A 128,115-nucleotide genomic window follows, 5' to 3' on the forward strand; every position below is an offset into this window, starting at 1 on the left:
GTCACAGGAGGAACATCAAAATGCTCTTCAGCTTTTTTTTACTTTAGAGTAAAGAATAAAAGGGGGGTTAATTTCATGGTTAATTCCTTTTTTTTTTTTAATAAACGTGGACCTGACAACACCAGGTTTATGAATACATTGGGTTTATGAATGTGCAGTTTATGAACACATTTTGCTTTAAATAAATTTTTTCGAGATTGAGAAATGTTAAAAAAACTTCAAACCATAAATGTTCACAGTCACATTTTATAAAAAGCATTTTCATTTTTTCCTAATTAAAATAGATTTCGTTCCACAATATCCTGCTATTTTGCTTTTTAAAAGAAAGTTTAAAAATCCTCAGACCTATAGTGTCCCTGATGGTTTAGGATTTTACCTGTGCTACCCACATAAAAGTCTCTAAATAACGAAGGTTTGGGTTAACTTGATTTCCTCCTCCAATGAGCTGCAAACAAACCAGCTGTCCTTGAAGAGCTCAACAGAAAGACCAAACAGTCATAAACTTTAGCCTGAAATGAGCTTGCATTTCAGTCCCCCTCAACACCACAAGCCTAAAGCCATGGCAGGGTGGGAACTGCCTGTGAGCTGGTGGTTGGTGGTACCTTGCCAGGGGGAGGCAGGCTCCTTGGCTGGCCAGAGCACATGCCCAAGGGCAGAAACCCCATCAGCCACCTGATATTAACCCACTGCCATGTGTGAGTCAGAGCCAAAATACTCCCCAGGGCAGAACCACCATTTCATAGCAACCTTTCTTGGTGCACTCTAAAGTTGGCCAAGTCAATCCTACATTAGTCATCTGGCAAGCAGGTTGATCCTGCAATTTGTTGAGCACACATAGTGGTCCTTTATGTTAGTCCGTTGAACAAATCTTGATGCACGTGAGCAGTCCTCAGAATCTGTGGGAATACTGAAGCATTTGAGAGGTTTTGATTTCAAGGGCCTTACCCTCACTATTACATAGGGATTTTGCCTTTAAATTCCACTGGGTTGTGTGGGATGCTCCAGGATCAGGTTGACTCTGTAACAATGTGGAGTTAAAAATGCTTTTACGTGTCATGTGTGGTTATCCTGGCATTGTCGTTGTGCTACAGAAAAGTTTTCTGCATTCAAAATCTGCATCAACACTTTGTGATGTTACAGTTACAGCCTTTATAAGTATCTGCTTGGATTCACTGTGAAAAGTGGGGATAAAACTGAAATTACTCAAGTTGATGGTGCTGCAAGTTTGCAAAGGCTCAAAATGCCTTTTCCTCCAAACTCCTCACAACACACATCCTCCTGCCTAATCCCATGAATCCAGGGAACAAAAAGCCACCTCACACAGGCTGGCTTATTTGGATAATGAGAGATACAGAGGAATTAGGTCTGGGCAAATGCTCTGATTTGCAGTTGTTTGAAGGCAGGACAAGTTAATAGTGTCACTGGTGAAGATAATCCAAGGAATTCTGGAGATAAACAGAGACAGAAATGTGCCTAGTTTATTGGATAGCTGTTGTTACACCTTGTTATATTTTTTTGAAAAGACAGAAATGTGCCTAGTTTATTGGATAGCTGTTGTTACACCTTGTTATATTTTTTTAAAAATTCTGCACTTATAAAGACTGTCAACAGCAATAGATATAGTGGACTTGGGCCTTCTCATATCCACCAGATGATTCTGTTCTTACCCAGCTATCACATATTCTTTGACTTGCAGCTACTTTTCCAATATATGCTGCAACACACCAGTGCTGACCTACCTCAATTGCAGTGCATGTAGCTATTGCTGTTCCCAGAGCACTGATAGCCAGCTGGAGGCTCTACCATGGAGCAGAAGAAAAGGTTGCTACTGAAATAGCTTTCTAGCTATAGGCCCTGTCTGCAGGGGCAGATGCATCTTCTCACAAACACTCTACACTCCCCACAATATAGGAGGGCTCTAGAAGGAGCAGACAGGTCCACCTGTAAGCAGAAAAAGAGAGAGAAAGCACAGATACATCCCTGATAGGAGCAATGGGTCAAGAGAAGGGGAAATAAAATTGCTCTGGAATAAGCCTTGCTCGTTATAAAGGTCTGGAAGCTCGTTTGGGTAAGATTTTACCTCTGACCTACAAATGCCTCTTTGAAGACAGAACATATAATCCATTTAGGAAAAGTGCATTTTAAGAAAGTGGTTAAAAGAAAAGAATATGAAGGCAGAGTCAGGCAGTCACTCCAGGCAAAGGAGACCACATTTATCAAAGTTGTTTTAATAGTAAGAAAAAAATATAACTATGTTGTTCGCGAAATTTCTTCCTGCTGAAGATGGCAAAAATATTAATTGAACAACTTCCTTGACAAAAAGCTCTGTCTATTATTTAATCAGCTGTATTTACAGCCTAATTTATGTCTGTTTCCATCTTCATTGTTATGAGAGTATCCCTCCGGAGCTAACAGTGTGAGATAGTACACAAATGGTTTTATTTTATTGCCTACTCTCAAATGCCTGATAATTGTACTAGGTTTTTTCAACATGATAAGAAAAGAATATGCTGAGTGAGAATTTTAATGGCAAAAATTATTTGAGAATCTTGTTTCCATCAAATCCCAAACTCCTGGACATCAGCAAATTACTGAGTAGAAAAAAGTGTCATCCAGAAAGAAGCATTCATGACCTACTCGGTGCATTAGTTTGCTTTAATAAGATCACAAAGTACGTAGAATCCAGCTGTCTACAGCAACTCTTCAGGTCACCAAGGTGGGGTTACATCCAAGTCATCAAACTAGTCTAGTATGTGTATGGCAGGCTCAGACATCCCCATCACAAAGTGGCCCTACAACCTCCTCTTTGCACGTACACACAAGGAGTGCACATAGTTTTTAAAACGTCCGGAAAAGCAATCACAGTATGAAACGAAAAATGTGGCAAAGCCAGCAGGTGTTTGGGGACACTGTAGTACTTCCTCCCTTTATTCTTGTGCTTTTTCCTTCTGCTTTTATCCTCCCTCTCCTCCCAGCGTCAGGCGTTTCCGCACTCCTTCCATCCCCTGTACAACCCCTTACATCTCCATACGTCCCCACACAGCTTCAGTGGCTGGCAGCACCAGCTAGTACTAACCACCTAGCCGTGGCTTGCCCATCCAGAAAGAGAGGGCACAATTGAAATATTCCCTCCAGCATTTCCTTTCAGCATCACCATCAGGAAACACGCTGCTCACAAAGGCCCCAAGAATCAAACACTGGCTCAAAGAGCAGGGGCTTTCACTGTATCCCAAACACAACTTATTGTAATCCCTTGCTGCCTCCTGTGCTTATACAGTACAGACCTTCTTGGGTTACAAGACACTTTGAAGATCTCACCTTCTCCCATTACTTGTCTTTTACATAAAATGTCCACAGATGTGAGCCTGCTAGCGTGCTGGAGGACTGCGGTTAATAATTTATAAACCAATACTTCCTATTGGGCATATTGTTTAACATAGGGGTCAGTGCAGGGGGAGAGGGCTGCTTTGCTGCAGGAGCACCCTCTGCTGACTCCCACACTGGGCAGCAGCCCTGAGGTGGGGTGTTGGCCACTGTGGGGGGCCTGCCCTCAGCTCCAGGAACACTGCTTCTCAGCTTCTCCGGGGTAGAGGTGACTGCTAAACCCGTCAGACTGCAGCAAACAGCAAGGCTTAATGCCCCAGCAAAGCACAAATGAAGGGGATGAGCAGAAAGACCCTGATGTGTAATTCTCGGGAGCCTCGTGCAACACACCCCCAACTTGCAAAGCATCGCTGTAAGGAAGCCCAGGGTTTTTCCTGTGTGCATGCTCCAGCAATCACACTGAAAAGGCTCCTCTTGAGCCAAAGCCACAAGGAAACGGTCTAGACAGCTACACCTGAAAAAAGGCCATTGTGTGTGATGGTGTTTGCCCCGAACTCTTAATTCACCCCAGATCTGAGGGGAGTACAGAAGAGGATGTGGGTAGATACTTTTGCGTGTCAAAGATAATGCTCTGCAGGTGGGACTGATGCTCTGAACCAGGAGTTGCAGCCTGAGAAAGGTCCTCCCCGTAAGTGTGCACTGAGTGGATCTTCAACTCCCTTCCCACTGGAGCAGGAAACGGTAGGAACCATGGTGAGAACAGGTGAAGAGCATCTGCAGGGATGCACAGACTAGATCATCACAAATAAACAATCTGGCATAGCTAACAATGGCTGCTCAACAAACAGCCATTGTGTAGCTTAAGTGCTTGTGGCAAGTGCTTGTCCTTTCTGTACTTACCACGTCTCTATGAACACTATGTTTATTTACCATTTCCCTTTTATGAAATATTTGTTTCTAAACCCTTTTTGAATATTTGCTAATCGGTAAGCAAATGGATCATCAGGAATTCTTGAGAGATTTTAAACTTACAATTAATTTTCAGATCCCCAAAATGCAGTAAGTGGTATAAATGTTACAGTAAGGCTTTCCAGGGCACTGTACAATTTCAGTTTGCTTTCAGTTTTGCTTAACATCTTCGGTCATTTTTTTCCCCTGTCCTCATGCTGGAGTTGTTCTCAGTTGATGTATAGTGGGAGGTGTCACTGGGCTGCAAGGATAAGTAGTGGGACATGTGGAAGCTGTGTTGATACTCATGCACAGGACTGTCATAAACTCCTTCACACACATAGCATGGGTCCTCACCTGAGCTAAGGGCTACCTGGGGCTACCTGTCTTCACAGGCTGCTGCACCTCAAGGAATGCCTTCAGGGACTGCTGTTACAAAATTTCATTACTCTCTGCTTTTTTCTTGGATTATCACACAACATAGATTTTTTTTCTTGCTGATCTGCTGTTAACAGGGCAGGAGTACAGGCAGAGGTGATTTTGTGATAAAAGCTGAATTCTTTCCTATTCACCCACCCAGGGGGAACCAACACCTTCACAGAGGGTAGACCTGAACCACTCTTGGACAACAAACCAAGACGAACCACTATCACAAATACTGCGCGTGTTATACCACTGCGGAGGGGCAATTTATTTTTTTTAAATTTATTTATTATATGTTTCTGTGTATCAAGACATTCTATATCTTTTAAAGAAGTGGTAAAATACAGACAGACAGCTCTCTTCTGCCAAAATGTACCTGGTAAGTTTTCTTGGGCTATATTTAATAGGACGACTGTTCTGTTTGAACTGGCTTTTGAATTTTCCTTCCAGTTCTGGTAGAGTGCATCAACAACACATGTACCAACTCTCTTCCACAGCTATGTAAGCATCTTAACTTTCTATCAGTGACCTCTTTTTGTCACTTCTCCTTTTCATATCTATACATTTTTATTCTGCTCAGTAGGGAGGAGGAGTTTCCTCCAGATAGTCATTCATGATGTTGACCAAAGCTTGCCTGTGCAAAATACCAACATTAATCTGCTGATTGTAATGTCACAGAGTGGACCATGTTCCTATGAAAGGAGTGAGCCTGAGGTTTTTTGGCAGACTCTTACTTCCATGTGACAACAACAGAGAAGAGATTTTCAGTAGCAATCTTGGGCATCTTGAATGTCACCTAGTTGTCATCTGCACACGGCAATTTCCAGCCTGTTCTTCTAACAGACTGCTTTTAACACAGCCATGGGCCACAGCAATCCCTGAGTAAAATCAGTGGGAGTTCTTTTCACTGGAATACAGGTGTTTCTTCCTGGGAGATTCCATGTTTTTCCACCACATATAGGGTACAGGTTTGTCTTCTAGGTGTCTTCTACCTCAGAAGCCCATCCTCTGCATCTTTACCAGTTTCTGGATCAACAACAGTTTGCTGTTATATGTGTGCTTGATATTCAGCCTCATTGTGGAGAGTCAGTCATCAAGTATAGATGAAGTGCAATTTTAAGTACACATTGTTTCACTAGAGCTTATTACAAAGCAGCATCTAACAAACTCCCTGGGTCACTCAGCCCAGAATCCACAGAGAATAAGGCACATGCTGTCTGACAGAGCAACTCCCTTGCAACAGCAGTAAAACAATTTATTCTGAAGGTTTTTTATTTAGGAAGAGGAGCAAAATGTTAAGAAGTGCCAAGATTTTTCTTTTGTATATAAATCCCCTCACTTTTTATTTCTGGGGTCATGCACCACTGAGGTATGTGGTAAGGAAATAGCATCTTGAACTTGCCATATACTGAAAAATGAAACAGATCTTCAATATTCCATGGAGAAGAGGGTGTGCATCGTTTCTTGAGAATAAGCCCTTTGTGTATCTCTTATTTTTACAATGCACTTTAATGACCTGAAAGCATGTGTGTGCCTTCTTAAATCATCACATAGAAAACTACATTTTGACTGTAAAATATATTAAGAATCTTACAGAGGAAGTTATGCCATGTGTGGGTTTTTTTCACTGTTCTCAAAGATAGGATGAGTTTTGCCTGTATAAGGAGGACAAGCTCCAAAAATGAAAAAAAGGTGGGAAGGGGAAGGTATTTTTTTTTAAAAAAAGAATAAATCTTAGCCCTAGACACCAGTGTTAGAAAAGTCATCCTTACCAGATGGCTAATACAGATGAGGGAAAATGGCCAACTTGATTTCAAATGTGAGAGTGATTTTTAAAATGAATGATAGAAACTACTTCAGATTCATTATTTTGAGCAGGGAAACTCATGTGTTTAGCTTATGGGTCTGGTTTGAATAAAAGTTTGTCTTTCTTCAATAGAAATCATATGTGATTCCAGGCAGCAGCCTGGACCATTTGCTAATACTAATTGTTGTTGGTTGAAAGTAGGGTAGAAGATTGTTAAAATCTTCCCTGGCAGTAACTTGATCTGTGGAAATGTACTTTACAGAAACTGTGATGAGGTTTACAGCTGGCAGAAGCTTGTGATAAGATGGCCACATGACTTTGCATCCCCCTCTTAATAACAGAATAAAAGCTCACATGACACAGTTCTGGTAGGTAAAGGATGGCAGAGCTTGTGTAAACTGAAATGGGGATATATATTTTTATTAACATTTTGAAAGATACTCACTGATGTGGCTATTTTGAAATAATATTATCACTATATGCTGAAGTAAAGCTGGCAAGCTACAAAACCACCAACTGAGGCCAGATGGGCTGTTGAAGTTCTCACATGAAGTATCTGTGATGAATAAAAAAGTGCCAGGTTATAATCCTATCAGTTTGCCCTTACCCAGTCTCAACAGAAGCCTGACCAGTTGGTAAATATTCCATTTGCTAATAAGGAAGAGTTCTAACCTTGGTTAAATAGATAAATTGTCATTATTCTACATAACTTACATGTTAGCACCAGCATCCTGGTAAATTCCAGAGTGAAACCTTATCTTTTGTTTCTGAAATTCTGGGGTTGCACTATGTTCCACCTTCAGCTATAACCCATAGTGCAGCATTGCTGTTCACATTCACATGCAGACTGGTTGCATCTTACTGCTATGTGAAACAAGTAGGGCATGATTCAGCTGCCCAAAAAATCGGTCTTGGTGGCCTTCAAAATGCCATGATGTGCCTGAGACATCCACCATGGGTGGGCAGATGTGGTGTAGAACCCACCGTACCCCATGTTCCTATGTCCCCTTCCAGACTGGTAACCAGCTGCCTCGTGGAGTCACCCCGCAGCACTTCAAACAGTGCCAGACGTCAAGGTTGAAGCACTGAATGGAGTCCCCTAGGTCTGTGATAGAAACCTGCTAAGCCACATAGGGACCCATAACAGAGCTGTGGCTGGGAGCAGAAAGGAGCTGTGGGCTGGATGCCTAGGTGGGATGCCTTGTCTGCTTTCCCATGGGGAATGTGCTGGAATTGTAAGAAAAGCTCAGCCCCGGTTGAAGGGATGAGTGGCATTTGATTGGTGTTCATACCAATGATATGGCACTCAGGAGGTCATCCAGAAGAATTTCAGCCTACAGTTCCAGCCAGAGAATTGCACTTATTTTCACTGCACATCCAATCAGTATTAATGTGTTTTCTGAAGCTTTGTCATGCTCGGGTAGACAGAAAGTATTCTTTTCACTAATATTTTTATTGGTTCACATCTGGTTCGTAATAATTCTCATGCAATTGTCAGTGGAATTGTTCTGCCATTTCCTTTCATGATGTGCTCGATGGCTGCTCTGGAAAACAGTTTATTTACAGGTTCAAAAAGATGCCGTTGGGTCTATTTTCTATTTGGCAAGCTACAAAAGTAACATCTACAGTTATAAACACCTGCATGAGCTAACATATATGCTACATAATGTTCTTCATAGAGAGGTATACAACATAAGTATCATGTAAACAGTTTTCCACAAGTCAAAATGAATGCAGAAAAAAACCCAAGACTCTTAGGGAAATGAAAAACAGAGAAGTATAACTTTTTGAAAACTTTTCACTTCCATTCCTTTCCAATCCCAGTTATGGTTAGTTCACATTTTCTTCAGTGACTCTCTTTTGGAAGTAGTGAATATTGTGTACTCGGTTTATCTTCTATTGAAAAATCCAAACCTTTCACAAGGACTGATTCTTTTTATTCATTATTTTACTTCTCTATCCATTTGCATAGTAGCAGCTGGCTGTGAAAATGCTCTGTGCTTTGTCCTGTTCTGTGTGGTCATAGAAGAACTTTCAGTATGTTCCTCTTTCGGGAAAGCTGAGCTCCTCAGCTGAGTCACGTCTGCAGCCAAGGCTGGCATTAAATTCTTTCACATTTTGCTGGTTCTCACCAGAGCATCCTCTGGCGTTTTTAGGCAGTAAAATGTGCTTGCCCTAACTAAAAAAAGTCAATATTTCCATTGTTCTGACACATTTTGAGCAGCATACTGCAGCGTCAGGTTCATCTTTCATGGATAAGCACACAATGCTACCAATATAAATACGACGGATATGTAAAGCCCACTTAAGCATAAAGATTGCAGCTTAGAGTTTCCAGAAGTTTGTAATGAACTCACAGCTGGCCATTGCAAAAATACCTTGGAGAAAGGTCAGCTCTTGAACTCATGAACCTGATATTACTGACTGAAACCTGTCTCTTGTCTGCATATCTCTCAAGAGGTACAGAGACGGCTGTGGGACAGATCTTCTCTTCCCTGATTCAAAGGCCAATGCAAGATCTCCCTTATTTTCCTGGCACTCATGTTCCTGATGAAATTAGCGATGCCCTTCAGGCATCTTCCAGTGGTTGACGTGAGGGAAAAAGGCACAGAATGTGCAACAACACTCATTTCACTGTGTGTGGGTGGGTGGAGCTATACTCTGTGGTCCTCTTCTGCCTCTGCTCCTACACACTTCTAGGAGGAGCAAAGTAGGTCCAGTGATGGGGAGAAACAGATCAAAGGACCAGCAATTCACAGCCTTCCACTACAGATGAGGCTGCAGCATGGACCCCTGGGCACGTTCTCAGAAAGGACTGATTTAACTTAACTGGGTCTCCAGAACTGCCAAGATTATACCGAAGACCACTGAGGCCACTGAAAAAGGAGAACAAGACAGATTGAAGCCACCTGAGACCTGCATTTTCTAAGCCTCTGAGAGTTTCTGCACGTGTCAACCTTTCACAGGCAGTTTGGTGCAAACGCTGAGCAAATGTTGGCCTTTGCCAGGAATACGCTTTAGAGAACAGTGTGGACACAGGCTAAGAAAAGCTTTCACAAAAAGCACAGAAAACAGGAATTAATGGAATCTCTTCCCCAGACGTAATTTGCCTGTGTTTTAAATACTATTAACAGAGACAAAAACAAATTCTCAGATAGTTTCTGTAATAGGAAAAGTGGTTGTAATTATAACAGGTCATGAGCCAAAGTTTCATTTTCTTTTATGCATTATAACTTATGCCTAGACATCTTTTACCTGACTCCGTCACCAAGTCCTGACTTCTTGTTAAGCCTCAACCTCTGTCACTCATAACTAAAGCAATGAGACCAAGCCCTTAAACATATTCACTAAATGTGTTGGTTATGAGAGCTTTTTCCAGAATTATGTCAACCCTCCACTTATCACATATCTTCCTACCTCCTGCAAGTGCCCCTATTCACAACACTTTGTGCACAGCCTGGGACTTTCAGAGACCAGCATGCTACATATTTAAACCATTCTAATCTGCTGCTTCACACATAACCCCTCAATCACAGCTCGTACTGATTCCAACCATCAGGCTCATAATGTTTGTAGCACATTAGCCAAAAAAAAAAAAAAAAGAAAAAATATCCATTTTCATTCTGTCTTATCAATAACATGTGCAAATATTACCTCATCTATCCTTGAGTTGACTCCAGAGATTAACCTAAAGCTGACACGATAGATGTCTAATTTAAAAAATAGTCTATTTCCTGGCAGTTGATTTTATTGTCAGTTTTGTTTTAAACTTCAACTTCGGGTGTGATATTGCTACCAGAATTTCATATTTTTTAACACCATTTACCTTGCAAAGGCTGAAGCCAAGGATGATGTCATATGTGCTAGTAGCTTAGCTCATATCTCAAGTGGGAGCTGAAGATTAAAAAGAAAGTTTTTCCTGCAAGAGCAGGACACATAGGAAAAAGACTTTTGTAGGAAAAAAAGGTGACACAATTTAGCCTTCTTATTAGGTAAAACATTGCAAGATTCTTTTTAAGCAGTTTACTAGGCAGGAAGTGGCTGATGATGACTATGGAAAGCAGGCTGCATGAGGTTTGAAGCAGCATCCTTTGAAGTGAACGGAAAGAGTTTTACTGAGTCCAGTGGAGGTACTGTGCGTTTGTACTAATGCAATTCCAAGTCCAATTTGACCCATGGGAATGAAGGACACTGGCTAAATGAAAAAATAGCATGAATCCTTTGTTTATGTTACAGAAAAGCTTGTATTGTATGCAATATTACTAAGAAATAAAAAATGCTTTGCAGTGAAACAGTTTGTTCTTCCTAATCCAGTATTATTGTTACGCATGTGTTAAATCATAGGATGCACATGGTTGTAAAAGCTGATTTATTAACTAACTAAAAATCAGAGGCATCCACCCAAGCGCCACCCAGCATCTGCTGGGACTAATGTCCCTCAGAAATATCCCATATGTCAAAGGAGGGTATAGGCTCAGAAAAACACTAATCCCAGCTGGTCAAAAGGAGCAAAAGAAAAACAGGTTTTGCTTTATAGACTACAGTATTTTGTTTGTTTTCATTAAACACTCTTACTGATTTTAAACATCTGTATTTGTTAACTTGTTTAGTTCTTTCAAACTTAAGAGTACAAACAGTGCCATATGTGCTCACTGCTGGCATTTCTGTTCCCCATGCTAACATTTGCCTTCAGAGCCTGGCTTATCTCTGACAAGTGGATAAACACAGCTCACGATGAAATTTGAACTATGTGAGGTACTTTGCTGCCTAAAGAAGGGAGAAGGGGACACGCGGAAACCTCTCTCTCAAAACCTACAATACCCCCCATAGCAATGTCGGCTCAGCTGAAGCAAAGCTGCCATATGGAGGGTCTGCATGTGGCCAGCTCTTCTGTCTCTGGTTGTTAGCTTTCTCATCATTTACATTTGCTGGATGGGGTCTGTGCAAGCAGGTGGAAGGGTAAACTCCAGTGACTAGCATATTCTGCTGTTATATTATCACAGAGGTTGGTTTAAAACGAAACCAGTAGCTTCCCGTTGTTGTATGAAGCAAATCTACCTGCCTTAAGTCACAACTGGTCAAGAAGATTCAGAAGCGGTTTGGCTTCAATGTATTAGTATTTTCACAAAGATTAAGTAAAGTTCACGCCAGGGCTCTTTAATTATAGCTGAGGTGGTCTCACAAGTTACTAGTCCCAGTACCACAGCACAGGAGATCAGGCTACATGATGTGTACTCACCTTCACCCTGTATAATACAGGGACCCACTGAGTTGTGGATACATCACTGACTCTTGCTAGAAGTGCAGGGGAATTATAGTCACATTTCTTCCACTACAGATCAATTGAAAAAACAAAATCCAGCCCTCTTAAATTCTGCTATTTTTTGGCAATTTGAGCAGTCATGCTCAGAAAAAAAAAAACAGATCCATTTAAGGCATTTCCCATAGAGTGTCCTTGTTTCAAATAGTCACACTGCTTTTTGCAACTACTGATCTAATTTCAGGACAATGTCTTTATGCCTTTTTCAGCATATTTTGACTTCAACTCTTTTTTTTCCTATGATTGCTTTGTCATATCCAGTTCCAGTTTCCAATTTGCCTTGGCAGATATATAATCTTGGCAAGTGGCCTGAATTATCTAGCTTAGTTTTTGGCACCCAGGTTTCCTACAGAACAGCTAATACAAATGAGCACCTCTTAAGCAATGACTCTTACCTCCTTTTTCTCTGGTAGTTTGCCCCTTCACACAGAGACCACAGACACTGACCTAAAACATTTGTCTATATTTAGAATTACAGCAACATATATCTCTTTTGTCCTTAAACCCCATACCCTTTGCATTCTAGACCTGTATTTCATAGTCCTTCTCCAAAGCTTTGCACCCAGCTTGTGTTCCATGCTAGAGAGGTACAAGTCTGTGCTCACTTCTCCCAGTTCTTTCTCCACAAGCCAGGCAACCATGCACTCCTTGAGACAGGGATGCACCTACACACAAGGGTATGTTTGTGCGTATACGTATAATCATGCACATGCCCTTCTCAAATATGTGCAGCAGCTCTGCCTGCTTCTCTTCAGCAGTTGACATAGGAAGTAATGATTATGTATAAAAGCTATGGGAGCAAAGGCAGCGAGAATAAGCTTAGGAGTGTGTATATATACATTTCTCCATGGGAGAAGAGGAATAGATAGTGGAATATCTATGTGTTTAAATGAAAAAAAAAAAAAGAGGCAGGAGAAGCAAAGGGATCGTGGAGCTTATTTGTCTAAGCCTATAGATGGCACTGGACAAAGATAATTTGGATTTGTGGATATAGGAGAACTGAGGACAGCTTTTGCTGTTCATGTGCATGAATAGAGGAAAACTTCTGATCCTCTCTGGACATGTTCTGTGTGAGCCTGACAGCAGCTGGATGAGAAGACCAACAGCAGATGAGGCTGGGCAAGAGCTGTGGTAGTCTTGTTTCAGTGAGTGTTCCCCAAAGGCTACTGTTAGGAGAGGTGCGTTACACTCCTTCAAAAGCCTAGTAAACATCCCATCAGAGCCACTGAATTTCACCTCTGCTTCTAGATACCTTCTGCATCCTCTCAAAATCTCACTAACAAAAATTGTGTGAAATTGTCATGTCTGTCTTTGTACACTCTTCCCAATAGGAGGCACCAGCTAATTCTTGGCATATCAGTAAGAATGTGTATGTTAATCTGATTAGACTCAAAGTCTCCTAAAAAGGCAGAAAAAAGCATCTGAGGGGATTACCAAAAGCTACGAGGCAATGAAATATCTTAAAAAATCTGGCTTTACTCTCCTGGGTGTGGTCTGTGACATATACATTTCTGAAATCACAGGCAGGTGTCTGGGAATGCTACTGCGAAGGAAATATACAGGAGTTACATTCATAGACACTTCACATCCCCTTCTGAATTTGCACCTCTTCCCATATCCAACTTTTTTTATCGCTTACTGCATTTTGAACTTGACACTGTGAAGATCAAATAAGCAGCCAGCCATCAATTAACTTTCTAAAGCAAATATTTCAATATTCACAACACATATGTGTTGCAGGCGTAACTGTAGGAGGGGTAGAGTGTTGGATGTTGGGGAGTGTGTGTGCACATGTAGAAGGAACCAGAGGAACAGGCTGCTCAGTTAACACACAGTTTTCCTAACGTGGATTATACAGTCCTCCTGCACCTCTTTTCCTCACATCTCTTTCACTCCAAATGCAGGCAGATACCCATTCACACACATGCTCACCTTTGATATAAAATTGGGCCTGGCTCTTGCTGTGAATGTAATATTCTTCTGCTCAATGGCTCTCTTATGTGCTTCTGTAAGTGGTCTGAGGAGGCCACCGGGTAAGGAGAATTTTGGCCCACCATGTTTTAAACCTCATCACACATTAGGGCCAGAAGCAGCAATAGCTTCTCATTGTAAATTGTGCCTGTTATTGTAATTTATCAGGATCAAACAGCTGCTGGCAGCCCTTTCCATAAGATCCGGTTGCAGTGTCTATATCAGCATCAAGCGAAATCAAACATGGCTTGCGAACAGAGGTTTAACGATAAATAAATCACTCAGGGAGCTTTAGAGAAACAAGTCTTCACACACACCAATGTTATGGTACTTGTCTTTATTTCTCTTCCAGCTTTCCTTTCTTTTCTTTTCTTTTTTTTTTAATTTGATTCACAGCATTCGGATGACATGTGTTTTGCCTTATTCAGCCATTTGGAGTACAGGTGCATGACTGTGTTTTTGATGGAGTGTTGCTATTCTGGAGTGCTCCATCCAAAACACAATCCCACACATGTAACCCAAACTGCCGAAGATGAGTCAACCATCCTCCCTTTGCCATGATAATTAGACATTTTTTTTTCATTCAAAGTTGCATGGTCTTTATTATTAGTTGCAGATGCTACGCTTGAACAATATTGTTGAATCTTAAAAGGCTTTCACACCAGGCTATTTTATCTCTTAGGACAGAGGAAATTAACAAAATCTTCAAGCTTATCCAAACCTAAATTAAATAAAACCAATATTATTACATTGCAATAAAACAGTGACACCTAAATACCTTTAGTATACATGTAAAAATTGTAGCTTAATGTTCTATTAAGTAAATACAGCAGCTTGTCAGGGAAGTTTTGTAATTAAGGAATTCAGAGAACAGCAGCTTCTAGTCTTACTAATCCACACAGGCCACACATCTAAGTGTCTTTTCTTTGAAAACATTTCAGTTTCTTATCACATTAAGAATGTGACCACTTCATAAAATCCTGAAACAACAAAGGACCTCACTAGGTTTTAAATACTTAAGCTAGGTATTATTTTCCAGACAAACGCTTGCAAAAGGCAGATTTTACAGATCTTAATATATACTGTCTGAACCTTCGGACTGTTGGTTGTTATTTCTGGTACCTTAGGAGATAACAGGAGATTAGGGGGGCAGATATGGAGAGAAGAAGAAGACAAGGGAAAGCAGGTGTCATAGTCCTTCAAGGCTAAGCTTTAAGGACTATTTTAGTCCTTCAACAAGCTGATCTCTTGGTGGCATTTTTGGTACTAGGTGGGTGGCAGACAGACACCAAATGTTCAGCTGCTGGAAATCCCTAAGTATGATAGGTCATACCCCTACCTAAAGCACTGTTCAAAAAAAGAAATAAAATCTTTTGCCTATCCACATTCACAGGTCTCAGAGTGGTAATGCTTTTATTTCTGTAGTGCCTATCTGGCCGGGTTTTGTTTTCTGTACAGAGAAAATCAGTATAGATTATCTTTATTTCCAGGTATGAAAAGAAAATAAACCAAAAAGGAGGATATGTGCCAGCTCCAGAAAGGTTGCTTCACCAGGTGGAGAATGAGACCTGTCTGTTTGGCGCCACCAGCACAGGGCAGCGCAGGTGACATGCTACTAATATATTGTAGGTGAGAGTTCCACACCTAGCTGAAACGGCCCCAACCAGTCCTGAGGATGTGGCAGAAGAGGAGGAGACCTCAGATTCTCTGACTTTCCATCCCCTGCCTCCACACTAACAGCATCTGTACAAACAGCATGGGACGAGGGCCCACGTCTCCATGAGTCAGAGGACGATGAGTGAAAGAGCAGCATTAAATCGACAAACATGATCTTGCTTCACACAGAGAACAGTCTTGTCCCCCCCATCAGTACTGGTTAACACCTCCCAGGGTTTTTGTTTTTATACGTGAAGCCAAGTTCAGAAGGGTTTATTCCTTCACTGGCTAAAGACAAAAAAGGGTATCTATATGAGCTCACCTACCTGTTTCCCATTCACTGGGGGGACAGGAATTCCTACACGCTCACCTAGGAAGTCCATGGATCAGTTGGTGCAGCAGAACTTGCACAGCCAACAATCCCTGGCAAGGATCTGATTTTGTCCCCTTAGCATTTAAGACCTGATGCTCAATTCCCTGTGTAGGAATGTAAGAGTGAACCTCACAGTACAGTTTCAAAGAAAATAAAAAATGTGGTACAGATTAATACAGAAAGTATTAGTACAAAGAAATAAAGAAACTATAATGAGAAAAAAAAAACTTCAGGAAAAAAGCAATTGGGATAATTTCACACTCTAGCTCTCCTACCAAAATGCACAATGTAACTTCCTTTAACTTGCTGAACATGCCTCAGAAATACCACTAATAAGCTGTTACGTTCACAGGAGTACTGTTTGTAGCAGACATAAAGTCAGGAAAACTGTGGAATACATTATTGGTTAAAAATTTAAATCAAACTCCTGGCAAATAAATTAGTGGTCATTCCAAAATTTCTTTCTAAAAATGTAAGCTAGCACAGACCAAAGCAAATGATCCATTAAAAAAGTAATGACCTTTCAAGCCAGGAGACAATTTCATCCGGTAACAAACTACTTAATGAAATTATTCCCACAGCAGCACTATTACAACAAGGCTTTTGCCAGAAGCTGCAGAGTCCAGCAGACCTTGACCATCAAATTTGAACTCAAGAGCTTACAGCTTCACTGCTCCATTTCAGTGTGAAAAGCCATGCTGAATGCCCTCCGCCTGGCTGAGCCAGTGGAAGAATCACAGAATCACAGAACAGCTTGGGTTGAAAGGGACATTTAAAGGCCATCTAAGTCCAATCTGCCTGCAGTGAGCAGGGGCACCTCCAACTAGATCAGGTTGCTCAGAGCCCTGTCCAACCTGACCTTGAATGTTTCCAGGGATGGGGCATCTACCACCTCTCTGGGCAACCTGTTGATGTTTCACCACCAACACAAACTGACATCTCCTTAGCATTAGTTACTGTGCACATATGCACCTGCTACTATACCCCTGGTCTGTCTCAGGGAAGATAGACCTTGAGGTATCAGAGAAATGGCAGCAGTTACATGCAAGTGAAGAATAGGTTGGAGGGACTGTTCTTACACGCCTCAATACGAGAAATGAGCACCATGCTCCTCAGCTGCAGCTACCATTGGTTTGGGGCATGCTTAGCAGTTGGCTTCAAAAAGGCAATGCTCCTGGTCTCTAACAGAGACAAATCTCAGCACTGTGGATGTTCAGTGATCTTGAAAACATTTTGACTGATTTTCCGGATAAGATGCACATATCTTCCTTTCTACCTGTTCACGTCAGCTAAGAATCTTACCCAAAACATCTATCATGCATCAAAAGTAGGGAAGCGCAATTCTTGGCCAAGTGGGTGTTCCAGGTTCCCATCACTGCAATAACAGATCATTTTTAAATCAACCTCCGAAAACTGAAGACCTCCCAGTTGCACTGAACACAACAGTTTGACCCTTTTTCAGCCAGCAGGGTAAAATGTACTGTTATGACTAGCTGTATTTTGGAGAGAAATCTCCTGTGGCAACCCTAGAGCTACCTTACTTTCAGATGCAAATGTTGAAAATTGATAACTTATCCTTTAAGATCTTATGCTGTTTCCATACTGACAAACATAATCACAGTTGCCATACTGTGCCTTTTTGGATACTTATCTGCAGAGAAATGATCTTCCCCCAAATAAGCTTTTTAAGATAAACACATATGCATGTGCTGTTTATTGTACTTTAAAAATACAAAAAAAAAAAAAAGTTGAGCACAGAGAAAACTCTTCAAACTGCATTTGGAGAGTGACCTAAGATGTGGGAAAGTTGTCTATTGCTTATGTTATTTTTTCACCCACTTTTGAATGCTCTGAGGCTACATTTCCCTTGAGTTATGACAGATATTGCCACCCACCTTAGTTCTTCCTGCCTCTGCTCTAACAGAACCTCTTTGTTGTTTTATCTAATCAGATTCAGAGGCCCTGCTAGAGTTGGCTCTTTCAGACTGTTCAAAGCAGTTATATTTCTTATTTCCCAGGCTTCAGAAGAACTAAAAATAACCAAGTGAAAATCTGAAATGCAAAACTAATATTCTTGCCCGTGTTAAACAGATACGTTGTCAGTATTAACAAAAGATTTTACAGATCTGAAAAATCTGAATATATCAGAACACTTAATTTTTCTTTGCTGAGTTTTCTGAGTTTAATCTTTCCTAAGCCACGAAGAATTCTTAATAAAAATATTTACTTTAATTTTTTCTGAACCAAAGATATGCGGTGTGTCTTCACGCAAATCAAAAAAATTTATTATAAAACTTTATATATACAAAGGAGAATATCCATGACAGATGAGGGTTTGCACTTCAAACAACTTTAGGGTGAAAATAATCCAAGTTGTTTCTCCAGTCCTTGTGTAGAACAGCAGTTATAGATGTGTTGTCTGATGCCAAACACTGAAAATTTTCACTAGCAAAGAAGGACCTGCAGTAAGTGTTGGGTAGGATTGTTAGACTAGTTCAAACGTACTATGGTTGGTTAAAGCAACCATGTTTACATCTATTGCTGCACAATAATTTCCCCAGGATTTGACAAAAGTGAAGACTCATAACAGGTCGGATCTTGTTTCACTTGCTGGATTACACAGTAGAACAATATTTCCCAACGAGTTTATAGAAAATCGGGCAATGGAAGAAAACACAGTGCTAAATGTTGGCAAATGCACTTCTTCTAAGTTGAGTGAGAAGCAGCTGTAATTATTCACTGCAAACATTCACCCTCTTCAAGAAACTTTCAACTGCTTACATTTACTGGCAATAGCAGAGTTCACTCTATGATGCAGAAGGGTTTACTCCTGCAGCCAGTAACTACAGCAACTTTGTACTCCCCCTCTTCCAGAGAAACTAAAAAATTGGCAGCACAGGGCATAACATTATGGCAATTAAGCATTTATACAAAGAAGCCAAAGGGAGGATCTGTTTTCAAAAAAGCCTGAGAAACGGTACATATCTGCTAACTTCCAGAAATGGGCCAGCAACGTGACAGCTCAGCTTCCAAACTTGTATCTTCGTTCAAGGGATGCAAGCAGAAATAAGATCAGTGACCAGTCTAAGCCTCAGGAGTAATTTGAAACATGACACACAATTTAGTTCTCAGCCCGTTGAGAAACTGCATGATGGAAAAGACCCAGCGGCTGAGCTGCTAAGCTGAGTTTAGGCTAGCTACCGTAACGGAGTTGACCATAAATCTAGCCCTCGGGATCTGAGGACTATGGTTAATCGGCGGCAGAACAAAGTAAGACCTGCAGTGAAACAAAAGTGAAAGTATTAAAAAAATGATCTTTTAAACTGAAATTATAGTTAGGTGAACTATTTTATAACTAATCCTAATTTAACTACCATTTTCTTGCGCAGGTAATACAGTTCCACATAACTTTTCCATTTTCTGTGTAACGTACTTTCATGGCAAGCTTTTCTTTTTTCTGACATATACACTGGAAAGGCTTTTTATTGCATAGTCATGTAAGGAAGTATTATCACAGTGGGTATGCACAGAGAACGCAGTTTTAACTTCTTAATTCACCACTGTTTGTTTGCTTTTCATTCAGTATGAAACTGTTAACCTTTAAAAAAACATACCCACGAATATGGCTAAATATTTATTATCATAATCTCATATTTCACATATTTGCAAGTTCAGTACTGAAACACTATCTAATGCAATGCTGTAGCCAAAGTGGATGTGGCAGACGTTTTGTTTCTTTTTTATTTGATGTCTTTTTCCCAATTGACGCTCATAGATGATATGAATCTGAAATTACATGTGCAAAAACAAAAGTACGGATATTTTATCCCTTTTAATTTTACCATTAATTGCTTCAAATTAATAATACATTAAGTCCTATATTTTAGTAATCTAAAGAAAAAAAATGTGTAAAATGTAGACATGCAACAGATTTAAATGAGAAGCCAATGACTACAGCAGCAAAATCTGATTTTGTAAAAGTCAACAAAGGCTTCCCACGAATATCAGCGGAGCTTGAATTTTACCTTATAATTTGGGGCTCTGTCCAGCAGGATCTGTTTCAGAATTTGTGACCAATCTTCCACTTTATTACCATCGCCACCCAAATTGCCACATTCCTGGCTGAAATTCATGGTTAGCTCTGCTCTCCATTTTTCAAGTGCCACTGTCAAGAGCTCTTGAGAAAACTGCTCCAACTGGATGGCATTAGAAGGAAATGAAAATCTTTTAAGTGGCTATTGTGCATGTCATTTGAATGCACTGGATAACATTTCAACACCAGGCGATGCCTCCTCTCCACCACAGTCATCAAGAGTGGTTTGGGGTTTTTTTTCTGTCCCATATGGGCACTGAGGTTTCCAAAATGTGCATTGATCCATCTGCACATTTTTCTATACTTCGTATAAGCCTCTTTGAACACATTTCTGCAAGCAGAAGGGCTTCAATGTGCAACAGGTTTTTCTAGCAGCTCGCAGGACTGAGCCCTTGATGTGATTATTTGATTATATATGAAGTAACTCTCATGAGCAATGAATGATGTCACAGCTATCACTTTGAAGTTAAGAGTGAAATTCACATTGGCTTAAATCTGAGCAGGATCAAGGCATGCAGCATCAGACTGACATCCCTTAATTAATTTCCATATTTCTCTTTAAATGCTCATGCCTCACTTCATCCTTTTTCATGCGACGAGAAAAAAGAGCAAAAAGAGCAAACACTGGAAACCAATGTTTCCACCAGCAGCAGGCTGTCATGCTTAACAAATTGTTCTAGTATATTAGTTTACGTGGGCATCCTGTCTTCGATCAGCTCCCACATTTCCCATAGACAGCAGCAGAATTTGCACACAAAGATGAAATAAATGACTCACACTTTGCAAATGGAAACATAATACTCCATCTGCAGACAAAAGGCATGATTGAAAGAAGTGCTGCAGCACCTTCAGCAAAGTAATTCCTGTAGACTTGGGTGCATGCAGAGCCCATAATTCTTCGCTTCTTTGAATTTTAACTATAATTTATACCTGCATTAAAAAATCTGGGATATATAAAGGCCATGTTGGAAGCACGGTCTCTATCTCTCAAGCTAACAGGAAATGAGAGGCAGTAATAGGATTTTAACTAGTTTCTTATTTGCGATGAGTATCCAATAGTCACTGAAGGATACGTTTTCACGTCTGCTCAGCAGAGAATCAAAACACGTGCATGTGTGTGCGCATGAACAATGTTCATTTGTGTTCTTAAGCAAGCTTGTTTTATTTTGCCATTTACTAAACGCTGGTGTAAAAATTCCTTAAGCAACGTGACTCTCACAACAAACACACCCGGCAGACCCTGACTGGGGAGCACATGCAAGCACAGACCGCGATTGTTCTCTGGTTGTTTGAGAGACAGTGGCCAGGGAAACAGGGGTCATTAATTTCCCTGCATATTTTAAACATTTCCAGGGATGTGCTGAAATGCATTAGAAGGGCGGCAGGCGACAGCTGCAGTGGGGACATCAGAAAACCTCTAGGAGGGGATTGCTGTGCCAGAGCGAGAAGGGGTGAGTTTAATACTGAAAATAAATAAAACTCTCTAAGACTCAGTTTGGAGTTTTAGAAAGCAAGCACCCTTTATCAGGCCTGGGCAACACGCGGGAGTGGTCTCCATCAATCATGTGCAATGAGACAAGGGCTTGTTACAGAATATATTTCCCACTTATATGCATAAAGGAAACTACATGCACAGGAAACTACAGGCCTGTCAGTCTGACCTCAGTGCCAGGGAAAGTCATGGAGCAGGTGATCTTGAGTGCTATCATGAAGCACATGCAAGAGAACCGGGTGATCAGGCCCAGTCAACATGGGTTCACAAAAGGCAGGTCTTGCCAGACTAACCTGATCGCCTTCTATGACAAAGTGACTCGGCTGCTGGATGAGGGAAAGGCTGTGGATGTGGTCTTCCTGGACTTCAGTAAAGCCTTTGACACAGTTTCTCACAGCATTCTGCTTTGGAAACTGTCAGCCTCTGGCCTGGACAGGCGCACACTCTCCTGGGTGGAAAACTGGTTGGCTGGCCGGGCCCAGAGAGTGGTGGTAAATGGTGTGAAATCCAGCTGGAGGCCAGTGACAAGTGGGGTTCCCCAGGGCTCAGTGCTGGGTCCAGCCCTGTTCAATGTCTTTATCAATGACCTGGATGAAGGCATTGAGTGCACCCTTAGCAAGTTTGTGGACGACACTAAGCTGGGTGGAAGTGTCGATCTGCTGGAGGGTCGGGAGGCTCTGCAAAGGGATCTGAACAGGCTGGACCGCTGGGCAGAGTCCAATGGCATGAGGTTTAACAAGGCCAAATGCCGGGTCCTGCACTTGGGGCACAACAACCCTGCGCAGTGCTACAGACTAGGAGAAGTCTGTCTAGAAAGCTGCCTGGAGGAGAGGGACCTGGGGGTGTTGGTTGACAGTGACTGAACATGAGCCAGCAGTGTGCCCGGGTGGCCAAGAAGGCCAATGGCATCTTGGCTTGGATCAGAAACAGCATGACCAGCAGGTCCAGGGAGGTTATTCTCCCTCTGTACTCAGCACTGGTGAGACCGCTCCTCGAATCCTGTGTTCAGTTCTGGGCCCCTCACCACAAGAAGGATGTTGAGGCTCTGGAGCGAGTCCAGAGAAGAGCAACAAAGCTGGTGAGGGGGCTGGAGAACAGGCCTTATGAGGAGCGGCTGAGAGAGCTGGGGTTGTTTAGCCTGAAGAATAGGAGGCTGAAGAAAGCCTTTATTGCTCTCTATAACTACCTGAAAGGAGGTTGTAGAGAGGAGGGTGATGGCCTCTTCTCCCAAGTGACGGGGGACAGGACAAGAGGGAATGGCCTCAAGCTCCGCCAGGGGAGATTTAGACTGGACATTAGGGAAAAATTCTTCACAGAAAGGGTCGTTGAGCACTGGCAGAGGCTGCCCAGGGAGGTGGTTGAGTCACCTTCCCTGGAGGTGTTTAAGGCACGGGTGGACGAGGTGCTAAGGGGAATGGTTTAGTGTTTGATAGGAATGGTTGGACTCGATGATCCGTTGGGTCTCTTCCAACCTGGTTATTCTATGATTCTATGATAATTTCCCCCAGAAATCTTATGCATATTCTGTTACTTTCCGAGGTCTGATTTTAATGTTGTGAAAGTTTGCAGCAGTCAAAACTCTGGGTAATTTGGAGCCGGCTCCAGCTCCAGCTCCTCCTCCTCCTCTACCACCCCCAGCCTGCTCCTCGACGGCGCGGCCTGCGCGCCCGCCCTCCCACCAGCAGGCGGCGCCTGCTGGTGGGAGGGCGGGCGCGCAGCCGCCGCGTCGAGGAGCAGGCGGGGGGGTGGGGCTTGGCGGGATCACGTGACTTCCCGCGCTACGGTGGCCGGCAAGGTTTCCAAGGCAACCGCGTCGCCGCCGCCGCCAGCGAGGGAGGCGGCCGAGGCCCGGAGGGGCCCGAAGCGACCCAGGTACGGGCCCGGGGGTCGCTCCGTCCCCGCCGCCCTCCGGAGCGACCCCCTTTGTGGGGAACGGAGCCCAGCCCGGCTTGGCGACGACCTCTTCCCTCCGGGCCCCGCTTCCCGCCTTAACCGCCAGGCCGAGGCCGCGGTGAGAGCGCGGGTGGCAGCTCTGTGGGTGCGTTAGAGGGAGCCGGGGGAGGAGGAGGAGGATCCGGCCCCAGCCTTGGGAGGGCTGAAAGATTATATAGAATCATAGAATGGTTTGGATTGGAAGGGACTTTAAAGGTCATCGAGTTCCAACCCCTTGCCATGGGGGTCTGATGGCCACCTCCCATTAGCTCAGGCTGCCTACGGCCCCATCCAGCCTGGCCTTGAACACCTCCAGGGATGGGGCAGCCACAGCTTCCCTGGGCAACCTGTGCCAGTGCCTCACCACTCATAGTGAAGGAATTCTTTCTTATGTCTACTCTAAATCTGCCCATCTCCAGTTTATACCCATTGCCCCTAGTCTTATCACTACAAATCTTTGTAAACAGTCCCTCCCCAGCTTTCCCAGCTCCCTTTCCCCAGCCCCCTTCAGGTATTGGAAGGTCAGTAAAAGGTCTCCTCAGTACGTAAGATGTGTTAGGCTGTATAAGCTTCCCTGCATGCCTGTGGTTTAACCATACGCTCCCCAAACTGCTGCTTTCTGCACTGTGTTGTAGAGTATATTCCTGCAAGTGACTTCGTTGTTGATGCAGAAAGTCGTTTGTGAGCCCCCGGTTCTAAAGGTTTGGCCCTAAAGTGCATTTGTTAAGGGTAACGCTTGTCTATAATCTTCCATTATGGAAATTTTGTGACACGTTTATTGTCCTTTTGAAAAAAAGTTTTGTACTGTTAATTTTTATAAAAGCTGTAATTACAAGTCAGACAGAAGTACAGGTAATGTCAGAAGAATCAGTTTGGTTTTCTCGCAAGGCTAGGATTAAGTATTCTCCATTTGCTCAAGTAGTTAAAGCATCTAGTGTTTAGCACCTAGTGTTCTTTGATGGAAAAGTACGAAAGGATACTGGATTACCTGTGTCAGGAGAGGTAACATTCTTAATCTTCTTACCATGTTTTCAGAGGTATTGTCCAAGGGCTTATGTAAAGCTATCTGATTCAATTCAAAGTCTAGGCAGTCTGCTATAACTTTATTTTTAAAAACTGCCAAAGCGTTGGGTGGTCTATGGATGAATAAGGAGTGAAAGCAGGAAGCAGTTGTCACAGCTCATCTGTCAAAATCAATTTCCTAGGTAGGTAACAGTCCTGTGTACTGAGAGGGCTGCATATCAGGAGAGGTTTTATTTAATGATAAAAGCATTTCTGCAAATGTTTAGCCCTTTTATGCTTACATAGCACTTCTCAGCATAGAAAATGTTAAGGTACTTTAATGCTGCTATACATGTGCAGTTTGGAAGGTAGCCATATGTGTTGAGCAGTGTGATACACAAAAGCTGTGTAGCATTTTTAGTGTGGGGCATATTTTATACCTGAAAAGTCAACACAGAGTTTTGGGAATGGGAGGGAGGCAAGTGCTGTCAACTTTTGATGTCAGGGCAGATTCTCTTATCTTAAACACTTTCATGCATTTATTGTTTAATGAGGCCTAAGCACAGCAGTGGTGATGGAACAAAACTGAATGTCTCCAGTTTTGGAGAAGAAACTTAGGAAGGAATTAAAAGCCCTTAAAATGAATTTGAAGTATTACTGCTGTGGATTCTTGTTTCATCATTGACAGTCTATGTAATTGTGGGTAGCTAAGAGAGCTGTCTTTTGAAGAAGAATGTAAAGACGATAAAGAGAATCATGTTTAATTTATCTCTCAAAGTTTAAATGCTGAAACTGTTTTTTTTTTGGAAAGGAGTATTTTGCTTATAAGGAATTTGGGTGGTCCAGGTATGTTTGCATTGATTGCCTTGTTCAGTAAATAATTCAGATTAATGAAATATGGTATCTCTCTCAAGATGTTTTTTTGCTCATAGCTCTCTGTGAAAGCAGCAAATCACTAGGCTACCTCTAATTTTAGAATGCTTTTAATTAATTTTATTTTCATTTTAAATTTTAGTTTTAAAACTCAGTTGCTTGGACAGTAACATCCAGTTGCAGACAATGGCTCATGGATTATCAAAAGAAGAATTAGATGAGCAGTTTGAAGAGTTTCTGAAAGAGGTACGTTTCAGAGGAAAGTCATATGCCTTTTCTCTATCAAAATACGGGGAAATTGAGTATGAAAGAATATGAAATGGAAGTTGCAGCTGTGCTTTTATCACCTAATTCACAAAGCTGTCTTACATATGTGTCTTTGCAAGGTCTTAGCTTTGTTGCTAAACTTAATTCATACTATTTTGCTGCATTGAAATCAAGAGAACAGTTTTGTGATTAAATATTTTGTCACTGTTTGGTTATACATTCAGAAGAAGCCCTTGCTTCTTGATTTTTGTTTCAATTTAATTGTGTGTTACGAGATTGTTTCAATTTAATTGTGTGTTACGAAATTGTGTGTTTAATTGTGTGGTACGAGAATTGAAAATGAGATTAAAAACTTCTCCTGTATGTAGGCACAAGCTATATCTTAAGAATTTCCTTATTTTTCTATGCAAAGCCTAGTTTTACTGGATTCTATTTAAAAATTCTTGTATTAATCCTAAGAAAGTTAAGTATGGTGTAGTGGTTAGAAAATTTTAATTGATTCCTTCATGGTGCTTGATAATTTTGAGTGCAGGCAAAATCATGGAGGTCTGTGGGCTGTGGCTTAAGCTAACAATTATCAGATGCGGTAGAAATGTCCTAACTTGGTATATTTCTTCCACTGCATATAGGCCTGTAATTTCTGAATTTGCCCTCTAGTCTATCAGAGACACAGTGTGGTAACCCTAGGATATATATACTTCATCCATAAGGTCCTTACTAGATTCTGTTACAGTATGTAAGTGTAGCTAATGATGGCAAAAAATATTTTTGGGGTCTCTGTTATATGTAATGCATACTGGAAGCTGGGCTTTTTTGATGCAGAGGTTGTGCTACAATTTATTTGCCTGTGAAAAACGTAGGTGCTGCATTCTGTAAAAAATTGCACTTTGTACTGGTAACCAGAGGCTGCTTTTTCAAGATTTTTACTCTCCTGGGTAGGTCTGTAACTTCACCTTGACCATGCAGCTTCTGAGGGGCTTTTACAGGTGCAGAATACATGAAACTTCACTGAGCAATACTGTGTTGAGAGAACAGAAAACCAAAATGCCATTCGAAAATTAAGATTCACAAATAACTTAAAGGTACATTTTGGCCTGTCACTTGATGACGTAATTGAATCAACATTCTTGAATTCACTGAAATTATTAATGTTAGTAAAAATATAAAAGTAGGCTCTGCATTTCTGTCACAAGTTTTTTACTTACTATTGTTATGAAGAAAGTTGCTCTGGGGAAGAGAAAGGAGGTTTATTCTTTTATTTATTTTGCACATCTGACAGAACTCTGCATATTTTGTTCCTCATTTGACACGCTCTTCTTGCTTCTCAGCTATTGTCCACGTTGAGAATGCTTGAGTGAGAATAATTCAATACAGCTATTTCAATTTTTTTTCTAAGCAGTATTTGGCGTGTTCTAGACAATGTAACTTCTAATAACTCATATTGTAATTGTTTTTTATCATTTCAAACTACAACTGTTTGTAAATACCAATCTGATCATTATACCAATCTAATCATTAGAAGTATGGGGGGTTTTATGCTTTGCCAGCTTGATACAGACCCAAATGAGAATGGCATTATCTGCTCTCTGTTACCTTATATACATGAAACTTCTGTTATTTACCTCCCCTAACTTTTTTTTTTTTTATAAAAGGTGTGCAGCCTTTTAATGGTAGAAAGATAAGAAACTTGTGTGCTTTGTTGACTGAAATTGCTGTGTAGGTGACGTTCATATTGAGAGTGTAACAAAGGAGGTGGGGTAGGGAATAGCAAAGATTGTTTCTTTGTAGTTTGAGGGAGATAATGTTGTTTAAGCAAATCTTTCAGAGAAGAAACGGAGCAGCATTTTTCTGTTTTAAATAACTCATAGTAAAGCTGCCTTTGTTTTGGGGGAGGGTTATGTATGTTTGCAATTAAAACATATAAAGAAAGACTGTAGATACAGTTGGATGATGTAGGTCTAATATGAGGATTAAACTAAAGCGGTTTTTTGGAATATGCACTGACATTTAAAATCTATTGGTGAAGATGATTTTCTAGGCTTTTATTGTTATACAGAAGGAAACACAAATGTGTAATAACAATTACTGCTTGTAGGATACCTGGTCAGGCATTCCCAGCCCCTTGGAGAATGGCCTGTTGTCATCCATAATTCTTCTCTTCCTCCTCCATTGTCTGTGTGCCTGTGATCCTCCCCCTTCCTACCACCAGTATCTTGTTTTAGCTTCCTTTCCTTGTTGTCACTTTAATTTACGGATCATCTGTCATACCAGTATAGCTCCTGAGTTTACTGAGTGTTGGCTATGAAGTTCCCTTGGGACACACAATGTGAGGAGCTCTTTCTGATACAAAGTGCTTCAATTAATTGCTTTTTTGATTACACTTCAAACACAGCCAAGTTAGGAAAAAGACAATGTCTGCTTCTAGTCTTCTAGGCTGTTTTTTGTTCTACGTGATATTCACGGACAGCTGAGAAGGAAGACTTTCAAAACAAAAGGCTATACCGTCTTAAATAGAAAATCTGTAAAGCAGTACCTGGAAGAGTAACATTGCACATTAAACCATGTGTGAAAAACATTCTTAATTTTTATTAAGCGATCAAATATATTAAAGTAATAGTTTATACTAAAAATATAATGTGAAGTAGACTTGGTTTATTTGAAAAGGTCTGTTTTGTTAAATAATTAGGACAACTGATCATGAAAGTATGAGTCCTGTGTTACCTGTCTTAAGTTCCTTTATGTGTATAGGAAGCAGTAAGCTGATTATGTGACATGAAGTTGTCCCAGTTCTAAAACTGACTCTTTTTGCTTTTATTTAAGTTCAGATTAAACAACTGAGGCTTTCTCTGTGTGTGTCTGTCTGCCTTGGTAAACGGCTGGCAGGCTGTTTAACAGCGGAGGGGAAGGAAGTAATTGGTGCCACTTACTGTCACTAAAAAGCCATTACTGGTCCAAAAAGTAGATTGATTTATTGACTATTTTTTTTCAAAGGAAAAAAATAATCTGTAAGTTTTGCTGTTGAGACAACTGACATGTGGGAAAAAATGTGTTAGTATTTTTATGTCAGCATTTTTTCTCCAGCTGCTGCAACTTTACTGTCTGCAATTGACAAGACGGCTGGACATAGAAAGTTTCCAGAACTCGAGAACAACCTGTGGGAGTTACAGTTTCTTAAGTTACAATACTCTAAGGAGTACAGGCATCATTGAAGTTCTGCTTGCAGAGTAAGAGCGTACTGTTAGTCGTAAAAGAAATGGCAAGCGATAACAGAGCTTGCATCAAGCACCTGTCAGTAGTCCTAGCTAGCAGGAGGCAGTCCGGCCTTTGGGGACAGCAGCACTAGTACTAGCATTGTGAGTAGTGCAAGAAGGTTGTTATTTATAGGGCAGTTACTAAGCATGTAAAACTGTATTGTTATCTAGCAGTTTCATAATTTATTAAAATTATGGTTCACTAAAGTGCAAGCCTCAGAGCGCTCAAATTTTCTTTCTGAGACTGTATGACAGGCATTTAGTATTCTCAAGTGAAACTGTAAGGTTTAAAGATGCTATTGGTCAGAGATATTCATAAGTATTTTTTTTAGTTATTTTTTCTTAAATGATAGTTTTGAATAATTGGCGGTTAATTTATGAATGTTCTTGTTAGACTTATATAAACTGAAGCATTATATATATAGTAAAGATAAGCTTTTATGGTAGCACATTTTATGCAACAGGAACCAGGCAGTAGACTGCAGAGACTTGTTTTAATAAAACATCCTCTTGTGTTTTACATACTAAGTACCCACAATTCTGTTGTCTCTAGGTCCCTCTGGATGGCATCCTTTCCCTCCAGTGTATCTACCACACCACACAGCTTGGTGTCATTGGCAAACTCACTGCCTGTGTCTCAGACAAAGATGTTAAACGGTACCGGTCCTAATACCAACCCTGAGGGATGCCACTTGTCACCAATCTCCACTTGGACATGGTGGAAGGAAGCGATGCCATCTGAAGGGACTTTGATGGGCGTAAGAGGGGGGGCTGTGTGAACCTCATGAAGTTCAACAAGACAGAATACAAGGTCCTGCACCTGGGTCGGAGCAATCCCAAGCACAAATACAGGCCAGGCAGACAATGGATTGAGAGTAGCCCTGAAGAGAAGGACTTAGGGGTGCTAGTGGATGAGAAGATAAACATAAGCTGGCAAAACACACTCAGAGCCCAGAAATCCAACCAGGTCCTGGGCCGCATCAAAAGAGGTGTGTCCACCAGGTTGAGGGAGGTGATTCTCTCTCTCTTGATTCAGCTCTCATGAGACCTCACCTGGAGTCCTGCGTTCAGTTCTGGAGTCCTCAGCAGAGGAAGGACGTGGATCTGTTACAGTGAGTCCAGAGCAGGCCACGAAGATGATCAGAGGGCTGGAGCACCTCCCATACGAGGACAGGTTGAGAGAGTTGGGCATGTTTAGTCTAGAAAAGAGAAGTCTTCAGGGACACTTTATAGCTGCCTTCTAGTACTTATAGGGGGTCTACAGGAGGCCTGGGAAGGGGCTCTTTGTCAGGGAGTGCAGTGATAGGATGTCAGGGTAATGGTTTTAAGTTGAAAGAGGGGTGACTTAGATTCGATATTGGGAAGAAATGTTTTACTTTGAGGGTGGTGAGACGCTGGAATGGGCTGCCCAGAGAAGTCATTGATGTCTCATCCCTGGAGGTCTTTAAGGCCCAGTTGGATGGGGTTTTGAGCAACCTGACCTAGTGGAAGGTGTCCGTGTCCATGCCAGGGAGGTTGCATGATCTTTGAGGTCCCTTCCAGACCAAACCATTCTATGATTCTATGATTCTACTTGTACTATCACTTTTTCTTATTTGTGGCTATTATAAAAGTAAAGGGTTTGAAATTTTCCCATGTGACACATTTCACATATGAATTCTTTGTGTCTTACTCTTTACAGCTTTTGCTAACTCTGCTCACTATGTTCTTTAAGGTGCTTCAGAACAATTGTTTCAACAAATATGGCTGACAGATAACATAAAAATAAAAAGTATGCCACTCTCCTTAATCGATTACCATGTTTACTGAGTTTAGGCACAAAGAATACATAACATACAAGGTTGCCGTGCACTAGCTTAATGAATGTGTTTCCTTGTTCAGTGTCTGGACAGCTCTTTATGGCTTTGAGCTTGCTGTAAGCCAGGAAGAGCTTTAATAAAAGGAAAGGAACAGTGATCAGGTTGGTTTGTTTGTTTGTTTCAAAAAAGCTGCATCACTTAAAGTGCTGCTATCTTATGAAGTATCTGTAGGTCTTTTCCTTCCTGTTACTCTTCAGTACGTAAATTCATAGGATGTTCATACACAAACTTTTTTTTCTCCATTGATTTAAGCCATCAGTCAAACTAACACAAACGAAAACTTAATATACAGAGTTGGGTGAGAATGGCTACGACATTTCTATTCATTTCCGTGCACACAAAGTATAAAATCAGTTTCTGAAATCTGGTTTGCAGGGGGCTAGGATGTTGCTTGTGAAGGTTTATTTTTACAATATTAGCAATATTGTTTATATACAAAGCATGGCCAAGGCAAAACTGCCTCTGCTTTACTTCATTATCTTCAGGGATGTAGTCAGGATTTTGGTTCTTATATGTTGTAACTAACTGAAAAAGAGCTGATCATGCTGTTCACATGGACGTATATTCTACTAAGCATTTGACTTTTAACATATGTCAGTGCAGTTGGTATAATATGCAGTATTATGCCACATGAATATAGTTATTGTTTCTTACTCATCTTTGCCTGCATATAGAAAAAAGGCAGACAGTGGGAAGTAAAGAGAGGCACCTGAACTCTGAAGTCCTGAACTGAGTGGCTGAAAGACAGTTAAACTATGTGAAAATGTAAAGGCCGTCTTTAATCTTGTATGCAATTGACTCAGTCTCTTTCAGATGATTCACTTGGAAATTCAAAGAAAAAATCCAGCATTCTTGAGACATTGGGACAGCCCAGGAAAAGAGAAACAAAGAAAAAGGATTCAGTGCCGTGGTGGATATCTGAGGAAGATTTGGATGATGGTGGTAAATAACATAGTTTTGTAATTTTTTTGGCCACAGGAGGTCAGGCTAGTTCTTTCTCATGCTTCACATAGATCTGGTTTCAGGTTAAGTTCATGCCTTTCAAGTCCTTTAGAACATTACAATCCAAGTTTGTAAATTATAAAACTCAAATGTAATCGTGGTTTCTTAAAAGGTTTTTTCTGAGAAGCTTGAGGCAACCCATTGATCACTTTGATGCTTCTCATGCTGCTTAAACCAAAAGACGCTGGGCTAGGTACTTAAAAGGCAGGATGAATACAAGTTTTAGAGAACAGTGCTTCTGTGGGTTAAGTATAATACAAAGCAGAATCAGAAAAAATAGTGTGATTAAATCAAGTTATTCTCATCCAAACCAGATCCACCACTTTTATTTTTAAAACTAAGAATATATTATCTGCTGTGTAGTTTAACTAAAGGTGAAGCTATTACAGCTGAAACATGCTCGATCTGCATAAAATAAAAAGAGAGTTCTGGTAAACTTTTTAAAGTCTGCCTTAAAGAAAACTTCTTTACCAGGAAAACATTCAGAAGGTGAGCCTACCCAGTTTTACTGGTATGGAATCCATTTACTTGCCAGAGAAGCTAGCATGTACATATCAATATTCTTGATGAGGGGCTGGATTTTTTCAGAGGGTGTTGAAAGTAATCCGTGTATAATGCTTTTTGAATCAAAGGTCCAGCATGTCTTGGCAGTTAGACATAATAAAACTGAGAATACTTAGAAGCTGATGTAAATATGTTAGATCTATGCACTGAATTCTTCCCTGAACACCATTTTTCCAGCCACATTATAGTTAGTTTTATTTCATCTACGCTTTTTCATCACACTCTGTGGAATTCTGCGCTTCTAGGACATACACAGTAAGCCATATCCCCCCTAGTACTTTAATATTGCCAAGCAGAGAGGTTAAGTTTTACTAGAGGGCTTTCTAGATTCTGTTTGGCAAGAAGACTGTAGCCCGGTGGCATGAAGCAGAGCTCCTGATTGTACCATTCTATGAGGAAAGGGCTGTATTTGTCACACTGGATACTTGCAAGTGATGGCAGTTGTATTAACAAGCATGGTCATAGATTAGCAACTGTGTAATACAGGAGCAATCTGTACTATGATTGATACCATTCTGCTAACTAAAGTCTAGTTGTAAGGCAATTACCTTGGAGTGAATAGAGAGGCATTTGCAGAAGCCAGCAGCCAGCTTCAGTGTAAACTGAGTTTTCCTCTGCAGTTGCAAAAGTACATAATTTATATGTGGCTATAACTGAGAATGATGAATCCCATAGAAGGGGATTTATACATGAGTGCACGCGCTACAGACCTTGCTATGATTTTCATTAACTTAGGTATACTTCCAGTGTTTTAAAATGACAGGTCAGGTGACTGTAAGGAATTCAGTGTGGCTTCTAGAACTGCTGTTTTTTTCCTCTCTGAGTCTCTGTCTTGTATGCTTCCAAGTAGTTTGCCAAATACAATTTTGCCAGATATAATGTTCTTCAGCAGGTATATGTTGTGCAGTATGTTGTTAAGATGTACTAATAATAATGGATGAAGGCACAGCAGCATTGAAATACACATTACTGCACAGGATGACTGAAAAGATAATTTAGATTTGTAGCTTTTTATAAAATTACTATGTGTGTCCTAAATAGTAAAGTAATTGTCATGTGGAAAAAAAAATAATGCTGAAATTTGGAAAATAAGCCGAATTTAATTTCTGAAAAGTATAATGTTGGCATACTTTGAAATTTTGTAGACGTCTCTGTGTATTCTTCTACGCTTTGAACATCCACCTTGGTTGCAGATGGGACTTCAAAAATTATATTAGCTGACAGCCTGTTAATAAAGTTTTATCATCATGAATCAAACTTATGTAAATGTACAGATCTTACCTCCACCCACAGTGAGGCAATGCATTACGAATACGTGCACTATACGTATGTGTTTGGGTGGCACTGTATAGGCATATTGTTATATTAACAAAGTACAAAATCTGGGTAATTAGTTTGAATAATGCGCCAAGCTGATAAGTTCTTTCCAGTTTAAGGTTTTTGTTTTGAGATACTTCAGTATCTCTATCATACTTTCTTGAAAGACAGAGAGAGATGACTGGAAGACTAAATGTACACTATACATTTATTGGTTGTCTGATTGTTTTTTCCAAGGCATCTTGTTAACAGAAGTGCCAAGGCATAGGTAGATATTTAAAAAATAGCCCATTTTCACTTGGTTTGGTACATTAGTGGTAAACAGCATAGAATATTTCTGGTTCATTTTGCTGAGAAGTATGAAGTATATTTCAAAATAACTCAACTTGTGATTCTAGGCACGTTTGAACTCCTTGTTCTTCAGCTTTAAACCAAAATGTGCAAATTATGATTCAAGATACTGTCTTTCATATTTGACAGGTTATAGACCTACCTCTAACAAATGTTCTTGCTACTTGCTTTCATAGATTAAATTATAAAAAGAAATTGGATAATAAGAATTACTGTCCTGTCTCGCTTGCCTTTCTGTTCTTGCTGTTTGTTTTACTTTTTAAGAGTTTCAAACACGATTTGTTAAACTGAGAAAAGAGAAGAAAATGATGGAAAGCCATGCTGAAATAGTGGAAAATAATGAACAAAAGAATCCTCATTCAGATTCTGAGTCTGGTATTTGATGAAATATGTTTTGTTAAATGTATTCAATATCAGCCTTGTATTACTAGTGCATTTCCTGTCGAAAATCCTTTGCAGATAGTCTGTTTGACCATAGTGGTGTTATTGAATGCAAGCTGCCATGTACTTCATTTGTCATTTCCTGAAGAAACTAGTAACTGTGCCAACTTCTGCTCAGTTGTGTTTGCATCATGTATCACTACCTATAGTGATGTAGTAGGACAGACTGTATTGAATTTGAGCCAGGAATATTAATATTCACTGTTCTATTTCTTTAATTCTAAAGACTGCAGTCGGAGAAGTATTCTGTTTATTTTCTGTTGACGTGATTCTTCTCCCTTTGCTGATGAGTAGGCTTCTTCGTGTATGCTGTTCCTGGAATGGAAACAGTACAGTTTAGAGTAATAATGATAAATTAAGTTGTTTGATCTGCAAGATTATTTAGGCCAATGTAAATTCAGATTCAGTCTTTTATGTGAAGTCAGTTTTTTTGCTTTCTGAAGAGAAGCTCCAAAGAGTAATTAACAGCTATAAATATTGATCCAGGAAATACTTTTGTGCAAATGACAATAGCGAGTAACATGTGGCTTTGGTTTTCAGTTAGAGCAAATCGATAATATTTTGGAGATCTATGACAAAGAAATATTTGGCACTTGATATCATGTTATTGGTTTACTGGGTAGCCTATAGAATATCTCTCTGTTAGCTTTCTAGAGCATTTGTGTTGCCCTGTTTTCATAAGCCTTATTTGCATAGAATAGCTATAAAGCATCTCGGTCTGGGAGATAAACACCAAAACTGAATCTGTTTCTTGAATTAGGCTTAATATTTGCAATATGAGGAGTTTGGCAGTTATTTCAAATTGGTGTTTTAAAAGGCATGCTGTCAACACTTTTAGTTTCCCAGTAAATGGTAGAGAATATAGATCTAGAGGAGAGATAGACTTGAACATTAGTTGAGGGACTAAAGGACCTATGTATTGTAGCAGAATGGACTTCATACTGATTCTCTTTTCGCATTGCACCTGCCATATGCTCACCAGCTTCCTTTAGTCATCTTGGATATTCCTGGGTTGCGTTAGCTTCTGGTCCCATATCCCCATAGTCCTGTTTCTAGATGGCAGAAGTATTTGGTCTGATTCTCTAGACTACTCTTGCTGTCTCTTGTGTAAATTGAAAAGACCCATAACTAAGATTTTTTTCTGAATTAGCTGGTTTAGAAGCCCCCTCCACCCTGACAACTTGAGTGAGGATAAAATGTAGTACAGTGCATCTGGCTACCCTAAACCTTAATTTTACTAATGTGAATGGAAGGTGTTTGGTTGTATTTGCTGCTAAGCAAGTCCTCACAAGGGTTTGACCAAACAACATGCAGTTCTTGTACCTGACAGCATAGACAATAGTAGTTCACATTTATGCATCTATTTTTTTCCACTTTTCTTTGAACTGATCTAGATGCTTTCTTTCAAAACTTGTAGTACAAAACTTCTTTTATTGTTAAAGTATTTTACTAGTCTTCTTTGTTTTCAGGTAGTATATTGAGATCCTAGAACAGTGTATTTTAATGCAAGGTATATGTGGACCAAGAAGGAATTTGTCTCTTTTAAAAGTAAAAAAAATAATGATAAAATAATTTTATTCTCGATTACAAGTATTAACTTGTAACTTTTAGTTATAGCTAAAAAATTATATATAGTTCAGTCTACAAGAAACTGATCTGCATTATTTTTCAAGGAGTGGCAATTTGAATTCTCACATCTTATTTTTCTCTTTATTCCCTGTCCATTATGTATAAAAACTTAAAAATGTTTGCAAACACTTAAAAGTAGCTCCCCCTAAACCTTCTTCCAGTGCATCTCGCAGCAAGGCTTTGTCTAAATTGAAAATGCTGGAAAAATTTCATAAGGACAAGAAAGAGTCATACTTAAACAAAGAAGAAGGAAGCCTCACTTCTGACAGTCCAGACAGTTTTGATGGTAACAAATTTACTGTGTTTTATATGATATTGAAAAGTGAAAATGGTTTGATTCTGAAGGTCCTCTTCACACTAGGAGAAAATGTAGTTTTTAAATGAATGTTTGCTATTGTATGTAGTTTTGAGTCCATTGTAATGATATTCTTAAACTTTTCTCTGCCAGTATGGTGGTTGTACATATTTTTCTAAGTGAAACTCAGCTTCTTATTTTAATGAATTTTAAGAGGCAGGATTTAAAAGAAGAATACTATGTATCATGATCCTTAGAAAATATTGCACAAATTGACAATGTGAAGAGACCGGTAGTGAAATCTCTGTAGTTCAAGGAAACTGCTTCTTCAAGAAGTTTTCAGAAAAAAACGTAGCACGTAGAAATCAGTAGGACTATTCAAACAGCCAAAAAACACAGTTAGGAGAGACTTTGAAATTCATCCAAGTTGATACTTTTTTCCAAGTTTGATAGGTTTTCCACAGTTCCAGTAGTGTAGATCTGGTAAAAAAAAGACATGCTTGCCTTCCTTAGCAAACAGTAGTATCCCCTGTCACCTGAGGTGTGTGTCTGGGAATTGATAGTGGCTGCATTGCAAAAGTCATTGCAAAAGTCATTGCAAAAGTTTTGGCTGCAAAACAATCTTTGAGTTTCAGATTTTTGAACTGGCAACATACTTCAAAAATATTAGATGGCTTACAGAAATTCCATGAAACCTTGAAGATCAATGTGTCAAAAAGGTCATTGAATTTGAGATTATTTAAATAAAACAACTCAGGAAAATGTCTTTCTCTAACATTTTTTCTGTTAAAAGTTCAATTTATCTTTTTGCTGAAATACATTCCTGTCTTCTTTCTTGTAAATCTTGTATAGGAGGGCAATGACAGTCTATCTTTGATTCTACTAACATATTCTCATTGAAAAACAGAGGGTTGGAGGTCTAGTGAGATTATGGCTAATGTGAAGCTCTGCAAAAGTCTTGTGACCCAGCTGGAGACAGACTGATGTTTGCTATCTTGATAAATAGAATAGAGTGCCATCTGGGTAAATTGTCCCTCCATTTAGCTACCAGAGAAATAGATTATTCATGCATTTATTTCTGTTCAGCACTTTGTGCTTTTCATTTTATACTTTTCTATGTAGTAGCAAAGTGTATTTATTTAGGCATGAGTTTAGTATACATGTGAATCTTGACATTTAGTCAACATCTCTGATGTTTATTTCTTGCATGTCAGGTAAGTCAATCAGAGCTCGGTATTGAGAACAGAGCTGAACTCAGATACAGGAATGTGGAAGTTATTTCCAAGATGCAAAATCCTATGCACTTAGCCTTCCTATAAAACGTGCAAGGGGACTTTGTCATTGAAATCAAGACAAAAACTATTCTACTTCTTAACAGGGAAGCTCTTCCAATCAGACGGCACATGCTAAGGGCTACCCAGTAGGGAAGGAAAAGGTGTTCAGACTCTTAATTTCCTCACCCCACCTCACCCTGGGTACGTTTTTGGTACTGAGGAGGGAGGATATTCCATTGTCGCAATATAGGCAAGTATTGCATTTCTTAAAAGGAATTTGATTGCACATGTGTAGAGAACAGAGTACAATCTAGAGCTGAAGCGCTTGATCAGCACATGGAAGACTGGTTTAGCGTTCCTGATTTGAAGGGTGATTGATGAACACATCTCCTGCAGTCTCCTGCCAGCAGGGAATGAGCTGTTCTCAGTGTCTTCACCCCTCCTGGTATGTTCAGTACGAGGACACAGCTACAGTCTAAACATCATTTGGCCACACAAACCAAAAAATTCTGAGTTTATTTTACCAACTAGAGATTCATGTTGGGAAAGATGGGCATGATTTCTGTTCCCTCCTGTGAGTACTGTTAAATCATTTCAAATGTCATTCTTATATAAACACATAACCCATGTAACACATAACATGTAACACAACTCATGTAACACATAGGCAGCTTTTCTCCTAGCCCTTCTCCTAAAAGAAACTCTAAAGAATCAATTATAAATTTGTGTGTTTTAGAAGCAGGCAGAAGGGACTTGGTACTGGTTTTTTACTAGGAATGTACTGCATTTTAGTAATGTAATGTACTAGTAATGTACTGCTTTTAGTTTCCTCTGAGGCTGTAGATCAGGCAGCGTTATGAGAGCAGAATTCACACATAAAGATGGTAAGGTGATGTTAAACTCTTACAACAATGAAATTGCAGTAAGGAGAGCAACTGCATGTTGTAGTTGCATAAACATACAGCATGGAAGAATTGGGTGTTTCATCAGTGACCTTCAAGTAATTTTGGTTACTGTTTTTTTTTTCCTTAAATCATTTAATTTGCAGCAAGTGAAATGTAGCTGCTAAGTCAATGGCTACAGTTTTCAAAAATGTGTAGTGCTGCGGTAATAGATCAAAGAAAATGAACAGGCTTTTAACAAAGAAATGTTTATTCTTTTAAGGGTTTTTTGTGTGTGGTTGTCTTCCATGAGTAGTATTACATTAAGTTAACTTCTACAGTTGTTATATTTGCCCCATGCTGAACTTCAGGTTTGTGTGCAAATATGAAGGATGGGAGGATAATGTATATAATAGCCTACTTAACTCTAATTAAACAAGGTTTATGTGTCTCATAATAAAAATTGAAGTCAGATGAACATGATATATGAGACTATGTATCTTTGCCATTGCAACACGAGATTAAAGTTGGTGGCTCTGGTAGAAGACTAAGATGTCATACAAATAGCTTTTAGATGATAATCAAGAATATTGCAACTTTTTTTCCTAGGAATGCTTGGAGCCAATGGAAAGTTTGTCAAGATACAGAATGCTTCACAGTCTATGGGAGAAAATTATGAGAATATGCATGTGGAAAAGATTCAGCTTCAGGAAAGTAATGGGTTTGCTGCCTCCTTAAGTAAAGACAGCCTGGAGACAAATGGTGAGAACTGAGAGCACAACCATTTCATAAAGTTAGTTGGATCTAAATAAATTACTGTTACAGGCAGTTTATCTTAATTCAATGCAAGTTAGGAGTCTTCACTTAGGTGAGCTGCATCGCATGAACAGGAGGGTCCTAGTACTAGTTTGTGATGATTTGATACTGTTAATATTTTACAAGTCTGTCTGTAGTTGTTGTTAACTGTTATGACTATTTTATGTGCACATATACAGCACAGATACAATTTGTTTATTCTTTGTTTTGAATTTAGATTCAGTTTTAGCTTCTGGGCCTAATCAAGGTATTGTAGGAGTTGGATTGGATACCTTGGAAGAGCAAGAAGAAAAAGAAAACTTCTTTGCCAAACTTGAGCAAGAAGCTTCCTCTACTATTGATTATTCAAGATTAAATAAAGAGATGGATTCCAATGATTCTGTCATACTAGCACCATTTGTACGGTAATTTATAATGAAGAAATATTGTGGACTGTATTAATGGGCACGTGTGATTGGGTAGAGCCACTGAGATTTTGTGGGACAGTGTCATACAGGATGTCATATAATCCTGTATGATTGCAGTCAATTTTTTGTTTGTTGTGGCTTGGGTTTTTTTTGAAGACAAAGATGAGAGTAAGCTTAATAAATAAAAGAAACGAGTAAGGAGAGAGCAGGACTTGGTCATCAGTGGACATAGCTACACAGTATTGTGCTTAACTCAGTAGTAAGGTGTAACTAAATGAAGAGCTAACAACTGGTAACAAGGAAGTGGATCAGGAAAGATTCCATGTCCCCTCTAGATGTGATGTTATAAGTTAATCTAGGAGTTACAAAATCTTCATAGGCTAGGATAATGCATTTATAATCAGTTATGTGAAAGTAATTTCAAACGCGTGAGAGAAAGGGCAATTCAGGTTGCTCTTGTTAAAAATGCTGAGGGCAAATGAAACTTCCGGTATGAAAGCAGTGGGAAGGTCAGAATTCTGGAGAGTTTTAGGTAAGGACAAAACTTTAACTTTACAGGAAGAGGGGAAAGAAAGGATAGATTTATATTTTTTTGTTAATGCAGAATGAGAAGGTCTGAATGGGAAAGCAAATGTGATAAAAAAGTTTCTTTGAGAAGATAATGTAGATGTTGGAGAGAATGCAGAAAGGGAGTGATTCTAAGAGTAAGTTCAACAATTTTAGCTATGGACAGCTGTAAAAACATAAATATTTATTTTAATAATTGCTAACATTTATCTGCTTTTCTTACCTATGGTTTTATTGCTAATTGTAAGAAGTATTGAAGTTTGGAGTTAGAAAAAGGTTCTATTTATTTGCTATCCAAGAAGAGAGTAAAATTTTCATTTTGTTTCTCAGAAATGAAAAGAATGAAAAAGGAGAAGAGGAATCTGCACATGAAGAGAAATCTGGTAACAACATCTATCTAAATTGTTCATTTGAAAATTCTTACTTTTTTTGTTAGGCTTTTTTTAATTACTGTGTATACACTAAAAATTGAGAGAACCTCATGAGACAGAATAACAGAAATGAAAGCTGTGGATTAGTGCTCCGGTAGTCAAAAAACATGACAGAGGGTGCCACGCAATCATGTGGGGTCTTTGTTTGTACTGGGATGCAATTTACATGTCTGGAAATTGGAAACTGCTGTAGTCCTGTAGCTTGTTCTATACTCTGTGTTGCCTTCAGAGATAGTCAGAAAGTTTAAATCTTTGAGTTTTAGATTCAGAAGACAGTCCAGCATCCTCACTGAACATTTTTGTTCTGAGTTAAATGTAAAACAATTGACTTCTCTTTCCATGTCACCCTGATTTTATTCATCTGAAAGCTAATGTAATTTTCGTATTAGTTATGTTAATTTATCTGTAGTTATTACATCAGCCTTTTAGGCTGCCTTTGCATTATGACTGTGCAGTTCTTACTTATACTGAGCGTTTTAGGTGTTTACTTTCTTTTTTGGCCCTTTTTTTAAAGTGGATTTTTAATCTATTGTGACCTAAAAGACAAACAGGAAAAAAAAATTCCTATCCATCAAAAAATGAAGAAAAAAGACCCTGATGTTGAAATGTATCTTAATATTTGAGTTACTCCAGTGTCTTAGCTGTCATCTTTGTACCAACTTTTCATTCCTGAGTTTAATCTCTATAAATCAGGTATTACTGTTACCTGATTTTTTTCCGCCACATTTCTGTTCTACGCTTGTTCCATCTTGCTTATTCGTCTTTCACTTGTCAGGTCTTTTTAGTTCACTCTTCATTGCTAACATATAATAAGACTGTATTCCTGTAATTTAATCAACAGATTGTATTTTCAAATGTATGTATTTAGTGGAACTTTTGAGAGGTCCTGGTGTCAGGCTTGGATTTCCCAAACCTAAAAATGCTGCATTTGTAACTTTAATTACAGGAAATCTTTTCTCTTTGAAAGCTTGATTACTCTGTAGACTGCAACAGATCGTGATAGTTGTAGCAGAAATGCTTTAACAATTTTGTAGCCGTTTTCCTAACAAAAGGGTCAGAATTACCTGGTGGTTATGGTCGGTTTTATGAAACTGACATTTCTGATTTTCAGGAAGAGAGTTTATATGGAATACCTGGAATGATCAATCTGTGTGTTGTGGGTGGTTTGGTTTAGTCTTTGTCAAAATGCTGTTTCATGAAATAGCAAATGAAATCATGGATATACATGTGCAGGAATAATATAAGCACTGTTATGCCTTAAGTCAGTATGAGGAAGCTGTTTTCAGCTTTCAGAACTTGTGGAAGGATCTAGGTAACTGAAGGAAAAGCATCTGACTTGCTTGTAAAATTTGTTCTCTGACGTGCTTGTCTTTTTAAATAACACTCTTGAGAGTGGCTGTTGGGCCACTAAAGCAGGTCAAACAGAATTATGGATTCTGACCCAAAAAAGTGCTGGAGTCATCAAGGAGGATGTGCAGAGTACTTTGTCTACTGGGGTGGGCTGTTGCATTGTTTCACCCCTAAGTGATAAAAGTGTTTGAATGAAAGGGGTCAATTCAAGTACACCTTGAAGAGACAGAAGTAAAACGTATCTGGTCATAAGACAAACTTCGTTTGAATTTAGGAATACGATGCGACTTTCACTGTAGTTTTATTATCACACCTGGTCTTGAAACCTTTTTGTTGCCTCTCTGAAAGGAGTAATGGTGGCTGTAGTTGTTCTTACGCAAGAGAATGGGGGAAATGAAATAGTTTTCCCTTACTGCTTTCTTGAATATTCTTTCTATTTGATGTTTTACTCTTCAGGCAGTTACAGTGAAGATTTTGAAGAAGAAGCAGATGCTAATACTGCTTTTAAAACTGAGGGAAGTCAGGTGAATGAAAACATCATGTCGGGAGTTGCCTTAAGTCCTCAAGAACAGGTATGATTTGCCAAATGTTTGTATTCCTTGAACGGTTTGTAAAAGCTCTGCAATGTATAATAAATATAGTAAGCCTTTATATAATATGCACTATCTGAAACAAGAGACTATAGTGGTCCTGGGACTACATTGTTCTATTAAGGATATACACTTCCCTGAGATAAATCACTGAAAAGGCCAAGTTCTTCACAGGGTTTCCTGCTTGCTCCTCCTTTAGAACAGTGGATAGGAGTGCACAAATGATGAGCTTGTATTGGAGCCTCAGCCTCAGAATGGGTAGTGATTACTGCCTGTCTTGGAGCTATTAAGGTGCTGTCTGCACCAGCAAGTGGCGCAGACTGAGGGAAGTAGTTCTGTGTAGAAAAGCAGTTTGGACAGAGAAGCCAAAATCAACCCTGTATGAGCTTTCGGGGTTTTACTGTCAAATTGCTTAGTTGGTTCTTTTCATGTGGAGTACATGTGGCTTGAGCACATCAGATGCATTCCTGGAGCACACATGCTTATTTGCTTTTATAAAAGGCATCTGTAGAGCAGCACGTGTTCATCTATAATAGAGATAAATGGTTTTAAAATTTTTTTAAGTGAGTTTTAGAGTAGTATTTCTAATAAATGGTTGAAAAGAAGAACAGAAGAGTAATCTACTTACTGCTACGTTATTTTATTTTCTTAAGTTACAATGTAAGAGAACCAGGAAGGTGCAAAAATATTATTCCATTTATGCAGAGTAGCATTTGGTTCCAGGTCAACTGTATGTGGGCTTGTAGAGTACAGGAGGTTGAATCATAGAATCATAGAATAACCAGATTGGAAGAGACCCACCGGATCATTGAGTCCAACCATTCCTATCAAACACTAAACCATGCCCCTTAGCACCTCATCCACCCGTGCCTTAAACACCTCCAGGGTGTTGAGGACCATTTGACATCCTAAGGAGAGATTTAGAGAAGTGCGTATTCTTGGGGCATGAGGAACTGTTTAATCCTAAGAAATGTTCTTAGGTTTTGGACCAGCTTTTGAAGTTTGTCCAGGTATGTTTGGTTTTTTCCCCTGGAACTCAGAAAGTAATATTTTTTTTCTTTATTTTTGTTAGGAAGAAGCAAACGCTGGCATGCTGGCTAAAGGTAAAATGTAAACTTTAGTCAGTAGGAGCAGACTAAATGTAACTGCTTGATACTTTCTTATCTAATTTTTACTATTTAGATATTTTTCACCAGATTTTCATGTGTTCTGCTGGAAGTCTGTTGGACTGAAATTAATCTACATGTTAGCACTTAAAGTGATCATCGATGTAATTTTTTTTATTTTACTGGATCTAGTTAGTACTTAGATTTTGATGCCTGCAATCAGAGTTAATCAGTTCACTATTAATGGTATTAGAATGATCTATAGAACATTTTTTTGCATGTCTTGTATGTAAAATAAGCTTTGGTGTACTTCTGGTTCCAGTGTATACAGAATATGGAGAGAATTATGTTTTCTTTAACATTTATCTTCTTGGTTTTAGTTGTTTTACTTGATTCACACGATTCAACTACAGAACTTCAAAAAGCCATTGAAACATCAGATGTAGCTCTAGGTGAAAATTATCTGCCTGAAGAAGTCAGTGGAACTGAAATAAATGAAGCAGGTAAGGTTTCTTTAAAAAAAAAAAAGCAACAAAACACACAACTAAACAAACTCAGATAACAAAATTCAAACCCCAGAATCTCTGGTGGGGTAGGTGGCTCTGATGTCTTCATTTGTCCTTAGGTTATCAGTGAACATGAACCCTTTGGCTTTTAGTAATAAATCTTGAAAGGAGGAGGAAATAATTTCAGGATATAGTCCTGTCTGTGCTAAAAAGATGCCTTTTTTACCCTTAGTTATTGTAAAGTTGCTTTTGACTTTGCAGTTTGACTTTATTTACCATCTGTTTTGGTCATTCATTGTAGCTAAAATTTTTCTTTGACAGCATTGAACGTAATTATGAAATACATCTTCTTATCTGACTTATCACCGCAATAGTGTAAGCCACTTAACATCCAGTGTGTGTCTTTGGTGACATCTGTTAAAACACTTATGTCACATAGGCTGTTAGTTTTAGTACTGATAAAATATTGAGGCAGGGGAGGAGGGTGGAGAGGCATGCCAACTGTAGATGAGACTGTGTAGTGTCTACTAATTAATTGGTAACTGTTTATGTGTGTAGTAAAAATGAGATTTTAAAGTATCTTTTTCATGACTTAAATCACTGTTCTTGCCACGTAATAGACTGAGTTAGTAACTGCGGCACAGATTCGAGTGGGATGCTTCCTAAAACAGAAAATCCAATAGCATCTCTTATGAGCCTGCGTTTTTCCCAGGAGCTTCTTATGAACAAACCACCAGTGACATTGAAGCTTTGCATCAAGCATACCATCATATTGACCAGTCTTTGCAAGACACTGATGAGCAAAAGCTGCAGGATTCTCCAATGGCTGTCTCTGAATGCTTAGTGCAAGCTGTTTCACAAAATAATGACATCTATTCAAAAAACATGTCAACTATTGAATCAGGTGAGTACCTCCAAGGAAGGCATGTATTGTACAAACATGTAAAATGAATGAACTAGTAATGTCTTTAATACTTTTTCAGTTATGAAATAGTTCTCTTTACAGGTTATTTTTTTTCTAAGTTGTTTGGATTTTTTTACTTATTTTATTTTGCACTAATTAGACTTACCTACTGTGGAAGAATTGATGAAACCAATTAAAGGATATTCGTGTAATATTGGAAGTTTTCATGTGGAGCCTGAAAGGTATTTATTTCAGAATACATTCTAAGAATTGTAATAATTTAATTCTTTATTTATGAAAAACAGCTTACTAAATAACTAATCTGTCTTTTTCTCTAACTAAATACTGAAATTTCATTAGGTATTGTGTTGGTGTTACAGCATTTGAAGTGAATTGTAAAATGAATGTACAGGATTAATTTGTTTAAACCAGGGATTCCCAAACTTTGAATGATAGGCAGCAATGTTTCTCAAATAATTTGGAGGCGTGTTCCTCACTCTTGCAGCTATCACAGTTAGGGTCTGTACTTTCCAGGTCTTCTGCTCTTTCCTCTCCTCCATACATGGGTTTCAGTCCACATTCTATCTCAGCTCTCCGAACTCAGTAATCTAAGATCAAATCCTCTTAGTCTGCTTACTCTCGTGATTCTTACTAACCTGTACTCCATACCTCCTCCTGGTTTTCCCCAACTGTCGCACCTAGAGCAGAAACCACAGGCCCTGGAACTATCAGAAATAGGTTAGACTCAGCAAATGACTTACGGAAGCTTGTTGTGTAGCTGCACCCAGCAGAAGTTAACGTTCATTGTTGTATTAGCATTACTCACATGCTTGCAGGTGTTTCACTTGTAGCTGAGTTTGGTACCTCCACAAAAACAGTTACTGCTTGGAAATTGCTTTTGTCCCACAGCGTGGAAGTAAACCTGTATAAGTAAATCTGTGAGGTTGTTGTTAAAAGCAGCCTAGTGGCTCTTTCAAATTCAAGCAGTTCTTACAGCTGATATCTAAAGAAAAAATGGCCCACTTTTTCCAGTGTAATAGAAAATACAAAGGGCAAGAATCTTACTATATATGACTTTATTCCTTTCTCTTGTAGTCCTGTGAAACTGGTAGGCAGCACAGCAAATGACCTTGTCAGCCACTTGCCCTTTGAAGAGCACCAGAATAATACAGTCTGGGAGACAAACTTATTTGACAAATTTAACAGAGAAGAGAGCATCTTTCTGCAGACAGCAGTAAATGGTGATAACTTTCAGAGGGTGACTGAGGAAGAAATTCAGACCAGTGAAATACAGCCTGATGTACTAAAAGAAAGAATAGTGCAAGAGCCTCTGCTTTCACAACAAGGAAGCAAAACTGAACAAGTAAGTAATATTAACCAGATTTTTGTTATATGGAAATACATTTAAAATGTATATATTTTTCATTTGCCTTTCATTTGATCATGGTCTGATATTTAGAAACTGAGCGACTGTTATTGTTTTTCTTGAAAACTCTGATGTTACCATTGCTATTGTTAGAGGTAGCCAAATTCAGTGGACTTTAGGACCAGCAGCACTCTTCCTGTCCCAGCCCAATACAGGCAAGGCTGCTGTGGTTCCATGTCCCCAGCTCAAGCTAGTAGTGAGTCTGAGCACCTGTTCCCATCGGGAGAACATGTTTAAACATACCCAGGCTCAGAATAGAGGCCCTACCTACAGAGAAGATGGTTAGAAATACAGTTCAATAAGAATGTAGAAGAGACTGCAGTAATAATTGCAGGGCTTAGTCAGACAGTCGTGCTGACCACCAATCTGGTCTTATCACCAGCTTCTTTAATCTTGTTTTCCCTCTATTTCCCACACTGATTCCTACCTGATCCACCTTCATTTCTCCCCTCACCCAAGATTTTCTGTTTTCCCTAAACATTCTATAAGTTTTGTTCATTTTTCCAATTCTCTCAAACATTCCATAGCAAGACTTAGACAGTCTCAAGTCTTCTCCCTGCATTAGTCCCCCAGTCCTCTAGGCAATCACACCTTCTCCCTGTAAGGTATCGCAGAGAGAGAAGTTGTTTGTCTGACTCATCCTGGTGAGTTTCTGATGAGGGCAAACAGGCTAAGATTTCTCATTTGGTGGTCTTTGCAGCTGTGTGCTCTAATGATCAGGTTTAGTAGGGTTCCTCTGCCTGCCACTTTTCCTCTCTTCATTGCTGGGTTTCTGAGTTTCCTGTGATTAGCCTTGTGTCACAAGGTACCTCCTTTGGTAATACAAAGGTCCTATAATGTAATACAACTTACCAGAACATTAAACGGAGCTAGTACAAAATGTTTGCACTATGCATACTTTTGAAGTAGTAAAGGGTAATAGATTGTGCAAAATTACCTATTTTTTATTTGGTTAAAAATAATGCTCACCACCACCCTCAGTCTTACAGCTTTGTAATTCTGGTAGCTGGATTTATGTTCCTTTAGTAATGAAAGCTACCTTCAGATCACAGTGCCTAAAGCTTGTTTTAAACAGGTGTTCTCTCTGTGACAGGCTCTCCAGTCTTCCTTGAAGAATAAACGATTGGAATCAATGGCAACTAAATCAATGGTATACAAGAACATCAGAAGTCCAGCACCTTTACATAAAAAGAAATCTTCATATGGTGCTCATGGAGTGGTTAGAAGTTCTGGATATGGGAAATCCACTTCACTAACAAAGCAGTCTTTTCCAGCTAATGAAAAGAAAACACCAAAAGAAAATTTTAAAAAGACCAATGTTAAAGCCAAGAGTCCTGCAGACAGACTGAGATCTAAAGGTAATTCTATTGTAAGTGAGTTTTAAGAGTCAGAAAGCTTTGCTGTCCATGCTTCGTGTTTTTATAAAACAAACCAAAAATCCCAACCAAAACAAATAAACCAAACCAAAACAAAAAAAACATGCCAAATTTCTATTCTCAGCTGGTTCTTTCAGTGTTTGCTTTCCCAGGTTACAAGGAAAACATTGAAAAGAAAGTCCTGTTTTCTGTTTGTCTCTCTTGTAACACTAAGGAAAAGAGAATACTAACATAGTCCTGTGAAAGCTGAGTTTCAAGTTCAGTCCTTAACTTTGTAATTTTTTGAATCATAGAATCACTAGGTCAGAAAAGACCTTTGAGATAATGAAGTCCAACCATACCTGTCCAGTACTAAGTCATATCCCTAAGCACTTAATCTACCCATCTTTTAAATACCTCCAGAGATGGTGACTCAACCACCTCCCTGGGCAGCCTGTTCCAGTGCCTGATAACCCTTTTGGTGAAGAAATATTTCCTAATGTCTAATCTGAACCTCCCCTGGCGCAACCTGAGGCCATTTCCTCTCTTCCTATCACCTGTCACTTGGGAGAAGAGACCAGCACCCACCTCTCTACAACTTCCTTTCAGATAGTTGTAGACAGTGATAAGGTCTCCCCTCAGCCTCCTCTTCTCTAAGCTAAACAACCCCAGTTCCCTCAGTCTCATAAGACTTATTCTCCAGCCCCTTCACCAGCTTCATTGCCCTTCTCTGGACACGCTCCACAGCTTCCAGGTGATCCGGTGGGTCTCTTCCAACCTGGTTATTCTGTGATTCTGTGAAAACCAAGCACAGTATTTCAGGTGCAGCCTTACTGATGTCAAGTACAGGGGCACAATCACATTTGGGTTAAACCTGAAGAGTTTTGTGAGATAATTAGCTTAGCATCTTTGCAGATGATGTTTCTTATCTCTGAGGCGTGGAAAGAATAACCCTATAGATGGTCAGGTTGTAGCATGCTTCTAGCATGTAATGCTTTTAAAAACCGTACAAGTAATGCTGGGAAAAGCAGTTTAGGATTATGTTGCCCATCTTAGGTAGATGCTTAATTGGCACCTGTCAAACTAGGAGACCTTCATTCCTCAGGGGATTGTTGTGATGCTCCCTGGAGAAGAGGCTGTAAAGCCAGATGGAGGTGGCGGAAGTGAATGATGAATCCTGAGGAAATGAGGCCACTGCCTCATTCAGACGTGTTCTTCCCTCTCTAGCTACAACCAAAGCTTCAGGAGTTAATCTCACCGGGATGCATTTTGCAGGGATTCTATAGCTAGGAAGAGAATGGCATTGAATCAATCAATACCCTAATTATCATTACTAAGGGAACAGCTTTGTGAGGGGATAGTGTAATAAATGTAAAAAGTATTGTATTTGGAAAATTATCATTGCCTATTTGTTTTCAAGTTTAACGTTCCTATGCTGGAGCCATTAGCTTAAATTGCTATAGGTAGAAATGAAGTGGCAGTTGTAACTGTCAGCATTTCAGAAGACTACAGTGTGAATAGAACTTCCTTGATTTTTGATTACCAGTCAAGTTGCTATTTGTTAAATCTATAGATGTTGCACGTCCTTGTGTGCTATCTGCACTCCAAAGTCCATTTTGAAAATTGCTGTGTCTTATTTTCACCATAGCTTGAAATATGTTCTGTTTCTGTGTACTTAGATATCTGGCCATTTCTGGAGCAGAGACCTGAGGTTAAAATTGTTTCATGAAGGACTTTTTATCTAGCTCCTTGTTTCAGTTGTTCCCTTGTCTTTTGTTTCATCATCAGTTCCTTACTTAATAATCTACTAAGTTTTCCATAATTTCCTTTAAGCTTCTACATTTAATTCAAAATTCAGATCATAGACTACTTAATTTATATGCCTAAGGGGTGGATCACATGAATAGAGTTTTTTGAAAGGACATTTAATTCTGAACTTAATTTTGTTCTCTTTTACTTTCTGCCTAAATGAAGAAGCCTTCTTTGCTACTAAGATAATAAAATCTGCAACAAATGAACCAACTTCAAAGAGAACTATTAACAAAGTTATGTCTGGCCAATCAATTGTTAATAATCTTGGACACCAGCCTGTGGACTATTGCAGGCAGTATGAGCATGTAAGTAACAATCAGTGATGCTCCTAATGTATGTACAGCTTAGTTTGGAAGCGTGTTTTGTCAAGACTTAGTAATTTTCACAAGACTGGCAAATCCTTCCCTTTAGTCAAATAGTAGTTTTTGCTTTTAAAATATGTATGTATACTGCTTTTCAGCTGCTTGGGGAATTCCATTACTTGAGTGATTCTATATACTTACATTGGCCTGCTCATTAATTTCTAAAAATTAATGTTTTGTGGTAGAAAAGGGGAAAATTTTAACAATTTAAACAAAACCTGTTCTTAAAATACTAATACTCTTTTGGTTTTTTATCTTTCTGCATCACATTGAATGTTTAGTACTATCTTCTGACTTCTCCAAGATGTCTGAATTTGCAGTACAATGATGGATTTTCCTTCTTCCTTATAAACTATATAAAGAGAATATCTAAGTCATTACTGCTATTCAAAAACTAAGATGCATAATAGAATAATTCTGGGAGCCATATAGTGGCTCTCGTATGAGAGATGTTTGTCTCTTGTTTTTTTAGCATGTTTTCCTCATACATATTTTGGAAGTGAGAAAGTAGCTCATTAAAGTAAGTGCAGGATGTTTTGCTATTAGCGTTATGTGGTTTTATCCTTTTGAAGTGCCTTATGTTGTTACTGAGAGCCAGACAAGCCAATTAAATAAAATTGATGAGTGGGATTTTTTATAAGCTATCAGCTCAGTGTAACACGTCTCTGAATTTTTCTTTTCATTAGGATTTATCATTTTCTCCTATCAAAAGTTGTGACAGAGAACTTTATTTGCTAAAAAGAGTGCAAGCTGCAGAGGAGGACCTGAACAAAGCTCATGATTTGATTCAGCAGCTAACCAGTACGGTTTCACAGAAAGAGAAGGAAATAGAGACAAAGTTAGTAGAATTGAAAACACAGCATGAGAAAGAGCTTTCTCGTTTGGGTCAGGAAAACTATGTTCTTCAGAGTAAGGTATTTTATTATCTTGTATACCTCTACTGTAGAACAAGAGAAACATTGCTTCTGAACATTAAATTAATTTTATTTTACATGAGTTTTTAGTGAGCAGGAAATCCAGATTTACACACACGCTGCTATTTTGTAAATGCATACTCACTCTTACAGAGATTGTGCATAAGACATGGTCTTTTTTTTTTTTATTAGAGGTATGTCATCGCAAGTTCTTTTACTTTGCTGGTTTTTGAGAGTTCTGCAGCAGGGTTTTTGTGAAGACTTAATTCACTCTTACAAATAAGAGATTAACAGATACCATTTGTTATTTAGGCAAGTACTATATGTTAAGATATTGTTTATTTTTTAATGCATTTTTCAATTTTATGGGCTTTGCCTATATGGTATACTCCCAGGGTTATTCCGCTACACCCTCCTGTCTAGATACATAGGAGTAAAAGAGGGAGACTAAAACTTTAACTTTTCTCAAATTCCTTATACTTTGTTCCTGTTTTGTTTTGCTACTGTAAAACTGCAATAATAAGATTGGCTCATTGGTCTGCTTTCATACCTTACTATAAAGATTGACGTATTTGTGTTATGAAAGTGACATCTTGTACAGAATTCCATATTGCTAACAAAATTTTCTTATTAATTGTGTGTCTTCTTCTTTCTAAAAGTTAAGAAGTATGGAAGAGCTGACTAAAGGAAAGAGTTGGACCCATCATACGGCAACAGTTCCTGTCACTGAAGAAAAACTGACACAAATAAAAAAAGAAATTGAAGATCAAGAGATCATCATTCAAGGTTATCAACAGGTATACCACACAGCATATTGTGCTGTGTTCTGGCCAGTTTCAAAACTAGAACTGTTTAATGAATGGTACTTTTTTGTTGAAAACAGCCATCTTGTTATCTAAAAAGTGGATTCAATTTAGATGTGAATGGCAAACATGTATTGCACATTTTAAAAGTATTTCACACAATTCCAGTTTGAGCTAAGTTTTTTCCACAACTCCATGTGACTGTTCTAAATTGTAAAATTATACGGACTTCTCAGTTGAGAACTGAGTTAATTCTTTAAAGCCAATAAAGAACCACAAACTTCTTGCCCAAAATGTAGTAGAAAGCTAGTATTTTTAAGCAGTATTAGAAATCTGGAGGGTTCTGGTTTTAAGATGTTTTTCACAGGATCCGAGCGGCTGATTTCAAGGAAACCTTATTAGTGTGCCTGATTTTTATTACTTGGTCAAGTGTAAAAATAGATAATGCAAGCTTAATCTTTCTAAATACTTGCAGCTGTGAAATCAAATAGGTTAGTTTAACTAGCTCCTGGCTGGTGCTCAACAGCATTTCTTGGTATAGGCACAATGTCTTGCCAGTATGGCTGCAAGCATCCCAAATCTGTGATGGTTCATGTCCACAGGATGGGAGCGTGGGCAGGCTGGGCTCTGATCCGTCAGCACCCATCCATGTGTGTGCTTTTAGAATATAGTTGGCATAGCTTTGCAGAAGAACTAGCCTAGGTTCTTGAGAGTGAGCAGATACTTGGACAAGATTGTAGAGGTCACTATATGCTACTTTACCAGGAAGATAATGAAAGTAGATATCTATTTTAGAAACATGGTAATGAAATGTTTAGTGTTTGCTTCCGCTGTTTCAATAGGTAAATCATGCAGGTCATAGACCAGTGTTTTTGAACAAGTTAAAATAGTAATTTTAGAACATTCTTAAATTTTGTCTATCTTGTTTTAGGAAAATGAGAAATTATACAAAAAAATGAAAGAACTACAGATCGAAAACAAAAAAAACGAGGAACGAATGTTTAAGGAGAATCAGTGTTTAATGTCTGAATTAATAGCCCTAAGGTAGGCTCATTTAAACATGTGACCTAAAACCTCCGGAGTTTTCAGCTGTGTTTATTGTTTTACTTATGAAGAGTCATTAAAGAGTCTGTCAGGTGCATGTTTTCCAGTGTTTCTCGGGTTTGTGGTTTGGGTTTTTCTTTTGACAATTCATTTATGTTGCTTATGGGCACCTAATTCTTAGTCTTCTTGCTGATGGTGCAGACCTGTGGGAAGCCTTCCATTTGGGGAATATTTCAATGCTAAAATTCAATTACTTTCATTAGGGTCAGAATGTGTAATACACGTACTGTACTTGCTCTGGTATTACAGCTCTGCTCACTGTTGTAAGATACACAGTAGATCAGGGGCCACAAGAGATCCTGGTAGTGGAGAAGCCACCAGATTCACTGCACTGTAGGCCCTGCAAGATTTACATCCTGTGCTAGAAATGAGAAATGAAAAAAACCTAGCAATTTTGTGTGCTCCTAATTTACAAATCTTTGCTTGGGAGAGACACATAGATGAGTTCCACTGATGAATAGGTTTTGTTTCTCTTCCTTATGTAGACTCAAGAAACAAGTGTGTATGAGGTAAGATTTCACCTTACCAGCAACATTTTGTGGTATAAAGACATACTGCATAGTTGCTTCTTTCTATGGGCCTGCATAGGTTGACTTCATGGTACTATCTGGGGGGCTGTGTTTGTTTTTCAGTATGTCACTGTCAGCATGCCAAGTCACTGCATCGTGTAACTGGTTTTGCTGTTGCCATTTAGAGAAAAGATAGAGAAGACTAATATACAGTCACGAATTCTGCAGGATTCTGAAGCAGCCAGAAGTCAGAGTTTCACAGAATTGATTTCAGAGCTTCGAGCAGCCCAGGTAGGATATACCAAGCACCTATTTTTCATGTGTTCTTACAAAAAAAAAGGCATGACTATCCCTATTGTAGAGTAAGAATGTAAATTTCTCATCAAATGATTTTTCAGAAGTCATCCTGTAAGACACAAATTCACTGAAAGAAGTGCAGTGTTGCCGTATCTACTGGCAATTCTGAAATATCTTGTAAGAGGTTGCAGAGAGTAGTGATACCTCTAGAGCTTTCCCACATAAAACAAATCGAGAACCATGTTTATCCCTGCTCTGCACCAAGTAGGTTCTAGAAAAGAACATCAGAGTGAAAAGTTATTTGTTATTCAGTCATGCACGGTTTGTTTTGGTTTTTTTAGCCCTACAGATGCCTGTGGTTTTGAGGGAGGATGTTTAGTAAGCTTCATGTTAAAGGTTTTCAGGAACTGCTGTTGCTCTGCTCACTGCAAGAGAGGGGGCTGTTCTGGTACATACTTCCTCAGATATTCAGGCCAGAAATAAAAAGCGACTTCTTCTGCTTTGGAGTTTTGTTTGGTTTTTTTTAAAACAAAACAAACCACAAAAAAATAAAACCAAAACAAAATGACTGGGCAGGTGATCAGAGGATCTGTATCCAGTTAGCTTCAGGACCAGTGGAGGTGCTTCTGGTCCAATAAACCTGGCTTTGAGCTCCTAAGACTCCAGGGACTCCCCTAGTTCCAGTCTTATAGGTGCGGCTGCACCTATACATTCAGCCTGTAATGGAACAGAACACAAGATCCAAAGATTGAGAGTCACACACACAGATAACACAGAGCAGTGCCTTTGCTTGCTCCAAAGAAATATAAACAATACTGCTTTCTGTACCTATGGATCCCCTAGGACCAACAACTTCCATCTTCAGAGGTGGCTCTGGCACTGAGGCCTTTTGTCCTACTTAGTTTTGAAATTTACTAGTGATTGCACATAATCAAACCAAACAGAAGGTGCATGCAGAAAATGGTGAGAAACAGAATGTAGTAAGGTAAATTGCTGGAGGCTACATCTGTCCATTTACACTACAGTCTTAATTTAAAAAAATAAGTAAAACTGTTCTTTACTGACCCTCTCCAAAGGCAGATGTTTTCTACTTCTAAGACAGTTATGTAGACTTATTAAAAAAAATGTATTTGTTTTATGTTGAGTTTAAGTTTTCCCATACTCTGCTATAGCAAGGCCTGATAGTAATACCAAAAAACCTTATCGCTGCTATAATCTGATGCAACTGTTATGGTTTAATCATTTTATGGCAAAAAAACATGTTCAGGTTTTTTGTATAACAGTGTGTTTAGTTTTTCTTGTCTTGCTGTTTTCACTAAAATTCAGAAGGAAGAAGCTAAATTACAAGAAGAGATAAGACGTCTCAAACAAGATAAACAGGCTCTTGAGGTAGACCTGGGAAAAGCAAAGAAGGAAAGAGATTTAGCGAAAGTCCAGATTGTATCCACATCAGGTAAAGCACCTTCATTTTGTTGAATAATAATGCCTACTTTGTGCTTCACTAAGTAAATATTTAACTAAAACTTGTTTCTTATTAAAACATTACTTAGTCAAATGCATTTAGACCATTTGCAAATATTGTCTAATCTTCTAATAAAAGCATACAGTGTAGGATATGCTACAGTACCTTTGGCCCTCTATTAGAAAGCCTTTTCTTGTATCCAGCCAAACTCTTTGTTGTTGCCTTTGTAGTTTGATTTCTTGCTCATCTTCAGCTGAGCATGGAAAACAGATGATTCCATTTATATGACAGCTCTGTTCATAAGAAAAGATTTACTGTGTTGCATCTTTGTCTGCTATTTAGATCTTGCCCTTTTTTTACCTGTAACTTAAGCCTTATGACTTTTTTTCAACATTATTAGCAGAATTCTTTCCAGTTTGACTTTAGTTTTCTTCATGAGAGGGGGCCAGTAATTGGACACTCTCACTTCCAATATCAGGCATCACAAATGCTATAAGCTGTAATATTTACTTCCATCTCTCTTCTCAAAATGTTTGATCCCTAAATGACAGGAGTATGATCAGTACATATCTAAGCATATATTCTATATTGTCATCCATGTTATTATTGAAAATTTGTTTGCTAGAACGTCATCAAGAATAGATTGCTTGGGGTTCTGTTTTAAATACTTTTTAAACTATGACCCATTGAGTACTACTGTGTGTAAGAGAAAAAAAAGTTTTTTTTCAAATACTGTTGCATTTAAAATGCTAATTAGGACCTGGTTTTAAAACTTCACTGCAGTAACAAGATTGTCAAAAGAGTACAGGTATTACAAGTGCTGAGGAGGATAGTATTAACTAATTACTTCTTCAATACATAATTACTAATAAAACAATACTAAAGATGCTTTATTCTTGTAGGTGAGAAATCTTATGAATTTAAAGTTATGGAAGAATCATACAAACAGGAAATTGCTAATTTAAAAAGAAGACTTCAGTGGTATGCAGAAAATCAGGATCTTCTGGATAAAGATGCAGCCCGTCTTAAAGACGCAAGAGGAGAAATAGAGAAACTAAAACTAGAGGTGATAATAGCTAGCTTTATCGAAGGAGTTGGAACTTAATTTTTTTTCTTTTCTAGTGATAAGTATAATGTAGTTCTGTCCTTCATAATAATCCCACTTTTTCAAGAAAAAAACATGTAAACTCTTTACAATCTCTAAATCAAGCGTGGAGTCTTTATGTGCAAAATTGATATTACTGCATGTGCAGTGAGAGTTACAAGTGCAGAATGCTTAAAACCTGCTTTTGCTTCTGTTGTACATCTTGATGATGATTCTTGAAACAAAAGCTATGTGTTTCCTTAAAACCTGCAAATTTCTTGACTAAGAAAAGGAAGTACACTGTTACATAAACAACTTGGAAACATCCCTTTTGTCATTCTCTTTTCCTTCCTTTTACTTCACAGTAGCATAGGCAACAATTACTTTTTTCTTTTATGTCCTGATTCTAAATTCATTCTTGGAAAAATTCTGTGGTTACTGTATTAAGGAAGGAAAAGCCAAAACAGTCTAAATATGAAGCAAGCAGAACTAATATATGAATCTCTAATAGTTCCAAGATGTGCATTGCCTGCTTGTCAGGAGATTTCACTTATAATTCACAGGAATAAAGAATTTTACCAGTAATAAAATATGACTGATCTTGGACTTTTTACATGGTGTTGTGTTAGAGAGATCACAGATGAAAGGAGGTGCTTCTGGAGGGGCAGCCAGGGAAGGGTATCCCTTAAACACCGCCATAGCAAACTTCGATCAAAATATCATTGAGGGACTAGTGATTGAAAAAAAAAAAAAAGAGCGCTGACTTCATAGAAACAGTCAAATTAATCAAACTATGCTGGCATAAATGCTAACATTGCCCGTGTGAGGGATAGATCAAGACAGGAAGACTGCCAACTGTGCAAGGTGTAATACACCTATACTGTGATCATAGTGTCTGATAAATGTAGGAAATTCAATTTAGATTAAAGTTTTGAGTCTTAGTGGCCAGATGTTATGGGAGTGCAGGAGCATTGGCTATTGAGTTCCTTACCCTGATCTTGAGAGTCAGCATTTACTTAGGTACAACATAATATTGCTTTTTGACTGTTGTTATAGCTCGTCATGCAGCATAGCTTTGCAAATCACAAACTGTTTCCTTAATTCACCCTGAATTTGTGTAATGTACTGTAGGACTTTATATTATAGCTTATTAACCAAGCCTGCACACTGGAAGTATTGGAGAAAAAAAGCAGATTACTGTTCTGAAGACACGAATGTCCCAAAAATGAAGTTCTTTTCTAGATATCCATACCTCGTGCTAGCTCCTTTTGATGTAAATGGCTTGAAGAAGCTGTAACTTAGTTTAAGAACCTGAAGGATCAGTTAGTACAAAAATCACTAGTAGTTCTTTAAGTTACAGAACACTTCCGTTATATTGTGTACATTTGAAATGCTTACTTTTGTACTACTTTGTACTACTTTTGTACTTACTTTGGTAATGTATTGGAATATGTATTTCAGTGTGTTTTCTCATAAATTGGATAGGTTGAGAAGCTCAGAGCTGAAGCTGGAGATCAGTCTGCGCAGCAGAAGAAATGTTTGCGAGACAGAGCAGCAGATGCTAAAAGAATTCAGGATCTTGAGCGACAAGTATGGAATAATAGAATTGTGTTTCATTTAACCTTTATTTCAGATAGTGCCTCTCTCAATGCTTACCAGCCCTTTCACAAGAATAAGGCATTGAATTAAGCCATTTGGTAAAGTAACTTGTGCTATGGAATACTCAACAGAAAAAGTAGCAATTATTTATTTATAAAGGGCTCTTCTGCTAGTAAGTTCTAATAAGCTATTTACTAATATCCTTTTTAAAATACTTTAACATTAAAATACTTTTCTGGAGCAGGTGAGCAAAAGCACATACAAGCTTGTTGTTTATCTTCTAAGACTCCTTTTGTCCATGTTCAGTAACCCTTTAACATTATGACCAGTTTCAGCAAAGCATATTCAGGAGTAGGTGTTTAAATTTTATTGGATTCCTACCAGATTCATTAAAACTAGGGGACTGGAGACTTTAAAATCAATTTTTCTGCTAAGGAAAGTCAGGTGGAAGTGAGCATTTCTGAATTTTAGGTGATGGCAGCTGCATTTGGTAGGCATGTAGGACAAATGGGAAAAAGCATCTGCATATTCTAATGCAAAGAATATATTATCCATAGATAAAGATGGGCTAATAAGACTAATAACAAATTAGTCTTCCATGCAAGGTATTAATGTTCTTTTATTGCAGACTCTGAAATAGAAAGCATATAATCTGTTATTGGGAGAATAATTTCAATATTGCATGAAATATCTCTGCAACAGTTGGAAAATTAGAATATGAATGTAAGTCTTGGGGAAAAAAAGCAAATACTTTAACAGCATTAAAAGGCATATACAACTGAAGTGCTAAGAAAGTAAATGAAATGTTCATTTGACATAAAATCTGAAGACCAGAGCAGTATTTTGTTTAAGATGATGTATAAGTTGGTCAGTAAGAGATTATGAGTCTTGCTTTTATGTAAACAGTAACATAAATGTAAGCAGTGTAAAAATTTTTCTACATACACATCTCGTTTTCCTTCTTCACCCAGTGTAAGTGAATGATGTTTGTTAACATTCTGTCACTTAGTTCAGTTCACTTCTCAGGAGAACTTTATTCTTTTTGACTTCTGGTTTACTTTTCTTTTTGATAGATCAAAGAAATGGAAGGAATTCTAAAAAGAAGGTATCCAAATTCTTTGCCAGCTTTGATTTATGCTGCTGCTGCTGCTACTGAGAAAACTAATGATCTTTCAGCTAAAGCAAACACAGTTGATTTTTTGGAGAGAAGAATAAAAAAGTTAGAAACAGAACTTGAAGGTAAAGATGATGAAGCTAAAAAAAGTCTTCGTGCCATGGAACAACAGTTTCAAAAAATAAAGGTAAAAATTGGAGTCTTGTCTAGTAGTCTATTCTGCAAGTAACAGTCACAAGGTTACTCGTGTCTAACACAGGATAGTGGTGAAAACTGTGAAGGCAAAGACCACGTTCGGGTGAAAAAATATTCAGAGAATTTATAATCAGAATTTCAGTAGCTTTAGCACTTAAGATAAGAAAGTATTAAAATTATTTGAGTAGTAATGAAACTGAGAGGACGAGTTCTTGAAGCATTTAATTCTTAAAATTAGCATAAGTGGATTTCATTCTGTGGGTCAGAGCAGCTGCTTACCTAGCTTCTCGCTGTACCAAAGGCTGTGGTTTCAAAGGGCTGCTGACTGGACATTTCTGCAGGGAATTCCTGGGAACACTGCATTCTATCCAAAATATTTATACAACAGCGAGTCCCGAGACCTGTGTTAGGAAGCATGAAAGCCTGGCATTTTACTTTAAGAAATAAGTGAACTGCTTACATGCTTAATGACCAGGAAAGGAAAGCAATGGCTGATTGTTCCTCCTTTTTCGCCATATGAGTTACTCATCTTGCTTTCCTCAGAGGGTCTTCAGGCTATTAAGAAGGGTTATGTTTTCCTGAGCATATTGGGGAAAAAAATGACTCTGTATTTCTCTGAATTCTTAACACTATATTTAAAAAAATAAATAAAAATAAAATAAAAATCTGATAATTTCTGATAAATTTCAAGATGCTTTTAGAAATGTAAAGTACAATTTTTAAGCATGTGACAATAATATTTGCAAACGAATGCGTGAATACATAGTGGCAGATTTTCAAAAATTAAACACTTCTTGCCTGAGTTTAGCTGCCAGTTAAGCTGGGCTGAAGCTAAGCTGTGACACTGTGTTAAAATAAGGTATTACGTTGCCTGTCTGAGTCGGCAACATCTGAAGAGAACTCAATTATATAAAAAAGAAATTGTTTCTTGTCAATTCAGTTTTCTTTGATGCATAGTTACTGCATTCATTGTGAGCAGAGGATTACTTTGTAGTGAATGTTCTGAGTAATTCTGTTTTACAGGAGACTTAAATTTGCTTCCTGTAATTTTTCACTCACTAATTTCTGAACTGATTGAATAGTGTTGTTAGCAACACTGATGTGTGCTGTCTTGTGAAATCTTGCTTCAGATGTCCAATAACTTCAAAGTATAATAGGAAGACCTTACAATAAATAGTACACTTGAGGAAACTTCTTTTTCTTCTCCTCCTCCCACTCCCCTCCCTCAGATACAATACGAGCAGAGACTTGTAGAGCTTGAGCAGCTACTTGCCTACAAATTTATGAGTGAATCATCGAAACTGAATGGTGATAAAGCTTGTTCTACAGAGCTTGAACAGGAGCTTCAGAATCTAAAAACAACCCATCAGATCACTGTTAAAAACCTCCAGACAGAAATTGAAAACCTTAAAAGTCAGAATTCCCAATTAAAACTCAGAAGTAAGAAGGATAATAAAGACTTGGAGTGCACAGACTCTCAAATGAAACAAGGTAACACAAAAGACAGACTGTTAAAATTGAATGAAGAACTGGTCATCAAAAATAAAGAAATACAAGACCTTACAAAAACCGTAGAGAAACTTCAAAAAGAAAGGATGGTGATGTTATCTGATGACAATTTGAGAAATAAAACCGACAATAAGGAAAATTCTACAGAGACCTTGAAAAAGAATACCTCAGCAGCAGATAAAAGGAAGTCCAGCAAGAGTGGACCCTTTCTAAGCATTTTCAATGATGACAAAATATACCAACCACAGACCTTTTCTGATTCTAATCTCTCAGAAGTTCTGCAAGAAAATGCACAGCTGAAAGAGGAGCTAGAAAGATTGTCTCTTGAAATGAACCAGCAGAGGGTGAAGTCTCAAGCAACACTAGCTTATTCTGAAAATAACATACGAAGGTAAATGCTGAATATGTTCCTTTATAAAATCGTGTTAAAATTTTGGCTTATAAAGGATTAAGTGGCCCATTAACATGTCAGCCATGTACAAAGCTAGCTTATACTTGGCCAGTATTCTCTGTAAATTTCATTCATATGGTTTGATTTTGGATTTGGAGGATGGGATTGTTGCTTGGGGTTTCATTTTTTTAGAGCAGTTTACTGTCACAATTCTTTCTACAGGCAAGCCTGTATTAATCCTTCTACAATTCATCATGGTTTTGAGTAACAAGATCTCAATGTAAATCGTTGCATCTTAGATGCTATGTATTTGTATTGCGTAGCATTAATATTTGGTACACATACTTAACTTCAACCTTGGGTGTACTTTTGATGGGATTTACTTGATCAACTGCAGAAATTTTCCACTTTGCCTAGTCTCTCTTAGATCCCTTCATAGTAAAAGTAGAAGAATCGTCATATTTAGATTGCAACTTGATCTGTTCTAAAATAGATCACTCAAAATAGGACGGCTGAATTATTTTTTCTTTTCATAAGAGGAGCCAAGAAAGGTGATTGGCTGACTTTTTCTGTATTCTAGCTGCCTCTAGTGAAATAGGCGCATATCCACCGTGGTAGGTTTCACACCCTGTCATCCCCTTAAAGCAGTAGATGTAATGGTGGTGCTATCTTGCAAGGTTTTGTTATGAAACAACAATGTGATATTTCGTACGTTCAAGTGAGAAATGTAGCCATGTTTTTGAAGAACTGCCTGTAGCTGCTTTACTACATCTTATTTTCTTCTCACCCTTGTTCAGGATGCAGGAAGACACAGCAGAATACATTGCATCTCTGAAAGCTTCCCATCAGAGGGAAGTGGAGAAGATTCTTTGCCAGCATGCCAGGGAGCACTCTACTTCTAAAGTAGCTGAACTGAACAGCAGAATTTCAACACAAGAGGTAGGACACAGTAGATAGATTCATGATATATATAGGTAACTGTTGAAGTTATTTCTTTCTAGATTACTGTAAACTTTTATCTTTCTTTGCAGTAGGATCTGTGGTTTCAAAAATGGGCCACTGTATTCACAGAATCACAGACTGGCTGAGGTTGGAAGGGACCTCTGGAGGTAGTCTTGTCTACCCCCCTGCTTGAGCAGGGTCATCTAGACCAATGCAGCGCAGGATACTGTTAGCCTTTTGTTCAGCTTGGTGTCCACCAGCATACCCAGGTCCTTTTCTGCAAAACTGCTTTCAACTTGTTGGGTTGGAGGGCTTTTAAGCTTGAAGGAGGTGATAGTTGAATGTCAACCAGCTTTCTTGGGCCCCTCTTCCTGCCTAGGCTTTATGTCATCATTCAAGCAGATCTTTGAGGAGACCAGAGTCTGCTCTCCTGAAGTCTAGGGTTGTGATTTTGTTTCAGGATCCTAAACTCCACTGTCTTATGGTCACAACAGCCAAGGTTGCCTTTGACATTCACATCCCTAACAAAAACCCTTCCTTGTCTGTGAGTTTAAGACCCAGGAGAGCACCTCTCATCGCTGGCTCCTCTATCACTTGGGTCAGGAATTTGTCATCAGTGCTGTCCAGGAACCTCATGGATTGCTTATGCTGTGCTGTATTGTTCCTCCTATGGGTATCAGAGCAGTTGAAGTCCTCCATGAGAACCTTAAATTGTGATTGTATTTGCACATTAAAATTTTGGGAGAAGTTTTACATAGGGGATGAAGGTAGAAAAAGTGATTGTATTCAGAGTATTCCAGAACTTTCTATAACTGAGGAGACTTCTTTTCTTACGCTTTATATGAACATGTGTTAGAGGTAGCGGTGTTGATCTGTGCATCACTTACACCTGCAGTACTACAATACTGGTTATATTTTTGCCATATTTTTCTTGTATAGGTTTTCATATGTCATCATGGATATTTATGTTAATGACAACTATTTTTAATCTTTCTCTAGATATTAATAAAACATCTCCAAGAACAAATCAGTGAGCAGCAGAGACACCAGGAAGCTCTCCTAGTCTCACAGATGAGAGAAGAACTCCTACAAAAAGAGGTATATTTAAATATGGATTGGGGGTGCTTTATTCTAACAAGAGTTTTCAGTTTCATCCTTGTAAAGCCTGAAATAATATGCAGTAAAATAAGTATTAAAAACAGTATCTTTCTCAGTTGCTTCTACAATTATACCCGAGAATGTAATATATTTTTCTTATGTGAACAAGAGAACAAAACAGCACAAAAGATAGAACTTTGACATTCTTAGATTTATTTTATCATTATTATTTTTAATTATAGATATGTCTGACATCTATATGAAAATTGATCAGCAGTTAATCCAGGCATTCATAGCCTCTTCTTTGAGAGTTGTGATGAGTAGTAGACAGACCACAGGATGTTTTCTTTTTGAAGAGGAGATTTTATTATCCCTGTCAAATTCTTTGTTCACATAAAGCTTTCCTTTTTTCAGTCTTCATTGCCATAAAACTGACTTTAGGCAATTTTATTCTTGGTTTTCTCCTTTGATGTCTATGAAAGGTGAGGTCTTTTAAGAAGAGAAGGTTAGTTGTAGTAGTTCTTCTGAAATCCACTTGTTTTTGAGAAAGATATTCCAGGTTGTTCCTAGTCTTTTACTTCAATTAATAGCATAAAATCTAGAAATTACACTCGTTCTCATTTTCATTTTTCAGTTAATATTGTGTAAAATTGTTGTCTGTGTTTTAGCTCAAGGAGGATACAGCCTGTCTTAGCCCTGGGCCTGGGCTTAACTCACCATTTCTTCATGTGTGAACATTGTTAATTTTAACTTGATTGTGATAATACAGTAACTAACCAGCAGGAGTTATTAAATAGAATTCTGCTATTCTATAAGAGACTGAGAACTCCAGATATTTCATCTTGTTTGCTGCCCTTATTTAGAAGAAATGAGAGAAGTATCAGTATGTGTTTAGTACATACGTAGTATAATCAGTCTTAATCTAACTAAACTCAGTATTTCTTTCATCCACACAAAATTCCACCTCTGTTGTGAAGGGCATTTTTAGAAAAGTGAGGGTTTGTAGGGAGAGTGAAAAAGATCTCATATTAAACAAACTCTGTATTTGCAGAATGAAGACTGAGATGAGACTCTTTGTTCATATTATAAATACAATGATAGCTATTACGTTTCCATACAAAGCTTGTTTTGGTCCAATGTTCTCACTATATGTACTACTTTCTCCTGGGAAAATACGATGAGAGTATAATGAGACAAATGTTATTCAATATATTTGTTTCTTCTATGACTGTGGATTATGGATTATTAATGACGATTGGTAAGATAATGATCTTCCTGTCACACCCACATGTCACAGGCTGAGTCTGAGGGGCTGACATTGAAGAAAATTTAATGAGGTGCCTTTGTTACAAAAGTCATTGCAAAACTACACAGATAAAATATTAAAGTAAAGCCCTGCTTTTGCCCTATTTGATTGCTGCGCTGCTTATAAAATACATTTTAAGCATTAAGTGGTTAAATAAGTTGAGCTGAACAATGTCAGTAGCCAAACTGGCAAAGGTAGTCATGATACCGAAACCCTTTACCATTTGTAGTAGGATTGAGTCCTCTGTCTGTAACAGTGGTATCTCAAAAAAACAAGCTTTGTTTGAGGCTTACTGGGAGGCTGTTATGTGAATACTAATCTCAGAAATGCTGTTCACGGATGTTTTTCATTAACTTTATACTTCTCTTGTATAACAGCTTACACATAGGACATAGTTTTGTTGCTGGCAAAATATATGGAGCCCGTTTTCTCCTGGGCCTTTTTTTCCCACTCATAAAACCATTCCTGCATGAATTTTTCTTGTATTTAATTATGTACTTGAGATCACACATCAGCCCCTTTCTTCAGTGGGGCAACTCAACAGACACTCATTTTCACAGACCTTACGAAACTGATTTCTGCTTATCTGAGTAGCTGAAACTGGTCCAAAGCTGCTGGAGTAATGGACAGGCAGAAGTATAATAATATACACCTTATTATTTCAGCAAACCGTGTTAAAAATTGAAATAATATGAAGACGATGAGAGGACTGGAGCACCTCTGCTGTGAGGACAGGCTGAGAGACTTGGGGTTGTTCAGCCTGGAGAAAAGGCTCTGGGGACACCTCATTGTGGCCTTCCAGTACCTGAACGAGGGGCACAAGAAAGCTGGGGAGGGACTTTTTACAAGGGTATGGAGTGATAGGATGAGGGGGAATGGCTTTAAATTGGAAGGGGGAAGAATTAGATAAGACAGTATGAAGAAATTCTTCACAGTGAGAGAGGTGAGGTGCTGGCACAGGTTGCCCAGGGAAGCTGTGGCTGCCCCATCCCTGGAGGTGTTCAAGGCCAGGTTGGATGGGGCCTTGGGCTGCCTGGTCTGGTGGGAGGTGTCCCTCCCCATGGCAGAGGGGCTGGGACTGGGTGATCCTTAGGTCCCTTCCAACTCAAAGCATTCTATGATTCTATGGTAATTGCAAGCCATCTTGGAGTCACCTCTCAGTACAAGTGACAACATCTTATGCAGTGCACAATGCTTCCAGCTACTTGAATTCAGCAGCAGAGTGCCAAGGAGAGTTGAGTGCTTGAAGAGGGTTAGCTGTTTGCCAACGTATTGGGTAAGGGGAGCTAAGACTTATAACAAAGGATAAAGATTTCAAAGCTTTCACATTATTTTGTTTATACACATTGAGAAAGTAACCAAAAAAACCACTCAGAATGTTAAATGATGAAATGTCAAGTTACTTAAAATAGACAAAGAATGAGAATAAACCAGCAGAGCTTTAAAAAAGACCTTACCTGAATTTGTGGAGGATTAGGAAATAATTTCCAAGCCATTGCTAGAGCTGATTTGGCCTGGCAATTATTAGACCAATTAGACCAAAAATGGATATTGCATATCCAAAGGGGATTTGCAATCATGTCTGTCTTTTCTTAATTTATTCCTTAGAAATAGACTGGTACATTTTTATATTTGGTCTTTATCCAGCATATGAGAAGGGATTGTGTAAGGACATCTAATCATACAATTCTCTATTAATTTTTTAGTATGTTTAGAAGTATAAAAATTGACTGTGAATGATCACTTCATAACATGTTACAAACAGGATTGGATTTATCAAAAAAGACTAGATTTTCATGTCCTCAGGCTACTTCTCAGCAATGAAAAATTCTAATCTAAATCCCTGAGCCCTTTCTAAGCTTTTAAATATAGGAGATTTCTCTTGTATGTCTTCCTTTTGGCACCTTTTAAATAGAATGATTAAACAACACAAATACATTTCAAAAGGAATGTGTTTCATACTCTGCTTAACACAATGATAACAATTTGCATCAATTCTCTCAAACTGTAGGTGACAAAATTGTTGGAAGAACTGAGAGAGGCCAAGGAGCACCACAGTCCTGAAATGAAACATTTCTTATGCCTGGAAAAGAAAATCAAACATATAGAGACTAGACATGCAGAAAGAGAGCAAGAAATCCGAAAGGTACACCACAGTATAACTGCATTTGCTTTATCAAGAGCAATTTATTGGTTTAACTGTAATTTTATGGTATTTACACAGGCTCATTTAGCTCACGCTGTAGGGGACAAGTACTTTTTGATATAGCCATGGTTTTATCTTTGGTACATGCTGATGCAAGCGAACATAGATGCAGTCCTAGTCAGCACACACTTGCTGTGGTAATTATTGCTTGTGCATGACTTGCATCTCAGGTGTGTTATTTCCTTGCTGCCTGGTCTAAGGAGGCCTTGCTATTGCAGATGGTTGGACCACGTGGCCTCTGGAAGCCCTTTGTATCATTTAGTTATTTCATATTTCAGTTACAGGATGAAAGCTCGCTACTGAGAACTTAACAAGAGCTTGTAATGCAGAGTTTGTTAAGCTCTGCTACGTTCATCAACTGAAGTGTAATTTTATTTTCTAGTCCTAGAAGTCTCATTCAGAGAAGCTGCATTAAAAGCAAAGAAACATTTTGTAGCAATCTACCACACACTGTTTAATACCTGAAACAACGACAAAGAAATAGCCTTTTTCCTCCACGGACAAAATATTTTGAATTTTAAAGTTTGGGTCTTTGTGATACATGAAGTTGTATCTGACATTTGTATCCCTTGAATGTATAAAACAATATTGCTATTATTTTTTTCATCTTATCTTACGCCATGGCCTCCATTCCAATTTTTCATCTATCTAGGGAGCTTCTGTCATCTGGAAACAGTTTTCTAGTTCATATAATTTTTTTTTTCAGCACTTAAGTCTATGACTGTCTTTCCATTACTGTTTTAACTTAGGTTTTATATAAATACACAAAGTCAAAGAAGGGCAGCTGGACTGGAAAATCATGAAACCTGTAGTAGTTCTTAGTTTATGGAGTTTGTTCTACAGTTTTGAAACCAGATCTCAAGGAATACACTTTTGCTTACAGAATTGTTTGTGGTAGAAGGTCTTATTCTCATACATTTCTACATCACATATTTAATTTTCTTCCCAAAAAGAGCTGTGCATAAAACAACTCACTGGTTGAAGAACAAACCCTGCTACCACTAATGATTTTATTACTGTTCCCATTCTGTCCTGCTGAAGGGGACTGTAATACAGTTACTTTTTTATACTATTCATTTGGTTTTGTATAACATGGGAACTCTTTCCCATTTTTGTAAAGTGTCTGTTGCTATCTGCTTTGTGACCTGTCTCCACTGAATTCATAACCTGACCTATAGTATATACTAAGATGTTTTGTTAATGCATTATTAAATCCAGAAATAATAGTATACACAACAGTTACTAAGTAGTTTCATCTTTCCTGATGCTACTGGCCTTGTTATGTATTAAGGTTTGGGTTTTGTTTGTCCCAGTTTTCTGCCTTTAATCATCTGCAGTGGTGAACCAAACAGTCCCCCAAATGAACAATAACAAAATGAACAATTTAGAAAAACTAATTGTTCAATAAAGAAATAACAGATTATTCTTGGTATCAAACTACAAATACAATAATTATGGCCTTAAAGCGATAAGGCTTTCCTTAAAGAATCTATTACAATGAATAGAGATGTGGAGATATTTATATCTTGCAGTCCTTTTTATTTGGGGTGATTTAATAGGATTATGCCATAAGTTTATGTTAAAATTAGTTCAAATTTTTACCTGCAGCAGCTTCAGACCTCTGTGACTGAGGATATTTTCTGATAATTTATAGAACTTGTGGTTTTAAAAAGTACAGTAGGAGCTCAGAACATGTCATCCAGATTTGGTTGGTTTCTCTTGCAGAGCATTCTTTTAATTAACATATCTGAATGGCAATTCAAAAGGTTCATTTTGATTATAGAGGGGTTTATGTTAGACTTCAATATTCAGACTTTTAATTGCTGCTTTGGAGAGGATAAGGTAGTCTCCTGAGGCTCATTAGTTATGGATTCTACCCTTCTGTCATTAATGCAGCTATTTAGTGGAATTCATTGCTGTCTGAATGATTTTTGTAATATTCAGAAGAAATTGTTTCCATTTTACGTGAGCACTGGTCTTTGAGACCGAGCATCAAATACAATGCAGTGGCACATTTCTACAGAGGGGAAGCGCTGGCTGAGTATTTGACTGGGAAATCACAGTGCTGACTTGCTTCTAATTTGCAGGCAGCTCAACTAACACAACACGTTAGTGAAGCAAGGCAAACGCATGAGGTTGAGAAGTGGCGAAGGCTGGCACAGCGGAAGAATCAAGAACTGGAGAAATTTCGAGTGGAATTGGATTCGATATTGGATGTTTTACGTGAACTGCAGAAACAAGGAGTTGTTATTCCTGCACCTGATTCCAGTGGATTCCGCTTGACAGACAGCTGTTGGAAGACTTGATTTCAGTTGGAGTTGATCAGAGAAGCAGAATTTTAATCATCAGTTATGTAAAGAAAACTTTATTGAAAACCATTACACTCGTAAACTGAATTACATTCTGACCTTACCTGAAATCTTGCTTGTCCAAAGGTAGATTCACACTGAGAAAGAAGACAGTCATACTGTATCTCTTATATTTTGTTAGTAATAAAGTTACATCAAATTTTTAAAAAATATTAGGAATATTGAGGTTATTCCATAAATTCAATTACCATTGAAAAATTCCATTTGATGCTTTTTCAGATACTGTAGAACACACCTGAATATCTTTAACTTCTGTTTATAACTTGTCTTATACTGATTCATTGGTGGGCAGTTTGAGTAATATGCTGTTTGGCTAATATTTTTAGTGTATAGAGTTAGTATTTTTTATTCAGTAACGCACAAAAATATCCTCTTTTTTCAACATCTTGCTTCTGTCCTTCCAATTCATAAAACGTTCCTTCCCTTCTCTTTCAGACCCCTTTCAACTTTGTAAATGACTGGAGGGCTGGAGCAGAGCAGGCATTCTCTGGTGATTCTCAAATTCAAACTATTCTGTTTACTTTGCAGATATTTCCAGCTGTGCTGGTAAGAACGATGGCAGAGTGGTCTAGCTAAATTATGGGGCAGATATGAAAAAAGCCTGTAAAATACGGTATGAGAGTAGTTATTGGTGTTCCTTTTGTGAGGGAATTCATTCAGAATTTTACAAGGGGCTGTTGTGGAGCTGCCAGTGTACCATGTTTGTGGATGATCTTTACACAATAGAGAGGCAGAGTAATAAATAGACAATGCACTAAAGCTCAGTTGCAGGGGTATGTTGGTGGGTGCATTTAGTGTTAAATACTGAGCAAATTGGAAGAGGGAACAGAAAAAAAAGCAATAATCTTCACTAGTGACAAAGGAGCCGGGTATGCTTGAGCAGGAATAATCTTTCACCCAAATACAGAACGTGGATATAACTTTCTACTGAACAGACAGGCATCACAGCAGGTAACAAGCTGAATATTTAGAGAAATCATTGCCTTCTCCCTCTCCTCTTGCTCTTTGCTGGAGTTACACATCAAGTGTAGAGCCTGCAAGGTACTAGCTAGCGTAGGAGCATTTCCTACTGCATCATTAATGTGTAATTTAGTGTACCAAGCTTTTGGTCCCTTGTTTCAAAAAAGAAATGGACCCAACTGGAAGGAAAAGAACACTCAGCAATCTAGAAAATGTAACCTTAGGAAACACTGAACCCGCAGGGACTGCCCTGTGCCAGAGGAAAGATGAGGACCGCCGTTACACTTGTATAAAGCAAACCTGCCAATAAAGGGATAGAGAAAGGAGAAGCAGTAAACTACAAGAAAATTGAAGAGGTAGCTGCTTGGTGGCAGGAAGGCCAGGTTTTCAAACAAATACCAGTAAATTACTACACGTTCTTAAGAATTCCGTAGCACATACATGGAGGTTGTAGCTCAATCAGCTATACTCATTTAGGGCAGAGGGAAGATAAAAGCTAAAGTGCACTATTCAGGTCACCTCTTCCTGTAATTTTGTACAATCTATACTGTATTATTTTGTAGTATTGGTTGAAGCTAACATTTCCTTCAAATGTGATACAGTTCAGGTCTGTGTACATGTATTTCTGTATGATGCTTCTTCAGGTACCAGCAGCAAACATGCACTTTGGCTTATACAGGCATGGGACTGAGCAGCATAAGGAACAAAACAGTGTAACAAATTACACCACACAGGCACAGACAGCGATCAACAGTACAAGGGTTGTGGGGTTTTTAAGCATATATCACACAAATATCAAGTGAGAGTGAGTATATACACATGTACAGATAGAAAAAAGATGATGGTCGTTGTCAATAAAACAGTAATAGTGCTTGCTTAGTATTCACATACTTTCAGTAGGGGTACTTTGTCCCTAATGATAAAGTATTAGTCTGTATTCATAAAATGTGTAAATACAATATTGCTGTATATATAATGTATCAATCAATGCTGTATTTTCTTGACTTGGAACTGTTTAGCAAATGAAAAGGATGAAATTCAGTAATTTCAACTTACTATTTATTTCCTGTACAATTTGCTACAGTCTTAACACTATTAAAGTGTGTGGCCTGAAGTGAGATTTTAAATTATAGCAACTCTTGTTCCCAGAGAGGCCACATCTTGGGTACACGAGGACACGGCCTAGGACAGGAAGGCCAAGGGGAAGCATTTCTGGTTGCTGGAAACTCACTCTCTCAAACATATAATCCTTAAATCACCAAGAGGCAGTTGCCTTAGTGTTCACACAGTTCATTCAAACACCTTTTAAAATTCTTATATTTGGTTCTCAGCAAATGCTGGTATCTTACATAGCTTGAATTAAATTTCAAATTAAATTCTCTTAGTCTATTTTACTGACCCAGGGCAGTATTATTTATTTTACTGTAAGCTATAATATGGTTTATAGTGTGTTTTCTCATGTATTTACGTCACTGCACACTCACTGAAGCTTGGTCTGTAGCTTTTAGGCATATACTGTGATGTATGCACTCTGCACACTAACAGACTGTCTCTGGTCTTGAATGGCTGCAGTAATGGTGTTCTTTGTGGAGAACCAAGGTCCAACTCTCTTTCTCTGCTAAAATTATTAGACTCCAGCAAATTCAACAGTACAGAAAGGGGAAAATACCCTGAAATGGAGCAAAAGCTGACAAAACAGATCATTAGTTCTTAATATATTCCACCGAGGAGTTCAGTCGGATCTTTCAGAAAGTAACAGAATTATATGCTACCCGTGTATGGTTTTCTTTATGTTATACCATACTATTTCCTTATGCAATTCAGGAGGCATTGTAATTAGTGGATTAAAATAACGTTAAACATAATTTCTTTGAATCATTGCCTTTAGCTGGAATTAATTTGTTTACAGCAAAGCAGATGGAGTGTAGTAACTTGAACTGTCATGTTTGAAGATTTTAGGAAATCAAGTGAGCAGCTGGCTGGGTGACTCAGCAAACCAGATTACAGAGACGTTTGCTTCAAGAGAGGGTAACAGGGTGTGCAGAATACCAAGTCTCATCATGGCATTTGTGGCAGAGACACAAGCAGTGTGTTCTATTTCAAGTTTTCTGACATACATGTCAAAATTGTTCATGTAACAAATTAAATAGGTTGTAATAGATGAAGATTTTATTTGATAGTACATAATACATTTTGAAGTCTGCCACTATATCCAGTATTTAACCTATGTTGGTAAAAAGAAGGCAAACAGATCAATATAGTGGCAGTAGCTGTTCTGCAGGGAAAGGGGAGCCATGCATCAGGTGCTGCCCTGACTTTATGGAACAGAAAGTCCTCTGATAATTTTGAACCGTAACATTTAGCCTTTCACACAGCTAACTACATACCTCATGTCCCCAAATAAGAAACCACAGCTCTTGCTTTTGTTGGAAAACATGTGATAAATGGCTCTGACTCTGTGCTCTCTTTTCTACATGTCAGTACGTGAGGCTACCAAGTAAGTTCAGTCCAGCTCTGCAGCAGCTCCAGTTGATTTATTTACCTTTGCCATCTTTCACTGCCCAGAAGGGGAAAAGCACACTTGAATTCCTCCTTTGCCAGTGGCTTGTGAAGGGGTTTGTGGGGTTACTTTAATCAGAGTGGCAAAACCCACCAGTATTTAAGTATTCAACATCCAGAGCTCAAGTGCATAAATACTAAATTGCGTGACAAATACACATCATTTTGCCTTTTAGCCTCAGAGACCATACATCACTGGATTTTAGTAGAGACGTTCGTTGTTTTACCTTTCCCTTTCTTTCCTTTATGAGCAGGCATTTTCTGATTTTACACAGCAGGGTGATGGGTTGTGGTTGGTTTTTTTTTTAAAAAAAAAAGTCAAAGCTAAAACTTGGTTACACAGAAGAACATTTCACAAATATTCACCTTTGAAAACTGGAATACATAGACTGACCTGGTAAGTTCTTATAGAATACAATACATGTTTACAGAAAGAAACGTATGTAATTATCTTACAGGAACTCTCCGTGAAGTTGAACGTAGCACAGGAGATGCACTTATATCAAGTTTTGAGAAGAGGCTCTTAAAACAGCCCAAGCAGTAAGAAAACTTGCACCATTAAACTCTTAATGTTTGTTTTGAAGGGTTACCCTGGTCAAAATATTTTCTATTCACTTCATAGTGAACCAACTCACGTTTGTTTTCTGAGAAAAGATCAATTTTAAAACGTGTCATACAAAGCTGGTTATTTCACCAATCCCATGTCCTCTGAGGGAAAACATTGTGCCTATTAGTTCTTAGAAAGAAAGAACGAACAGCTTTAAAATAACTGCTTTTGAAGATTGCAGAATGCTTCAGAGTTGCCTTTGACTCTGCTCTAATACAAAGGCATAGCAAAAATCCAAATCAGAATGTATTGTTGCCAGAGCACTTCTGAAGTCAGGTGGGAGCTATGCAGTGGGGGCTGCCCGGTTACAGTTCTGTAAAAAAGTAGCATGAAGGGAGATAAGATGGAAAAAGTAGAACCACTGGGGAAGAACAGAAGCAGGAACCAAATGCTTAAATACCTTCACAAGATTAATACATGCTTCAAAAGGACACAAAGAATAAAATCCCAATGCGTTATAAGTTACGTTGGTATCATCCCCCGATTATTCTATTAAATACCTTTTCACCTAGGTGTTAAATGTCATCAGCATCCGTACATATGAGCACTTCTCCTCTCTCCCCGAAGCAGCAGTTATGCACCCAAACAACAGCCACAAGGATTTAAGGCAGCAGAAGAAAAGCTTAGGCTCACCCTCAAGCAGTCACAGGCTTTTTCTAAAACCAGATCTGCATTATTTTGAAACCTAGCTTTAAATGCTTTAAAAATAATTTTCATTTCTTAATTGCAGAGGAGACAGATTCTACACAGATTTCCGCCTCATTTACAAGCAGTGTTTCTGTTTTTAAGTATGGCAAAGAAAAACATAATAAAAGAATAGATCAAATAGCACTGAAGACAGCTCATTTACCCAGAAACAGGCTATAAAAGAAGTCCCAGAGCTTCTCAGCAAGAACAATATTGAGCTTCAAGACCAGACAAAGCTTAACCGTTACATAGCAAAACAGTGGTTTGAGGGGCCTCAGCAGGGAGCACTGTCACATTCTGAAGGCAGATTTCATCATTTCTTAATTTGGGAAGAGAAATGGGAAGTCCACAGCTACTACCTTCATACAGAAACCTTTTCTGCACCTGAAGCAGCGTCCTGGAGACACTGCAACACAGGCAGCCATGCTCACTTATAACAGGGTTCACTTCAGTCTTCTCTTGGAAATTGTTTTGAACAATAACCTGCTACTTTTAAACAGCCTCTGCCTTGCTTTAAGTATAATCCCATTACTTTAAATACTGGGAACTAGTGCAAGAATTTCATTTGAAAACAGGAAATCCAGGTATAAGTGGTTTGTAATAAGGGCACAGGAGATGAAAATGAGGTTTATCCCAATCATATTCTTCAAATGCTCAACCCATTCACCTTTTTTCCTACTTACCAAGCAAAGAGCGAATGAGCTCATCAGCACTAAGTGCCTGAAGAACATACCAGCAGGGCACTGCTATGTTTTAACTCTGACACAAATATATAATGTACAAAGCAGGCTAGTTTCAAGAAAACTCAAATCAGGCACAGGATCTTGAATCCATTTGTTTCATTTCAGTTAAGAACTTCCTGCAGAGCTCTCTGAATCCAAATCCAGTGTTAGATTTCAACCTGGATCTTCTGGATCCTATGTGCTCGTGGTAAAACCATTTGGCAATTAGTAAGCACCTCTTAAAGAATGCTGAAGTGTAATTTAAGTACTGGCTAAGGTTCAGAACCTTATTCCTTCTCTAAAAAATACACTTAAAAGTTAAAATTACATCTATTCTATCCTTTAACAAACCTCTCCAGGAGAACAGCTGTGGTTGCAACACCATCCCAGCCGAGTACAAAAATAAAGGTGGAGCAAGTGCAGCTCAGTTATGCTTATGGAGCTGGCCCCTCAACCTCTCAGAGCCTGGTAGCCCTCCCCTGGCCCTCTTTACAGAGCCAAAAAGCATAGGAAGAATCAGCCTATAAGCAAAGCTTAACATGCCACCACCATTTGCATACAGCAAGTCTATTAGTAAAAGAAAAACAGTTTGTGTGTGATTTTCTGTGATTTAGCTGCTGATTCTTGCACTTACCAAACTGGAAGTTTGCATCAGCAATTTTAACAAAAATTAATTAATTACTGTTCGTGTGCAGAATAGAAATTCCAGGTCATCACTGAGCAGCTGGCAGAATGTCACAGACGGTGTTAGCATTTTGTAAACGCTGTAACCAAACAATTTGACATGCAAGGTATTCCCTCTGGAAGCTTTGTAAGTTGGCTTTAACCTGCACCAAAAAGCAGTCAGGGATCAGAAAACGAAGCTCATGCCAAGCAGATATCGGTTGTGCTGCTCAGTTTCAGGTGTCCTTTCGGGGAGTGGCAGAAGCTGCAGAGCCTCCCCAGGGGCTGCCTGCTTATTCCTTGCTTCAGTCTTAATTTGAAGTTTACGCTTCTCTTGGCCAAAGAGTTTTTCATACACCTCCCAACACCAGGCTCCAGCCTTTACAGTCCCCACAAATTATTACAGTATCTTGCAGAAAACAGAAATAAGTGGTCATTTAAAAACAAAGAACAACAACAAAAAATCAGGAAGAAAAAATAACACTGAGCAAAAGGCTTGGACAACAAAAGGCATCAGAGTAAAGTATGCAGTGTTTTACTTCTTGTCTAAATCGAGTTCTGTCAGCACAGCCAGTCTTACATACAATAAAAAGCACAATCTGCAATGCCTTCTATCAAAATACCCACGGGCCAAGAAAGGCTTCAAACAGGACAATAACAGGACCATTTACCTTAACATAAGACATTTTAGTCAAGGATCCGACAGGAAGACTGCATGACTGATTTGCTTTCTAAAATGATTGGTGGCTCTGAAATGAGGAGATCATCCTCACCTAGTGAAGAGTTCTGCTCAGTGTTCACATAGTTTGGAATGTTAAATTTTGTAAGACAATTTAGGTCCTCCTCAAACATTCCACTGCTCCTGGGAACTTCCTCAAAGTGGATATTACTCTCCAGACCTGGACTTTTGCGATTTTGCTTTGCTTTGTCCAAACGTTCCACTTCATTAATACAGAAATGGAAAAGTGACCGGGATTCTTCAGCCACTTGACGAGAAAAGACCCTCTCTGAATCTAGAGGTCTTCCAAAATCTGCCACAAAGCTATTCATGCGAAATCTTTTTTCAGAAGGTTCTGCATTACTAAGAAGGAAAAAGAAAAATCCAGTAAGCATTAAAGTAGAATTATTCAAGTTCTTAACAGCAAATTTGGTTTCAGCAACCATTATGACCAGGAAGAAAGGAAAACCTACAGTCTATTGACAACAGACTTTAAAAGCCAGCACTATTTATTACATTTTTCTGAAGCTATTTTAAGTCCTGATTTGCCATGATAATTTTCCATGAGAACAAGTTAGCAATGCTGGCACTCTTGAACAGCACTTCAATATACTTTAATAACCAGCTCGCTGAATGAGCTCAGAAATACTCTCCCATATCTCCTCTTGACATCAAATAGCATCAAGTAGTAAGAAGGTTTTTAAAATGCTTATAGAAGACTTGCAGAAAATCTTTGACAATGAAAATCTTTGAGACGTAGGCAGCACTGCCATCACTGAAGGCATAATTTGAGTGCTTGATTGCCCAGACATCAAACCATTTTTACCACTGACTTCAGTCAATAACATTCAGATTTCCAAATCAGAAGAGCTGGTACTAAAGACTGTTATAAAAACTGGCAGCTTAACACTTCCAGAAACCTCTAAGAAAGATGTTAAGATGTCCTTCCCAGGCTATATGTCTGAACTGTTACCTCAAGCCAGCTCCAATCTGCATGGACTCACGCAGAAGCCAGGAATAGCTGGGGGTGAGAAACGCTCAAGCTAGACTCAAGTTTCACAGACAGTAACACATTCTTTACCAGGCTGAATATCTACACTGTCATCGTGAAAAACAAGTTATTGGCCTCTGAAAGGCAGCAGAGGCATTCAGAGGATAAGTAGTGAAAAAAAATCTAAACCTATTCTCACAATATAAGTTTTGCTAAGTGAGAATTAATATATCATACTGTTGACATGTGATCATGTAGCAAGTGACACTGGAGCCAGAGAGCTGAACTCCTAAGAGTGCACACAGCACCTGAAGATTTTCAGATACGTTACAATGTAATTCCCTTGAGCCTCCAGTAGGAGACAAGTGCTTACATACTTCTGATGGCACCTTCAGAAATCTACCCCTAAACTTCAAGTTCCAAGTATACCTACTCTTAGCCTTTCAGTCACAGTTATTCTTAAAGATTCCTGCTTTTCAAAGACTAATTTACTTCCATTATGTGACCCAAAAATTCTGTCCTAAAAAAATCAGTTACACTAGCCTTCAAACTGAAGCAATCCTCTGGTTTATCAAAACTATACTGGCCTCTCCTGCATTTCAAAGTGAAGAGTATAGAAGCATGACATTTAAACTGATGCAAGACAGACCAGTAAGTACATAATAATCCACTGTAAACACACCACAAGGCAAACACACTGAAATAATACTGATGACTGACATTTCTGTATTTATAACACAACAGAAATCACCACTCTGAAGCTGTGTAGGCAGTTCTGCAAATCTGTCACCAAGAGTTTCTATGCAGTATCATGGCACAGACAGTGGAGGTGGCAAACCAGCACAGAAAGGACAAGCATTATAGGCCTAAGAAGAAGTGACTTCAGAAGAAAACTTAAAATGCATCTATTAGAGAAGTAAAACTAGTCCCTAGGTGTGGAAAGCGCTTTATAGTCCAGTAAGTGACACAAGAGCAAAGGCTGAGTGTACAGAGGGATGCACAAGAATTGCAATGGCAATCTGATCTAAATGGAAGAATAGGAAATGCAAAGAAATGTTATAATTACCTGGGATGCTGAGGACATACAACAGAGAATAATCCTGTGCTCATGAGCAGGGAACACAATCTAATACACAGTCTTATTTTCAGATTCTAACTTTCACAAACACTGTCTGTATTTGGGGAGGAATTTTATTATTTTTTTCCAAACTAGACTAGAAACTTGCACAGTCTTGCTTATTAGAGTATGCGAGTATACCTTCGAGTATGTGTTTTCAGAAGGTTCAAACCAAGGGAAGCAGCCTCAGATATCCCAGTTTTACTGTGGAAGGGAGCACGGCCACCTGGACAATCAATCTCTTTTGCAATATTTGCACCAACACAACTTGGAGTCCCAGAAGCTGCCAGCAAGAGAGCAAGAAGGTGAATGCCAGACGCCTTGAGCACCACCCACTAAAAAACACTCAAAACAAGCAGCTGCCAATGAACTAACCCAAGCTACCTTTTTCTGGGAATCTTCCAGCCTATGATGCTGGCTACTGGTCTGTGATTTCAGTATTAAGTTCTGGACTCTGCCCAATGGACCTGAGTGCACTGTCAGGGTACAGACCACTCTGCCCAGTACACCCTTCTAACATGGGGATACGGGTTTGTGACTGACACTTGTCATTCCCCTGTAACTTAAACACTCCTATTTCTCAACATCTCTGGCAAACCATGGAGAGGAATAAGCAGCCAGTCCTCCAAAATAGCAGGGCTTGGCAAACACATCCATTTATCTGTAGCACTTTTTGTTTCAGTGGATCCGCATTTCTCTAAGTGGATTTCACTCTAAAGTTCTTGACCAAAATCAACCGATTCCTTCAACAAAATCTGTCATTTTACCTTTACTGCAACTAGATCACATGAGGCAACAGTCTATATGGACCGTTAAATGAACAGACTCATGTGCTTGTTGGACAGATGTGGTTGGTTTTAAAGACATCTGCATTTTGCAGGCAGAAATTCAGACAGATTGTCAGCAGAATCTTTCTGTCACGCATGCTGATGTTCTACACATGCTAATATGCAAGCAAACAAAAGAAAAGTGCAATGGGCATCATTTCCATAACTAATTACATTTCTACCTCTCCCTATCCATATCCTGATCTTTTTCTTCTGTTCTGAGAGCATGCCCGGTTCTGAACATCTTGCACATTTTTGAGAAGTACATACTATCAGACCTCACCTGGAGTGTTAGGTTCCACTCAGGGGCCCCAACATAAGAAGGACATGGACCTGTTGGAGCAGGTCCAGAGGAGGGCCACGAAAATGATCAGAGGGCTGGAGCACCTCCCATGTGAGGAAGGGTTGAAACAGTTGGGGTTGTTCAGCCTGAAGAAGAGGATGCTCCAGGGAGACCTTATAGCAGCCTTTCAGTACCTAATGGACGTCTACAGGAAAGCTAGAGAGGGACTTTTTACAAGGGCACAGTGATAGAACAAGGGGTTATGGCTTTAAACTGAAAGAGAGTAGATTTAGATTAAATATAAGGAAGAAATTCTTCACCTTGAGCACGGTGGGGCACTGGAACAGGTTACCCGGAGAAGTCATGGATGTCCCATCTCTGGAAGCGTTCAAGGCCAGACTGAATGGGGCTTTGAGCAACCTGATCTAGTGGAAGGTGTCCCATGGCAGGGGGGTTGCAACTAGATGACCTTTGAGGTCCCTTCCAACCCAAACCATTCTATGATTCTATATTGAGCCAAGAAAAACATAGTACTAGAAAATATCAGAATTTTCTACTTTGGATCCATCTCACAAATTAATGGTATTATAAAGAAGAGCCACATTGACTTACTGAAGTCAGAGACACCTTCATCAGTCAGGCTGGCTTTCTCCCAAGACCTAAGAACCCCATTAACATCTGTTTCTAAAGGAGGGCTGCAAGACAGCCCATTAATAAAACAATGAGTCATGAAGAATCCAGTCAAGTATAAAGACAGAAGATACAGGCAAACTAAAAACACAGTCTGCACTGGTTTTACTTGTAGGTGTTCATATTCACCACTTTTTACATACGTGTATCAAAAATAAGAGGAAACAACAGGATTCACTGCACTTAGCATATTCCTATGATGATCTGTTTCCACTAACTTACATTTGGTCACCAAATTTCAAAAAAATAGTGCTCAAGTTTGTTAAAAGTTAACACCTTACAGTGAATGGGCAAGCATGCAAGCATACAGCTCCCAAAGATACAAAGGAAGTTTAAAATAAATACAGAAAGTAATAACCAGGCTTTTTCAGCAACTGAAGAAAAATCATATTACAATGTAGATTGCAAGAGGGAGTCTCTAGCCTAATACCCTGATCAAGGCAACGCCAACTCTGAATTCAGATCAGGTTATCTGGATGTGGAAGCTGACCAAAGATTAAGATTTCACGAACTCTCTAGGCAACGTGTTCCAAAAAAAGGTGATGAAGAAAGCAGAAAAACGGTAGGAGACTCCAAGCATATGTCCTCTCTAATAAGGCCCTGCCTCTAGAGATGTGTTATTACATCAAGTTTCAGAGCCAGTCTTTGTACCACTACATAGCAAACTGCCCTCAATAGGCAGATAGGCAGGCTGCTTTTGGAAGTGATAAGCACTAACAACTGCTTTTTCACAATCAGCTTCTCATCACTGCTACCTGCCTGCAAGCAATCTCACTCTCCAGAGAGGCTTTTTATTTCTACTCTATAGCATGCAAGCCTGAACGGAGATGTAGGTTCACACTTTCTCAGAGAAAAGGACACTGACAGCCTACAAGCCTAAATGCTCGAGGCAAGGAACATTCTGCACATACTTATCAGCTGGAAAGAACAAGAAAAAAATTAGCTTGTGAATTTCAGGTGACTCTGGTGTTAAACACATGGGCTGATCTGTACTTCAGCACCTACTGGAATTTCTCAGCAGAAATTAAGGCACTCTGACACTGGGGAGCCACAGGGTTATGGGAAGACTTTCTAAATCCAAGTCCACCTTGTGGACTTGAATATATAGAAATGTAGAAACCTTCCAGACTTCAACTTCTGTAATTTAACATCTGCACTGCCTTTTATTTGTATATACTGTCAATATTCACATTTCTCTGTTCCACTCCATCATAATGTGAGCTTATCTGGAAAGACCCCACTTATTTGCAGAACAATAATCGAACGCCTGTTTAGCAGCCTACCCACTAGCTTCGTTTCAGCATGGAAAAGCACACGTGCAGCCATTGCCATCTCTCACTGCATGCCCACTGACGACTTGCTAAATAGGGAACACATTAATAACAACTTAACAGAATTGGTCTCCTAGAAGTGCCTGGAAGAAAGGTTTTTGAAACAAAGATAGACGGCACCCTTTCATAAGAAAAGAGTAGAACAAGATGGTGCTAAGCCAGGGCAATGTCAACACTGTCAATGCTTGTTTGGAGGCTGCAAGAGAAGAAACATGTTGCTTTGCAGGCTGGATTTGTTATTCCCGTTTCCAGACTCACTCTTGATGTGGTGCTCCTGTCTTCGTCAGCAGAGTCAGGACAAAAAACATAAAGATGACAAAAACTGCAAGACCAACCCAAAATCCAATCACAATGGAATCTGGTGAAAAAGACAAAACAAGATGATCAGTATTTCACCTGCACTTGCAGAAAGTTCCCTTCCACATACAAGACTTTTAATTATTTTTAATTTGGGTTTCCAACTTGCATCCAGAAAACTGCAATACAATGTCAGACGCCAAATGGATTTGAACAAAAAAAAAGTCACACCACCAGGTAATTAAGAAGAAAACACCAACACAATAGCCATATATAGAAGCAACTGTGAAAAGCATGGCTTTTTCCCTGCGTGCAGAAGATGTACCGACTGTTCTCATTTACAGCAAAAGGACACATAGATAAAGGACTCATTGCACTTAAAACTAATCTATGTCTACTTAAGACTTCAAAGTTGATCCACAGTTGCTCCTGAAAGTAGCTCAAATCTCCAAGGAACTTGATTAAGAGAGGGACAAGTGGAACAAATATCTTTCCAGGCAACAATCGGTCAATAAGTATGACCCAAAGTTACAGAGCCCCAACCCACAATATGACCTGGTCCAGGATCCACAGTATATAGGTGCTTTCTCACCTGTCATTTTACATAGTTAATTCTTATTTATGCAAATATTCAAAAATTCCACTGTAAAAGTTCAGAAACGTTAACATACACATATGCAAGAGGGAAGTCTCAGTCAGGACAGGTACCGTATCTACACTTAGCCTCTCATTACACAGCTACTACTGAGCATCAAAGGTCCTCACTGGCTGTAAAGCAACACAATGATCTGTCTGACCCGGTACAGCAGCCACAGCACAGAACTTGAGCAAGCATGTTGAATTTCCTATAGGACTAAGTAAAGACACCAGAAAACAAGGAATCAGCTATCCTGCCTGGTGCTTGACTCCAACGGTTAATCACAGTCCCATTGTGAAATAGATTCCATGTTAAGAGGCAGATCTGGAAAGTGGAAATCAATTCGAACCATTTGCTTTTTCTCTGCGAAGACAAAGGGCCTGCTGCAACTTGAGATTTTTCTCTCTGTGAAAATGCTTTAGCACAATCAAGTCACTCTTTAATCCCTTTTTCTGCTAGGCTAAGGAGGTTAATTTTCAAGTCTCTCAGTGCAATGTTTATTCCATCTCTCCTCTGCCACATCTCTCCCTCTGTAAAATAATCAGAGACTGGTTCAAGTATAGGTATCCATGAAGGGGCAAGAAGGGGGGCTGTAATACTCTTTTTTTGTTTAAAGCATATTGGTATGGGTTTATTTCTCTAACCCCATGCATAACAAGTCCTAGATTATTTTTTAATGATTCTAAGTACAGCCTGTATTCAGTGGTTCAAGATGCATCTTGAGTTTGGCCTGACCAATACACTAGTACCTATTAATTAGTCAGACATGCTTCAATGATACTCAACTGCATTGATAACCAGAACGTTAAGCTCGATCAAGTAAGATGCCTAAAAACATGCACAGAGATTACATCGATCAAGCTGCAAAATGTAACTTGTCAACTAAGGAAAAAAACTAAAGGAAAATTATAATAAGAATTAAAAAAATCCAGATTCTGACAAACTACTGCTTCCCATAAAATCTCACCTGTCAGCATTGTGTAACAAACAACCAGCCAGTCTTGTAGTTTGTTTGGTGTTCTCCCCCAACAGAATTCCTACATTTACTGAGCCCAAAGCTACATCTTCCTTGCTTTACTGTGGCTCCCACCACACTACCAACCCTCTGCTATACCAAACACATTCAAAGAATGTGTTTAAAATTAAAGCAGGTGGCCAGAGTTCCCTTCAGCATTTCTTTAGGTCTCACTCATTTAAGCATAAATTATCCAAACCTAACTGTCAAACATTTATTCAAAATAAACAATACATAACACAGCATTTCTATAAAAATATGGTACATAGGACTACATTTATAATACATACATAAAAATACATTCATGATCCCAAATTATGAAGAGATGGGGAAAGTAACCCATGACACTCAAGGTGAAATATCAGCCTCCCTTTCTTTCCAAACACAGACTCGTAACATCTTGGCAGTAGTTCTGACTCCCCTGATCTTTCCTACCTATTTTACCTTTCTCTAACATTACTGAGGCTTCTTCTGTTCTAAAGGCATATAAAAGGATTTTGCTCATATCACTGCCAGTCACAGGTATCTCCTGGCTTTGTCTGTTTACTTCCTAAAGCTTTCATTTAAAAAACATGTGGTGCCTACTTTTCTGGATTTTCTGATTTCTAGTTTCTATCTTCACTTTTCCTCAGAAAAAACATACAGAAGTTTTGTTTTTCCAGTTATATATTTGAACAATCACTGTGGCCTTTGAACAGCTAATCTTCTCCCGATATCTACATTTTTTTTTATTTTTTTTTTTTTAAGAACTGCGTTTTGTGTATCGGACTGTTTGGTCAATATTTTTTTTCACAGGTCACTTCGCATAAGTTTTTCCTCTTCCTTCAGAAAAGTGGCTAATGAATTACTTTGCTTGAACACGATATTATCATGAAACTCCTCTTGCCTACAATTAGTTATATCAACATTAATGCAAAAATGGCCTCCAACTTCCTCTTGTGGAATTCATATTATGTTATGGTTGAAAACAGTGCCCTTCCATATTGGGTGAAATACCTTGTGTATCATAAATAAATAAATAAAGTACACACTTCTAATTTTAAGAGGGGCCAGTGATGTTTACAGCTGGCAAGGTGTTACTATGAGCCTGCAACACCTAAACTGGAGTCACCTTTAAGCTATCCAAAGTAAGTTACAGGCATTCATTAACATCCTTTCTTTATCAGTATTCAAAGTCTCCCTCCTAACACAATCGCAGCACAATCTCCTCTCCTCCTTCCTCCCCAGGTTAGGATTTCATTGAAGCTAAATGTCTGACCACATCACCTCCATGTTCCTTGACCGTCTCAACTTAGCTGAAAATAGCTAGAACAAGAAACATACCAAGAACATACCACATCAAGAAGTATCACACCATATACAACACACAGACTGTTCCTTTACTGGATTAAATTTAGTCCTCTGAGAACACATACAGCAACACTGAAGTAAACAGAACCAAGTCCAATCTACCAGTTAAAAAAACCCCAAAACCAAATACGTAAGTACATCAAGCTCCACCTGAAAAGCAGTTTTTACTTCTGTACCATTCTCTATTAAGTATCATCCAGAGCCAGAGGGACAGTAACGCTGAGCTACCATGCCTAGAGCATGGCAATCACTTCAATGGCAATTCATGACCCATTTTGCTGCTATACCTTCCATAATCCAGAGGTAACTGTCATATATTTCTTTTATTCCCATCACACTCTCATGCACCAAGCTGAAAAGAAGGCATGTACATAAGACTGCAACTGATCTTTGTAATCAGGTTTGGCCTCTTACTAGGTGGAAGAATGAATATAAATTAGAAATATGATAGAAGCTAACCTACATTTTTCAAGTACCTAACATTTGTAAAAACACAGACAGTAATCAGCAGACATTTTTGGGGAAAAAAGGTGAAGTACAATTCAGGATAAAAAGTATCTTCTGCTCTAGTTCATTTAGAAGTACTAAGAACTTCAGCAAGTTTCTTCTGACCCTTACAGAGTTTCCCCAAAACCTCCTCACTGTGCAAAGCCAAAGGAGATCAGCCTTTCTGGGCTATTAATTACTACTGCAAGCACCCTTCTTTCCCAGTCTGAAACCTCATCAGGATGAATGAGGCAGAAACAATGCATCCCACCCTGGACCACTGCTCCAGCACTGGAGGGAAACTAGACTGAATATTGGTGCTCAAACCCTCTCACAGCGTATTCAGTCCAGAAACACAGCAACAAAGTGATTTGCTTCTTTTTGGCAAAGTGCTTGCAAGATACCCCCAGCAATTCTGAGCTTGTCTCTGTCAATGTTTCTTTTTCCCAAACCTATCTCCTACCACTCCTCCAAAAAAGAAATTTCATAAAAGCCAAAGCCACTGCCTAGAATTTAGATAAACGTTGGTTCATCTGCACTAGTAGCTTGGCCTAGCTATATTTCCTTTCAGTTCCTACCCACACTCTTCATCTCTCTGGTCCCCATCCTCTACTTAGACTTCAACTGTGAAACAGCTCCAGTATAGGCAGAATTCCGAATTTAACACATCCCTCCTGTGAAGTCTCACTGATAAAAATGTCTTCAGAAAGAGAAATTTCTTTTTCGCTTGTTTTAAATCTTTTATAGCTTTAAATTTACTTCCTATGAAATAAAAGCAGTAAGGCTGCCCTCCGCTGCCCTTTTAGCATTAATGGGAACAAGAAGAAAGCAAAACGGATCACATCAAGTAGTCACCAGAAGCAAAAGTGGCTGTATTTGCCATTATTACCTGTTCCTGATCACCTGATATTCCTCAACATCGATAAATTTCTACCACAGCCAAGAAATCCACAGTTTTCTCATGCATAAGAAAAGCAGCCAATATAAAGACACAGAAACATAAATAATTAGAATAATCTAACATGAGTAATAACTCCAGTTGCCGAGAATCCAAAAAGTTAGGAGAGAGATCTTTTTTCATAGAATCACAGAATAACCAATAATCCATTACAAATGAAGAGTAGGAACATTAAGATGGAGAAGCTGTGCTGCAATAAAGCCTCTGCTAAACTTACATTTATGAGCTTTCAGGCCTTCAAATGACACAGGTCCATACTCATAGTACTCATACTCCCAGGTGTAATCAGAGTTTGACAAGGCCTGCTGGGAGGTTCTGTTAGAAATCAGCCTCAGGGCAGACATCTTGCACGTGAACAAACATACACCTGTGGATACAAAAGGTGTTAACAGAGACTACATACTTCTAGCACATCTTTTGATTTTACAGAGAATCTTTTCTCATTTATTGGCCACTGTTCCCATGAACAGCCACTCACAAAAGCTCTCTCTCACCTCTTCCTTTAAGGTCGAGTATCACTGCATCATCAGACAAGGCTATTGCATTCCCTCCCATTCCTTCCCCAGTCTTGGCTGGCGAGCCACCAGTCAACAGAGAACCTGTGTTCACCTCCCCACAGATGCCTGTAAGCATGTGAAGAATCAAAGCCAAGCTCCTCAGATCAAATATAGGTTTTATAGCTCAAAAAAATAGTAAATACCAAAGAAGATCAGCCTCAGCAGCTTAGTATGAAGGCTGCCATGACAACCTAGGTGAAGAACTGGCCAGACTACCAGGTTCAAAGGGTTATATTATCCATACAAAGTCCAGCTGGCAGTTGGCTAACAATGGTATCCCTCCGGGGCTGAAACTGCAATGGAAGTAGCACGTTCATGGATTACGTGGGGGACAGTCAAAAGGTCAGACTGCTATTCAGAGGAATCCAGACAAGCTGGAGAAAGGGACTGATAGGAACCTTATGAGGCTCACCAGTGAAAATGCAAAGTGCTGCATCTGGGAGGGAGCAACCCCGTGCAGCAGTACAGGCTGGGGTCGGCTGCTGGGGAACAGCTCTGCAGAAAAGGACCTGCAAGGGACAACAAGACAAACATGAGTCAGTAGTACAGCTTGTGGCAAAGAGGACCAAGTGTGTATCGGGATGAATTAACAAGCACGTAACCAGCAGGTCAAGACAAGTGTTTATTCTTCTCTGCTCAGCACTGGTCAGACTGTATCAAGGATACTGTATCTCGTTTCAGTATCCTCAATAACAGAAAGATATGGACACGGAGGAGCAAGTCCAGTGGAGGGCTACCAAGATGGTCAGGGAGCTGAAATACAGAATCCACAAGAGCCCAAGGGAACTGGGTTTGTTCAGCCTGGAGAAGATAAAGGCCTATGAAGACCATAGTTCTGCCAACAGTTACAATTACAGTCAGAGGCAGCAGAGATTACAGAGCCAGACTCTTCTCAGAGGTGCAAAGTAAGAGGACAAGAGGCAATGGACACAAATTGTGAAACAGGAAATTTGAATTTGATACAAGGAAAAGTTTACCTGATCTAATTGAACATGCTTTGAGCAGGTTGTACCAGATGACCACCAGAGTTCCCTTCCAATCTAAATTTCTCTGTGAAAATAAACAGCTTCAATATGCCACTGCAGAAGGAAAATAAAACAGGAGTGATTCTCCCCAGAGATTAACAAAAGCTGCCATGCAACATTAAGCATCATTAAATTGTCTTGACAGATATTCCTGTCATTACCATAACACTGCACTAGGGATTTCCATTTTGCAGAGTAATTTTTTCAGAATATTAGACAATTTTATGCACACTAAAAGAAAGCGCATCTCTGTGCAAAACATCTGCTGCAGCAGCTGGAGTCAGCATATCAAACTTGAAACATATTACTAAATACTTTCTGTAAAAGCAAATTGAGCTTTGGTTAATACTGCAGTCAGTTAAAACCCAGCAGGGTGGAGATTTCATGCACTTCATAAAACTACTGTAATTTGTTGTTCTGTGGACAATGAAACTTCTTAAAGCACAAAGTCAAATCAAGAGAAAATTTCTTGAAAAGGGCCCTAAATAGCCATGTCACTCAAAATAACTGAACATTCAGTCCCTCCTAAAGATAACTGGATTAACTAAGACTGTGCATGTAAAGCACATCATTCAAGTGCTAGGAGGGCCATACATAAAGAACAGGAATCGGGCACAAAATGAAGAACACAAATCCACCCAGGGAATATGAACAGCTTATCAAATTTGTAAACAGGTTCTTTCTACAACTATTTTACCATAAGTAAACACTGGGAAGAATGTTTCAAAAACAACCAAAATTAAGTAAATAGTGAAGTGTGCCTGAAAAAGAAAATCTGGCACATACCAGAACTTGACTGACAAGTGATAAACCCCTTAAAACAATAAATGGTTCTTTTTCTCAGCTCAAACCAACTTAGTTTTCACAATTAGTAATTTGCCAATGGGAAGGGGTAATCACCAGCCCCATTTGCTTGGGTCATGATAAGGAGCTTCACATTACCTCCACCTTCCTTTAGGAACTTAGAAAGCTCCCAGAGAGATTAAACAACCTGATGCATAGAAGAGCAGGAAAAAAGATGGCTGTACTTGACAATTCACTTCATAGCTGAAGATGTTTTCCATCCTCTACTTTCAACTCTTAAAGAACATCAGTGAAAGAGGTAAGTCTAAGTGACTGTCCTAACAGTGAAGTTCTTCCTTTGCTTTCCCAGTGACTAGCAAACCTTCACATTTCCTGGAATCAAAGAGAGAATGTCTAACTAAGCTTTAGACAGATTAGTTTGGTTTTAGTCAACTACAGTAACTGCTCCCTCTGAGAGAAGCAAACAGCACAGAGGAAAACCCCAAGATCCCTGTCCCAGTTTGTTCCCACTCAGCTCTGTCAGCTGTCTCTTACAAGATTTTGTGTTTCGTTTTGTAAATAAGCCCCAAGAGACTATATGGTGCTGCACAGGGTTTCCCCATATTTTTCCCCCTTCTCCTCAATGTTTTGTTGATGATGCATCTCTTGCCAAACGCTTACAAGTTCCTTTTTCCAAGCGTAGGCAGATTTCATTAATTGGGCCACATGCAAGTATCTCTCCAGACGTGGTCACAAGTGTCCATTCTTATCATTTTATGGAGAGAACAGCCACTCCTAGGACACAAGGAATCTGTCCTCTTTTAGCCTTAGACTAGGACTAGAAGCTCCAGGGTCTCACCACTGACTACCAACATTTCTAGACTTATTTTCACTCTAAACAAGCTACTATCAGAGGGAAAGGTGATAATGGAAACCTGGGTCACCACCTCCCAGGCTAAACCCTTGCTCAAGATTCATGGGAAATATGCCTCTAAATGATCCAGTACAGCTAAGAATAAACATTGTCCCAAGCTAACTTGCAGCTCGCTTGTCAGCTCTGTCTGTCCAAACACCTCCAAAAACCTCAGTATGAAACGTGTTAAAGCAAATCTTTTTCTGCTTAAAAAGCCAGCCTAACATGGTGGAACAAACAGTGAACATTAAGGCCTCGCATCTCACAAAGAGCAAAGCAGGGTGAGCTGGAATACTAGCAGCCTGTCACTTGCATCTGCCAGGCTGCAGCAGGTCACGGAGGGACTGCGGGTGCCAGATCAGGGCTTCTGGGAAGGAATCCCCCAGGAGATGCACTCAAGCACTCTTTCTGTCAGGAGAGAACAGCAGTGATTCACCCCACAGCTCTGAGGCATGACAAAGCTCCTCTAATTGACCTTCCTGATGGCTTTTTGAGGGGGCACAGGAGTTGTTTAAGACAAACATGAAAGCCCCTCTGTTGACTTTGATGCGTATGGATGCACAAAGCCTTGCCTCATGCTGGCTTATTTCTCCCAGAAGCAAGTAAGTGAGCAACAAAAAGTTTCATTTTTATCGCTCAAGAAACCCCAAAGCGGGGCTCAGTGTTGCCAGCCAGGAGACTCAGGTAGGTCAGTCTGGAAACTAAAAAAGGCAAGTCCTCATGGCTTTCTTTTGGAGCATTGGGTTGGTCTCTACAGATAACAAGTACCCAGACACTCCCTATTGAGACACAACTACAACTCCTACAGTTGAATTATATCATAGAATCATAAAATCACCAGGTTGGAAAAGACCCACCAGGTCATTGAGTCCAACCATTCCTACCAATCACTAAACCATGTCCCTCAGCACCTCGTCCACCCGTCCCTTACACACCTCCAGGAAAGGTGACTCAACCACCTCCCTGGGCAGCCTCTGCCAGTGCCCAATGACCAATATCTTCACAAGAGCTCATTTGTAACCTGTGTGAAAGTTTGTAGGGTCACAGTTTGCCAGCCAGCATTAACTGAGCAAGGCAGTTTGACAATTAGGCTATATTTGCACAAATTCCACACCTTTGAATCACAGCAGAAGGGCATCAAATACTGCTGCAGCTGGACTATTTGCTTCAATCTGGATCTCACTGGCACATTGCACAATGCTTACCAGCCACTTACCTTTCAAATTAAGTCACTGTAAAGGCAAAACTGGACACATACCATATCTGAAGCACAACTCCATGGCTTTCATCACCACTGGGGCCACAAAGGCAAATCTGGTTTCGCATGCATCTCAAACCATGCTTGTATGTAACCAACAACAACAACTTCTGACCCTGACCTGCATGCACAAGAATAAATCCACATGGACTGGTCAATGTACTGGTCACTTCTGGAGCAAGAGGAACTACCAATACAGCAGGCACAAGCAACTCAGTGAATTTTCAAAAGCCAGGGAGGAATACAAAGTAGCGAAACTTCAAACTGTGAGAAGTCCTAGCCTGACAAAGCCTAGCACTACACCCTCATGGATCAGCTCAGCAGTACCACTAACCCAGAAATTGTTGGCTATAAGAAGTTATAAACTTGGGCCGTTCGCGTATGCTGTAAATCCCCGTATCAGCAACAATATTCTACATGGAGGAAGAAGGAAATAACACACCACCACCACACTCCTTTTATCTCCACCCCAAGGACCAAGAGGTTAGGTCAGAGGGAAATAAGTCAACAAGGAAAACAGGCACAAACTTATTTATTCTGCACTACATGAGCTGAAAAGTAATACAGGTCCCACCTTTCCACAACCCTACCGCATGGTAGGTCAAACAATAGCTGTGGATATGTGCCACTCCCAAACACTGATGAGAAAGGAGCCTGCAGGAAATACTTAACCAAATGGTCCTTGTTTTTTGCTAATTCTCAAGGTTGTAGGTGCACAGGATTTGAGATCAAACTTGTGATCTTTTCAGCCAACACACAACCTTCCTGCCTGCAACAGAAAAGAGGAAAGCAAGTGAAATTTAGTGAGAAAAATTGAAAGATAACTGAAAACTGACTGTACAATTGAAAAAAAACCCAAACTGATTATACATGCTAGAGTATGAGCGCATAACACCTGGGACTTTTCTTGGAGACAAAAGAAAGCACCGCAGTTAACGTTTGTCATTTAGTGATGGATATTCACCAACAGCATTATATACAATAAGCTATTGCACTAAAATAGCAAGAATGATGTTGGATTCCTCACAAAAGGACTTCATAATAATGGGAAGAAAAATACTGGTTTAGTCACTGCTTATCCTGGAACTAAGGATGAGAAATAACGAAGCTGGATATCTGTGCCTCACACCACTTTATTACACATCATATAATCTATTTTATTATCTTTATAACTGTTCAATGTAAACTACACTCGGACAACATTTCATTTTGACATTCAGGATGGCAAAAACTGATATACTAGAGGAATTCACCTTTCCACCTAAATAACAGATCTGTACAGAAAAAAAAAACAAACCTGAACAACTTGGCAGTTATTATAGTCAGAGTCCCAAACAAGACTAATGTTTTCTTTTAAGCAAATAAAAGCCTCTTTTTCTAAAGAGAAAACAAATATAGTTAAAACTACATCTGAAAAACAGGTTTCGATTTCTGAGCATGCTTTGAAGAGGGAAGATTATCCTCTCAACAGCCTTTTCCCAGACATGCCCCAGCCGAACCTCCACAGAACCTGCTTCTGAAGGGCAGCAGACTCACAGAGATGACTGCAGACACAGCAAGGCTGTGGTGAGAAGAGAGATCTGGGTATTAGAGCCCGCCTTCCTCTCTGCATTCAAAGTCGACTTCCTCCTAAATGTGCACATACGGCAACATCAAAACCCAAGTTCCCTCCAGACCGGCCAGACTGGAAGAAGCCCTATCAGTAAGTACTGAGGTACTGACACCTTCCCAGTCCTGTGTTACAAACGCTGACATCAATGGTATATGTAAGTACATTCAACACTTTAAAAAAAGAAGGCTGTCTGTCTTTCCCTCAGCTGTTTATAATACTGGCAATTTTAACCTTTCATACTACAAATATTTTAGACCTTCAGCCTTGCAGAGGTTCCAGTCTGATTTGTTACAGAAAACCCTTAAGTGAATGATCTCTGACATATCCACTAAAGTAAAAGCAAATCACACAGCAAGTTTGCAACTGGCCTGCCCTTAGTGCCTGTGTTAGCACTGCACTTTCTTTCTGAATTTTCCTGGCTTGGTAAAGTAGTCTTATTTTTCAATTTATTAAATTACTCTTTTTATTAGCTTTATTCCCACAGAAAGCTCAGCACTGAGATGGGGATATTTTGGTTTCCTGGCTAACCCTGCAGTCTGTCAATCCAATGTCTTATTCTGGGCAGAGAGAAAGGAAAGCTTTCCCTCCTGGCACACACTTACTCCTCAGCCCACTGCAAGTCAACTGGAATGGCACCATTAGAAGATTAGTTACCTGTTTTTAAAGTACTTGCTATTTGTATTATCAAAAAGTAGCCATAGTAGTAGGGACTGAACAAAAACCACTTTTTTTTTGGTAAACAGAAGATGGTATTAAATTTGAAAACAAAAAAAAAACCCTGTGAATTTATGTGAATGCATCTAACACAATGCATAACATACCTAGACTAGATTTACTCACATTAGCTAGTCTGCAAATAATGAAGAAACACGGGAAGCACGGTCCTCAGTGTAGCCAAACAAACAATTTAATCCAAGGAAAAAGGCACTCAGGAGTATTTCCAACGCCCACACCTAAACTGACCATTTTAACCCAACAAGGGCAAGGCTGAAAATAAGAAACTACACTTTGTATGATTGTTTCTGGTAATCTCAGCACTGATTAACAGCTGAAATTACCTGGGCTCTCTTTGTGGCACCTGCCTGGGCCTGAAGATGTCCTGTGCCACGTGGGAGAGGTGCGTCACATCACCCTTGCTAGACCTGCAGTGTTTTGGCCCAGGGATTTAAATGCAGAGTGGATGTTCACAGGACTGCACAGCCGAGAAAACAGATGAGTGCATTCAGGCCTCATTTCATAGCTCTGTTTTGGCCTTGCAGCCATGAAAAAGCCACCAAAGTGCCGGCAAGCAGTGGAAGCCAAGTATATTTCCCCTCTTCCATTGCAAAACAATAATCTTCACATCATGCCCATCTCACCTGAAATGCACACCTCTCATAGGACCTCTTCCCTTCTCAGTGGTTCTCCCCACAGAAAGAGTTGTTCCTAGTCTGCACTGAAGCCAGCGGAAGATAAACCGTCAAAGATGAGAAAAAAAACGGCCAGTTGTTCAGTTACTCCCACATGTGGGTATCTCAAAACATGGTTTGACTGTGCTGTAGTGGAAAAATTTGTTTTAGGCTCTCACCCACACAAGGTCTGGAAAGCCATAATGTCTCAGACAAAGTAATGCTAGAGTTTTCAGTTTGAAAAGTCAGTTATGTAATATGTTTCCTCAACAACTAACAAAATCAAACAATAAATAAATAAATAACAGCCTTTCTTGAAAACTGCCACCCTATAATGACAAACATTTCCTGAACTTCTCTAGTTAGCCTGCCATACAATGCAGAAATTTAATTGGTTCAATAAGAATTTCAAACACTCACTGAATTGGAGTTGTTTATTAAAAGTCAAACTGGTTTGGGATTTTTCCAAACCAGAACTGAGATTTTTTTTTCCTGTCTTTAGATCCAATTCTTCCCTGCAGTAATTCTTCCCTCCAGCACTGCTGAAGAAATAAACAATTTACTGTAGTGGCTCAAATACAAATTTCTTTCCAAGTAAAATCAGACAGCAGTACACGACTCACAAGCACACATCTGAATTCTCCCACTCCGAATCCCTGCCACATCTCTGTGCTACACGAGGTTATAAACAAATAACTAGAGACCAAGGAAACATCACTAAAACAGCATAACCAAGGCCCATTGCAGTAAGTATGCAGAATAAAGCCTTCATTTATTTGTACTAAAATTTGTACTAAAATTTTGCAAGTAATAGCTCTATTCCTATTATTGGTTCAAAGTCTGGAAATGTGATTTAAACTGTTAAACAAGCTGCAAGAGTATCATCTGTGCTTCATCTTAAAGCCTCTTCCACCACAAGGTGTACGCAGACAACCAGCAAGGGACTAGGCAGTAAACAACTTTGTCCACACCTTGATATTCTGGATTATTTCTTTTTCCTTCAACAAGAAGGCATTCTCTTGGAATAGCTTGATTCATTTTATATATTTTTGCTTGCAATTGACACAATGAGAATGCCTCATTATTTTCAGCAAGAATAGAGTCAGAGTGTCCTCAGTCAATGGAGAGTTCCCATACTCTTGGCATCTCTCCAGGTACATACTTCTGCAGTAAAAAGAAAAAAAAAAATCTTAACTCTTTAATTAGGAACGTGAATAGGAAACCACAAATGGACAAGAAAAACAAGCAGCATTTTTGACTACTGCCTGATTATGTCCAAGTGGAAAGTAAAATATCTCTTTATTTTCACATCGCTAACATAAATCTGCATCCCTGTCTACGCAGCCTCTAGGGAGCTCAAATGAGAGGAATGGATGGGAGCTGAGGAAAAGGCTCCAAAACAGAGCAGTAGGCTGGGAAAACACACCTGGAAACAGAAATGCCTCGGTGTTCTTGCATACAAACCCCAACCAGCCATGCCAAGGGAGCTTAAGACAGCATTGACACTGCTGCCCCATGCCTCTCCCAGCGACACCGGTCACAGGAGAAGTGGCAAACTCACAGTGTGCCTACGCTTCCAGTCACTGTCCCGTGTCAAGCGCTGGACAAGACTGATTGATGTGCCAGGACCCACAAGGCAAACGTCAAGAAGCAGAGACTGTCTGAAGGGAAGTTTTGCCGGCTTGCCATTCAGGTGGTCATCTCCAGCAAACGGAAGGGCAAGCAGCTCTTGGGGGGTGATGACCAGATCTACCTACCATACCAGTCTCTGTCAACAGAGGCTGCTCACCAGAGGAAGAGACTGATAAGAAGGCGACTGCCAAGAAACAGACTGTCAAGGGAAAGGGAAGGCAGGATTTTGGGAGGGGGAAAGGAGTATGAGAATCAGCAGAGGGCAAGACAGAAAACAGGAGAGAGGATCTTAGGCTGCATGCAGGGAAGCTGTTCATCCTTTCGGTCTGAAAGCACAAAGGGATATCTCGTTGGAAAAGAAACCCTAACCAAACAAACAAAGAAAAAAAAAACCACTAAAACAAATACATAGCAGCATCCTGCCACTTCTTCTTGCTTTTGTTTTTCAAAAGGTTTTATGTTAAATGCTGAAGTTCATTCAGTCGCTGAGCAGCCGGAGCACAGCACAACACGCGACTCACGGGGACTGCGAGCGGTTCCCACACCTTCTAAGCAGCAGGAAGAGGGAAGAAAGGGCTGGTTGTTCTGCTTTGGCACAGACAGACTTCGTGACACCAGAACCACTTCGTTACGAATCCAGAAGTGGGGCAGAGACGGGATGGGGGGTGCAGGGAGAGAGAAGGGGTGGTGGGCACAGAGGGAGAAGGGCTGGAGGGCACAGGGAGAGAGAGAAGGGATGGGGGGCGCAGGGAGAGAGAGAGAAGGGATGGGGGGCGCAGGGAGAGAGAGAAGGGATGGGGGGCGCAGGGAGAGAGAGAAGGGATGGGGGCACAGAGGAAGAGAAGGGATGGGGGGCACAGGGAGAGAGAGAAGGGATGGGGGCACAGAGGAAGAGAAGGGATGGGGGGCGCAGGGAGAGAGAGAAAGGATGGGGGCACAGAGGAAGAGAAGGGATGGGGGGCGCAGGGAGAGAAAGAAAGGATGGGGGCGCAGGGAGAGAGAGAAGGGATGGGGGGCGCAGGGAGAGAGAGAAGGGATGGGGGCACAGAGGAAGAGAAGGGATGGGGGGCGCAGGGAGACAGAAGGGATGGGGGCGCAGGGAGAGAGAGAGACGGGATGGGGACACAGACACATGGGATGGGGGCACAGACACCCACCCCCCGTTCGCTCACCGCAGCGCCGCCCTCGCCCCGGGCGCTCCCCGCTCGGTCCCGTGCAGCAGCAGCAGCCGCCGCAGCCCCGGGGCCGCCCCCGCCCCACGCGGGGCTGGAGCCGGGCGGGCTGAGGGGGCGGGAGGGGGCGGGAGGGGGCGGGGCGGCCCCGGCCCAGCCCGCGAATCGGCGGCCGTCGCGGTCACGTGACGCGCCCGGGCCAATGGGCGGCGCGGGCGGGAGCATAAATGGGTAGTTGGGGGTGGAGGGGACCTCGGAGATCACCCAGTGCCGCCCCCCCGCCCCTGCCACGGGGAGGGACACCTCCCACCAGCCCAGGCTGCCCAAGGGCCCAGCCAACCTGGCCTCGAACACCTCCAGGGATGGGGCAGCCACAGCTTCCCTGGGCAACCTGCGCCTGTGCCTCACTGCCCTCAGCATGAAGAAATTCCCCTTTACATCTTGTCTAAATACGCCCCTCTCCAATTTATACCCGTTCTACCTTGTCCCATCACCACAAGCCTTTGTGAATAGTCCCTCTTCACCTTTCTCGTAGCCCTTTCAGGTACTGGAAGGTTGCTATAAGATCTCCTCAGAGCCTACTCCAGGCTGAACAAGCCCAACTCTCTCAGCCTGTCCTCATAGGGAAGGTGCTCCAGCCCTCGTATCGTCATTATAGCCTCCTCTGGACCCATTCCAACAGCTCCATATCCTTCTTATGTTGAGGATTCCAGAACTGGACACAGTACTCCAGGTGGGGTCTCACAAGAGAGGAATAGAGGGGCAGAATTACCACCCTCTACCTGCTGGCCAGACTTTTGATGCGGCCCAGGATGCGGTTGGCCTTCTGGGCTGCTGGGAGCTACACGGCTTCTGGTGCGGGCAGGGCATCATCTGGCACGAACTGCTGCGTGTCGCATGCCCCACAGGAGCACGCGCTTCTCAACAGGGAAGCATTGCGTGGATTCTGCACTTCAGGTGCAACAGCCCTGTGCTTGGGTAAGAGTGGCTGGAAAGCTGCCTGGAGGAAAAGGACCTGGGGGTGTTGGTTGACAGCGACTGAACATGAGCCAGCAGTGTGCCCAGGTGGCCAAGAAGGCCAATGGCATCTTGGCTTGGATCAGAAACGGCGTGACCAGCAGGTCCAGGGAGGTTATTCTTCCTCTGTACTCGGCACTGGTGAGACCACTCCTCGAATCCTGTGTTCAGTTCTGGGCCCCTCACCACAAGAAGGATGTTGAGGCTCTGGAGCGAGTCCAGAGAAGAGCAACAAAGCTGGTGAGGGGGCTGGAGAATAAGTCTTACGAGGAGCGGCTGAGGGAGCTGGGGATGTTTAGCCTTCAGAAGAGGAGGCTGAGGGGAGACCTTATCACTCTCTACAACTACCTGAAAGGAGATTGTAGTAAGTTGGGTGTTGGTCTCTTCCCCAAAGTAGCAAGGGATAGGAAAAGAAGAAATGCTCTTGAGTTATGCCAGAGGGGGTTTAGATTCGATATTAGGGGAAAGTTCTGTACTGAAGGAACGGTAAAATAGTGGAACAGGCTGCCCAGAGAAGGGGTGGAGTCACCATCCCTGGAGGTGTTCACAGTAAGTGTAGATGTGACACTTCGGGACATGGTTTAGTAGGCATGTTAGTGTTATGTTGATGGCTGGACTTGATGATTTTAGAGGTCTTTTCCAACCTTAATAATTCTATCATTCTATTTTGGAGAGTGAGGAGAGCCAGAAAAAGATGGCCCATCCCTGCTGGAAGTGGAAAGGCTAGTATGTTTGCACACGGATAAATGACATTAATTTTTCAAACCAGTACTAAGAAAAGTCTCATATACCTATCCAATACCCTCCAGCAGATGTTACAGTGGATCTTCACTAGTGCTCTGGCACTTACAGCCTGTATGTGGTTCATATTCATTTGTCTTCTTGTACTCAAATGCAGTTCATGTGCAAGTAAAGGCGTCTGTGAGATCACTGGTTTTCAGCTGTTTCTTTCCAGGCAGGACTGTGACCTTGGACAATGCTGCTTCTCTCCAACAACAGTCATAAAAGCTATCAGTGCTCTCATCTTCATCTCAAAAATACAGAACCAATGACTGTGATCAGAAAAATGAATAAGCACAATGGCAAGTCAGGAATCTCCCATCTCCTGCTAATTAAAAAGGCAGAATGACTCAGGCTTTTGTTTTTCTTAAAGGTTTCAAATTCCCTCTAAAAGAAAGAAGCATAATGGCCAATACCTCACTTCCACTACATCTCTTGTGTTTTGTCCTTTAAGGAAAGATTTTAGATCTTTTACACCAAATGCAGAGCGGGCCAAACCAAAACAGCCCACAGCTAGACTAATGAAACAGAACTGTAGCATTTTCTCGAGAAATTTTGTTTCTAACACTTCTTCTTAGTGAAAATGCAGAATTAATGACAATACAGTACTAGCAACATGGCTGAGATTGCAGCATCCTGATGAGATGTGAAACTGCAGGTGCACAGACTTGAAGTGTTGAAAAGAGTGCTGCACGATCTTTTTTCCTTTCTTCCTGTCATTTCATTTTCTGTCTCTTCATGCACATCATTAGTGTCTTTTTCTCCTAATAAAGGCAGCAGTGGGATTTTTTTAAAGACAAAGGAATTCAGCTGAGGGAAGAGAAGTGGCAGTGCAGCATTCACATGGCGGTTGACCAATATGAGGATGGAGTTTCACCTGCAGCGTCTGCAGCATCAGCATCAGGGTTTAGTGACATGCAGCTAGAGATCGCATGTACAATTAAAGCACAAATTCTGCAGGAATTTGTTCCACCAGTCCTTCTTACTTGACAAATCTTATATTCACATACAGTTAGTAGCTACCTGGGGTTTAGCAGCCATCAAAAAAAGAAAGAGCAAATTAAAAAAAAAAACCCTCTTCACTGTAGCTTAGTTAGAATTGACAAAAAAGCAGTCTTGAAAAGGAACATTATTATAGAGGTAAAAGCTTTGCAGTTTTTCCACATCTGTGGTGGTTTAAGTGGTAGGCAATAGAGGGACTTTCCTGCAACACTTATGACAAGTAGGACTGTGTTATAAAAATAAAGTTGTTTGGTTACATTTTTATTTTAATAGCAATGATGTAAAGAAACAAACATCAGCATATTTACCGTTTTTCTGTACTACACTCTCAAAAAAAACCTCACAAGGCCGCAGATTATGAACAGGCTGCCCTAGAGGGCTTTCCAGTGCTGTTAATAGACAAATGTATATACAAATTCTGAGTTCTAAGTTGCCAAAAATTTATTTTAATTTTATTTCAATCTCTGTTATGTTCTTCTGTTTGTCATGTTTTGAAAGAAGTATATTTTATATACCTTACAACATGAAACTAAATTAAAAGCTGAAACTAAAACATCCATGAATGAAGATTGAAGTTTTAACAGAAGCAACCCATGCAGGTTAGAAGAAAATTTACATATGTAAATAGTAATAAAACTGGGTGAGTAATGAACTATGTTGATATATTGAAGCTATATCACTTGCATAAGCAATAATTTTTAAGATGGAATTAATATTAAATTGAGGTTGCAGAAAAACTGGGGAAACGGCAAGTCTGTACAAGTGGAATAGCTTCTGAGAAACCCTTCTTGCCTGCAGTAGCAGTAGGAGAATCTACCTTCCTCCACCAGAGGAAGTTTTGGTGCTGTTATGCTCAACTACTGAAAAAGCTGATGCATTTCCAGTTGGAATTTGAAGCTCTTGGTACCATTTCTGTGTTGAAAAGCAAGCTGCTGGTATATTCTTATAGTAATTGTGTAATTATACTTAATTGGAATATTCTTTGGATAAAGTTCATATTCTTGAACACTGTATCTCAGAGTGATTTTTTTCTTCTCATAATCCATTTTGATTTTCCGACAAAGGCAGATCAGAACCTAGGCATTATTCTAGCATCAGCCCCATGAGAGGTAAATATCACCTCTCTGCTAATCCTGAGTACTCCCTTTTTAAATAAGGTACAGAGCTGACATAACCCATTCGTAACAGCAGTTCTGTCCTTTACTGACAGTTTCCTCCTTTAAAACTTCTTCAGAATCACATATTTTCTAGCATACATTCCTTTTTTATGTATGACCTTCAGTCTGTGTTCTTCTCTCTGCAAACTGAATATTCTGAAGTATCTTTCAATGATAATAAAAAATCAAGTAAGCTCATGTGTGTGCCAGCATGCCACTGATAACTGCTTAAAATCTGAACCAGCCTTGCCTCCATCTGATATATGCTTGCTGGCATTTTAATGTGATTAATTTTCTTATCTGAACGCAGTGCAGATATTATGTGTAACTTGCATATTTATGAGCCATGCTGGTAATCTAATTTTAAAAACTGATTTATAATTGTTAGGTATATCCTAATTCCTATAAAATACTAAGTGATACGTAGGCTTGGAATAAACCCATGCCCCTTTTTACTGTCAGTGGTTAAAACAGTTCGCTCTGATAGCCATGAACTGTCAGTAATCGGATTCTTGGACAATTATCCCACCCCCAACACTTACAGTTACCTCTCAGACAATTTTAACTTCTGAAAAGAAAGAATAAATTGCCTACAGTGCTTGTGGTCTGTGCTTTAATTGATTACGTCAGTCCTGTGCTAGTCTTTATGCCCAGCTGTGGCAAGCTATCTAGGCTGTGCCTACACAAATCCTCTCATCCAGTCCTTTTATTAATGCATTATCACAGCATCCCTTTTTCTTTCAGCTAGCGTGTCTCACCAAATTTATGGAGCCTCTTTTCTTGTTCTTGGAATAGCTCCTCTTGCTGGGAGGGGTAGAGGAAAACCCCCTCAAAGATGTCCTGTTCATCGTTGTGTACAAAGCAAGGAGACAAGGACAGGCAGACTTCATTCCAATAAATTCCAAGTATTGTTTTCTGAATATTATGTTGGATATGAACCAGCTTTATTCCAGCAAAACTACTCATGAGTCACAGGCATTACATCCTAGTTTATTTTACAGATTACGATCCTGTCATACTTTAGCAAATACTCTGCAGTGCCTGCTGAGCCCAGCGACAGTAGGTAACAACAGAGAAATGTGTTCCATGTCACTGAAATTTGGTAAGCTACAGCATGTAGTTCAAAGCTTTACCAGAACACAGTGTTCACCTTCTGTATTTGATAAGCCACTGATGGAAATCACAAACATGCCTAACTGCACTAAGCAATAGCTCTTCCACATTACGTATTTATTTTACAGACTGAAATACAGGTACACCTACTTTGCCTTTACTGCACTGGTTTACTGTGCTGCACAGAGGAGCAGTTCTGCAGCAGAAACTGAGGCAATTGTGTCTTTCCAGGGAAAGGAAGGAGGGACTGTAAGTTCAGACATCAGGCTCACAAGTGCTTGTGGACCCTTACACTGGAATTCAAGTGTCCCTGAAGTCGTTTGTAAGTAACTGGCTGCTCTGAAGCTGGAGGAAAGAAATCTTACCACTGGAAGCATCCCCAAACTTCCTAGCAAGGGCAGCTGTCTCTTGGCAGCTTTTCTATTCTCTTTTCACGAACATATGTTCTTCCCTTGGCAAGGAAGACATGCCCAGCATATTAATATTGGATGACTTGCAAGCATTGCACAGAGGTTTAGATTGTCATAGGCTTTACTTCACCCCCTGCTCTATTCAATCCATGCTCTCCCTCTTGTAGCTCAAGTCATAGCTTAGGTGGGCTTGAGAATGATGCATATCCTAGGGGTATAAATGGGCACATGCTCAGACAGGTGGACTGCCACAAAGGCAGGACATGAAAATCCTTCCTCATTCTCTTAGACGAAAGAGAATGTTCAGATATTCATTTTCTGGTCCTATACAAAGGCTATCATCTTACGCTCCCCCATCACTCAGAGCAGGTTGTAAAGATTCAGTTTAGTACCTTTTTGGAGTATTTCCTTTCTTGCTGGTTCTTCCTCAGAGCACAGCACGTTACCTACAGCAGGCATCCGTCTCTGCCAGAAATGCTCTTAGAAGATTCACAATAACTTATTCACTGCTGTACAGAGGATTTTTATCAACTGGGGCTGCGCCTCTTGAGAAATACTGTCATTGGATCACCATGCAACTTGTCATTCGAAGTTATTACAATACTTTCTGTGACACATCATTTGCTGCAAGAGACAATTTCTTTTGTTGAGTAAACCAATATAATCAGACAGACATACAGCCCATCTTCTGGTTGAATAAGATACATCCTCAAGGGTAAGTACAATTTGAACAAGGTTTTAACTTGATTTGTGTTAATCTATTTAGTGGTTTGAAAGAAAAGGTGGCTGATACTTGGAAAGCAGAGATGGATACTAGAAAGACGTAGGGCTGTAAGATTGGTGCCTCCAAAAAAAAAAAAAGAAGAGAGAGGAGAAGTAGTTTACTCCTTATGGAGTAGATCTATAAGGCATAAGCCAAAAGTGGAAAGTAGGCAGAAGGAGTATGTACCACAGAAACAGCTTCCTCTTCAGCCTGTGATTTTCAGTAAGCAGTATGATTATTAAATATACTTGCTAGACCCTCCTGGTTAAGTTAAATACCTTGAGGGTCATGACAGAGGGGAAAGGAACACTTCTCTGAAAATGTTGTAAGGTGTTTCTTCTGTGCTGACTGCACAGCAGCAATTTGGTTTCTTCAAAATTCATAGATCACATACCCACTTTTACAGAAACCACAACTGTCCAGCATACTCAGTACAGATACTGAGCAGTCATTGTAATATCAACATTCTTTTAAGAAGGATGTTCCTCTAAGTTAACACAACAAATTTTTGGGGATCCCCTTAAACACAGCTCGCTGTATTAGAAAAATAAACCCTGTTTATGATACACATGCAGACATCACATAGCACCAACACTGGTGGGTGTATGGAAGATATATGCAATCAATCAAGGGTGAATCACCATCTATAATGAAATAAAAGATCCTTGGTGGGAAGGAATTGCCTCCTTCCCTTAAGGTGATAGATAAAGACTCCTAAAATTTTAGGTTTCAGTTTCTGTTAGGCACTTAAAGTATCAAACGTCACTTTAGAACTCATCTCTCATTCAACCTCTAACTAAAATTCTGCTCTTTAATTTGCTGTAGTAAAAAATTAGTTTTCAATCTTTAGCTGGTATAAAAACACAGCTCATGGAAGCCTGCATGTAACTAGATTTTAGCCACCTTTGGCTTTGAAAAGTTTCCTTTGATTAAACTAGATATACTTCCACTATGATCATTATTTTTAGCCTTTAATCTTTGTGAGTCATGTTTCTTCAAAGAAACAATCTTTCTGCTTGGACTAGGATAGGGCTTAGTAACAGCTATTAAAATTTAAGTAAGCGTTCTTTGAGTAGCTGAGTCCTTTTCATCTGAAGGCCTCAGAATTTTGGGGAGCTTCAAATCTGACTCGAGTTCAATACAGTACCTTTGAGCTACCTACTGTGTCAGCAAGAAGATCACACACTGTTTTATCTTCTGCGTGATGAGTACTAAAGTGCTCCCAAGGCCAAACAATCTCAGCAGATGGAGACCATTGGAGAACAAGGATGAGATACAGGAATCCGGCTGGCCAGCGCAGAGATGGGTGGTCAGAACTCTTTACCAGCAACTAAGTGAGGAGTATTCATTCCTGTTCCTTTGAAGGAGGCTGTGCTCATCGTAGACTTCTTTCTAGTAAATCAAAAAGGCTGAACTTGCTAACCTACAGGCCTTTTTTCACTGAGGGTCTCACACTTGGATCATCCAACTGTTCAAAGTTTGACAGTATGGAAAAGTTTTGGTTTGCAGCATTGAAAATATCAATAGGTGGCATGCAGCCTTACTTCTCTGAAAGTCTCTTGTGTCAGAGGCTATACAAGTATGGAATTTATAAGTCTGTGCTCAAGAAGGAGATTTTGTACGCATCCAATGTCTTTCTTTAGTAGGGAAAAGACACCTTTCTTCAGCTCACTTAGGTCAAAAACTCAGTCCATTGAGTCCTCTGCCAAACCTAATACAAGCAACACTGCGTTTCCACTGTTTTTCCAGTACTGGTCCTGAGATTCTTCTTGGCAACTTGTTCTCAAATGGAACTTAATGGAAAGCAGAGTAAGGGATAGAGGTGGTTGCCAGCAGATCCAAGCACCATTCAGCTCTCTGGGTCCTCTGAACAAACACATGATGACCATTCCCAAGAAAGAGTAAATCAAAAACCACTACCACAAGAACATCCTGTAGACAAGCATATGACTTAGAAAGCTAAGCTAGAAGTTAAGCTAAGCCAGATAAAATTAAACTGTCAAATATGAAAAGCAACAACAAGGCTGTTATGCAAGTTCTTGTGTTAGGCTGCTCTTTGAGAAGGGGGTGAAGTTCAAACAGCTCAAGAATATAAATAATAGGTAGCTTTATGGAATCATAGCATACACCTTGTAACAAAGATAACAGGCCTTGTCTGTATTCATTAAAAGAAAATAAGGTTTTAGTATTTTAGAAGAACATAACAAGTCATAAATTGGCATCATCTTGACAGAGATATAATTGTGAAACCATTCACAGTAGTGGTTTTATGATTAGTGTGGGTGGAAGTGGTATACCTGAAGTCTCCTCATGAGAGACAAAATTAATGCTGAGGTGCTTCTCTCCAGCAAGAGCTTATTACAAACTTCTTGCCACTTTTGTGTATCTTCAAGGGTAATAGTTTTTGGATTACAGGGAAGGGAATGAAAATGAAACTGATAATGTCCCTACATCTTTCTTATAACTCAAGTACCTGGTGAGCAAATTATCGTTTTTTAATAAATCCACTATGGTAATGAAAAGTGATCAGTGTCCTCTGTGCTTGTAGAGTACAACATCCAGAAAAAAAAAAAAGCCTGGCATACAAGAAAAGAGAGCTAAGGAACTCCAAATGAAGTTCAAGAACTTAAGTTCCTTGTTTGGTTTTGGGGTGGTTTTTTTGCTTGTTTGTTTGTTTGTTTAACATAGGCCTTGGCAGTAGCTCCAGATATTGAAATTTTATTGTATGAAGTACAAGTCTATATAAGGGGGCAGGCCCTGTCCTTATGGTTAAATGGCAGGGAGGTGGATGCAGTGGGACAATATTGTAGCAAGATGCCCAAAGAGAGAATGAAAAGCGCAAAGCAGAAAAATACAGTCACATTTTGTGTTCAGGGAAGGACACTCCAGATATCAGTCCCAAGGGAGAAGTATAAAAATGCACTAGAAAGTTTGTTCCCAAATCTTACCATGAGTATGATTAAATCATCCATCATTAGCAGTGAGAAAGTAAACTGTGGTGAATTGCTGACTGATGTGGCCTATCACTGTGCTACACTGATTGGTTTCATCTGATATCATGTAGTTGTGTGACTTTCCAGGAGAAAAATAAGAGTCTCATACAGGAATATATATATTTAAACTTCAGTTTCTTCCCATCCTTACAGAAGCAACAAGGGCACAAAAGCATGTTGTGCTGGAAGAACATAAAGCTGGAAATACTAGTGCAACCTCATGGATAAGAACAACTCTCTCGGCTTTTGGGGGCAAACAGTCCATCCTTTCTTTCTCTCATCTAAACGATGACACAAAAAGGTGCCCTTGGTGCAAACTGAGCCTGTTTTTTCAGGAAGCCTGACTAACTCAAACCTGATCCTCCAAGTCTGAAACACAGCCTCAAGCTTACTTTGGAGTCTTTTTGGATAATGAAAGCTTTGACTAACCTGTCAAATGCTCACTTGAAATTTCACTGCTCTCTTGTGGGTTAGCCCTGGTAGGGAAGGGAGTCCCACATAGACTCTCACTCAATTTCCCTGGCGTGATCAAGGAGAGATTGGAAAGAGTAAAATTGGGACAACCCATGGGTTGAGCTAAAGATAGTTTAACAGAGAAAGCAAAAGCTGTGAACACAAGTGAGGCGAAATAAGGAATTTATTTACTACTTCCCATCAGCAGGTAGGTGTTTAGCCATCCCCAGGAAGGCAGGACTTCAGCATGCATGAAGTTTACTGGGAAGGCAAACATCATAACTCTCAGCATTTCCCCCTTCTTCCTTCTTTCCCCAGCTTTTATTGCTGAGTGGGATGTCACATGAGATGGAACATCCCTCTGGTCAGTTCAGGTCAGCCTCACATCTTCTTGTGCAACCCCAATGTACTCAGTGGTGGGGCAGGGTGAGAAACAGAGAAGTCCTTCATACTGTGTAAGCAGTGCTTAGCAATAGTTATAACATACCTGTGTTGTCAACACTACAAATGCAAGACAGAGTCATTAACTCTATCCCAGTCAAAACAAATATGCATGGGGAGAAGATTAGGCCAGTTAAACACATGCTTTTTGCATGCAGAAAGACCATATTCTGCCTGCTCACTTAGTCAACCAGAAGTTATTTGGCCATGTTAGCATATCAATGAACATGAGCTAGAATCTCTTAGGAGCATGCAGTTTGCAGGATGATGTATCTGTCACTAAGAAGATATAGATGAAGCTCCATGTATTGGTTTGCAAGAGCAAAGACATCTCCACACGTCTATATTCAGCAAGTGTTCAGCCAGTTACAGAATCCACCAAAACACTCTTGCATCAAGACTTGATTTGAACTTATTCTTATTTTCCTCACTTGCAACATTTAAGATACATATATGTCTTTGCGGACAGTCTTATCAAACCTTGTGTTTGGTATCAGAAAAGAAGAAATGTGGTGGCCAAAATAGCCACAACAGCACTAACTAGTACTGAAAAATGTGGGAGAGATGATACGAAGTCGACTTCTTGGCTGAGAAGCTGACTCAAAGGTTTCCAATACTGATGCATGAAACCTGGAAGAATTTATATCATGAAATATATTCGTAAGCAAAATCCTGGACAACACCAAGAAAGATGAAGAAAAACTTGCTAAGGCTGGGAAGTGCAGTGTGTACAAAGTATTAAATAGTAGGAGAGTGAAGGGAGCAAGTCAGTCAGACAATAAAAAAGTGATAGGTGAAGCCCTAAATAAATTTAATCAGGTGGTAAAAATCATGATGTATTTGGAAGAAGAAAAGAGTGAAAGGAAAATGCCCAAGAGGCTGGAAATTAAATAAAGGTACAGAGAGAGCACAATGGATTTAAATCACCTTAATTTGAAAATGAAACCACGGGGGGAAATTTATCATTGAACTGGAGAAAAGAGATAAAGACCTCTCTATTATCCTTCATTCAGCATACAATTTGGGCAAGTCAGTTTTAAAGCACAGGAGAAAATTATTTGTAAGCACAATGTGTGTGGTTATTTGAGCCTGATACTAAGCTTTTTTTGCTGCACCTTCCCACTGCCAGAGCACTGGAGCAGACAGTGTGGAGCTGAGGTACAGTTTTGAAGGGTCTTGCCCAAGCAGTCCTTGCCTAAGCCAGGAGCCGAAACCAGCTGGTACCTGAGAAACCATGAGCTGAAACTAGCTGGTACTTGAGACCATTCTTTCTTGCTTCTGCATGACTGGCCTACAAATTGGCAAGACTAGTACAATCATCCCAAAGCAGCTAGCACTGTAAGAAGACCAGAGCTCTGAGGGTCAATGTTTACAGCTGTGGACAGGACCAAGACCCATCCATATGTGCCTGTATGCTCATGTCTGTTTATTTTCAGAAACTCCCTGACTTTCACTAGAGACAGCAGCTTAGTGTTTGCACTGGTAGGATCCATCCTATAAGAGCTGATTGTCTTCAAAGATCTGCGATATACGTGCTAAGGCTTACTATACCATCCGACGCTGTGGAGCAGCTCTCAGCTGGTACTAGCTGAAAAATGCTTAGTATGGGCAGGAGAGACATATTAATGGAGGATTTGTAACTTAGGATCAACATTGGTAGCTTCTTTTTACTTTCTGCTTGTTTCAGTTCTTGTATAGGCGTGTATAGCCAGGGATTCAGAAACAAACACAGCTTAATTTGAAGTGGAAGTTCTTTTCAGTGAAGTAATGTTGTGTCATGGGTCAATGCTGGAAGTCAGCTAAGCACCAAAACCAGCTGGCTCACTTCCCCCTCCCACTCGCAGTGGGGCAGAGGAAGAGGGGAAAAAAAGTAAAACCAAGGAAATTTGTGGGTCAAGATGAAACTTGTTTAATAAGCAAAGAGAAGTTGAAGAAGAGAGAAAGAAAGCAGAACAAGTGATGCAAAGTCAATCATTCACCACCTCCCGTGAATGGACTTATGCCCAGCCATGAGCAAAAAAAAGACAACTCTACTCCCTAAACCCCGTCTTGTTCGTTTAGTTGCTGAGCATGGTATTATATAGCATCAAATATCTCTTTTTTTGGTTAGTTTGGGTCATCAGCTTGTTTGTGTTCCCTTGCCACCCCCAGTCTATTCACTGGCAGGAGGGGGATATGCAGAGTGAGAAACCAAGAAGGCCTTGATGTTGTGCAAAGATTGTTCAGCAAGAACTAAAACATTAGTGTGTTATCAACACTGTTTTGGTCACAACTCCAAAACAAAGTAATATATAATCTGCTATAAAGAAAATCTAGTGTATTCCTGTCAGACTCTGTAGTCCCACCGTGCAAGAGGAATGATGTTTGGAGGGGTCTATTTTGGAATGACGCTGTTTAACATTAGTGTTCAGAAGAGCTCCCATGCCAGGTATATTCAGCTCTCCATGGTCCATACTCTGTATCTCTGACCTCTGTTTCCTTATTGTGTCCTAACAAGAACAGAAGAAGACAACAAAATTCTGAAGCAAATGTAGATTTAGAACTTTTCAAAGCATAGAGTTATTGATGTTTCTGAAACACTAGTATGATCTCAGCAACCACTAATAGTTCTGCTGTCTGGAACGCCTTAATCTAAATCCTACATTCAGGCAACTTATTGAAGAGTTGATCTAGATTTACCATAAAGGGAAAGGGGAGGGTAAGATGGTACATACTGCCCAGCAGAAACACGTCTGTTAGGTGAAATATGCCCTGTAGGCATCCTTTCCCATCCTTCTGCCCTTCACTGTAAGCAGCAGTGAGCTGACCACCCTAGACTTAGCTTCTGAAAAGTTAAGGAAGATGAATCATGTCTCTCACCTTTCTGTCACCCACAGTTACACATAAAGATAGAATACCTTTCTGTTTATTTATGCTACTGTTTGAAGGCAAAGCAACAGCAGTAATTACTGGAAAAAAAAGCCAATGCACAGGGCAGAAGAAATTGCATTTCTTACAACATGATTAATGACGAAGATTATGCCTGTTTTGGGGCACTCATAATCAGAAACTGAATGAAAAACTTAGGCTCGCACACCATGTGACATCAAGCAGATTGCATTGCTATGCAACTGATGAAGAATTGTTTAAGTTCACAACTTAGCCTCCCAGAAGGGAAGAGTAGTATTAGATTTACTTCTGTATGCATTTTTTTTTCCCCTCTGCTGTTAGGGGTGTCATACTACTTAAAAAGGAGCAGGGTACATCGTACAGCTTACAATTTTCTCATCTTAAAGGGAGAGAAAAATTTTCTTAAGTTGTGATTTAAACAATAAGAGGCTTCAACTCTGTTAAACCTTTGCTTTATTACAGCAAAAGGATCTTTTTTGCCTCTCCATCAATGTCAACTCACAGATGTATGAATTTTATCAGTTTGGGATTTTCAGCTACTAGATTCATACACAAATAGTTTCTATCCAATTTAACAACAAACAGCAATTGTATGCTCATCTGCTTGCTGAATGTGATCATTTATCAGCCAAGTTAATGGACAGTGTCTGGGTACTGCCTAAGTTATAGCAATGGCAGATTTACAAGTGTTAGCTGTTAGAAAAAACTACAGGACACAACTGACAATAAATAAGAAAAGTCTTGAAGATGTCAAAAAAAGCTGATGAAAATGGGTTGTGTGTGTCTTGGCACTCAGCTCATTTTCACCACTTGAGCCTTTTCTTGCCCACATCCCATATCTTTTCCAGGCTTGCCTGCTCTATACTGGCCCTTTTCACTCTGAAGAAGGTTGTTAAAGTTATAGCCAGGAAGGGAACATGGGAATCTGAAGAGATAGCAGTAAGCTTCACGAAAACCCTGTTGGTTGAAGATCTAGCCCAAACTAAGGTTCACTTTGTCACTGAAGGCTTACAGGGGAGCAGACTTCCAGAACAGTTAGCTCCAGGTCAACAAGACTCAATAAAGACATTTTCAGTAGTTTGCGCTACAGGTCAATGATCAATTTGGAAAAAAATAGCTTGTCTTTCCTTTTAGCTTGTCAGAAAAAATTAGCTAAAAGGAAACTTCTTTCAGATGTCACCCTTCAGCAACACCCTACTACAGTCTGGTTTTCAAGACTGTCATGCTGCATAGAATATAAAATAAGCAATTTAAATAAAAATATCAAGCTGATGTTTCTTGAACAGAACTAATGGCAATACCAGCCAAGACATTTCATTTACCAGATGTTTTAGAAAGTGACTTGCACAGCGTGAGGAGAGGTGCATCATGTCAGTGGTGACTCTTCGTTGCTAGGCTTTAGAAGAGAAAAGCAGCATAAACACAGTCTTGACACATTTGCTCTGTTATGTTAAAAGTATATTACGCAGCGCAAGGAGCAAAAGAGAGACGCATAAGTAATTGAAATAAATATAAGGTAGATTTATATGAGGTGTAGCCTCAAGATATAATAAAGACATTTTGGATCTATCCTGTTGCAGGGACACAGGCCAACAACCAGCAGTAGACAAGCGTAACACACAAGATGCTCACCTCAGACTTCAAGCCCTTTTAACAGATCAGAGCTTCTTGACAGCAGCAATAAAACAAAATTTACAAGAACAGATTTGAAGGGAAGATGGAACATAATACAGAAATGGATCTTCTACCTCTCAACCCAAACACACCTTACCAGCAGCTCTGGCCCTAGACTATCTACTGCCACTGCTCCAGCAGAATGTAGTTTGCTATGGTCTCAGAGCACTAGCAGAGACTCCACTTTAGAAGATGATATACACAGAGCCTGTTTTCTGTAAATATCGTATAGACATTCAGATCCCACTTACTTGCAACAAAAGCTGAAATGAAGGCCCTGCACCCAGAGGTTCACACAGACGTGTATGCATACAATTTGCCGTGCTCCTTTAGATGAAAGACATTACTAAACACCAAGAACTGAACTAGTGTTAAGAAGTCTGCACTTCCTAAGTAGTGGGACTGCTTGTAACCATTCGTTCTTTTTCTTCCATGAGATAAAGTACTTAATTTTTGCCATTCTAGCAGTGTCTGCAGTAATTATACCTCAGCAATACAGAAAAGATTATTTTCACAGATGAGATACTTTTTATTAAAAAACAGTCTTGATGTTTGTTTTCTACAGCAACCTAGAATAGAAAAAAATCCTACCACTCTTACAAAAGAACTAGGGGAGATCTGAAACAAATGAACAATTTGATTAAATTCTGTCATGCTGAATATATTTTTGCCCAATGGGAAGAGGAGAGGGAGAAGACATAGATTTACTGCTTATGTTCACCAAAAGAGTCCTCTGCAGGCCCAGATGACAGCAGCAGAACAGGCATTCAGGGCCTGACTGTGGGCTTATTGAAATCAAAGGGAAAAAAAGGTAACATTTTGCACTTTGGTGTCACCCCTCAGCTTCTGCAGGTACATTACAGAATTTCATACCAATTTCATATTCTTTTTCTGACACTTTTTAGAGCATCACATTCCCATCTCTAAACAACCTTATGAACGTATCAGCAAAATAACACTCACCGCCAAACCATTTTCGTTTATCTTGGCTCTTTTCTCTGGTTATTTAGCTCGGCATTTTTTCAAGCAGTGCCCTGAAGCACTCTGAAATTAGGGTCTATGTCAAGTTCACATTTTCCTCAACACCTGTATTTCTCTATTATGCTGCCTTCATTGATGGCTGAGGTTGGGGAGGAGTAGAGAAGGAATAAAGTACTTGCTGCCCTTCCCCTCCATCAACACGTGAAATCATCCCAAGCTAGTAACAAGAGAGTGGGCACTATTCTTATGTCCACGTTTTCTAAAATGACAGATAATGAGGAGCCCAGGTCAACTGCAGATAAGGACACTGCAGCTCTCATCATTGTTTCATTCTAGTTTTAACTACTATGCAGGCTGTGCAGTACATTCAGTCCCAGTACAGACATCTCTAAAGTCAATTGTGTTTCTCCAAAAAGGATTCACCAAAATCAGCGTGCTCAGCAGGAAACAAGCTATCTGATGATCCTGTTGATGCAAATGAAGCAAATCTCTCTCAAAAAGGCACTAAATGAGGGAACGCTATGTCCCCTAAGGAGTCTAAGCCATGACACCTCACTTGACTGTAGCTTTCCACATCTAAGCCAGTGCAGTGTCAGGACAGAAGCCACACTTGGGTTATTTGAAGGTCATGAGTCAGTCACTGCTGCCCTACAGCTCAGTGGCCATGACTGCTTTGAGAAGCAGAACATGCCAATCCTGTTCCTCCACAAACAGAAGGGACTGAAGGTCTCCTGCGTTTAAGGATGCTGCACTGCTTACTAGTGGTTAATAGATTTCTTATCCCAATGAAGGAGCATTTTTCAAACTAAACAGTTTCACAGATTCTAGGATAAGCACTATCACAGCATCCACCAGAAGTAGGTTAAACCAATTATACCTCAGATTCCTTTTCCAAGAGTCCGAAGCCAAAGCGTCTGCTGAGGTACACAACCTACGTATCTGATTTGTTCACCCTCTTTCTGAAAACAATGACAGAGAAGAAGTGTGGACCAGCCTTATCTTCCATCATACAGAGCAATGAGTACAACAGCTGCTCTATGAAAGCCTTGAGTACTGTTTATTTCTAGCAGAAAAAGAACAGGCCGCTTTGCTAAGCAACAGCACTAACTATCTTACTTTGGCTAACCAAAGCAGTCTTTAACAAACCTAGGGGAAAGGCCTTCTCTGTAACAGTGCTGTCTTCAAGGACCGTCTTTCCCAGAGACTACCTATCTCCTGTCTACTAAAATCTGTGCCTGAGGCTTGGTTTCCCAAGATGTTTGTGTGAGTTCACTGACAGGATGCAGGTCCCACCCTGCATGAGTAATGAATGTAGAAGTAGACTAAGCCCCTGGTACTGTGCATGCTGTCAGAGGGCTCTTACATTCTTGGCATCCTGGCAAATCTCCCCAGTCCCTGCTGGGCAAGGAATGGCCAGCTGTTTTCCATTTAGTAAGGAACAAGTATCCAGTTTGATAAGGGAAGACTGAAACATCTTCATTAAACCAAGTTCTCAGCCTGGCTTTAAATCTGAGATATGAGCAGGAGGTCAGGACTGAGGATGAAAGAGGAATGTCCTGCTGAGGTTGTGGCCTCAGAAAAGATCGGCAACATCAGAAAACCCCATCAGAATTAGGATAACCCTTTTTTCTTAGACCCAATGTGAATTGAGCTGAACGTGCAGAGTTTCAGCCTAAAAATCTAGAAGACTTCCTGCAGTTACAGGATCAGTTGCCTGTGGTGTATACAGGAAAGGAGGAACCTATGTGCCTGATTGATGGATTTATCAATCCATCCCGCACGAGGTGCACACTCATCTGTCAAACAGCACATTTTAAGAGATACTCCCAGATAACCCCACTTCTCTGGGTCTTGGTCTGTCAGCTCCTTTTTCTAGTGTTCAGGTTGTGTAAGCATCCCAACACATGATTCACGAGCCCTGTTGCCATGCTTAGAATTAGATTCACTTTTAAGAACTTAACCAAGGGAAGATTCCACTGCATTAAAAATGTACACAATCATTTATTTAGTAAAAATTCACTGACATTGGGTTTCACTCTACGCAGTTTAAAAGATATAAATTCTGAACTCACCTCACACTCATACTGTCTCGGGTACAAAAAATTTGTTTGCAAACACTGCCTCGATACCAGTTTATTTGAAAGAGGAAAAAAGAGCAAACACCATTTCACACAGGAAGCCATCTGGACTGCCAAAACTACTGCATGCCCCTAACAATACAACTGTGTGTGGAATACAGCCAAATTTGGATTCTGTGCCTCTTTCTATAGGATTCTGCTCACCTGAGACATACTCTGGTCTTGTCGATGTCCTGTTTTATTAAACACAACATAATTCTGTTGGCTTTATTCCCAATAAGGGGAATCTGAACTAAATGTTGTTCCAATCCACATGTGGCACATTCTAGCTATTTTCTTTCTTATGCTGTACAACTCTTTCATTACTATGGCAACTGTCCAGTTGTTACAGAATTAGGGTAGCAAATCACTTTCAGTAATTATTTCTTCATGTCCTCAAATCCAGTGGAACTCTTGCTTATGCTGCTATATCTACATATGTTCTGGGGAACACAAATATTCACTAATTACTGAACCTATCTATAGCCATGCCTGCAAAAGGAAAAAAAACCCTGCAACTGACAAGAAACCAACATCTCATGCTGTCAAAGGTGACTCATTTCTGCCATATGAAGAGGCAAGGCTACATGGATTTTCATGGGTTAAACTTGATTTCACGGTTGGACTACAGAAACAAATACTGAGAATCAAAGCCAGACACCTTAAAAAAGCTCTGGTGTGTTAAGCCTTTGTGTCAGATCAGGACATCTCACTTCCTTGCTCTGATAGAACATTTGGCTTTCTAGTAGATTAAATCGTTTCAGTATAATCCAAGCTGTTCATCAGTCTGAGTATAAAAACTGCAGTTCAATGACACCACGAACCAGCCACTGACACAGCACAGACAGCAGGGGAAAGCATTAAATCTGCTGCCTGATTTTTCTGGAGGACACATTAGGATATCAAAGTAGCATTCACTGTAAGTCCTCTCAGTGGTAACTGGTGGGCTGGTGAAGCGGAAACAAGTGTCTTTCTAGTTCTAGTAGTCATTAAATGGTTAATAAGTGATGAAACTGTGTTTCAAGCAGTTCAATTGTTTTTAAACATCCTTAGCTTGTAGTATACAAATGTCAACAATTTTTCTGCTAGCTCAAAGAATGATCAAAATTAGAATTCCAAATTGAAAAATCAGGAATTATTTACAAGATTCATGGGCTCTCTTCACTTTCAACCAAGGATGAAAAGGGAAAGGAGTTGCACTCGATTTTTCTTTGGTGTCACTTTGAAGTAGTCATAACAATAATCAGGAAGAGATTGCATAAAAATTTGGCCTCTAATTACAATTTTTGTTGCCAGATATTTATTAATTATGAATGTTTAAGAAACTATTTTCCAAAGCTCTTTAGTAGCCATAGATATTTTATCACAAAATTATTCTTGTTTTACTAAGGGAATGCCAGGGAATACTACATGGATTTAAATGTTCACCAGGATATCTTCATTACAAGACCTCATCAAGAGAGAGGTTGGCAAATCTCTCCCTTACATAGGCAAGACACCATTTTCTTACATCCTCAACATGTGCTTAAGGGTTGTGTGGTTGGGTTTCTTTAATCTTATCAAGACGTGGTACGCTGGGAGATTCTATTTCTTCTCTTAGACAAAGGGAAACAGGGAGAAAAATGAGGGCACACCAGCTGTATGTCTAGAACAGAAAGAAGAGACTTCAAGCTGAAATTTGAGATGGTTGTTCTGAGTTTAAGTGCCTCTGTTCATCGGTTACTGTTTTTAAGGGGAAAGCAAAGAGAGCAGTGGGGAGCAGAGAAGAGCACTGCCAAGGAGAATGGTGAGCATAGTGTTGGTCACAGGGGACAGAGACCCTGGAGTGCGTGGAAGACAACTTCCTTGCACAGCTGGTGAATGAACCAACAAGGGAAGGTGCCCTCCTGGACCTGCTGTTTGTGAACAGAGAAGGCCTTGTGGGGGATGTGGCAGTAGGTGGACACCTAGGACAAAGTGATCATGAGATGATAGGGTTTTCTGTTCTAGGTGAAGTGAAGAGGGTGGTTAGCAGGACGGTAGCATTAAATTTCCAGAGGGCAGACTCTGAACTCTTCAGAAGGCTGGTTGGCAAAGTCCCATGGGAGACAGTACTTAAGGGCAAGGGAGACCATGAGGGCTGGGAGCTCTTCAAAAAGGAAATCCTAGCAGCCCAGGAGAAAGCCATCCCCATGTTCCAGAAAAAAGCCGGCAGGGGAAAAAAACAGCTTGGTTGAATAGAGAGATCTTGAGTGATATCAAGAAGAAGAGAAACATTTATGGGCTCTGGAAGAGGGGACAGGCCTCTTGGGTGGACTATAGGAGGGAAGTGAGATTGTGTAGGGGAAAAATCAGAAGGGCTAAGGCTCAACTAGAAATCAGATTGGCAAAGTCTGTGAAAGATAACAAAAAATCTTTCTATAAATATATAAATAATAAAAGGAGGACTAGGGAGACCATACAGTCCCTATTGGATGCAGAAGGAACAACAGTGACAGGGAATGAGGAAAAGGCTGAGGTACTTAATGCCTTCTTTGCTTCAGTCTTTAGTTGTAAAGAAAGTTGTTCCATCTGTGTACAAACCCAGGAGCTAGAGGAGCAAAATGAGGCTCCCATGATCCAAGAGGAGGTGGTCAGAGCCTTGCTAGCCCGACTGGACAGTCACAAGTCTATGGGGCTGGATGGGATTCACCCAAGGGTATTGAAGGAGCTGGCGGATGTGCTGGCCAAACCCCTTTCCATCATCTTCCAACAGTCCTGGAAGACTGGGGAAGTTCCACTGGGCTGGAGGCTGGCTGATGTTGTGCCCATCTACAAGAAGGGCCGCAGGGAGGACCCAGGGAACTACAGGCCTGTCAGTCTGACCTCAGTGCCAGGGAAAGTCATGGAGCAGGTGATCTTGAGTGCTATCATGAAGCACATGCAAGAGAACTGGGTGATCAGGCCCAGTCAACATCGGTTCACAAAAGGCAGGTCTTGCCAAACTAACCTGATCGCCTTCTATGACAAAGTGACTCGGCTGCTGGGTGAGGGAAAGGCTGTGGATGTACCTTCCTGGACTTCAGTAAAGCCTTTGACACAGTTTCCCACAGCGTTCTGCTTGAGAAACTGTCAGCCTCTGGGCTGGACAGGCGCACACTCTCCTGGGTGGAAAACTGGTTGGATGGCCGGGCCCAGAGAGTGGTGGGAAATGGTGTGAAATCCAGCTGGAGGCCAGTGACAAGTGGGGTTCCCCAGGGCTCAGTGCTGGGTCCAGCCCTGTTCAATGTCTTCATCAATGACCTGGATGAAGGCATCGAGTGCACCCTTAGCAAGTTTGCGGATGACACTAAGCTGGGTGGAAGTGTCGATCTGCTGGAGGGTCGGGAGGCTCTGCAAAGGGATCTGGACAGGCTGGACCGCTGGGCAGAGTCCAATGGCATGAGGTTTAACAAGGCCAAATGCCGGGTCCTGCACTTCGGGCACAACAACCCTGTGCAGCTACGGACTAGGAGAAGTCTGTCTAGAAAGCTGCCTGGAGGAGAGGGACCTGGGGGTGTTGGTTGACAGCGACTGAACATGAGCCAGCAGTGTGCCCAGGTGGCCAAGAAGGCCAATGGCATCTTGGCTTGGATCAGAAATAGTGTGACCAGCAGGTCCAGGGAGGTTATTCTCCCTCTGTACTCGGCACTGGTGAGACCGCTCCTCGAATCCTGTGTTCAGTTCTGGGCCCCTCACCACAAGAAGGATGTTGAGGCTCTGGAGTGAGTCCAGAGAAGAGCAACGAAGCTGGTGAAAGGGCTGGAGAACAGGCCTTATGAGGAGTGGCTGAGAGAGCTGGGGTTGTTTAGCCTTGAGAATAGGAGGCTGAAGAAAGACTTTATTGCTCTCTGTAACTACCTGAAAGGAGGTTGTGGAGAGGAGGGTGCTGGTCTCTTCTCCCAAGTGCCAGGGGACAGGACAAGAGGGAATGGCCTCAAGTTCCTCCAGGGGAGATTTAGGCTGGACATTAGGAAAAAATTTTTCACAGAAAGGGTCATTGGGCACTGGCAGAGGCTGCCCAGGGAGGGGGTTGATTCACCTTCCCTGGAGGTGTTTAAGGCATGGGTGGACGAGGCACTAAGGGGCATGGTTTAGTGTTTGATAGGAATGATTGGACTCGATGATCCATTGGGGTTTCTTCCAGCCTGGTTATTCTATGATTCTATGAAATAAAAGTAAGCTCTTTCAATATAGAATCATAGAATCACCACGTTGGAAGAGACCTACCGGATCATCGAGTCCGACCATTCCCATCAATCACTAAATCATACCTCTCAGTGCCTCATCCAACTGTCCGTCCCGTAAACACCTCCAGGGAAGGTGACTCAACCACCTCCCTGGGCAGCCTGTTTCAGTGCCCAATGACCCTTTCTGTGAAATTTTTTTTCGTAATGTTCAGCCTAAACCACCCCTGGTGGAGCTTCAGGCCATTCCATCTCATCCTGTCCCTTATCACTTGGGACCTAGAGCTCAGAGAAAATCTTAAATGCCTTCAGGCTATTGCTACCGTCCTGCAAAAGAAACCAAAAAGAGGAGGGAGGCAAACAATTTCTCCCAAAAGGAGATTGATAGAACTCCCAAACCACAGTGTACTATCCTGCTGTTCCTATCTGCCTCCTCTCCCATGCAGCAGGTAAAGCCCTTTCAGCCACTCTTGCCTACTCTAATTGGGTGTAGACAGTGAAGAGGACTCAGTCCTGCATAGGCAAGAAGCCAAGAATGCGTGCTACTGAAGTTCCTCAGATTTTGTCACTTAATGTAAGCTAAACAGTATAATTTGTAAAACACCTCATCAATTGTCCTTGTGAGAGTCTAGGAGATGCATTCAAAAGACAACTAAAACCTCATAGGCTCACACCTAAAACAACCAATATTGTTTTTAATGTGAGTGAAACACTTGATAAAGCCTAGATAATTGCTTGCATCACCAACCAGTAGAGAACAAGCTGACTCCAGCTAGGGGAAGACCAAGATTATATGACTGAAATTCCACTAGGTCTTCTCTTTTAGAGGGATAAGTGGTTTGCTTAAACCAAAACATACGGTGGGCCAAACACCTGCTCTGCAAATGCGCTCTCTGCAGAAGCTGACATACTGCACACGTTCTCCAGTATGCATCAGTCCCAGCCCCTGAGGATTGCGAGAGGAGCCCTGCACTTCTTGCACAATTGACCACTCTTCAGTAGATACAAGAGAAGGTGCAAGGTTTGCAAAATAATTTTGGCAGGGTCTGTATTTACTGTATTCACAAAGTCCCAAGGTAGTGGAGTCCAGTAGTACCAACATCCCTTATATTAGCAGCCCGAACAGAGTCAATAAAGCCTTCACAGAGCTGCATGGTTTCCAGGATGCAACCTTGAGAGGGCTGGTCAAGTCCCTGGCTGTTTCTCAAGAAGAGGACATAGCAGTGATTCAGCATGTAAACTCTGAAGCTTTGTTTGCAAGTTTGTGAGAACAACAGGGAAGATACTGAATTATTAAATTTGTTTCACTAGTTTCAAAATATGTAGAAGAATCTCTGCATGTAAGTCCTACTACCCAGGATATCTATTACTTAGAATTTCAGTATTCAGTATTTCTTTCAGGAAAATAATTTCACAGGATTTTCTGCACCAAAAAAAGTACATTGTTCTTTAGCAAATGTACTGGAGAAGTCCTGCTAATATACTTGTTTTTCCCTAGAAGGAATGTTGTAGAATCTTGATGGGAATATGGATACATTTAAGATGGTTATTTGAACACTTTTAGGTTTCAACATCTGTCACAAAATCTACTCTGCTTATATTCACTTATCTTGTTGAATGGCTAAGGGCAGAGGGTAAGTGAAGGCCTTAAAATTCACAGTGACCGTGGCGTTTAGGAGAAAACCACGCTACTTAGAGGCATTGGATGCATATTTGAATGGGGATTCAGCCTGCTACAGAGACAGGAGTAGCTTTTTCTTAAGTCACATATGACAAATGTGCAAGTCAGTGGGCACCCAGGCACTCAGCTGCTCTTTGTGCCTCTTGGAGACAGCTTTTCTACCCCCACACTCAACCACCTATCTTCAGGTTCCAAATTTTTAAAAGTCTTGCTCTGAAAATGTAATGCACTGCTACATTTTATGTACCCTCCTTCCTCTCTCTTCCCAGTTGTCTAAGAGCACCTGAGGAGGCCTTGCATCATTTAGAGCATTAACAACTGTGTGGACCATTCAACACAGTAAAGGCTTTCTTTCATTTTATAGTGCACAGAACCCCCTGAATTATAACCTTCCTGGTCACAATTTTTTCCCTTTCATCCCCCAAACAGCTGATGTTTAGAGCCGTCACTCGCATCTCCCTTATTGCCATCTCTGAGCATGTGTATGAACAGCACCACCCAGGCTTCTGTGATGACCATGCAGGGTGTAGTTTTCACAACTTTAACTGAAGCAGATGACTTCTCTCTAGAATGGTTTGTCTCCCCTTCACCTTTTTTGGAGCTGATGCTCAAAATTTTGCTTTGTGTTCTCCTGCACTGGCTTCTGTTTGATTGAGAGGGACACAGTTCAAAACAGAGATCAACAAGGCCAGAAGGGGCAGTGGGACAACCCCCTCCTCCCCAACCAGAGCTGGTCAATCATTTAGCAATTTTTTTGCATCTTTCTTGGGAATAAGTCAGACATTTCTTCTGATTTAGCGGGGAGAAAGTTCATATCATACTGTGCCTTACTTGACATGCTTGACCTTAAATACATTGGCAAAAACTTCTCTTGCATGACTAATACTCTAGTCAGTCTGAGCAGCATGAAGTTATTCCTCTGCTACATAAACGCCAGCCTCTTGCCTGACCCTGTTTTCTGCCAGGTGGATATAGACATATCTGTGTATCTTCTCGCAAGTGACTCAAACTTCTTGTTCTACTTGCTTTTAAATTCACAGTGACTACCTCTTCCTCACCTTGGAGCATTTTAAATTGGTTCTTTATTTCAAAAAGGAGAAAATACTCCCGATGGGATTCGGTTTTCTACCTGCAAATACAAATGCAGACAAGGTTGCTAGGCACATACATTTCAGTTAGAAAGATTTGCAAGTTGATGACAAAAACCAGCCATTCTTACAAGCCTTTTCAAGCTCTATCATCAATAACACAATCAATAAATCCCTTGGGAAGCTACAAAACACACCAGGTGAGCACACTCCTTGTTGTTAAATGCAGTGGGTATACAAGCTGGGAGGAACATTCTGCCATATTAAGGTTTAATAGCATCATCTGCATCCTGGGGAACTCTTCATTGCCTTCTGTAGCATCCATTACCGGCTCCTGGCAGACGCCAGACACTTGGATTTAGCAGCTGGCACAGGTTTGACACTTCTATGCACCTACCAGAATTTCTTACCTGTGTTGCCACAGTAACTCAGCATGCCCAGATTGTTTGAAGACAGTCATCTGTTTCCATAGGAACAATGCAGCCAGCCTGCGCTGAAACTTCAGCTTGGTAAAACATGGAATTTGGCCAATAAAAGGAAAATTAAAGAACAAAAGACGAGTAGTTAACTGAGAAGCAAATCTGTATTTCACACACATAGGACTGTGTGGAAAGACAGCCGGGGAATATTTACCCTGACTCAGGGCTAAGTAAATTTGGACTATGACTAGAGTGTTAAGTCACTGATCACACACAGTAAGACACCTCTATAAAAACACATGAATTTAATTTTTTCCCCCAGTAACTGACAAATTTAATGTTTACAATATCTGCTCAAGAAACTGAAATGTGGGACTAGGGTCACACATTCATGCTGTCAGCCTAGGAAAATCAGATGGCCCCTGTCATGAATAGATTTATATATCAGATGGCCCCTGTCATGAATAGATTTATATAGCTGCAGAAGAGAATAAAATGAAGCAGGATTACTAGTCAAGGGAGGTGATTCTAACCCTGTGCTGTGCTGTTGCAAGACCTCACCTGGAGTCCTGTGTTCAGTTCTGGAGCCCTCGGTACAGGAAGGACATGGATCATTAGAGTGGGTCCAAAGAAGGCCACAAAGATAATCAGAGAACTGGAGCATCTCCTGTCCAAGGACAGGCTGAGAGAGTTTGGCTTGTTCAGCTTGGAGAAGAGAAGACTCTGAGGAGACATTATTATAGCAGCCTTCTAGTACTGAAAGGGGCACTACAGGAAAGCCTGGGAGTGGGCTCGTTAACAGGGAGTACAGGGTTAGGATGAGGGGTAATTGTTTTAAGCTGAAAGAGGGGAGATTTAGATTACATATGAGGAAGAAATTCTTTTACTGTGAGGGTAGTGAGGCACTGGAACAGGTTGCCCAGAGAAGTCGTGGATGCGCCCTCCCTGGAAATGTTCAAAACCAGGTTGCATGAGGCTATGAGCAAAACAACCTTATTCAAGAGTAGCCCTGCAAGCATTCATCTGAAGTACTTTATTTCTCCGCTATCTTTTATAAAAGACATAGAACCTGCCTTATAAACATGAGCTCATAGAGGAATGCAGGACTGTGCTGTGTTGATCAAATTACCAACAATAAAGAATTAATTACAAGAGAAAACCAGACTGTCCGTAGCTCCATTTTAACAGCTGGATAAGGCTGTGATGTTACCTAATGCACACAGGCAGACCATGAGCATCACTGCCATCAGAAAAACGTTTTTACTTGCTAATATAAATTAGCCTTGATTTTACATGTTCAGCTTGACGTCCATCACTTCAGAAATTTCTTATAAAACTTATAAATTGCAAAAGGTCTTTGAAGTATTAGAAATATATAAGTAAAACCTAAAGTTACCCTTCAGCCACTTATAACACATAGTATCTTATCTAGATTAGAAAGCTGAAATAATGTCAAATGGCCATTTGTTGCTAAGCTACCCATGCAAAGCAAGTTATGAGTAATAACAGATCTATTCAAGTCTTCAAAGGAAATCAGAGGCTTTTAGAAGCATGAGAATTCACCCCAGATTACATCTTAAAAATCCTCAAAGTGCTTGAAGTTTTGAAAGCCTGACTTGCAGGATACAAACAACTCTGCTTACCTCACCAGGAAGTCCACTTCGGAACTCAGAAACAAGTGTTCCTCCACTTAACTCCACTACAGATGTCAAGTTCTGACTGTTCTCAACCACATATGATCTCGATTTCAGTCACTGCAAAAAAGATGGTCAAATAGGTTTCGTAAATGTAGAATTCCACACTTAAAGTGGCCCTCCTGAAGTTGTGTAGCAGGGATCACCATGGGGATATCATCCTTGACAAGGTCAGAGCAATGAAGACTGTGTGTGGAATAGAAACATTTGAGGACTATTCTCCTTTTTCCAAACCACGCAGCTCAAGGAGCCACATTGCAGACCTATCTGCAAGAGAAGAATGAGAGAGGGGAAAAGTGCCAGTCTTCTACAATAGCTTTTTATGAGATAGTGAGTTCATTAAAAAAAGTTTGTTTCTGGAAATTCCCATTCTAATTGAAATTTAATGTGCAGAATTTATAGGTATAAATTTATAGGTATAAATTCTAGGCATCTGCGTGGTAGCTTTTTGTTTGGTTTGATGGTTGGTTTTTAAAATTGCAAAATCAGGTGGTAGAAGATTGATGAAAAGTCAAAAGAGGTATTTCCAAGTTATTGACAATGTACCTACTTGTGAGGGAGAAGAAACTATTTCAGCTGAATGCAGCATGAGCCACTGATGTTGAGGTCACTGGCACATAACATTTATGACCATCTTTTAAAATACACTGGGTGTTGCACAGTTTTGTAACACAGGAATTTTTCTAGAAAAGCAGCTGAGAGCTAGTATGATAAAAGATAGTCCTACAGAGAGGTTTCCCTGGCTTCTCCCCCAAAATGAATTTTGCTCAGAAAAAAGAAAATGTACAGGAGAAGACAACATAGCAAACTTTTATGTTTTAATAAATCTCCTCCAGAAGAGTCAAAACAACACATGCACTGAAATAATAAACACTGTGTAAAAAAATTAGAATATTTTTTTCCTTGTTGCTAATGAAGACCAAACTGAATAATCGCATCTTTCAAATGGGTGGTTTTATTAAGTATGCTTTCTACAAACTGTTCTCTCCTAATGAACATACAAGCATCTCCTTGCACAGCAGCAGAGAAATGATTAACTGTACCATATTGGCTCCTCTGAGCCTGTTTTAATCAGTCTTTGAATACGTAAGTACACAGAACTAGAACTGATATGTGTGCAAATTGGATTTTCCTATAAGCAATGGTCCTCCTCACATTTACTAAAGGCAACAAACCCCAAGAAGCTGAGTTTTTAAAAATACAATTGGAAAATAATTGTTACAATTCATCATCCCCTCTCATTATCAGCAGAATGCAGCAGCCAGCTATAAAGCATTCTTACTAACAGATTACAACGTATAATTGGGATTTCAATCTTCAAGATCTTTAATAACAAAATTAAATACAAACACTATATTAACTATTGTATTATTCATGTTTCTCATGTGTGGACAAACAAATATTTTATGAACAGTCATTTGGCAGACTTACTAATATACTGTACTCAAGTATTCACTTCAAGCTACTGTTTTAATTATGCAAAATATGTACCTAGAGCTGTAAACATAAAAATTACATGAAGAGTTTATCCAAGAGTATGTTCCGAACAAAGAGCAGGAAGACTCCAGATGTCCCTTTCCCTCCTCAAATGATTTTTCACACAAGTTCCCTGTTTGACCCTGACAACACGGTAATTAAGAAAATGCCTTTTGATAAATGTTTCAAATTTCCTTTCAGAAAATTGAGTTTGTTTTTTGGTGAACTACCATCCAGAGACAGCACAGAGCACCAGTTCAAGAGAGTGTTTATCTGACACTACCCAGATAATACACGAATGTTCTCCCAATGTCATTTTCCACTTTTAGTCTTATTTCCTAGGAAAATGTAGCTCTTTTCTGGTCAGTCTCTGCACAGCACATGCGAGCCTACTCCCTCTTTCCTCTTCCCATTTAACAACTCTGAACTCACAGACCAGCTTCAACAGAAATTGGGCAGTGTGTAATTTTGCTTAGCACAAACTTCCTATAAAAGTAATTTGAACCAACTGAAAGCTTATGGGAAGATCCATTAAACTTCAGTGAGGCAAGTCACTGAACTAACGATAACGAACCGAAAGGTGTACTAGTACAGGACACCCCCCCCCGCCCATATTCTTAAGGAAATTAATATGTCACATCCCCAGCGATGTGCAAATTCCTCAAAACTTACCATAATAGGCTGACAATCTAGGCAAGGGAACATCAATGACAAATAGTTGATGCATGTGTTATTTTAACTTCTAGAAAGTATCGATCTCTTCCTCTGAAAAAAACCCCATAGAATATAACCAGCAGAAGTTGCAAGATAACTGTAGGTGCTTGTTGAGAACTAGATACCACCACAAATGTTTTCAGCAGTAAAACCTTTGCATACTGAGACCTTCAAGGATGCCCATCTTGCACGTCACAGTCATCTTTTGCTCCAAGTTTTTGATTGAGTATTAACATTTCCAGGAAAAATAGTTTCAACAAGACCTGGAAATAGATTTCTCTTTTCCCTGTGGACAAATATAGCCCAAGATCCAGGATGTTTCCTCCAACACCATGAAGATCCGACCTGGAAGAACATTCACAGCAGAAAACCTCTGCACGCAGTGCCTTGTTGAACTTGCAACAGCATCGACCAGCTTAGTTGCTTTCCTTGGTTTATATTTAAGGTATTTAAGATCCACATATTTAACAACATTATCAATTGCATTGTAGAAGCCCTCTAAGAGAACTAGGACTTGAATTCTCTAAGACAAAGGATCAAGGAAGAAGACATGTCCCAAGGACTACTTAGCAGCCAGAGATAAGAACAAAGGGCTCAGGCTCTCTTGTTCATACCTGTCTCATTACTCCCAGGCTGAAATCTGCAAATATGAAAGGGGAGGGATAGGCACTGGCAATAGGGAAACTGGAGCAGAGCAATCCTTAGGACCGTATCCCCCTCCCCTAGTCAGCTGGATTGGCTTTGGAAGGAGGACTAGAGATCTTTTTCTCTGTCTTTTGAATTAAGTGCACAGACTCCTCTTTTCTCTTTTATTCTGATTAGTGCACGACCTTTGCCTCCTTTTGATTAGCACACAGCCTATCACGGTGTTGTGCTTTGTGCAGCATATTTCATACACATGCTGTAGTATCTTGTTTGGTATTGAATATTTTACACAATATATTGTGGAATGGTGTTTGGCATTGCTTTTGGAGCGACACATTTGTAGTACTGTATTTGTGTTTTGAGGCTGCAGATTCTGTTTGTACAATTAGGTGGAGTGGGCACACATTGGCAATTAATTGTTTTCTGTTTACAGACCTTCAGTGCTTTTTTCACTGCCTTTCTAACTGGAGGAAATGAACGAATGAAAGAAGTGCAGCCAGCAGGTCGAGGGAGGTGACTCTGTCCCTCTATTCCTCTCTTGTGAGACCTCATCTAGAGTACTGTGTCCAGTTCTGGAATCCTCAACGTAAGAAGGATATGGAGCTGTTGGAACGGGTCCAGAGGAGGCTACAACAATGATCCAAGGGCTGGAGCACCTCCCATACAAGGACAGGCTGAGAGAGATAGGCTTGTTCAACTTGGAGAAGAGAAAGCTCCGAGGAGATCTTACAGCGACCTTCCAGTACTTGAAGGGGCTACAAGAAAGCTAGAGAGGGACTATTTACAAAGGTTTGTAGTGATAGGAAAAGGTGGAATGGGTATAAACTGGAGAGGGGCAGATTTAGACTAGACATTACGAATAATTTCTTCACCATGAGAGTGGTGAGGCACTGGCACAGGCTGCCCAGGGAAGCTGTGGCTGCCCCATCCCTGGAGGTGTTCAAGGCCGGGTTGGATGGGGCCTTGGCCAGTCTGATGGGAGGTGTCCCTGCCCATGGTATGGGAGTTGGAAGTAGATGATCTTTAAGGTCCCTTCCAACCCAAACTATTCTATGATTCTATGATAAATTTATCTCCTCTTGCCTTACAGGACAAGACACACATCAGGGTCTTCTTCACTTCAGGATAATAAAAGTCTCCAAGCGCACAACTTCCTCCAAGCTGTAACTGTCAGCGGCAATTCCCACTAGCACTCTAGACTGGAAACAGACTGTCAGAAACCAAACGGGATACAAAGTGACTGCGCAAGCTTCTAGACCTACTGTACTAGACCCATATAGGCCAAAGTCATTGATACACTGTGTCACAACAGCTACTTATCTAACACACTTCCTTTTGTCCTTCTGGATAAAGGTAGATAAGGATGATCAAAACAGAAAGGGCAGGATATGAATGGTTGGACTCGATGATCCGGTGGGTCCTTTCCAACCTGGTGATTCTGTGATATTGGCAAAGTAACCTCTTAAAACCAAAAAGCCTGAGAGGCAGGCAATTAATGAAATTCTTCTACACAAGAGACCACCCCATCACATCTCAGGGGATCAGAAATATCAGCATCCTATGGAAGATGTAAGGTTTAGTCATTAACACCACAACGTAATTTTTAAGTCACCACAGTAATCTTGTGTTTGTGACAGAAAAAGTGGTAAAATTCAATGAATGTTTTATAGTGTTTTGTTGTTTCTGCTTAGCAGAAAAGAACCGTGTTTAGAGCCTTCTACCGTAGATCTCCACAAATAACGCATTTCAAAATTGTAACTGAAAACATTTAGATCCTTCTATATGACAAAACAATGACACTACCCCTGTCTCTTCTGAAATAACTTAGGATCTATGGGAATGACCGACAACTGGATCCTTTTCTAACTTCTGGTTGAATAAACAAGAGGCCCCTGAAGAGACAACAGCTTAGTTTAGCATAGCCAGTCACAGTCAGATAGCAACTTGACCTTTTTAAAAGGTATTATTGCAATATTTTTCATGAATGCTGAAGCATAAACACCGCAACTGCAAATCTGGCTTCTCAGGAGGAAGAAATACCCATTCAACACAAGTATGCAAAGAGTAGCAGATGTCATTCAAAACAATGCCTACAGATATGACTGACAGCATCTAGAAGCAGAGGGGAGCTGTTTTGCTGCTTCTTTCTCCAAACTACTAGTAAACAGCAGATTACTGCCTCATGTTAACATCCCCTTAATAATGTAGTAAAAAAACCCCATCAACTCAAACAACCTCATCTAATACTACTGCAACCTGCCAATAACTTTTTAGGTAATTCTAAGGTCTTTACCTTGATATCTGCAG

The 128,115-nt window shown here is 40.0% G+C and overlaps 2 protein-coding genes across 11 annotated transcripts; one reads left to right on the plus strand and one right to left on the minus strand.

Moving 5' to 3' along the window:
* The first annotated feature begins 23,259 nt into the window (after positions 1–23,259).
* Positions 23,260–70,734, plus strand: CEP162 (centrosomal protein 162). Of its 6 annotated transcripts, none has more exons than XM_069851214.1 (29): positions 23,260–23,279; positions 25,357–25,460; positions 31,395–31,533; positions 34,090–34,200; positions 36,032–36,181; positions 38,955–39,107; positions 39,379–39,565; positions 40,466–40,518; positions 42,373–42,488; positions 43,579–43,609; positions 43,993–44,115; positions 44,831–45,022; positions 45,183–45,264; positions 46,118–46,385; positions 47,542–47,806; positions 49,778–49,920; positions 50,664–50,891; positions 51,551–51,688; positions 52,626–52,738; positions 53,493–53,598; positions 54,931–55,057; positions 55,969–56,132; positions 57,636–57,740; positions 58,823–59,050; positions 60,288–60,958; positions 61,756–61,897; positions 62,900–62,998; positions 66,316–66,450; positions 68,598–70,734. In XM_069851214.1, exons 2-29 carry the CDS (start codon positions 25,401–25,403, stop codon positions 68,814–68,816), a joined length of 4,548 nt encoding a protein of 1,515 aa, XP_069707315.1. In that variant the 5' UTR covers positions 23,260–23,279; positions 25,357–25,400; the 3' UTR covers positions 68,817–70,734. The 6 variants fall into 6 exon arrangements, with proteins under 6 accessions (XP_069707315.1, XP_069707314.1, XP_069707317.1 ...); XM_069851213.1 differs by lacking the exon at positions 23,260–23,279 and adding an exon at positions 24,407–24,544; XM_069851216.1 differs by lacking the exon at positions 23,260–23,279 and adding an exon at positions 24,407–24,544 and having other exon boundaries at positions 49,781–49,920.
* Positions 70,735–73,490: 2,756 nt separating this feature from the next.
* On the minus strand, positions 73,491–96,201 carry MRAP2 (melanocortin 2 receptor accessory protein 2). 5 transcript variants are annotated; one of them, XM_069851291.1, is made up of 7 exons: positions 96,118–96,201; positions 90,986–91,082; positions 87,312–87,384; positions 86,747–86,843; positions 85,995–86,144; positions 81,293–81,392; positions 73,491–76,158 (listed from the first exon to the last, which is right to left on the minus strand). In XM_069851291.1, the coding sequence occupies exons 5-7, from the start codon at positions 86,119–86,121 to the stop codon at positions 75,765–75,767; spliced, it is 621 nt and encodes a 206-aa protein (XP_069707392.1). In that variant the 5' UTR covers positions 86,122–86,144; positions 86,747–86,843; positions 87,312–87,384; positions 90,986–91,082; positions 96,118–96,201; the 3' UTR covers positions 73,491–75,764. The 5 variants fall into 5 exon arrangements, with proteins under 5 accessions (XP_069707392.1, XP_069707393.1, XP_069707395.1 ...); XM_069851292.1 differs by having other exon boundaries at positions 87,312–87,413; positions 90,888–91,082; XM_069851294.1 differs by lacking the exons at positions 90,986–91,082; positions 96,118–96,201 and adding an exon at positions 90,314–90,534.
* Positions 96,202–128,115: the final 31,914 nt, after the last annotated feature.

Source organism: Phaenicophaeus curvirostris, chromosome 2 (assembly GCF_032191515.1).
Source record: "Phaenicophaeus curvirostris isolate KB17595 chromosome 2, BPBGC_Pcur_1.0, whole genome shotgun sequence".
Taxonomy (NCBI): Eukaryota; Metazoa; Chordata; class Aves; order Cuculiformes; family Cuculidae; genus Phaenicophaeus; species Phaenicophaeus curvirostris.

Bases quoted from the DNA above. Each gene is read 5' to 3' on its own strand.
- CEP162 (XM_069851214.1), top strand. From the start codon at position 25,401: ATGGCTCATGGATTATCAAAAGAAGAATTAGATGAGCAGTTTGAAGAG. The intron at 39,566-40,465 runs GTAATTTATAAT...TTTGTTTCTCAG, and splicing joins ATACTAGCACCATTTGTACG to AAATGAAAAGAATGAAAAAG. The intron at 56,133-57,635 runs GTGATAATAGCT...TAAATTGGATAG, and splicing joins TAGAGAAACTAAAACTAGAG to GTTGAGAAGCTCAGAGCTGA.
- MRAP2 (XM_069851291.1), bottom strand. From the start codon at position 86,121: ATGTCTGCCCTGAGGCTGATTTCTAACAGAACCTCCCAGCAGGCCTTG. The intron at 81,393-85,994 runs GTAAGTTTAGCA...CTTTTTCACCAG, and splicing joins AGGCCTGAAAGCTCATAAAT to ATTCCATTGTGATTGGATTT. The intron at 76,159-81,292 runs GTGAGTCTGGAA...TTTCCTTCTTAG, and splicing joins ACAGGAGCACCACATCAAGA to TAATGCAGAACCTTCTGAAA.